Genomic DNA, 126,865 nt, shown 5'->3' with positions numbered 1-126,865 from the left:
GTAGCGCTTGTTGGAAGCATTTTATCAATTTAACCAATGACGCATATTTTTGTCTCACAGTTGCCAAGACACATTTTATTTACACACATGACACATGCTAACATACAACTTGAGTGCACAAGTGTGCTTCCTCACTGTCAAACACACACTGTAATGATTTGAATGTCTGAGTCTCTCTTCACATAGTGTAATTTAATTCATTTAATTTACACATTTAGACGCAGTAAGATGTTACTATTTATACAACCATATATGTCAAGAAAATGGTTGGAAATACAAATCAGCAAACAGATTAAATGAGTCAAAATAGATTTTATAGATTAGAAATGAAGATTTCTGTTGATTAGGTTTAAATTGGCGACTGAAACGGGATACATATGGACCTCCAGAGGTTTGAGTGTTTGCTGGTCATCTTACTGCATCGGCAAGCAATGTCACATGCCGATAAACAGCCTGGTTGCCATGGTGATGATACCTTAAATCCACATGCATCAGTGTCTTTCAATGTTTGCAGGTTCAGATTGCATTTATCATGCCCAATCACACACAATCTGTCCAGTGGAAAAACTGTCTTTAAGGTACAGAATAAGTTCACTGCCTTTGTCTACAGTTAAATCGAATTCAATACAGAAGTGCAATTAAAGGTCTTTAAAGTTTATGAATTGCTGACTCATTCCAGCAGGTAAGTGTTGACACAGCTCTCAATCCACATTAAAGTCGTGTTCTGTCATGAAGGAAAGAAATAGTGTCAGGAACTGACAGCATATCTGGCAGGATTAAGTCATTGCAAATTAAGGCTTTATAACTTCACAGAGATATTTTGCTGATTTAGAGCATTACAAGTGATAAGTATTTATTGAAAAACCTTATCTTTACTTAGCAGCTTTATACAAAAAATGGCCTTGTCATACTGGAATTTATTGAAGCTATATTTGATTTAGAAGCACAATATATATATATATATATATATATATATATATATATATATATATATATATATATATATATATATATATATATATATATATATATATATATATATATATATATATATATATATATATATATATTATTTATTTAATTTTTTTGTAAACCTTAAACATGCAGGTATCATGCATGAAACCATCATATCCTTTTTTTTTTTTTATCTATCCATATGCGTTCATCTGATCCTTTCAGGATCAAACTGGTGGCATAATTAGGCTAGTATTTACAGGATGCATGTAAATCAATGTTTTAATGATAGAAATCATTCGCTCAGTATAAAAACTGGTTTTGACAGCATGGTTATAAAATATAATGAGTATGGAGAAAATATTCAGTGCTCAGAGCGCTCATGGCCACATATACTGCTGACCCACTCAGCTTGTGCACAATTCACTTGGAAAAGCACTTTATTAGCTTTCACATGCATGCTGTCAGTCGACAAGCATGGCTGTCAATCAACAAACATGGCAGATGAAAAGAAACAAGACAAGGTTACTAAAATAGAACTTCAAAAGAGTGCTGAAAAAATTATCGAACCATCCGCAACACAGAGGTTCACATTTGATTGCCATGTTTTATTTGTAATTTTTTCACTATTCACATCTAACATAGAAGTTCATAGTATGCAATTAATGCAATTAATTCATTGGCTTCTTAATACGTTTTAGTTTTGAAGTTGAAGTTATTAAACAGTAAATATTCATGGTTGCAATTTTTTTTTATTGTATGCCTTAATTTGTGAGTGTTACTTCATGTCACGGAAAAAAGACTGAGACAGTATAGCTTTTTTGTCATTTTATTTCATTCTTCTTTTTACTCAATTTTAATCTTATTTTTTGCAACTGTAAAGAGGTTTTATTAAAAAAAATGCCAAGTTTTAACTGTTCATTAACAGCACCGATAAAATGATATTCCTCCAATCATGCAATGCACATCACTCAGAGACATTATCCACATTTAAAGGGTCTTACTTAAGTAATTAAATACTTAAGTAATTAAGTAAGCGCATTAATGATCTTTCAAACTAAGGTTCTTTCCACGGGATATATAATATATGTTTGACTTGACTCAAATGATTAATAAAAAAATACATTAAAATAAATAAACAAATAAATATGCAATCAATTAATAAGAAAATGCAATGAATTTAAATAAATATCTAAAATACTTCGGCCCCTTTATATTAGGTGGCCTTAACTACTATGTACTTACATCCAAATATAAGTACAATATACTTATTGTGTTCAAATTGTATTGCAAAACACTTTAGCAGATATTGAGGTGGGATACGGGTAAAGTTAAGGACAGGTGTGGTGGTATGGGTAAGTTTAAGGGTACACTCTAAAAAAAAAAAGGTTCTATATTGCACCAAAAATGGTTCTTGGCTCGTAATCATAGGGGAACCTTTTTTAGTGCTATATAGCACCAATTTTGGTGCTTCAGCGGTTCTTCAGAGGTTCTTCAGCGGTTCTTCAGAGGTTCTTCACCGGTTCTTTGACTAAGGTGCTATATAGCACCTCTGAAGAACCGCTGAAGAACCACTGAAGCACCAAAATTGGTGCTATATAGCACTAAAAAAGGTTCCCCTATGATTACGAGCCTTTTTTTTTAGAGTGTAGGGTTAAGTGTAAGGGAAGTGTCAATAATATAATTATAAATGTAACTACAGAAATTAATTACAGATGTAATTATACGAAGGTATTTTTAAAAATGTAAGTACAATGTAAAAACATGTACACAATTAAGTGCATTGTATCAAAAGATTAGTTCAAATGTTAGTACGTAGTAGTTAAGGCCACCTAAAATAAAGTGGGTCAAATACTTCTAATTGGAATAAATCATAATGATTTTTAATAAATAACAATAATAAAAAAATAATATGGCATATGTAGTACATCTTACATAAAGAGCCCATGTCAATCAAATGAGCTCTACTTTGGCCACTGAATGAAGCTGACAGTGCAATTATACAACTTGCACTGTCAGACTATGAGTGACTAAATTTAACACGTATTATCTATGGAAATTTAAGATGTTCTACACATACAACTATAACACACATTTTTGAATTATTTTTGGGTATCCACTCAGTGTTTTCCCGAATCCCCGTTCAGATTAATAAACACACAGATCCTTGTAGAAATCACATAAGATACACACAAAAGAGATCCAAAAGCAGGGTGCAAAATTAGCCTTTTGTCACACCTGCCAATAGAAGGTGAAAATTTACTGGACATAAATATTTTTTATAATTGATTAAACTGCATCTTTTTTATACATCAAAAGTATATTTTTGACCCTTAAACAACTGCATTAGCTATTTTTTTCTGCAAACTGGTCACAAGCACATGAGTGCTGAATGAAATTCGGACATACTACATCCGTCATATTGTCACTGTCATGTGACCTACACCATCAGTTCCGTTGCAAACCAAACCATCTCCCGTGGCCTCATGGGATAGTAAAGTGCCAACTGAATGCCATTGAATGTACTTTTTGCCTACTGTCTTATGAATACTATGAATTCAAACAAACTACTCAGCTCGCATACTGTTTTTCGTATACTATATATAGTATATCAGTGCATTTCCCTGTAGAACTGCTTACAGTATTGTGGTTTTGTTTCTCATTTTTAAGTTTTGGTGACTTAATGTGAGTAATATGCACAGCAGTTCTTTATTATTTATTTAATTTATTAATTAATATATATATATATATATATATATATATATATATATATATATATATATATATATATATATATATATATATATATATATATATATATATATATATATATATATATATATATATATATATATATATTAATAAATTAAATACATACAGTGGCAAGAAAAAGTATGCAAACCACTTGCAGAATCTGTGAAAATGTGAATAATTTGAACTAAATAAAAGAGATCATACAAAATGCATGTTATTTTTTATTTAGTACTGTATTTAGGCTGTTTTTTTTTTGTTTTGTGATGGTTGGACAATTGAGGGACTCAAAGACAACTATTAAAAAAAAGGTTGTAACATTCACTGATGCTCCAGAAGGAAACACAATGCATTAAGAGCTGGGGGGCAAAAACTTTTTGAATTTGAAGATCAAGGTAAATTGTACTCAATTTGTCTTCTGTGAAACATGGAATTATCTTCTGTTGCTCCTGAAGGGCAGTACTAAATAAAAAAAATAAAAAAATGTCTTACAAAATAAAAACCATTTGGACATCTTCATCCTGCTCAAAAGTTTTCACCCCCAGCTCTTCATGCATCGTGTTTCCTTCTGGAGCATCAGTGAATGTTTCAACCTTTTTTCAGTATGATGAAAAAAAAGTATGTTGAATGTTTCAACTCAGTCCCTGAATCGTCCTCAGTGTGAAAAGATGGATCTCAAAATCATACAGTCCCTGTTGGAGAGGGTTCAAATGTGCAAAAGATACTGGAAAACTGAAGAATGTGCAGGAGCTGGAGATTTTTTCTGAAGAACATTGGGCAGTTTAACTGCTCAGGACAAACAAGGGACTCATGAACAACCATCACAAAACAAAAAAACACAGTGGATCATCCAGGGAACGACACACAGTATTGAGAATTAATGGTTCATAAACTTTTGAACAGGGTTATTTTAATAAATTCAGCTATATTTTTGTCTTGTGGACTATATGTAAACATTTTTTATGTAAAATATCTTATTCAGGACAGTACTAAATAAAACATAACATGCATTTTAGACTAGTTAAAATTATTCACATTTTCACAGATTCTGCAAGTGGTTCACATACTTTGTCTTGCCACTGTAATCATTCATTAAAACCAAAGCCATAAAATGATCCCATGACGGGAACACCTAAAATACTATATATAACCTTTTCTTCTAAGAGTGTAGATACTTCATGAGTGTGAATGAATACAGACATAGACGTCAATACAGTAAAAAAAAAAGAGATTTGAAAGGTTTCTCCAACAGACGTACACCTTCACATTTACCAAACTTTCAAGAATGCATATGTGTTTGTTCCTTCCGCAGGTATAGCGAAGATGGCACAACACTTTGTTTAAAAATTCAATGAGCTAAAAACGCATATGCTGCGTCAGTTGTCCATTAGAAACCTTGTTACAAATAAAAAATACATTAACTTTTTTTAAAAATCATTGCATTCTTTTGCAGACATGTCAATACACACAATACTTTGTCCGGAATTTATTCTCAGCGTCTTAATTGAGGCATATGTGAAAGTCTATTTTACTCCTCTCTGAGACAAGTGAATACACACACTCACCGCACGAGTATAAACACACACCCATGCATAGGCTCAGGTGTTACGGTTTGGTGGCAGCTTTGCCATTAGCAGGCACCGTTTCCAAGGTGATCTCCAGGCTGTCAATCTCGGAGCATTTCCGCCCCCTCACAATCACCCGCACAGACTTCTTACACTCCATTGATTGGCTCTTTGGTTTGAGTTCTTTTATCACTCTAGGTTCTTGTTCCGGCTCCAATTCAGGTTCGGTGATGTCCTGCAGAAACAACTGCACAGTGTTCACGTTGACTGGACAGCGGCGTGGGTAGTGCTTAAACTGCTCAAACGGATCATTGCACCTCTCGCAATTGCAGTGGCATGGACCTACGGGCCCCCCTAAGGAATCTGAGATGGATTGGCCTCTTCGCCGCAGGGGCCGCAGATTGAGGGCCAGTGATGGGCGGTAGCTTGAGCGGGGAAAACACTGGCACAGGCAGTTGTGCACGCAAACCCCTCGCAGGGAGCGCATGTCCTTGCAGAGGAGGTGGCGGAAATTGGGTTTGAGCAAGAGGTAGATGAGAGGGTTATAAAGGGTGGAGGATTTGGCAAAAACCGCAGGGATGGCAAAGGCCAGGGGCGGGATGTCCTCAAAATGGCCAAATGCCGCCCACATAGACACCAGTGCATATGGACTCCATGCAGTGAAGAATCCTATACACACTGCCACACTCAGCTGCAGAAAGACGTCATAAAGAACTTCATTAGGACCATAATTTTACAGCACTGAAGTTCACATGGCAGTTGTTGGCTGCTTTTCCTGCTTTTTTTAAAGACATTTTTTGAAATTAGGCTAGTCTCTTGAAATTTTACTCACCAAGGCTGCATTTATTTGATCAAAAATACAGTAAAAACATAAATATTGTGACATTTTCTAACAATTTAAAATAACTTTTCTATTTTATTTATGTGATGGACAAGCTAAAAATCTTTATTTAAATTAAAAATCATTTAGTAATTAATGTGATTCTGAGTGGAAAATTAACCATTTGGCTAATTGTGTGATGTAGGTATGTTGCTGTGTCTAGAGTTTTAAAAACGTATCTTAAAGGGATTGTTCAGCCCAAAATGAAAATAACCCCATGATTTAGTCACCCTCAAGCCATCCTACGTGTAGCCTATATGATATTCTTCCTGGCTCTTCTAATCATTATAATGGCAGTAAATGGCAGCACAAAATTTGAAGCCCAAAAAAAGTGTATCCAACCATCCATTATAAAAGTAATCCACACGGCTCTGCGGTGTTAATAAAGGCTTTCTGAAGCGAATCGATGTGTTTTTGTAAGAAAAATATCCATATTTAACATGTTATAAAGTGAAATATCTAGCTTCTGCTGGACTGCCTTCCATATTCAACTTACAAAAAAAGAGTGACTGGCACGATGATGATGTCGGATGTATAGCGTAAGCGTTTTTAACTGTGAGAGGCGTTACACTTTCTTCGTAAGTTGAATACAGAAGGCGGTCCGGCCGGAAGCTATTTTACTTTATAAAGTTTTAAATACTTTTCTTACACAAACCCATCGATTCATTTCAGAAGGCCTTTATTAAGCCGTGTGAAGGACTTTTATAATGGATGGATGCACTTGTTTGGGCTTCAAATTTTGGGCTGCCATTCACTGCCATTATAGAACTTGGATTAGCCAGGACATTTTATAATATAACTCTGATTGTATTAGTCTAAACAAAGAATGTCATGTACCTAGGATGGCTTGAGGGTGAGTAAATTATGGGATCATTTTTGGGTAACTATTGCTTTAAGTATAAGTAAACGCTTGTTAGAAATTTTAACAAAAAAGAGAATATTTTTGTCACAAACAATAAAAAACAATAACCCATGTAAAATAAATGAAGACTGCCCCTTCACCTTCACTATAATGGCCTGAATGTTGCCCATGCGTGTCTGCACTGAGACGTGTTGCTCCACCGCTCTGCGGGACTCTCGGACCGTGAGCAGTATGCGTGTGTAGGATACGATGATGATGCCGCACGGCAGCAGGTAACAGGCGATGAAGAGTACACTGGTGTATGAGCGGGCAACTGAGTCGTGACTGGACCAGGCCCAGTCAATACAGCAGGCCGTGCCGTAGGGTTCGGGACCATACTGCCCCCAGTGGGCGAGAGGGGAGCAGGCGAACACGAGAGCATAGGCCCATGCGCACGCTATTAACACACGACCGTGCTCATAGCTGAACCTATTACCTACAGAGATACACACATATACATTATAGAATAGATAATGGCTACAAATAATATAATAAAATATACTTTTTTTTTTTAATTCTGAAACTATGGCTCAATTTATCAAAACTCTACACAAAACATGCACATAATATGCAAAACGTCACATCTCTTGCAAAAGCAAAACACTTCATTCAAAACTATTTCAAGCTCAGAATGTGGACATTTTGACCATCTCATACTGAGTTATACAGGGATGCTGGTAAACTGTCAGAGGTGAGTCGGCTATTTATAAATAGGCCTCCTTGCACGTGTAGATTATCTGAATGTGCTCCTCCCGAACATTGTTAATAAAATATCTTTTACGTCATGGAAGTGTGGACTCAGAGGAAGAACACAAGAACAGGGGCTACGACAGGGACATTGTTATGAGTAAATCATTGAATCGTTAAAAAACGTGATTCATTGAGGAGCAAAACAAGTGAATAATTTAATCATTCTCTCAACTGAAGTGTTCACAAAAACAGAACACCAGTACTGTATGTTGATTTGAGACATTAAACCAAAAAATCGTTATTTGTAAATTGTAAAATAGATGCATTTTCACTTGTGGACTTTTGGACCCCACTGTATTTAACACAATAAAAACTATAGGCTAATGTATAGGGTATGAATACCGTGAAGTGGATAGCAGACTTTGAGGCAGCAAACAGTGCTGAGTATAGTGAGAGTGGTCAGAGAGCAGATCCCGAACAAAACACCACAGAAGGCATAGATCACACACACTGTCCTTCCATAAAGCCACCTGCAAAAAATAGAAACAGCACTCATAAAAAACAGCGACATAAAGATCACGATCAAGGATTGATGTTTTATGTAAAATTCAGAAGTTATTTTAATCAAATAAAATTCATAACATAACTGAAGATGTGCTTAATTGAGCCCTTGCAGTTGTTATATAAATCCAATCTTTATTCAACCCTTAAAGGAACACGCCAACTTTTTGGGACTATGGCTTATTAACTGTATTCCCCAGAGTTAGAGAAGTCCATACATACCATTCTCATCTCCGTGAAATGTGTTGAAGGATTACGGCCATCCCATCGATAGTACATACGCGGATCACCCGCGGCTGCGGTAAGTGTTCCGTTATGTTTTTAGATGAGTAGCCTACTGTAACAGTACCATTAGCTAGATCTAATGTAACATTTGTGACACTGTTAAATGAATAGGGTGGTCACTACTTTATTGCAGTTTTTCCCGTACTCCATGTATCCCCTGTAATGTTAGTATTGTGTTGTCACGAACGTGCTCTGTCACAGTAACAAACGAGCGGTGCTAGAGGTAATTCTCTGGACTGTAGCATTTACCTTGCTAATGACTTGGAGGGGAGATGGGCAGTTTTAATTTTTGTCTGTGGGTTCATTGTGCAAAAACAGCTACCTAGTCACGCTGGTTTTGTTGACGGAAGTAACAACGCTGCTTCTCAGGTGCTGCGAGCAAATCACTACCCAGAAGTAGAGCAGTGCTGCACCTTCTGAGAATATAGTCCCCAGTATGTATACATTTATAAGATGGCTGTGTCTCATGTAACCTTGTTATTTGTACACGCTGTGACTATACACATCACAACATGTAAATAGGAAAATGTTGGCGTTATTTTGTCACTTATTGAGCAGTAGGCTAGCTGGAGGCATATACTTCCAGTCTTTGTGTGCTAAGCTAGGCTAGCAGGGGGGGGGGGGGGGGTGTCAGAAAGAGTTATGGCATGTACGGAGATGAGAATGGTATGTATGGACTTATCTAACTCTGGGGAATAAAGTTAATAAGCCAAAGTCCCAAAAAGTTGGCGTGTTCCTTTAACATCATCTCAAAACTCCATAACTTCAACAGACATAACAATTAAGAAATCAGAATCAATGTCATATCATATGTGTCAAAGCCCCTTTAACACATGTATGTGGTCTAGACCTCCTCAGTGAAGTATCTTATTTTTTTCCCCGCCAAATCAGCATATTTGCATTGCAAAATATAGTTAATAAAACCACTATATTAATTTTGGCCCCAAAACAAAACAAGGGAAGTTTTTTATGTAGCAAATTTTATAGACAGAAGTAATTCAGATTGCTTTGTGTACCAGAGAGGAATATAAATAGTTAAAATCGTTTAAGAATAAGGAATAAAAATTATAATACATTAAAGAAAAGTTCTATTTAAAAATTTATTGAAATGAATAAAAAAAAAAAAAAAAATAACACATTTAAAATATAAAACATTAACAACATAAAATTTATTAATATTCTCCTGAACTGCATTAATGCATTAAACCAACAATTTGTATTTTACATATTGTTCGGTTATTGCAGTTCATGATAATACGTTCCTGTTTTCGACTGGAAGAGTATGGCACTAGGCCAGGGTCAACGCAAAGGTCATGGGTTTGATTTCCAGGAAACACACACTGACAAAAAAATTTAAAAGCTATGACAATGACAGAACAGCAAAACTGATTATTTTGTAAATGCATACACAACAGTATACAGAACATGTAATTTAACAGCTTAACAAACATAGGCAAAGTATTGTCTCACTATAATCCACATAACCAAGTGACAGATGAATTTGTGCCAAAATATTGTAGAGTCTGATTGAACGCACGTCCTCTGATTTTCAACAAGAAAAGATAAGGGAAGCATTTTCTCCTACCTATTCAGTGTGCTATGCACGATTATATGATTACCGGTAGTTGCATTTTGTTTGCTGTCTTAAACACACCCAACAAATGTGCGATAAATCCATTAAAGGACGTTCTCCCCTTGTAATCGATTGAGTTAGTTTACCTGATGTACAATCCACCGCTGCCACAAAACGAGAAATTAATAATTTATTTTGCACACACACACACACACACACACACACACACACACACACACACACACACACACACACACACACACACACACACACACACACACACACACACACACACACACACACACACACACACACACACACACACACACACACACACACACACACACACACAAAAAGAACAACAATGTCTTTTGCATACATCACGCATTACATTCCGGATGCAGAATGAAGTCACACATACCAGCGATTGAAATTGTCATTCTTAACCACAGTCTGAAGTAAAGGTGTAACCTTGATGGCTGTGGTCTGGATTTATGTGTGAGAAATGTTCTGGCTGTGACACAGAGCCGCTCTGTGCAAAAAGAGCCACTGGATTTGGTCTGTCTACAGCATTTTTTACATGACTGCTCACATCATCATTATCACTGAGTTTACCGGCCGGTTTCCTCTTCATGGAGCATTGAACTGTAAGTGTTTGTGTGTGCCTTTTTGGATTGGTTTATATGAACCATTTTGTCTTGGTAAAATGATAAGCTAAGGCGAAGTGACAGCTAAGTATGTGTGTCCAAATTTATTGTGGTCCAAATCCAAAATGTTCTCTCACCATCTGTGTAAAAAATCTCTGCCAAATGACCTACTGTTTTCAAGGTTGAGTGGTAATTTAATTGCCGTCCTAATTAGAACTGTGCAGTTAATAGAAATCATAATAAAATCTTGATGTGCGCATGTTCGATTTCTAAACCGTAGAAAGCATGATTTCTCCACCTGCCCCCTCAGTGTGCAGCAGAATATAGCGTGAGAATACAGTGAGAAGCGGGAGATGCTGCAAGAAACCAGACGCGAGCGCAAAGTCCGTCTAGTGAGTTAACATAAAAACAATTGCACATGCCGAACCAGTTGAATAAAAACAATAATATAGTGATAATACAGGCATTTGCGAACTGCACAAAATACGAAAAAAGTAAAAAAAAAAAAAGCATGAAATAACGACGCCGTCACATATAATTTGTGCAAAGATATGGTGCCCGCACATATTGTCCATACTCAGCTGGCCCGGCTTCCAAAAAAATTATACAGATAAGTAGGGGTGGGCAATATATCGGTAGACACGAGTAACCAGTAGACATTTGAGTGCTTTTTGCCGCCTAATTGGGCTTGAACAGTTAAATACACCCATGTGTCAAACTGACATGTATTTGAAAGTAAACATTTATGCAGTAGGTGAACGTAAAAAGTTGAGAAAGAAAAACGTACGCGGAACCGTATTGGATGCGTGCAAGCCTGTAGCACTCCTCTCAGAAACTGAAGCCTCCGCGCCTCGATCGCCCCCAGGTGGCTGGTCCCAGTATAGCTCATAACCCCCGCCCCTCCATGTTTTCTAATGGACACGAGACAAACTAAACAATCAAATTACACTTCAAATTTTTTTCCCAAAAGTTGGTTTCTGTCATTGTTGGCAGTTTTTATCACAATGATTTCATTTCAAGTGTTTGTTTTTTAAATAAGTTTAGTTTTAGTGAGTTATTTGAGTCTATAAAAACAGGGGATGTGACATCTTGATTGACAGCTTCTCTTGGTGAAGTTGTCACTGATGCACCAACTTTTTCTGGATTTTTGGCAGGAGATTGGAGCATTAGCTTTAATCTCTACATTTCCATAACTGTTTATTTCACACCAACATAATGTATTGTTCTGCATCTTGATATCGGCTTTTGATATCGCACCTCTACTTCCTGCTCTCTACCGTGCAGACTCCGGTCCCAAGATCACTACTCCACAGACTCGGTCCCAAATCTGCGCAAGATGTCAGCGCCATATTCGGACCTCGGGAGGCTTCAGTTACTTCAGCGGAAGCCAATGAAGTGGCGTCGTCCATATTTTTTTACGGTCTATGGATTTGTGCAGTCGGTCTTAAAGTGACCTGCTGTCATTATTAATGCTAATCAAACAAAAAAAGAGAGAGAAAATCTCTCACTGCTCTTGACTGAATCACTTTTGTAACTTTAATAAGAAATATAGCTGCAAGCAGCAATACCGGGGCCAAGCGCAAAGAAGAAGACAAGACATGCCAAAATGGCTGGCAGTGTCAGATCAACTGGAGCAATGAGCAATTAATCACGTTTTAAGATGATTTTAAGCAAAAGGCTGAAAATGCATTGTCTGAGAGTGTCAGACCAACTGCAACAATTAACAATTATACAGTTTAAGAAGATTAGGCAAAATGGCTGAAATATCATATATTGAGTCACTGATAATGTAAGTTAATGGTTTATCACATTTGACCAATAGGTGGCACAGATACGAAATTGATGTGGTGTGGTCAGAATAAGGGAACAATGACACATGCAAAGTTTGATGCCAATATGTCAAAGCATTGCAGAGATACAGCCTCAAGAGTCATTTTGGCATAATGGCTCAACTTCGTCGCTGCGGTTTACAAAAACGGTTTCATCTATTGATGCAAAATCCCTAACTTTTTGTTGACACAGTCTGAAGATGATACGATTCGATTTTGGTGGAAATTGGACAAACGGTCTAGGATGAGTTTGAAAAAGTAGGTTTTGATCAAATAAGAACATTGAGGACAGGATGTTTGACCAAATATGGAAAAATTAGTATCTCTGTTCTCGGCATGAGCCAATGACTGTATTATGACCAGTTTCATTAAACTAGGCTAATTTAATCAAAAGTTATTAGCATGTTTGTAAATTTTGTTATAACCTCTGACCACAAGGTGGCACTGCCCCAAAACGTTTTGAGTACCTTCAAAGCATGGTGCGGAAGACATGATTTTTGGACAAACAGTTCAAAAGTTATAAGCAAAAATAGGCATTTTTTGTATCTCCGGACCAGTAGGTGGCGCTGCGCCGAAACGCTGCATGTTGCTTCAGGTCATGCTTGTGATGACATATACCAAGATTGGTTTGAATACGATAAAGCGTTGTGGAGATATAGGCTTATGAGTGTTTTTGCAACCGCTACGCAAAATTTGTGTGCGCGTTTATCGAAAACGATTTGACAAATCAACTTAATTTGCAAGATTTTTTGTCAGCATGGTCTGAAGATGATCTGGTTCAATTTTCGTGCAAATCGGACAAACCGTCTAGGACGAGTTCGTAAAAGTAGGTTTTTTGGAAAATTAAAAATGGCGGGGAAATTATCATGACCGAAAATGACATCATAGGTTGCAATTGAATCGGCATGAGCCAATGACTCTATTATGACCAGTTTCAATATACTAGGCTAATTTAATCAAAAGTTATTAGCATTTTTGTCAAGTTTGTTATATCTTTTGACCACAAGGTGGCACTGCCCTAAAACTTTTTGAGTACCTTCAGGGCATAGCAAGGAAGTCACATACCGAGTTTAGTAACAATATACTAATGCATTTGTAAAATATAGCATTTTTTGACAAAATTCAAAATGGCCGACAGCCAAAATGGCCGATATGGTAAAATTGAATATCAGACGACTCGGCATGCCGTCCTGAATGTAACGAGACCACTTTTATGATTTTTGGACAAACAGTTCAGAAGTTATAAGCAAAAATAGCAATTTTTCGTATCTCCGGACCAGTAGGTGGCGCTGCGCCGAAACGCTGTATGTTGCCTCAAGTCATGCTTGTGATGACATGTACCAAGTTTGGTTTGAATACGATAAAGCGTTGTGGAGATATTGCCTTAAGAGTGTTTTTGCAACCGCTACGTAAAATTTGTTTGCGCGTTTATCGCAAATGATTTGACGAATCAACTTGATTTGCAAGATTTTTTGTCAGCATGGTCTGAAGATGATCTGGTTCAATTTTCGTGCAAATCGGATGAACCGTCTAGGACGAGTTCGTAAAAGTAGGTTTTTCGGAAAATTAAAAATGGCGGGAAAATTTTTATGACGGAAAATGACGTCATAGGGTGCAATCGAATCGTCTTGAGCCAAGGAATCAGAGGAAAAAAGAATTTTGTTTCTAGCCCTTATGGTTCAAAAGTTATTAGCATAAACATGAGTCAAATTTTGGACTGATGGTGGCGCTAGAGGGATTGAGTTTGAGACTCCAAATTTGCTACGGTGACATTTCAGACTGTCCTCTATGAGTGTGCCAAATTTCACAACTTTTTACCATACGGTTCTATGGGCTGCCATAGACTTCGTGGCGGAAGAAGAAGAAGAAGAAGAAGAAGAAGAAGAAGATGAAATATAGCTGCAAGCAGCAATACCGGGGCCAAGCGCAAAGAAGAAGACAAGACCTGCCAAAATGGCTGGCAGTGTCAGATCAACTGCAGCAATGAGAAATTAATCACGTTTTAAGATGATTTTAGGCAAAAGGCTGAAAATGCATTGTAGTCTGAGAGTGTCAGACCAACTGCAGCAATGAACAATTATACAGTTTAAGAAGATTAGGCAAAATGGCTGAAATATCATATATAGAGTCACTGATAATATAAGTTAATGGTTTATCACTTTTAACTAATAGGTGGCACAGTTACGAAATGTATGTGGTGTGGTCAGAATAAGAGAACAATGACACATGCAAAGTTTGATGCCAATATGTCAAAGCATTGCAGAGATACAGCCTCAAGAGTCATTTTGGTATCATGGCTCAACTTCGTCACTGCGGTTTACAAAAACGGTTTCATCTATTGATGCAAAATTCCTAACTTTTTGTTGACACAGTCTGAAGATGATACGATTCGATTTTGGTGGAAATTGGACAAACGGTCTAGGATGAGTTTGAAAAAGTAGGTTTTGATCAAATAAGAACATTGAGGACATGATGTTTGACCAAATATGGCAAAATTAGTATCTATGTTCTCGGCATGAGCCAATGACTGTATTATGACCAGTTTCATTAAACTAGGCTAATTTAATCAAAAGTTATTAGCATGTTTGTAAATTTTGTTATAACCTCTGACCACAAGGTGGCACTGCCCCAAAACTTTTTGAGTACCTTCAAAGCATGGTGCGGAAGACATGAATTTTGGACAAACAGTTCATAAATTTTAAGCAAAAATAGCCATTTTTTGTATCTCCGGACCAGTAGGTGGCGCTGCGCCGAAACGCTGCATGTTGCCTCAGGTCATGCTTGTGATGACATGTACCAAGATTGGTTTGAATACGATAAAGCGTTGTGGAGATATAGGCTTATGAGTGTTTTTGCAACCGCTACGCAAAATTTGGGTGCGCGTTTTTCGAAAACGATTTGACAAATCAACTTGATTTGCAAGATTTTTTGTCAGCATGGTCTGAAGATGATATGGTTCAATTTCTGTGCAAATCGGACAAACCGTCTAGGACGAGTTCGCAAAAGTAGGTTTTTTGGAAAATTAAAAATGTCTGGGAAATTATCATGACCGAAAATGACATCATAGGTTGCAATTGAATCGGCATGAGCCAATGACTCTATTATGACCAGTTTCAATATACTAGGCTAATTTAATCAAAAGTTATTAGCATTTTTATCAAGTTTGTTATATCTTTTGACCACAAGGTGGCACTGCCCTAAAACTTTTTGAGTACCTTCAGGGCATAGCATGGAAGTCACATACCGAGTTTAGTAACAATATACTAATGCATTTGTAAAATATAGTATTTTAGCACATAATTCAAAATGGCCGACAGCCAAAATGGCCAATATGGTAAAATTGAATATCAGACGACTCGGCATGCCGTCCTGAATCTAACGAGACCACTTTTATGATTTTTGGACAAACGGTTCAAAAGTTATAAGCAAAAACAGCCATTTTTTGTATCTCCGGACCAGTAGGTGGCGCTGCGCCGAAACACTGCATGTTGCCTCAAGTCATGCTTGTGATGACATGTACCAAGTTTGGTTTGAATACGATAAAGCGTTGCGGAGATATTGCCTTAAGAGTGCTTTTGCAACCGCTACGTAAAATTTGTTTGCGCGTTTATCGCAAATGATTTGACGAATCAACTTGATTTGCAAGATTTTTTGTCAGCATGGTCTGAAGATGATCTGGTTCAATTTTCGTGCAAATCGGATGAACCGTCTAGGACGAGTTCGCAAAAGTAGGTTTTTCGGTTAATTAAAAATGGCGGGAAAATTATTATGACGGAAAATGACGTCATAGGGTGTAATCGAATTGTCTTGAGCCAAGGAATCAGAGGAAACAAGAATTTCGTTTCTAGCCCTTATGGTTCAAAAGTTATTAGCATAAACATGAGTCTAATTTTGGACTGATGGTGGCGCTAGAGGGATTGAGTTAGAGACTCAAAATTTGCTATGGTGACATTTCAGACTGTCCTCTATTAGTGTGCCAAATTTCATAACTTTTTACCATACGGTTCTATGGGCTGCCATAGACTTCGTGGCGGAAGAAGAAGAAGATGAATAATAAATATAGCTGCAAGCAGCAATACCGGGGCCAAGCGCAAAGAAGAAGACAAGACATGCCAAAATGGCTGGCAGTGTCAGATCAACTGGAGCAATGAGCAATTAATCACGTTTTAAGATGATTTTAAGCAAAAGGCTGAAAATGCATTGTAGTCTGAGAGTGTCAGACCAACTGCAACAATTAACAATTATACAGTTTAAGAAGATTAGGCAAAATGGCTGAAATATCATATATTGAGTCACTGATAATGTAAGTTAATGGTTTATCACTTTTGACCAATAGGTGGCACAGATACGAAATTGATGTGGTGTGGTCAGAATAAGGGAACAATGACACATGCAAAGTTTGATGCCAATATGTCAAAGCATTGCAGAGATACAGCCTCAAGAGTAATTTTGGCATAATGGCTCAAGCTGCGGTTTACAAAAACGGTTTCATCTATTGATGCAAAATCCATAACTTTTTGTTGACACAGTCTGAAGATGATACGATTCGATTTTGGTGGAAATTGGACAAACGGTCTAGGATGAGTTTGAAAAAGTAGGTTTTGATCAAATAAGAACATTGAGGACAGGATGTTTGACCAAATATGGAAAAATTTGTATCTCTGTTCTCGGCATGAGCCAATGACTGTATTATGACCAGTTTCATTAAACTAGGCTAATTTAATCAAAAGTTATTAGCATGTTTGTAAATGTTGTTATAACCTCTGACCACAAGGTGGCACTGCCCCAAAACGTTTTGAGTACCTTCAAAGCATGGTGCGGAAGACATGATTTTTGGACAAACAGTTCAAAAGTTATAAGCAAAAATAGCCATTTTTTGTATCTCCGGACCAGTAGGTGGCGCTGCGCCGAAACGCTGCATGTTGCTTCAGGTCATGCTTGTGATGACATATACCAAGATTGGTTTGAATACGATAAAGCGTTGTGGAGATATAGGCTTATGAGTGTTTTTGCAACCGCTACGCAAAATTTGTGTGCGCGTTTATCGAAAACGATTTGACAAATCAACTTGATTTGCAAGATTTTTTGTCAGCATGGTCTGAAGATGATCTGGTTCAATTTTCGTGCAAATCGGACAAACCGTCTAGGACGAGTTCGTAAAAGTAGGTTTTTTGGAAAATTAAAAATGGCGGGGAAATTATCATGACCGAAAATGACTTCATAGGGTGCAATTGAATCGGCATGAGCCAATGAATGTATTATGACCAGTTTCATTTAACTAAGCTAATTTAATCAAAAGTTATTAGCATTTTTGTCAAGTTTGTTATATCTTTTGACCACAAGGTGGCACTGCCCTAAAACTTTTTGTGTACTTTCAGGGCATAGCAAGGAAGACACATACCAAGTTTCGTAACGATAGACTAATGAGTTTGTAAAATATAGTATTTTAACACATAATTCAAAATGGCCGACAGCCAAAATGGCCGATATGGTAAAATTGAATATCAGACGACTCGGCATGCCGTCCTGAATGTAACGAGACCACTTTTATGATTTTTGGACAAACAGTTCAGAAGTTATAAGCAAAAATAGCAATTTTTCGTATCTCCGGACCAATAGGTGGCGCTGCGCCGAAACGCTGTATGTTGCCTCAAGTCATGCTTGTGATGACATGTACCAAGTTTGGTTTGAATACGATAAAGCGTTGCGGAGATATTGCCTTAAGAGTGTTTTTGCAACCGATACGTAAAATTTGTTTGCGCGTTTATCGCAAATGATTTGACGAATCAACTTGATTTGCAAGATTTTTTGTCAGCATGGTCTGAAGATGATCTGGTTCAATTTTCGTGCAAATCGGATGAACCGTCTAGGACGAGTTCGTAAAAGTAGGTTTCTCGGAAAATTCAAAATGGCGGGAAAATTTTTATGACGGAAAATGACGTCATAGGGTGCAATCGAATCGTCTTGAGCCAAGGAATCAGAGGAAAAAAGAATTTTGTTTCTAGCCCTTATGGTTCAAAAGTTATTAGCATAAACATGAGTCAAATTTTGGACTGATGGTGGCGCTAGAGGGATTGAGTTTGAGACTCCAAATTTGCTACGGTGACATTTCAGACTGTCCTCTATTAGTGTGCCAAATTTCACAACTTTTTACCATACGGTTCTATGGGCTGCCATAGACTTCGTGGCGGAAGAAGAAGAAGAAGAAGAAGAAGAAGAAGAAGATGAATAATAATAATAAGAACGGGAACGGTTTCAATAGGTGCCTTCGCACCTTCGGTGCTTGGCCCCTAAATATAGCTGCAAGCAGCCATTAACGGGGCCAAGCGCAACAGAAGCAAACAAGGAAGATAGCAGCAGACCAACTGAAAAAATGAGTAAAGACATTTGAAGCAAAACCGTTAAAACACCACATTAAAACATTGAGTTGTACAGTGCCAATGTCATGTTTTGTTCTATTATAGCGCCACCAAGAGGCACAATCCTACAATTTTTTTTATGTGTCATCGGATTGAGCCCATACATGTGTGTGTCAATTTTGGTGAAAATATCTCATTTCGTTTTGGAGTTATAGACATTTATATGAAAAAACATGTAAAAAATTACTGACACTTGACTTTGATTGGATTTTACTACCCCTTACTATCAATATTTTGACATTTGGGCATTGATGTATAGCTATCGACCTATGTTTCCGATTTTCTGGCGCTCGTTTCGTCTCGATCGGACTAGCGGTTTCGAAGATATCAGCTAATGTTTTTTAAGCGCTAAATTACCGCGCTGCACAAACCATACGCTGAAACCTGGCAAGTCTGGTATCGTTGGACTTGGCAAGGATTCAGGAGACAAAAAAAGTTAGTCCCATGAAAATAAGTCAACCCCACTTAAAGTTATAGGCGTTTGAAAAAAAAAATTATCCACTAGGTGGCGCTGTTTTGAAACTTGTCAGGCTACTTCAGAACATCGTGCTGATGACCCATACCGAGTTTCGTAAAAATCCGTTCATGCGTTCATAAAATACAGCATTTTAGAACATAATTCAAAATGGCCGACAGTCAAAATGGCCGATATGGTAAAATTGGATATCAGACGACTCGGCATGCCGTCCTGAATCTAACGAGATCACTTTTATGATTTTTGGACAAATAGTTCAGAAGTTATAAGCAAAAATAGCCATTTTTCGTATCTCCGGACCAGTAGGTGGCGCTGCGCCGAAACGCTGCATGTTGCCTCAAGTCATGCTTGTGATGACTTGTACCAAGTTTGGTTTGAATACGATAAAGCGTTGCGGAGATATTGGCTTAAGTGTGTTTTTTCAAGCATTACGTAAAATTTGTTTGCGTGTAAATCAAAAACGATTTAACGAATCAACTTGAATTCCATGTTTTTTTGTCAACACTGTCTGGAGATGATCTGGTTCAATTTTCGTGTAAATCGGACCAACGGCCTAGGAGGAGTTCGAAAAAGTTGGGTTTCGGTTAATTCAAAATGGCGGGAACATTGTAATGATGTAAATGACGTCATAGGGTGCGATCGAATCGGCTTAAACCAATAAATCGAAAGAAAAAAAGATTTTGTTTCTAGCCCTTATGGTTCAAAAGTTATTAGCAAAAACATGAGTCAAACTTTGGACAGGTGGTGGCGCTAGAGAGATTGATTTAGAGACTCCAAAATTGGTGTGGGTACTATTGGTAATAACCTCTATCAGTGTACCAAATTTCACAACTTTCCCGCAAGCGGTTCTATGGGCTGCCATAGACTTCCATGGCGGAATAATAATAATAATAATAATAAATATAGCTGCAAGCAGCCATTAACGGGGCCAAGCGCAACAGAAGCAAACAAGGAAGATAGCAGCAGACCAACTGAAAAAATGAGTAAAGACATTTGAAGCAAAACCGTTAAAACACCACATTAAAACATTGAGTTGTACAGTGCCAATGTCATGTTTTGTTCTATTATAGCGCCACCAAGAGGCACAATCCTACAATTTTTTTTATGTGTCATCGGATTGAGCCCATACATGTGTGTGTCAATTTTGGTGAAAATATCTCATTTCGTTTTGGAGTTATAGACATTTATATGAAAAAACATGTAAAAAATGACTGACACTTGACTTTGATTGGATTTTACTACCCCTTACTATCAATATTTTGACATTTGGGCATTGACGTATAGCTATCGACCTATGTTTCCGATTTTCTGGCGCTCGTTTCGTCTCGATCGGACTAGCGGTTTCGAAGATATCAGCTAATGTTTTTTAAGCGCTAAATTACCGCGCTGCACAAACCATACGCTGAAACCTGGCAAGTCTGGTATCGTTGGACTTGGCAAGGATTCAGGAGACAAAAAAAGTTAGTCCCATGAAAATAAGTCAACCCCACTTAAAGTTATAGGCGTTTGAAAAAAAAAATTATCCACTAGGTGGCGCTGTTTTGAAACTTGTCAGGCTACTTCAGAACATCGTGCTGATGACCCATACCGAGTTTCGTAAAAATCCGTTCATGCGTTCATAAAATACAGCATTTTAGAACATAATTCAAAATGGCCGACAGTCAAAATGGCCGATATGGTAAAATTGGATATCAGACGACTCGGCATGCCGTCCTGAATCTAACGAGATCACTTTTATGATTTTTGGACAAATAGTTCAGAAGTTATAAGCAAAAATAGCCATTTTTCGTATCTCCGGACCAGTAGGTGGCGCTGCGCCGAAACGCTGCATGTTGCCTCAAGTCATGCTTGTGATGACTTGTACCAAGTTTGGTTTGAATACGATAAAGCGTTGCGGAGATATTGGCTTAAGTGTGTTTTTTCAAGCATTACGTAAAATTTGTTTGCGTGTAAATCAAAAACGATTTAACGAATCAACTTGAATTCCATGTTTTTTTGTCAACACTGTCTGGAGATGATCTGGTTCAATTTTCGTGTAAATCGGACCAACGGCCTAGGAGGAGTTCGAAAAAGTTGGGTTTCGGTTAATTCAAAATGGCGGGAACATTGTAATGATGTAAATGACGTCATAGGGTGCGATCGAATCGGCTTAAACCAATAAATCGAAAGAAAAAAAGATTTTGTTTCTAGCCCTTATGGTTCAAAAGTTATTAGCAAAAACATGAGTCAAACTTTGGACAGGTGGTGGCGCTAGAGAGATTGATTTAGAGACTCCAAAATTGGTGTGGGTACTATTGGTAATAACCTCTATCAGTGTACCAAATTTCACAACTTTCCCGCAAGCGGTTCTATGGGCTGCCATAGACTTCCATGGCGGAATAATAATAATAATAATAATAATAATAAGAAATCTAACGATTACAATAGGTGCCTCCGCACCTTCGGTGCTTGGCCCCTAATAATAAATATAGCTGCAAGCAGCCATTAACGGGGCCAAGCGCAACAGAAGCAAACATGGAAGATAGCAGCAGACCAACTGAAAAAATTAGTAAAGACATTTGAAGCAAAACCGTTAAAACACCACATTAAAACATTGAGTTGTATAGTGCCAATGTCATGTTTTGTTCTATTATAGCGCCACCAAGAGGCACAATCCTACAATTTTTTTTTTGTGTCATCGGAGTGAGCCCATACATGTGTGTGTCAATTTTGGTGAAAATATCTCATTTCGTTTTGGAGTTATAGACATTTATATGAAAAAACATGTAAAAAGTGACTGACACTTGACTTTGATTGGATTTTACAACCCCTTACTATCAATATTTTGACATTTGGGCATTGACATTTAGCTATCGACCTATGTTTTCGATTTTCTGGCGCTGGTTTCGTCTCGATCGGACTAGCGGTTTCGAAGATATCAGCTAACGTTTTTTAAGTGCTAAATTACCGCGCTGCGCAAACCATACACTGAAACCTGGCAAGTCTGGTATCGTTGGACTTGGCAAGGATTCAGGAGACAAAAAAAGTTAGTCCCATGAAAATAAGTCAACCCCACTTAAAGTTATAGGCGTTTGAAAAAAAAAATTATCCACTAGGTGGCGCTGTTTTGAAACTTGTCAGGCTACTTCAGAACATCGTGCTGATGACCCATACCGAGTTTCGTAAAAATCCGTTCATGCGTTCATAAAATACAGCATTTTAGTACATAATTCAAAATGGCCGACAGTCAAAATGGCCGATATGGTAAAATTGGATATCATACGACTCGGCATGCCGTCCTGAATCTAACGAGACCACTTTTATGATTTTTGGACAAACAATTCAGAAGTTATAAGCAAAAATAGCCATTTTTCGTATCTCTGGACCAGTAGGTGGCGCTGCGCTCAAACGCTGCATGTTGCCTCAGGTCATGCTTGTGATGACTTGTACCAAGTTTGGTTTGAATACAATAAAGCGTTGCGGAGATATTGCCTCAAGTGTGTTTTTTCAAGCTTTACGTAAAATTTGTTTGCGTGTTAATCAAAAACGATTTAACGAATCAACTTGAATTCCATGTTTTTTTGTCAACCCTGTCTGGAGATGTTCTGGTTCAATTTTGGTGTAAATCGGACCAACGGCCTAGGAGGAGTTTGAAAAAGTTGGGTTTTGGTTAATTCAAAATGGCGGGAACATTGTAATGACGGAAATGACGTCATAGGGTGCGTTCGAATCGGCTTAAACCAATAAATCGAAAGAAAAAAAGATTTTGTTTCTAGCCCTTATGGTTCAAAAGTTATTAGCAAAAACATGAGTCAAACTTTGGACAGGTGGTGGCGCTAGAGAGATTGATTTAGAGACTCCAAAATTGGTGTGGGTACTATTGGTAATAACCTCTATCAGAGTACCAAATTTCACAACTTTCCCGCAAGCGGTTCTATGGGCTGCCATAGACTTCCATGGCGGAATAATAATAATAATAATAATAATAATAAGAAATCTAACGATTACAATAGGTGCCTCCGCACCTTCGGTGCTTGGCCCCTAATAAGAAATCTAACGATTACAATAGGTGCCTCCGCACCTTCGGTGCTTGGCCCCTAAATATAGCTGCAAGCAGCAATACCGGGGCCAAGCGCAAAGAAGAAGACAAGACATGCCAAAATGGCTGGCAGTGTCAGATCAACTGCAGCAATGAGCAATTAATCACGTTTTAAAATGATTTTAGGCAATAGGCTGAAAAATGCATTGTAGTTTGAGTGTGTCAGACCAACTGCAGCAATGAACAATTATACAGTTTAAGAAGATTAGGCAAAATGGCTGAAATATCATATATAGAGTCCCTAATAATATAATTTAATGGTTTATCACTTTTGACCAATAGGTGGCACAGTTACGAAATTGATGTGGTGTGGTCAGAATAAGGGAACAATGACACATGCAAAGTTTGATGCCAATATGTCAAAGCATTGCAGAGATACAACGTCAAGAGTCATTTTGGCATCATGCCTCAAATTCGTCGCAGCGATATACAAAAACGGTTTTGCCTATAAACGCAAAATCCATAATATTTTCTTGGCACAGCCTGAAGATGATACGATTAAATTTTGGTGAAAATCGGACAAACGGCCTAGGAGAGTTTGAAGAAGTAGTTTTTTAACAAATAGCAAGATGGAGGACAGGAAGTTTGACCAAGTATGGCAAAATTTATATTTATGTTCTCAGCAGTAGCCAAGGAATGTATTATGACAAGTTTCATTATTATAGACAAATTTATTCAATAGTTATTAGCCTTTTTGTATATCTTGTTATACATTTTTACCACAAGGTGGCGCTGCCCTGAAACCTTTTGAGTACCTTCAGGGCATGGTGCAGAACTCGAACACATAACGAGTTTCGTAATTATACTCCAAAGCGTTATTTAAACAAAGGCCTAGAATTAATTTTTTTTATAATCCTGTATTTCATGTTTTTTCTATTATTGTGCCACCAAGAGATATGATACCACCATTTTTTATGTGTCCTCTGAGTGAGCCCATACATATGTGTGTCGATTTTGGTGAAAATATCTCATTTTGTTTTGAGTTATAGACATTTATATGAAAAAACACATAAAAAATTACTGACACCTGACTTTGATTGGATTTTACTTCCCCTTAATGTCAATATTTTGACATTTGGGTATTAACACTTGGCTATCGACCTATGTTTCAGAACTTCTGACGCTGGTTTCGTCTTGGTCAGACTAGCATTCGAAGATATCCGCTAATGTTTTTTTAGCGCTAAGTTACCATGCTGCGAAATCTGGCAAGTCTGGTATCGTTGGACTTTGCAAGGATTCAGGAGACAAAAAAAACTCCTATGAAAACAAGTCAACCACACCCAAAGTTATAAGCATTTGGGAGGGGCAATCTCCACTAGGTGGTGCTGTTTCTAAACCTCTCAGGCTACCTCAGGTCATCGTGGTGATGACCCATACTGAGTTTTGTCAACCCTATGTCAACCTAAAATGTATTACTGAGACCACAAAATATGGCGGAAAATGAATACTTAAACAATAATACTTAAACAATAGGCTTAAACAATAATATTTTATACAGACTAAACATGCTCACACATGTTTACTGCAAGTTTTTTTCAGGTTTCACATTACTCATCATGTGGCACAATTGTCAATACCAATACTTCAATAGAAAGGAAGTGATGCATTTTACAAAATGTGATTGTAAATGTTATAATAGTGATTTTATAATGTCTAAATATGAATTACAGATCAATATTAGGGAGTAGTATGAGCACAAATTGATGACAATAACTTAGTAGAAGCTGTATCGTTAGATTTTAGCTCAGCATTTTATGTAATGGATCATAAATTATTGCTGGATAAATTGATTGTTTAATATGTGACAATGACTACGTTTACATGGACAACAATACTCCGATATTAATCTGATTAAGACCATACTCTGATTAAGAAACTACCATGTAAACAGCGATTTCTAATTACCTTAATCCGGTTAAAGCCATACTTGAATTAAACAAAAATCGAATTAAGACATGTGGAGTCTGCCTATTCTAGTCACATTATCGAAGTGCATTGTAGACATGTATACACCTTAATCTAACTATCAACGTCGTTGTGTAGGAGTTTTCGCCGCATTTTGTGACAGGACACCCATACACACACACACACACACACCAGGCAAGTGCAGAGCGGAGGAGGGCTTTGGAGCGCGAGCCCCTGCCCTTTTTAAAAATGTATCGAAAGTGCCCCTCTCAACAATCATCAATAATATTGTGACAAATAAAACAGAATTTGAATTATAATTAATATAACAGCGCGTACAAAACAGTAACAAGGCACTCAAATGTCCCGTTTATCTTTTACGTATCTGTCAGTTTGAAATGTCGTTGCCATGACGTGTTGCTATGGTTGGTACGCACCAACCATAGCAACACGTCATGGCAACGACATTTCTTGCTTGACTGCTCATTCTGACACTGCCTCCTCTATATTTTTTTCTTTGTGTTGTAATATGTAAAAGTACATTGTAAAAGTAAAATACAATAAGTTTGTATCTGTAATCTCAGATTCATAATTGTCTGCTTACAACAGTGGTCGAGAACCTCTAGGCTCGCGAGCCATATGGCCATTCAGTGAACGCCTGTGGCTCGACGGCAGAAAAAAACAATCCAAACAATCACGATTTTGAATCCTCAATTTTCATCATTAATCAAAGCTATTAATCGAAATGTAGGCTGTCAAGAAAGAGGCAAGATGGGCAGTGTCTCTTCAAAAAAACCTGAAAGACACAACATATAATATTACAAAAATAAAACAACGTAGCCTATATATATATATATAAATCACTCATTTTTATAAAGGAACACTGTCCGACAGCGACACCCGCAGGTAGCCTAAAGTTACAGCGGTTTGCCTGAGCCTAATGATTTTAACAGACCCACGAAAGTCGCGCTATGATTGGCCGTCGGGTGGCATGGAGATGTAATGACGTGCCATTAATCGAGCTATGTTCTATATGTAAAACGGGAACATGAACGGAATATTCTAAAATCAACTCATGTAAACACCTTAATCAGATTATTGTCTTATTCAGATTAAGGGCAATAATTAGATTACTGCTGTCCATGTAAACATAGTCACTGTTTATGTTATTATGGAAGTTATTCAGATTTTAAAGAGCAATGTGGTGTTCCTCAAGGAAGTTGTTTAGGACTATTATTATCATCATCATTATTTTATCAATGATCTTCCTCCTGTTTTAAACTGTGCACAGACAGTCATGTATTTTGTTTTGAAAACCACTGCACAACAATGGACTATAATATCTGGAGGAATGAAAATATGGAATGATTTACTATCAGATATTATAAAATGAGTTTTACAAGGAAGGAACATTTAATGGAATTTGTTAATAGGATTTGTATGTTTCATTTTATTGTTGTTGATTTAATTAGGGCCCGAGCACTGATGGTGGTCTACATGCCAATATTTAGTCAGTTATAGTACCACCTGTGGGCAACAGTAAACTGTGATTAACTCCTCATTAAGATTGAACCAGAATCATATTTGGTCAGTGTAATCTTAAGCCTTAGTGATGTAAAATTTCAAAGATCTTGAGTTTCGTTGAACTGAGTTTTGAGTTTGAGTTTTATCTGTGGCATCCTGACAAAGTCTGATGTTTCCGCAAAATTTTAGTTAGTCATAGTGCCACCAGCTGGTCAAGTCAAGTCACCTTCATTTAAATAGCGCTTTCAACAAGTCCAATTGTTTCAAAGTAGCTTCACAGTGTTAACTATCTAACTATCTAACTATCCAGCTAATTTCAATTTTCATATAGTGTCAATGCGGGCAGAACGGTAATATAGTCGAAATTTAGGTGTCCCCAACTGAGCAAGCCAAAGGCAACGGTGGCAAGGAACCAAAATTCCTTTCAAGGCCAGAATGGAGAAAAAGAAACCTTGGGAGAAACCAGTTTGGGTGCCAGTTGTCCTCTGGCCGACGAACAAACAGTGTATGATTATAATTCTGGCAACATTACAGTTCAGAAGTCATATTAGATAAATAGATATTCGTAAGATTATTCGATTGATTGGAGTCGTCGTGCTGGAGACGGGTTTAATGAGGGTGTCATTTAGATGCAGCATTTACAGGGCAGAGTTTAGTTGACACGCTCTCTTCAGACATACCAGGGATGCATTTGTCATGTCCAGGTGCAGGTCCACCATCTGATCTGAATACAGCCCGGTAGCAGGAAGTGTGGCAAATACAAATGATTGATGTAGTCCTCCTATTTTTATATACTTAAATGCATATTGGCCACCGTGCTCTGTTTTCCTAAAGCCCCAAGGTCAACTGGCACAGGTGCGAGATCCCTTTCATTGCTCTTGCAGCTTTAAAGTAGTTTTGTATTTTTTACTTTTTGGGACCTCATGAAGAGTAGTCACTGCCTAGGTACTGGCTAATGGGGATCCAAATAAACAAATAAACTTAGATCATAGATGGGAAAGAGCATTCACAGCAATACAGGCAATTTAACTATGGAAAAATATGTTTTTTTTGACACTTATAACACATCTCTGCTTTTTTTTAGGTGTCCTCAAAGTGTGCCCATAAATATATGTGTAAAATTTGTTGTAAATATCTCATTTTATTTTAAATTTATAGCCACTTATATTTAGAGAGAATTGGCTGCATTGATTGGAATTTTTTTTTTTTTGCCACTTCCTTCCAAAATGTTGGCTTTTGGTCATTATTGTTTAGCTATTGACCTATGTTATGTGTCTTGAAGACATTCGCAAAGGTTTTTTAGGTGCTAAAATACACCTTTTTACATACCATAAGGTGAAACCTGGCATGTTTGGTATCACTGGAATTCAGCAAGGATTCAGGAGTCTAAGGAGGTGAATGCTCCTTCAGGGCATTGTGCCAATGACGTATACAGAGTTTTTTGAGATATGCCAGTGTCCTCATAGACTATCATGGCAACCTGGATGAAGACAATGAATGCCCATTGTCATCTGACTAATGTTTGGGTGCCTATATAGCCATTTTCATGTGTTTTTCCCCTGTTATAGCGCCAACAAGTGGTTAATTGTTGCGATTTTTTTCATGTGATCTCAGACTGAGCTCACATACATGTGACCTGAATTTGGTGAAAATATCTCATTCCGTTCACAAGTTATAGCCATTTTAGTAAAAGAGGTCCCGGTTACATCAAACATTTTGGCTCCCCTTAGCGACCATGAATCAAAATGTGTTTTTTTTTTATAATTATTGATAATCACTCTCCAGAGAACATTTCTGCAGTGGTTTGGTTCTGATCAGGCAAAGAACCTGGGAGTAATTTGCAAAAGTAGGTTTTACAAAAAACCTAAAATATCTCGAAATTGGCGCCTGAAGGGGGAGCAAATCCGAGGCATGCATTTTGTCCGTCTTGAGCCAAGGATTCCAGCGATATAAGGCACTCGAGGCTACGCCTTACGGTTGAGGAGTTATGAGCTGTTTCGTACTTTTGATCGCCGTTTCGTACTTTTGATCGCTGTAGCACCCCCGTCAGGCCGATCGGGGCGGGCTTCGGTGACGTCAGTAGTCGTTGTGAGTACTACCAGCCCTGCAAGTTTCAAGTCTCTACGACTTACGGTTTGGTCTGCCCGATCAGTTTTAGCTGGAGAATGATGCATCATGGGAAAATGAACAGTTACAATAGGGTTTCAGCCTGACACCTGACTTTGATTGGATTTTACTACCCCTTACTATCAATATTTTGACATTTGGGCTCGCGCTTGTGCCTAACGACCTATGTTTCCGAACTTCTGACGCTGGTTTCGTCTCGATCGGACTAGCGGTTTCGAAGATATCGGCAAAAAAGTTTTAAGCGCTAAATTACAACGGTGCACAAACCATACGGCGAAACCTGGCAAGTGTGGTATCGTTGGACTCGGCAACGATTCAGGAGTCTAAGGAGATGAGTCTCGTGAAAATAAGTCAACCACACCCAAAGTTCTGAGCATTTTTTAAAAAAAATCTCCACTAGATGGCGCTGTTTCGAAACTTGTCAGGCTACTTTGGGGTATCGTGGTGATGACCCATACCGAGTTTTGCAACAATCCGTTCATGCGTTGATAAAATACAGCATTTTAGCACATAATTCAAGATGGCCGACAGCCAAAATGGCCGATATGGTAAAATTGGATATCCGTTGACTCGGCATGACGTCCCGAATCTAACGAGGCCCCTTTTATGATATTTGGACAAACGGTTCAGCAAAGAAAAGCCAAAATAGCCATTTTTCGTATCTCCAGACCAGTAGGTGGCACAGCGCCGAAACGCTGCATGTAGCCTCGAGTCATGCTTATGATGACATGTACCAAGTTTGGTTTGAACACGATAAAGCGTTGCGGAGATATTGCCTTAAGTGTGTTTTTGCAAACGTTATGTAAAATTTGTTCGCGCGTTTATCAAAAACGATTAGATGAATCAACTTGATTTGCAAGATTTTTTGTCAATATTGTCTGAAGATGATCTGGTTCAATTTTCGTGCAAATCGGATGAACCGTCTAGGACGAGTTCGCAAAAGTAGGTCTTCCGGTTAATTGAAAATGGCGGGGAAATATCCAAGATGGAAAATGACGTCATATGGTGCAATCGAATTGGCACGAGCTCAGAAATTAGAGGAACAAAGAATTTCGTTTCTAGCCCATACGGTTCAAAAGTTATTAGCATAAACATGAGTACACATTTGGACAGGTGGTGGCGCTAGAGGGAATGAGATAGAGACACCAAAATTGCCATGGTGACATATCAGACCGTCCTCTATTAGTGTGCCAAATTTCACAACTTTTTACCATACGGTTCTATGGGCTGCCATAGACTCCCATGGCGGAAGAAAAAAAGACGGGAACGGTTTCAATAGGTGCCTTCGCACCTTCGGTGCTTGGCCCCTAATAAAAAGGGCATAAAAAGGGTCTAAAAAGGCCTATAAAAAAAAGACTATAGGGTCTGAGCACTTGATTTTTGAGCTGCTGGTTGCAAAAACTTTATCAAGCCTGGTGACATGTGCATCGGAGAGGTCAAAGGTCAAATTTTGCCTTTTCAGCTCATTTATCATGGAAAAGTGGTGTTTTTTTTTTTTACCTTTTAAACTGGTATGCCTCTACTGATGGCCCGATCTCCGTCAAAGTTTGCACGCGTCTTTACAATAATGCGGCGCACATGCTCAGCCGATTTGGTGAAGTTCTGCGCAGTGCAGGCAATTTTTTGTCATTTAAATGTCATTTCGCATAGGATAATATAGAGCATTTTTTTCACCTTTATAACAGTTAAAGCGCCACGGCGGCCATAAAAGTCTGCAAGCCTCTTTAGGGTCACGTGACGCATGCGCACGCGTGATTTTGTGAAGCTGTATGCAAATCAGGCAGGAAGAGGGCCGCTTTCAGGCATTTAATGGGATTTTCCATAGAAATACATCATTGTGACCCCTTTTTAACCGTTATAGCGCCACCAAGTGGCCAATCGCCACGTCCTTTTTCATGCGGCCACAGAACGAGCTCTTACATATGCGTGCTGAGTTTGGTGAAAATACCTCGTTCCGTTCACGAGTTATAGCCAATTTAGTAAAAGTGGCTCCTCCCCCTTCCAACGTTTTGGCAGCCCTTAGGGACCGTGAACCCAAATTTCCACTTTTTTTTTATAACCTTTGACAATCCGACTCCAGAGAATCTCGCTGCGCTGGTTTGGTTCCGGTCAGGCCAATATCCTAGGACTAGTTCACAAAAGTAGGTTTTGCAAAAAATCCCAAATAGCCGAAATTTTCCCCACTCTGACGAGCAAATCCGAGGCATGCATTTTGTCCGTCTTGAGCCAAGGATTCCAGCGATATAAGGCACTCGAGGCTACGCCTTACGGTTGAGGAGTTATGAGCTGTTTCGTACTTTTGATCGCCGTTTCGTACTTTTGATCGCTGTAGCACCCCCGTCAGGCCGATCGGGGCGGGCTTCGGTGACGTCAGTAGTCGTTGTGAGTACTACCAGCCCTGCAAGTTTCAAGTCTCTACGACTTACGGTTTGGTCTGCCCGATCAGTTTTAGCTGGAGAATGATGCATCATGGGAAAATGAACAGTTACAATAGGGTTTCAGCCTGACACCTGACTTTGATTGGATTTTACTACCCCTTACTATCAATATTTTGACATTTGGGCTCGCGCTTGTGCCTAACGACCTATGTTTCCGAACTTCTGACGCTGGTTTCGTCTCGATCGGACTAGCGGTTTCGAAGATATCGGCAAAAAAGTTTTAAGCGCTAAATTACAACGGTGCACAAACCATACGGCGAAACCTGGCAAGTGTGGTATCGTTGGACTCGGCAACGATTCAGGAGTCTAAGGAGATGAGTCTCGTGAAAATAAGTCAACCACACCCAAAGTTCTGAGCATTTTTTAAAAAAAATCTCCACTAGATGGCGCTGTTTCGAAACTTGTCAGGCTACTTTGGGGTATCGTGGTGATGACCCATACCGAGTTTTGCAACAATCCGTTCATGCGTTGATAAAATACAGCATTTTAGCACATAATTCAAGATGGCCGACAGCCAAAATGGCCGATATGGTAAAATTGGATATCCGTTGACTCGGCATGACGTCCCGAATCTAACGAGGCCCCTTTTATGATATTTGGACAAACGGTTCAGCAAAGAAAAGCCAAAATAGCCATTTTTCGTATCTCCAGACCAGTAGGTGGCACAGCGCCGAAACGCTGCATGTAGCCTCGAGTCATGCTTATGATGACATGTACCAAGTTTGGTTTGAACACGATAAAGCGTTGCGGAGATATTGCCTTAAGTGTGTTTTTGCAAACGTTATGTAAAATTTGTTCGCGCGTTTATCAAAAACGATTAGATGAATCAACTTGATTTGCAAGATTTTTTGTCAATATTGTCTGAAGATGATCTGGTTCAATTTTCGTGCAAATCGGATGAACCGTCTAGGACGAGTTCGCAAAAGTAGGTCTTCCGGTTAATTGAAAATGGCGGGGAAATATCCAAGATGGAAAATGACGTCATATGGTGCAATCGAATTGGCACGAGCTCAGAAATTAGAGGAACAAAGAATTTCGTTTCTAGCCCATACGGTTCAAAAGTTATTAGCATAAACATGAGTACACATTTGGACAGGTGGTGGCGCTAGAGGGAATGAGATAGAGACACCAAAATTGCCATGGTGACATATCAGACCGTCCTCTATTAGTGTGCCAAATTTCACAACTTTTTACCATACGGTTCTATGGGCTGCCATAGACTCCCATGGCGGAAGAAAAAAAGACGGGAACGGTTTCAATAGGTGCCTTCGCACCTTCGGTGCTTGGCCCCTAATAAAAAGGGCATAAAAAGGGTCTAAAAAGGCCTATAAAAAAAAGACTATAGGGTCTGAGCACTTGATTTTTGAGCTGCTGGTTGCAAAAACTTTATCAAGCCTGGTGACATGTGCATCGGAGAGGTCAAAGGTCAAATTTTGCCTTTTCAGCTCATTTATCATGGAAAAGTGGTGTTTTTTTTTTTTACCTTTTAAACTGGTATGCCTCTACTGATGGCCCGATCTCCGTCAAAGTTTGCACGCGTCTTTACAATAATGCGGCGCACATGCTCAGCCGATTTGGTGAAGTTCTGCGCAGTGCAGGCAATTTTTTGTCATTTAAATGTCATTTCGCATAGGATAATATAGAGCATTTTTTTCACCTTTATAACAGTTAAAGCGCCACGGCGGCCATAAAAGTCTGCAAGCCTCTTTAGGGTCACGTGACGCATGCGCACGCGTGATTTTGTGAAGCTGTATGCAAATCAGGCAGGAAGAGGGCCGCTTTCAGGCATTTAATGGGATTTTCCATAGAAATACATCATTGTGACCCCTTTTTAACCGTTATAGCGCCACCAAGTGGCCAATCGCCACGTCCTTTTTCATGCGGCCACAGAACGAGCTCTTACATATGCGTGCTGAGTTTGGTGAAAATACCTCGTTCCGTTCACGAGTTATAGCCAATTTAGTAAAAGTGGCTCCTCCCCCTTCCAACGTTTTGGCAGCCCTTAGGGACCGTGAACCCAAATTTCCACTTTTTTTTTATAACCTTTGACAATCCGACTCCAGAGAATCTCGCTGCGCTGGTTTGGTTCCGGTCAGGCCAATATCCTAGGACTAGTTCACAAAAGTAGGTTTTGCAAAAAATCCCAAATAGCCGAAATTTTCCCCACTCTGACGAGCAAATCCGAGGCATGCATTTTGTCCGTCTTGAGCCAAGGATTCCAGCGATATAAGGCACTCGAGGCTACGCCTTACGGTTGAGGAGTTATGAGCTGTTTCGTACTTTTGATCGCCGTTTCGTACTTTTGATCGCTGTAGCACCCCCGTCAGGCCGATCGGGGCGGGCTTCGGTGACGTCAGTAGTCGTTGTGAGTACTACCAGCCCTGCAAGTTTCAAGTCTCTACGACTTACGGTTTGGTCTGCCCGATCAGTTTTAGCTGGAGAATGATGCATCATGGGAAAATGAACAGTTACAATAGGGTTTCAGCCTGACACCTGACTTTGATTGGATTTTACTACCCCTTACTATCAATATTTTGACATTTGGGCTCGCGCTTGTGCCTAACGACCTATGTTTCCGAACTTCTGACGCTGGTTTCGTCTCGATCGGACTAGCGGTTTCGAAGATATCGGCAAAAAAGTTTTAAGCGCTAAATTACAACGGTGCACAAACCATACGGCGAAACCTGGCAAGTGTGGTATCGTTGGACTCGGCAACGATTCAGGAGTCTAAGGAGATGAGTCTCGTGAAAATAAGTCAACCACACCCAAAGTTCTGAGCATTTTTTAAAAAAAATCTCCACTAGATGGCGCTGTTTCGAAACTTGTCAGGCTACTTTGGGGTATCGTGGTGATGACCCATACCGAGTTTTGCAACAATCCGTTCATGCGTTGATAAAATACAGCATTTTAGCACATAATTCAAGATGGCCGACAGCCAAAATGGCCGATATGGTAAAATTGGATATCCGTTGACTCGGCATGACGTCCCGAATCTAACGAGGCCCCTTTTATGATATTTGGACAAACGGTTCAGCAAAGAAAAGCCAAAATAGCCATTTTTCGTATCTCCAGACCAGTAGGTGGCACAGCGCCGAAACGCTGCATGTAGCCTCGAGTCATGCTTATGATGACATGTACCAAGTTTGGTTTGAACACGATAAAGCGTTGCGGAGATATTGCCTTAAGTGTGTTTTTGCAAACGTTATGTAAAATTTGTTCGCGCGTTTATCAAAAACGATTAGATGAATCAACTTGATTTGCAAGATTTTTTGTCAATATTGTCTGAAGATGATCTGGTTCAATTTTCGTGCAAATCGGATGAACCGTCTAGGACGAGTTCGCAAAAGTAGGTCTTCCGGTTAATTGAAAATGGCGGGGAAATATCCAAGATGGAAAATGACGTCATATGGTGCAATCGAATTGGCACGAGCTCAGAAATTAGAGGAACAAAGAATTTCGTTTCTAGCCCATACGGTTCAAAAGTTATTAGCATAAACATGAGTACACATTTGGACAGGTGGTGGCGCTAGAGGGAATGAGATAGAGACACCAAAATTGCCATGGTGACATATCAGACCGTCCTCTATTAGTGTGCCAAATTTCACAACTTTTTACCATACGGTTCTATGGGCTGCCATAGACTCCCATGGCGGAAGAAAAAAAGACGGGAACGGTTTCAATAGGTGCCTTCGCACCTTCGGTGCTTGGCCCCTAATAAAAAGGGCATAAAAAGGGTCTAAAAAGGCCTATAAAAAAAAGACTATAGGGTCTGAGCACTTGATTTTTGAGCTGCTGGTTGCAAAAACTTTATCAAGCCTGGTGACATGTGCATCGGAGAGGTCAAAGGTCAAATTTTGCCTTTTCAGCTCATTTATCATGGAAAAGTGGTGTTTTTTTTTTTACCTTTTAAACTGGTATGCCTCTACTGATGGCCCGATCTCCGTCAAAGTTTGCACGCGTCTTTACAATAATGCGGCGCACATGCTCAGCCGATTTGGTGAAGTTCTGCGCAGTGCAGGCAATTTTTTGTCATTTAAATGTCATTTCGCATAGGATAATATAGAGCATTTTTTTCACCTTTATAACAGTTAAAGCGCCACGGCGGCCATAAAAGTCTGCAAGCCTCTTTAGGGTCACGTGACGCATGCGCACGCGTGATTTTGTGAAGCTGTATGCAAATCAGGCAGGAAGAGGGCCGCTTTCAGGCATTTAATGGGATTTTCCATAGAAATACATCATTGTGACCCCTTTTTAACCGTTATAGCGCCACCAAGTGGCCAATCGCCACGTCCTTTTTCATGCGGCCACAGAACGAGCTCTTACATATGCGTGCTGAGTTTGGTGAAAATACCTCGTTCCGTTCACGAGTTATAGCCAATTTAGTAAAAGTGGCTCCTCCCCCTTCCAACGTTTTGGCAGCCCTTAGGGACCGTGAACCCAAATTTCCACTTTTTTTTTATAACCTTTGACAATCCGACTCCAGAGAATCTCGCTGCGCTGGTTTGGTTCCGGTCAGGCCAATATCCTAGGACTAGTTCACAAAAGTAGGTTTTGCAAAAAATCCCAAATAGCCGAAATTTTCCCCACTCTGACGAGCAAATCCGAGGCATGCATTTTGTCCGTCTTGAGCCAAGGATTCCAGCGATATAAGGCACTCGAGGCTACGCCTTACGGTTGAGGAGTTATGAGCTGTTTCGTACTTTTGATCGCCGTTTCGTACTTTTGATCGCTGTAGCACCCCCGTCAGGCCGATCGGGGCGGGCTTCGGTGACGTCAGTAGTCGTTGTGAGTACTACCAGCCCTGCAAGTTTCAAGTCTCTACGACTTACGGTTTGGTCTGCCCGATCAGTTTTAGCTGGAGAATGATGCATCATGGGAAAATGAACAGTTACAATAGGGTTTCAGCCTGACACCTGACTTTGATTGGATTTTACTACCCCTTACTATCAATATTTTGACATTTGGGCTCGCGCTTGTGCCTAACGACCTATGTTTCCGAACTTCTGACGCTGGTTTCGTCTCGATCGGACTAGCGGTTTCGAAGATATCGGCAAAAAAGTTTTAAGCGCTAAATTACAACGGTGCACAAACCATACGGCGAAACCTGGCAAGTGTGGTATCGTTGGACTCGGCAACGATTCAGGAGTCTAAGGAGATGAGTCTCGTGAAAATAAGTCAACCACACCCAAAGTTCTGAGCATTTTTTAAAAAAAATCTCCACTAGATGGCGCTGTTTCGAAACTTGTCAGGCTACTTTGGGGTATCGTGGTGATGACCCATACCGAGTTTTGCAACAATCCGTTCATGCGTTGATAAAATACAGCATTTTAGCACATAATTCAAGATGGCCGACAGCCAAAATGGCCGATATGGTAAAATTGGATATCCGTTGACTCGGCATGACGTCCCGAATCTAACGAGGCCCCTTTTATGATATTTGGACAAACGGTTCAGCAAAGAAAAGCCAAAATAGCCATTTTTCGTATCTCCAGACCAGTAGGTGGCACAGCGCCGAAACGCTGCATGTAGCCTCGAGTCATGCTTATGATGACATGTACCAAGTTTGGTTTGAACACGATAAAGCGTTGCGGAGATATTGCCTTAAGTGTGTTTTTGCAAACGTTATGTAAAATTTGTTCGCGCGTTTATCAAAAACGATTAGATGAATCAACTTGATTTGCAAGATTTTTTGTCAATATTGTCTGAAGATGATCTGGTTCAATTTTCGTGCAAATCGGATGAACCGTCTAGGACGAGTTCGCAAAAGTAGGTCTTCCGGTTAATTGAAAATGGCGGGGAAATATCCAAGATGGAAAATGACGTCATATGGTGCAATCGAATTGGCACGAGCTCAGAAATTAGAGGAACAAAGAATTTCGTTTCTAGCCCATACGGTTCAAAAGTTATTAGCATAAACATGAGTACACATTTGGACAGGTGGTGGCGCTAGAGGGAATGAGATAGAGACACCAAAATTGCCATGGTGACATATCAGACCGTCCTCTATTAGTGTGCCAAATTTCACAACTTTTTACCATACGGTTCTATGGGCTGCCATAGACTCCCATGGCGGAAGAAAAAAAGACGGGAACGGTTTCAATAGGTGCCTTCGCACCTTCGGTGCTTGGCCCCTAATAAAAAGGGCATAAAAAGGGTCTAAAAAGGCCTATAAAAAAAAGACTATAGGGTCTGAGCACTTGATTTTTGAGCTGCTGGTTGCAAAAACTTTATCAAGCCTGGTGACATGTGCATCGGAGAGGTCAAAGGTCAAATTTTGCCTTTTCAGCTCATTTATCATGGAAAAGTGGTGTTTTTTTTTTTACCTTTTAAACTGGTATGCCTCTACTGATGGCCCGATCTCCGTCAAAGTTTGCACGCGTCTTTACAATAATGCGGCGCACATGCTCAGCCGATTTGGTGAAGTTCTGCGCAGTGCAGGCAATTTTTTGTCATTTAAATGTCATTTCGCATAGGATAATATAGAGCATTTTTTTCACCTTTATAACAGTTAAAGCGCCACGGCGGCCATAAAAGTCTGCAAGCCTCTTTAGGGTCACGTGACGCATGCGCACGCGTGATTTTGTGAAGCTGTATGCAAATCAGGCAGGAAGAGGGCCGCTTTCAGGCATTTAATGGGATTTTCCATAGAAATACATCATTGTGACCCCTTTTTAACCGTTATAGCGCCACCAAGTGGCCAATCGCCACGTCCTTTTTCATGCGGCCACAGAACGAGCTCTTACATATGCGTGCTGAGTTTGGTGAAAATACCTCGTTCCGTTCACGAGTTATAGCCAATTTAGTAAAAGTGGCTCCTCCCCCTTCCAACGTTTTGGCAGCCCTTAGGGACCGTGAACCCAAATTTCCACTTTTTTTTTATAACCTTTGACAATCCGACTCCAGAGAATCTCGCTGCGCTGGTTTGGTTCCGGTCAGGCCAATATCCTAGGACTAGTTCACAAAAGTAGGTTTTGCAAAAAATCCCAAATAGCCGAAATTTTCCCCACTCTGACGAGCAAATCCGAGGCATGCATTTTGTCCGTCTTGAGCCAAGGATTCCAGCGATATAAGGCACTCGAGGCTACGCCTTACGGTTGAGGAGTTATGAGCTGTTTCGTACTTTTGATCGCCGTTTCGTACTTTTGATCGCTGTAGCACCCCCGTCAGGCCGATCGGGGCGGGCTTCGGTGACGTCAGTAGTCGTTGTGAGTACTACCAGCCCTGCAAGTTTCAAGTCTCTACGACTTACGGTTTGGTCTGCCCGATCAGTTTTAGCTGGAGAATGATGCATCATGGGAAAATGAACAGTTACAATAGGGTTTCAGCCTGACACCTGACTTTGATTGGATTTTACTACCCCTTACTATCAATATTTTGACATTTGGGCTCGCGCTTGTGCCTAACGACCTATGTTTCCGAACTTCTGACGCTGGTTTCGTCTCGATCGGACTAGCGGTTTCGAAGATATCGGCAAAAAAGTTTTAAGCGCTAAATTACAACGGTGCACAAACCATACGGCGAAACCTGGCAAGTGTGGTATCGTTGGACTCGGCAACGATTCAGGAGTCTAAGGAGATGAGTCTCGTGAAAATAAGTCAACCACACCCAAAGTTCTGAGCATTTTTTAAAAAAAATCTCCACTAGATGGCGCTGTTTCGAAACTTGTCAGGCTACTTTGGGGTATCGTGGTGATGACCCATACCGAGTTTTGCAACAATCCGTTCATGCGTTGATAAAATACAGCATTTTAGCACATAATTCAAGATGGCCGACAGCCAAAATGGCCGATATGGTAAAATTGGATATCCGTTGACTCGGCATGACGTCCCGAATCTAACGAGGCCCCTTTTATGATATTTGGACAAACGGTTCAGCAAAGAAAAGCCAAAATAGCCATTTTTCGTATCTCCAGACCAGTAGGTGGCACAGCGCCGAAACGCTGCATGTAGCCTCGAGTCATGCTTATGATGACATGTACCAAGTTTGGTTTGAACACGATAAAGCGTTGCGGAGATATTGCCTTAAGTGTGTTTTTGCAAACGTTATGTAAAATTTGTTCGCGCGTTTATCAAAAACGATTAGATGAATCAACTTGATTTGCAAGATTTTTTGTCAATATTGTCTGAAGATGATCTGGTTCAATTTTCGTGCAAATCGGATGAACCGTCTAGGACGAGTTCGCAAAAGTAGGTCTTCCGGTTAATTGAAAATGGCGGGGAAATATCCAAGATGGAAAATGACGTCATATGGTGCAATCGAATTGGCACGAGCTCAGAAATTAGAGGAACAAAGAATTTCGTTTCTAGCCCATACGGTTCAAAAGTTATTAGCATAAACATGAGTACACATTTGGACAGGTGGTGGCGCTAGAGGGAATGAGATAGAGACACCAAAATTGCCATGGTGACATATCAGACCGTCCTCTATTAGTGTGCCAAATTTCACAACTTTTTACCATACGGTTCTATGGGCTGCCATAGACTCCCATGGCGGAAGAAAAAAAGACGGGAACGGTTTCAATAGGTGCCTTCGCACCTTCGGTGCTTGGCCCCTAATAAAAAGGGCATAAAAAGGGTCTAAAAAGGCCTATAAAAAAAAGACTATAGGGTCTGAGCACTTGATTTTTGAGCTGCTGGTTGCAAAAACTTTATCAAGCCTGGTGACATGTGCATCGGAGAGGTCAAAGGTCAAATTTTGCCTTTTCAGCTCATTTATCATGGAAAAGTGGTGTTTTTTTTTTTTACCTTTTAAACTGGTATGCCTCTACTGATGGCCCGATCTCCGTCAAAGTTTGCACGCGTCTTTACAATAATGCGGCGCACATGCTCAGCCGATTTGGTGAAGTTCTGCGCAGTGCAGGCAATTTTTTGTCATTTAAATGTCATTTCGCATAGGATAATATAGAGCATTTTTTTCACCTTTATAACAGTTAAAGCGCCACGGCGGCCATAAAAGTCTGCAAGCCTCTTTAGGGTCACGTGACGCATGCGCACGCGTGATTTTGTGAAGCTGTATGCAAATCAGGCAGGAAGAGGGCCGCTTTCAGGCATTTAATGGGATTTTCCATAGAAATACATCATTGTGACCCCTTTTTAACCGTTATAGCGCCACCAAGTGGCCAATCGCCACGTCCTTTTTCATGCGGCCACAGAACGAGCTCTTACATATGCGTGCTGAGTTTGGTGAAAATACCTCGTTCCGTTCACGAGTTATAGCCAATTTAGTAAAAGTGGCTCCTCCCCCTTCCAACGTTTTGGCAGCCCTTAGGGACCGTGAACCCAAATTTCCACTTTTTTTTTATAACCTTTGACAATCCGACTCCAGAGAATCTCGCTGCGCTGGTTTGGTTCCGGTCAGGCCAATATCCTAGGACTAGTTCACAAAAGTAGGTTTTGCAAAAAATCCCAAATAGCCGAAATTTTCCCCACTCTGACGAGCAAATCCGAGGCATGCATTTTGTCCGTCTTGAGCCAAGGATTCCAGCGATATAAGGCACTCGAGGCTACGCCTTACGGTTGAGGAGTTATGAGCTGTTTCGTACTTTTGATCGCCGTTTCGTACTTTTGATCGCTGTAGCACCCCCGTCAGGCCGATCGGGGCGGGCTTCGGTGACGTCAGTAGTCGTTGTGAGTACTACCAGCCCTGCAAGTTTCAAGTCTCTACGACTTACGGTTTGGTCTGCCCGATCAGTTTTAGCTGGAGAATGATGCATCATGGGAAAATGAACAGTTACAATAGGGTTTCAGCCTGACACCTGACTTTGATTGGATTTTACTACCCCTTACTATCAATATTTTGACATTTGGGCTCGCGTTTGTGCCTAACGACCTATGTTTCCGAACTTCTGACGCTGGTTTCGTCTCGATCGGACTAGCGGTTTCGAAGATATCGGCAAAAAAGTTTTAAGCGCTAAATTACAACGGTGCACAAACCATACGGCGAAACCTGGCAAGTGTGGTATCGTTGGACTCGGCAACGATTCAGGAGTCTAAGGAGATGAGTCTCGTGAAAATAAGTCAACCACACCCAAAGTTCTGAGCATTTTTTAAAAAAAATCTCCACTAGATGGCGCTGTTTCGAAACTTGTCAGGCTACTTTGGGGTATCGTGGTGATGACCCATACCGAGTTTTGCAACAATCCGTTCATGCGTTGATAAAATACAGCATTTTAGCACATAATTCAAGATGGCCGACAGCCAAAATGGCCGATATGGTAAAATTGGATATCCGTTGACTCGGCATGACGTCCCGAATCTAACGAGGCCCCTTTTATGATATTTGGACAAACGGTTCAGCAAAGAAAAGCCAAAATAGCCATTTTTCGTATCTCCAGACCAGTAGGTGGCACAGCGCCGAAACGCTGCATGTAGCCTCGAGTCATGCTTATGATGACATGTACCAAGTTTGGTTTGAACACGATAAAGCGTTGCGGAGATATTGCCTTAAGTGTGTTTTTGCAAACGTTATGTAAAATTTGTTCGCGCGTTTATCAAAAACGATTAGATGAATCAACTTGATTTGCAAGATTTTTTGTCAATATTGTCTGAAGATGATCTGGTTCAATTTTCGTGCAAATCGGATGAACCGTCTAGGACGAGTTCGCAAAAGTAGGTCTTCCGGTTAATTGAAAATGGCGGGGAAATATCCAAGATGGAAAATGACGTCATATGGTGCAATCGAATTGGCACGAGCTCAGAAATTAGAGGAACAAAGAATTTCGTTTCTAGCCCATACGGTTCAAAAGTTATTAGCATAAACATGAGTACACATTTGGACAGGTGGTGGCGCTAGAGGGAATGAGATAGAGACACCAAAATTGCCATGGTGACATATCAGACCGTCCTCTATTAGTGTGCCAAATTTCACAACTTTTTACCATACGGTTCTATGGGCTGCCATAGACTCCCATGGCGGAAGAAAAAAAGACGGGAACGGTTTCAATAGGTGCCTTCGCACCTTCGGTGCTTGGCCCCTAATAAAAAGGGCATAAAAAGGGTCTAAAAAGGCCTATAAAAAAAAGACTATAGGGTCTGAGCACTTGATTTTTGAGCTGCTGGTTGCAAAAACTTTATCAAGCCTGGTGACATGTGCATCGGAGAGGTCAAAGGTCAAATTTTGCCTTTTCAGCTCATTTATCATGGAAAAGTGGTGTTTTTTTTTTTACCTTTTAAACTGGTATGCCTCTACTGATGGCCCGATCTCCGTCAAAGTTTGCACGCGTCTTTACAATAATGCGGCGCACATGCTCAGCCGATTTGGTGAAGTTCTGCGCAGTGCAGGCAATTTTTTGTCATTTAAATGTCATTTCGCATAGGATAATATAGAGCATTTTTTTCACCTTTATAACAGTTAAAGCGCCACGGCGGCCATAAAAGTCTGCAAGCCTCTTTAGGGTCACGTGACGCATGCGCACGCGTGATTTTGTGAAGCTGTATGCAAATCAGGCAGGAAGAGGGCCGCTTTCAGGCATTTAATGGGATTTTCCATAGAAATACATCATTGTGACCCCTTTTTAACCGTTATAGCGCCACCAAGTGGCCAATCGCCACGTCCTTTTTCATGCAGCCACAGAACGAGCTCTTACATATGCGTGCTGAGTTTGGTGAAAATACCTCGTTCCGTTCACGAGTTATAGCCAATTTAGTAAAAGTGGCTCCTCCCCCTTCCAACGTTTTGGCAGCCCTTAGGGACCGTGAACCCAAATTTCCACTTTTTTTTTATAACCTTTGACAATCCGACTCCAGAGAATCTCGCTGCGCTGGTTTGGTTCCGGTCAGGCCAATATCCTAGGACTAGTTCACAAAAGTAGGTTTTGCAAAAAATCCCAAATAGCCGAAATTTTCCCCACTCTGACGAGCAAATCCGAGGCATGCATTTTGTCCGTCTTGAGCCAAGGATTCCAGCGATATAAGGCACTCGAGGCTACGCCTTACGGTTGAGGAGTTATGAGCTGTTTCGTACTTTTGATCGCCGTTTCGTACTTTTGATCGCTGTAGCACCCCCGTCAGGCCGATCGGGGCGGGCTTCGGTGACGTCAGTAGTCGTTGTGAGTACTACCAGCCCTGCAAGTTTCAAGTCTCTACGACTTACGGTTTGGTCTGCCCGATCAGTTTTAGCTGGAGAATGATGCATCATGGGAAAATGAACAGTTACAATAGGGTTTCAGCCTGACACCTGACTTTGATTGGATTTTACTACCCCTTACTATCAATATTTTGACATTTGGGCTCGCGCTTGTGCCTAACGACCTATGTTTCCGAACTTCTGACGCTGGTTTCGTCTCGATCGGACTAGCGGTTTCGAAGATATCGGCAAAAAAGTTTTAAGCGCTAAATTACAACGGTGCACAAACCATACGGCGAAACCTGGCAAGTGTGGTATCGTTGGACTCGGCAACGATTCAGGAGTCTAAGGAGATGAGTCTCGTGAAAATAAGTCAACCACACCCAAAGTTCTGAGCATTTTTTTAAAAAAATCTCCACTAGATGGCGCTGTTTCGAAACTTGTCAGGCTACTTTGGGGTATCGTGGTGATGACCCATACCGAGTTTTGCAACAATCCGTTCATGCGTTGATAAAATACAGCATTTTAGCACATAATTCAAGATGGCCGACAGCCAAAATGGCCGATATGGTAAAATTGGATATCCGTTGACTCGGCATGACGTCCCGAATCTAACGAGGCCCCTTTTATGATATTTGGACAAACGGTTCAGCAAAGAAAAGCCAAAATAGCCATTTTTCGTATCTCCAGACCAGTAGGTGGCACAGCGCCGAAACGCTGCATGTAGCCTCGAGTCATGCTTATGATGACATGTACCAAGTTTGGTTTGAACACGATAAAGCGTTGCGGAGATATTGCCTTAAGTGTGTTTTTGCAAACGTTATGTAAAATTTGTTCGCGCGTTTATCAAAAACGATTAGATGAATCAACTTGATTTGCAAGATTTTTTGTCAATATTGTCTGAAGATGATCTGGTTCAATTTTCGTGCAAATCGGATGAACCGTCTAGGACGAGTTCGCAAAAGTAGGTCTTCCGGTTAATTGAAAATGGCGGGGAAATATCCAAGATGGAAAATGACGTCATATGGTGCAATCGAATTGGCACGAGCTCAGAAATTAGAGGAACAAAGAATTTCGTTTCTAGCCCATACGGTTCAAAAGTTATTAGCATAAACATGAGTACACATTTGGACAGGTGGTGGCGCTAGAGGGAATGAGATAGAGACACCAAAATTGCCATGGTGACATATCAGACCGTCCTCTATTAGTGTGCCAAATTTCACAACTTTTTACCATACGGTTCTATGGGCTGCCATAGACTCCCATGGCGGAAGAAAAAAAGACGGGAACGGTTTCAATAGGTGCCTTCGCACCTTCGGTGCTTGGCCCCTAATAAAAAGGGCATAAAAAGGGTCTAAAAAGGCCTATAAAAAAAAGACTATAGGGTCTGAGCACTTGATTTTTGAGCTGCTGGTTGCAAAAACTTTATCAAGCCTGGTGACATGTGCATCGGAGAGGTCAAAGGTCAAATTTTGCCTTTTCAGCTCATTTATCATGGAAAAGTGGTGTTTTTTTTTTTACCTTTTAAACTGGTATGCCTCTACTGATGGCCCGATCTCCGTCAAAGTTTGCACGCGTCTTTACAATAATGCGGCGCACATGCTCAGCCGATTTGGTGAAGTTCTGCGCAGTGCAGGCAATTTTTTGTCATTTAAATGTCATTTCGCATAGGATAATATAGAGCATTTTTTTCACCTTTATAACAGTTAAAGCGCCACGGCGGCCATAAAAGTCTGCAAGCCTCTTTAGGGTCACGTGACGCATGCGCACGCGTGATTTTGTGAAGCTGTATGCAAATCAGGCAGGAAGAGGGCCGCTTTCAGGCATTTAATGGGATTTTCCATAGAAATACATCATTGTGACCCCTTTTTAACCGTTATAGCGCCACCAAGTGGCCAATCGCCACGTCCTTTTTCATGCGGCCACAGAACGAGCTCTTACATATGCGTGCTGAGTTTGGTGAAAATACCTCGTTCCGTTCACGAGTTATAGCCAATTTAGTAAAAGTGGCTCCTCCCCCTTCCAACGTTTTGGCAGCCCTTAGGGACCGTGAACCCAAATTTCCACTTTTTTTTTATAACCTTTGACAATCCGACTCCAGAGAATCTCGCTGCGCTGGTTTGGTTCCGGTCAGGCCAATATCCTAGGACTAGTTCACAAAAGTAGGTTTTGCAAAAAATCCCAAATAGCCGAAATTTTCCCCACTCTGACGAGCAAATCCGAGGCATGCATTTTGTCCGTCTTGAGCCAAGGATTCCAGCGATATAAGGCACTCGAGGCTACGCCTTACGGTTGAGGAGTTATGAGCTGTTTCGTACTTTTGATCGCCGTTTCGTACTTTTGATCGCTGTAGCACCCCCGTCAGGCCGATCGGGGCGGGCTTCGGTGACGTCAGTAGTCGTTGTGAGTACTACCAGCCCTGCAAGTTTCAAGTCTCTACGACTTACGGTTTGGTCTGCCCGATCAGTTTTAGCTGGAGAATGATGCATCATGGGAAAATGAACAGTTACAATAGGGTTTCAGCCTGACACCTGACTTTGATTGGATTTTACTACCCCTTACTATCAATATTTTGACATTTGGGCTCGCGCTTGTGCCTAACGACCTATGTTTCCGAACTTCTGACGCTGGTTTCGTCTCGATCGGACTAGCGGTTTCGAAGATATCGGCAAAAAAGTTTTAAGCGCTAAATTACAACGGTGCACAAACCATACGGCGAAACCTGGCAAGTGTGGTATCGTTGGACTCGGCAACGATTCAGGAGTCTAAGGAGATGAGTCTCGTGAAAATAAGTCAACCACACCCAAAGTTCTGAGCATTTTTAAAAAAAAATCTCCACTAGATGGCGCTGTTTCGAAACTTGTCAGGCTACTTTGGGGTATCGTGGTGATGACCCATACCGAGTTTTGCAACAATCCGTTCATGCGTTGATAAAATACAGCATTTTAGCACATAATTCAAGATGGCCGACAGCCAAAATGGCCGATATGGTAAAATTGGATATCCGTTGACTCGGCATGACGTCCCGAATCTAACGAGGCCCCTTTTATGATATTTGGACAAACGGTTCAGCAAAGAAAAGCCAAAATAGCCATTTTTCGTATCTCCAGACCAGTAGGTGGCACAGCGCCGAAACGCTGCATGTAGCCTCGAGTCATGCTTATGATGACATATACCAAGTTTGGTTTGAACACGATAAAGCGTTGCGGAGATATTGCCTTAAGTGTGTTTTTGCAAACGTTATGTAAAATTTGTTCGCGCGTTTATCAAAAACGATTAGATGAATCAACTTGATTTGCAAGATTTTTTGTCAATATTGTCTGAAGATGATCTGGTTCAATTTTCGTGCAAATCGGATGAACCGTCTAGGACGAGTTCGCAAAAGTAGGTCTTCCGGTTAATTGAAAATGGCGGGGAAATATCCAAGATGGAAAATGACGTCATATGGTGCAATCGAATTGGCACGAGCTCAGAAATTAGAGGAACAAAGAATTTCGTTTCTAGCCCATACGGTTCAAAAGTTATTAGCATAAACATGAGTACACATTTGGACAGGTGGTGGCGCTAGAGGGAATGAGATAGAGACACCAAAATTGCCATGGTGACATATCAGACCGTCCTCTATTAGTGTGCCAAATTTCACAACTTTTTACCATACGGTTCTATGGGCTGCCATAGACTCCCATGGCGGAAGAAAAAAAGACGGGAACGGTTTCAATAGGTGCCTTCGCACCTTCGGTGCTTGGCCCCTAAATATAGCTGCAAGCAGCAATACCGGGGCCAAGCGCAAAGAAGAAGACAAGACATGCCAAAATGGCTGGCAGTGTCAGATCAACTGCATCAATGAGCAATTAATCACATTTTAAGATGATTTTAGGCAAAAGGCTGAAAAATGCATTGTAGTCTGAGAGTGTTAGACCAACTGCAGCAATGAACAATTATACAGTTTAAGAAGATTAGGCAAAATGGCTGAAATATCATTTATAGAGTCACTAATAATATAATTTAATGGTTTATCACTTTTGACCAATAGGGGGCACAGTTACGAAATTGATGTGGTGTGGTCAGAATAAGGGAACAATGACACATGCAAAGTTTGATACCAATATGTCAAAGCATTGCAGAGATACAGCCTCAAGAGTCATTTTGGCATCATGCCTCAACTTCGTCACTGCAGTTTACAAAAACTGTTTCATCTGTCGACGCAAAATCCCTAACATTTTGTCGGCACAGTCTGAAGATGATATTTCATTTTGGTGGAAATCAGACAAACGGTCTAGGACGAGTTAAAAAAAGTAGGTTTTTAGCAAATAACAAGATGGAAGACAAGAAGGTTTGCCAAATATGGTAAAATGGGTATCCATGTTCTCGGCCTGAGCCAAGGAATGTATTATGGCCAGTTTCATTAAACTAGGCTAATTTAATCAAAAGTTATTAGCATTTTTGTAAATTTTGTTATAACCTTTGACCACAAGGTGGTACTGCCCCAAAACTTTTTGAGTACCTTCAAAGCATGGTGCGGAAGACACACACTGAGTTTCGTAAAGATACACTAATGCATTCGTAAAATGTAGCATTTTTTGACAATTTTCAAAATGGCTGACAGCCAAAATGGCCAATATGGTAAATATTGGCATGCCGTCCTGAATCTAACGAAACACCTTTTATGATTTTTGGACAAACGGTTCAAAAGTCATAAGCAAAAATAGCCATTTTTTGTATCTCCGGACCAGTAGGTGGCGCTGTGCCGAAATGCTGCATGTTGCCTCAGGTCATGCTTGTGATGACATATACCAAGATTGGTTTGAATACGATAAAGCGTTGCGGAGATATAGCCTTATGAGTGTTTTTGCAACCGCCACGCAAAATTTGTGTGCGCGTTTATCAAAAACGATTTGACGAATCAACTTGATTTGCAAGATTTTTTGTCAGCATGGTCTGAAGATGATCTGGTTCAATTTTCGTGCAAATCGGACAAACCGTCTAGGACGAGTTCGTAAAAGTAGGTTTTTTGGAAAATTAAAAATGGCGGGGAAATTATCATGACCGAAAATGACTTCATAGGGTGCAATTAAATCGGCATGAGCCAATGAATGTATTATGACCAGTTTCATTTAACGAAGCTAATTTAATCAAAAGTTATTAGCATTTTTGTAAATTTTGTTATAACCTTTGACCACAAGGTGGCACTGCCCCAAAACTTTTTGAGTACCTTCAAAGCATGGTGCGGAAGACACATACCAAGTTTCGTAACGATAGACTAATGAGTTTGTAAAATATAGTATTTTAGCACATAATTCAAAATGGCCGACAGCCAAAATGGCCGATTTGGTAGAATTTAATATCAGACGACTCTGCATGCCTTCCTGAATCTAACGAGACTACTTTTATGATTTTTGGACAAACGGTTCAAAAGTTATAAGCAAAAATAGCCATTTTTCATATCTCCGGACCAGTAGGTGGCGCTGCGCCGAAACACTGCATGTTGCCTCAAGTCATGCTTGTGATGACATGTACCAAGTTTGGTTTGAATACGATAAAGCGTTGCGGAGATATTGCCTTAAGTGTGTTTTTGCAACCGCTACGTAAAATTTGTTTGCGCGTTTATCGCAAATGATTTGACGAATCAACTTGATTTGCAAGATTTTTTGTCAGCATGGTCTGAAGATGATCTGGTTCAATTTTCGTGCAAATCGGATGAACCGTCTAGGACGAGTTCGTAAAAGTAGGTTTTTCGGAAAATTAAAAATGGCGGGAAAATTTTTATGACGGAAAATGACGACATATGGTGCAGTCGAATCGTCTTGAGCCAAGGAATCAGAGGAAAAAAGAATTTTGTTTCTAGCCCTTATGGTTCAAAAGTTATTAGCATAAACATGAGTCAAATTTTGGACTGATGGTGGCGCTAGAGGGATTGAGTTAGAGACTCCAAACTTGCTATGGAGACACTTGAGACCGTCCTCTATAAGTGTGCTGAATTTCATAACTTTTTACCATACGGTTCTATGGGCTGCCATAGACTTCGTGGCGGAAGAAGAAGAAGAAGAAGAAGAAGAAGAAGATGAAATATAGCTGCAAGCAGCAATACCGGGGCCAAGCGCAAAGAAGAAGACAAGACATGCCAAAATGGCTGGCAGTGTCAGATCAACTGGAGCAATGAGCAATTAATCACGTTTTAAGATGATTTTAGGCAAAAGGCTGAAAAATGCATTGTAGTCTGAGAGTGTCAGACCAACTGCAACAATTAACAATTATACAGTTTAAGAAGATTAGGCAAAATGGCTGAAATATCATATATAGAGTCACTGATAATATAAGTTAATGGTTTATCACTTTTGACCAATAGGTGGCACAGTTACGAAATTGATGTGGTGTAGTCAGAATAAGGGAACAATGACACATGCAAAGTTTGATGCCAATATGTCAAAGCATTGCAGAGATACAGCCTCAAGAGTCATTTTGGCATCATGGCTCAACTTCGTCACTGCGGTTTACAAAAACGGTTTCATCTATTGATGCAAAATCCCTAACTTTTTGTTGACATAGTCTGAAGATGATACGATTCGATTTTGGTGGAAATTGGATAAACGGTCTAGGATGAGTTTGAAAAAGTAGGTTTTGATCAAATAAGAACATTGAGGACAGGATGTTTGACCAAATATGGCAAAATTAGTATCTATGTTCTCGGCATGAGCCAATAAATGTATTATGACCAGTTTCAATATACTAGGCTAATTTAATCAAAAGTTATTAGCATTTTTGTCAAGTTTGTTATATCTTTTGACCACAAGGTGGCACTGCCCTAAAACTTTTTGAGTACCTTCAGGGCATAGCATGGAAGTCACATACCGAGTTTAGTAACAATATACTAATGCATTTGTAAAATATAGCATTTTTTGACAAAATTCAAAATGGCCGACAGCCAAAATGGCCGATATGGTAAAATTGAATATCAGACGACTCGGCATGCCGTCCTGAATCTAACGAGACTACTTTTATGATTTTTGGACAAACGGTTCAAATGGTATAAGCAAAAACAGCCATTTTTCGTATCTCCGGACCAGTAGGTGGCGCTGCGCCGAAACACTGCATGTAGCCTCAAGTCATGCTTGTGATGACATGTACCAAGTTTGGTTTGAATACGATAAAGCGTTGCGGAGATATTGCCTTAAGAGTGCTTTTGCAACCGCTACGTAAAATTTGTTTGCGCGTTTTTCGCAAATGATTTGACGAATCAACTTGATTTGCAAGATTTTTTGTCAGCATGGTCTGAAGATGATCTGGTTCAATTTTCGTGCAAATCGGATGAACCGTCTAGGACGAGTTCGCAAAAGTAGGTTTTTCGGTTAATTAAAAATGGCGGGAAAATTATTATGACGGAAAATGACGTCATAGGGTGCAATCGAATTGTCTTGAGCCAAGGAATCAGAGGAAAAAAGAATTTCGTTTCTAGCCCTTATGGTTCAAAAGTTATTAGCATAAACATGAGTCTAATTTTGGACTGATGGTGGCGCTAGAGGGATTGAGTTAGAGACTCAAAATTTGCTATGGTGACATTTCAGACTGTCCTCTATTAGTGTGCCAAATTTCATAACTTTTTACCATACGGTTCTATGGGCTGCCATAGACTTCGTGGCGGAAGAAGAAGAAGAAGAAGATGAAATATAGCTGCAAGCAGCAATACCGGGGCCAAGCGCAAAGAAGAAGACAAGACATGCCAAAATGGCTGGCAGTGTCAGATCAACTGGAGCAATGAGCAATTAATCACGTTTTAAGATGATTTTAGGCAAAAGGCTGAAAAATGCATTGTAGTCTGAGAGTGTCAGACCAACTGCAACAATTAACAATTATACAGTTTAAGAAGATTAGGCAAAATGGCTGAAATATCATATATAGAGTCACTGATAATATAAGTTAATGGTTTATCACTTTTGACCAATAGGTGGCACAGTTACGAAATTGATGTGGTATAGTCAGAATAAGGGAACAATGACACATGCAAAGTTTGATGCCAATATGTCAAAGCATTGCAGAGATACAGCCTCAAGAGTCATTTTGGCATCATGGCTCAACTTCGTCACTGCGGTTTACAAAAACGGTTTCATCTATTGATGCAAAATCCCTAACTTTTTGTTGACATAGTCTGAAGATGATACGATTCGATTTTGGTGGAAATTGGATAAACGGTCTAGGATGAGTTTGAAAAAGTAGGTTTTGATCAAATAAGAACATTGAGGACAGGATGTTTGACCAAATATGGCAAAATTAGTATCTATGTTCTCGGCATGAGCCAATAAATGTATTATGACCAGTTTCAATATACTAGGCTAATTTAATCAAAAGTTATTAGCATTTTTGTCAAGTTTGTTATATCTTTTGACCACAAGGTGGCACTGCCCTAAAACTTTTTGAGTACCTTCAGGGCATAGCATGGAAGTCACATACCGAGTTTAGTAACAATATACTAATGCATTTGTAAAATATAGCATTTTTTGACAAAATTCAAAATGGCCGACAGCCAAAATGGCCGATATGGTAAAATTGAATATCAGACGACTCGGCATGCCGTCCTGAATGTAACGAGACCACTTTTATGATTTTTGGACAAACAGTTCAGAAGTTATAAGCAAAAATAGCCATTTTTCGTATCTCCGGACCAGTAGGTGGCGCTGCGCCGAAACGCTTTATGTTGCCTCAAGTCATGCTTGTGATGACATGTACCAAGTTTGGTTTGAATACGATAAAGCGTTGCGGAGATATTGCCTTAAGTGTGTTTTTGCAACCGCTACGTAAAATTTGTTTGCGCGTTTATCGCAAATGATTTGACGAATCAACTTGATTTGCAAGATTTTTTGTCAGCATGGTCTGAAGATGATCTGGTTCAATTTTCGTGCAAATCGGACAAACCGTCTAGGACGAGTTCGCAAAAGTAGGTTTTTTGGAAAATTAAATATGGCGGGGAAATTATCATGACCGAAAATGACGTCATAGGATGCAATTGAATCGGCATGAGCCAATGAATGTATTATGACCAGTTTCATTATACTAAACTAATTAAATCAAAAGTTATTAGCATTTTTGTCAAGTTTGTTATAACTTTTGACCACAAGGTGGCACTGCCCCAAAACTTTTTGAGTACCTTCAGGGCATGGAGTGGAAGTCACATACCGAGTTTAGTAACAATACACTAATGCATTTGTAAAATATAGCATTTTAGCACATAATTCAAAATGGCCGACAGCCAAAATGGCCGATATGGTAAAATTGAATATCAGACGACTCGGCATGCCGTCCTGAATCTAACGAGACTACTTTTATGATTTTTGGACAAACGGTTCAAATGGTATAAGCAAAAACAGCCATTTTTTGTATCTCCGGACCAGTAGGTGGCGCTGCGCCGAAACACTGCATGTAGCCTCAAGTCATGCTTGTGATGACATGTACCAAGTTTGGTTTGAATACGATAAAGCGTTGCGGAGATATTGCCTTAAGAGTGCTTTTGCAACCGCTACGTAAAATTTGTTTGCGCGTTTTTCGCAAATGATTTGACGAATCAACTTGATTTGCAAGATTTTTTGTCAGCATGGTCTGAAGATGATCTGGTTCAATTTTCGTGCAAATCGGATGAACCGTCTAGGACGAGTTCGCAAAAGTAGGTTTTTCGGTTAATTAAAAATGGCGGGAAAATTATTATGACGGAAAATGACGTCATAGGGTGCAATCGAATTGTCTTGAGCCAAGGAATCAGAGGAAAAAAGAATTTCGTTTCTAGCCCTTATGGTTCAAAAGTTATTAGCATAAACATGAGTCTAATTTTGGACTGATGGTGGCGCTAGAGGGATTGAGTTAGAGACTCAAAATTTGCTATGGTGACATTTCAGACTGTCCTCTATTAGTGTGCCAAATTTCATAACTTTTTACCATACGGTTCTATGGGCTGCCATAGACTTCGTGGCGGAAGAAGAAGAAGAAGAAGATGAATAAATATAGCTGCAAGCAGCAATACCGGGGCCAAGCGCAAAGAAGAAGACAAGACATGCCAAAATGGCTGGCAGTGTCAGATCAACTGGAGCAATGAGGAATTAATCACATTTTAAGATGATTTTAGGCAAAAGGCTGAAAAACGCATTGTAGTCTGAGAGTGTCAGACCAACTGCAACAATTAACAATTATACAGTTTAAGAAGATTAGGCAAAATGGCTGAAATATCATATATTGAGTCACTGATAATGTAAGTTAATGGTTTATCACTTTTGACCAATAGGTGGCACAGATACGAAATTGATGTGGTGTGGTCAGAATAAGGGAACAATGACACATGCAAAGTTTGATGCCAATATGTCAAAGCATTGCAGAGATACAGCCTCAAGAGTAATTTTGGCATAATGGCTCAACTTCGTCGCTGCGGTTTACAAAAACGGTTTCATCTATTGATGCAAAATCCCTAACTTTTTGTTGACACAGTCTGAAGATGATACGATTCGATTTTGGTGGAAATTGGACAAACGGTCTAGGATGAGTTTGAAAAAGTAGGTTTTGATCAAATAAGAACATTGAGGACAGGATGTTTGACCAAATATGGAAAAATTTGTATCTCTGTTCTCGGCATGAGCCAATGACTGTATTATGACCAGTTTCATTAAACTAGGCTAATTTAATCAAAAGTTATTAGCATGTTTGTAAATTTTGTTATAACCTCTGACCACAAGGTGGCACTGCCCCAAAACGTTTTGAGTACCTTCAAAGCATGGTGCGGAAGACATGATTTTTGGACAAACAGTTCAAAAGTTATAAGCAAAAATAGCCATTTTTTGTATCTCCGGACCAGTAGGTGGCGCTGCGCCGAAACGCTGCATGTTGCTTCAGGTCATGCTTGTGATGACATATACCAAGATTGGTTTGAATACGATAAAGCGTTGTGGAGATATAGGCTTATGAGTGTTTTTGCAATCGCTACGCAAAATTTGTGTGCGCGTTTATCGAAAACGATTTGACAAATCAACTTGATTTGCAAGATTTTTTGTCAGCATGGTCTGAAGATGATCTGGTTCAATTTTCGTGCAAATCGGACAAACCGTCTAGGACGAGTTTGTAAAAGTAGGTTTTTTGGAAAATTAAAAATGGCGGGGAAATTATCATGACCGAAAATGACATCATAGGTTGCAATTGAATCGGCATGAGCCAATGACTCTATTATGACCAGTTTCAATATACTAGGCTAATTTAATCAAAAGTTATTAGCATTTTTGTCAAGTTTGTTATATCTTTTGACCACAAGGTGGCACTGCCCTAAAACTTTTTGAGTACCTTCAGGGCATAGCAAGGAAGTCACATACCGAGTTTAGTAACAATATACTAATGCATTTGTAAAATATAGCATTTTTTGACAAAATTCAAAATGGCCGACAGCCAAAATGGCCGATATGGTAAAATTGAATATCAGACGACTCGGCATGCCGTCCTGAATGTAACGAGACCACTTTTATGATTTTTGGACAAACAGTTCAGAAGTTATAAGCAAAAATAGCAATTTTTCGTATCTCCGGACCAGTAGGTGGCGCTGCGCCGAAACGCTGTATGTTGCCTCAAGTCATGCTTGTGATGACATGTACCAAGTTTGGTTTGAATACGATAAAGCGTTGCGGAGATATTGCCTTAAGAGTGTTTTTGCAACCGCTACGTAAAATTTGTTTGCGCGTTTATCGCAAAAGATTTGACGAATCAACTTGATTTGCAAGATTTTTTGTCAGCATGGTCTGAAGATGATCTGGTTCAATTTTCGTGCAAATCGGATGAACCGTCTAGGACGAGTTCGTAAAAGTAGGTTTTTCGGAAAATTAAAAATGGCGGGAAAATTTTTATGACGGAAAATGACGTCATAGGGTGCATTCGAATCGTCTTGAGCCAAGGAATCAGAGGCAAAAAGAATTTTGTTTCTAGCCCTTATGGTTCAAAAGTTATTAGCATAAACATGAGTCAAATTTTGAACTGATGGTGGCGCTAGAGGGATTGAGTTTGAGACTCCAAATTTGCTACGGTGACATTTCAGACTGTCCTCTATTAGTGTGCCAAATTTCACAACTTTTTACCATACGGTTCTATGGGCTGCCATAGACTTCGTGGCGGAAGAAGAAGAAGAAGATGAATAAATATAGCTGCAAGCAGCAATACCGGGGCCAAGCGCAAAGAAGAAGACAAGACATAGCAAAATGGCTGGCAGTGTCAGATCAACTGGAGCAATGAGCAATTAATCACGTTTTAAGATGATTTTAAGCAAAAGGCTGAAAATGCATTGTAGTCTGAGAGTGTCAGACCAACTGCAACAATTAACAATTATACAGTTAGGCAGATTAGGCAAAATGGCTGAAATATCATATATTGAGTCACTGATAATGTAAGTTAATGGTTTATCACTTTTGACCAATAGGTGGCACAGATACGAAATTGATGTGGTGTGGTCAGAATAAGGGAACAATGACACATGCAAAGTTTGATGCCAATATGTCAAAGCATTGCAGAGATACAGCCTCAAGAGTAATTTTGGCATAATGGCTCAACTTCGTCGCTGCGGTTTACAAAAACGGTTTCATCTATTGATGCAAAATCCCTAACTTTTTGTTGACACAGTCTGAAGATGATACGATTAGATTTTGGTGGAAATTGGACAAACGGTCTAGGATGAGTTTGAAAAAGTAGGTTTTGATCAAATAAGAACATTGAGGACAGGATGTTTGACCAAATATGGAAAAATTAGTATCTCTGTTCTCGGCATGAGCCAATGACTGGATTATGACCAGTTTCATTAAACTAGGCTAATTTAATCAAAAGTTATTAGCATGTTTGTATATTTTGTTATAACCTCTGACCACAAGGTGGCACTGCCCCAAAACGTTTTGAGTACCTTCAAAGCATGGTGCGGAAGACATGATTTTTGGACAAACAGTTCAAAAGTTATAAGCAAAAATAGCAATTTTTTGTATCTCCGGACCAGTAGGTGGCGCTTGCCCGAAACGCTGCATGTTGCTTCAGGTCATGCTTGTGATGACATATACCAAGATTGGTTTGAATACGATAAAGCGTTGTGGAGATATAGCCTTATGAGTGTTTTTGCAACCGCTACGCAAAATTTGTGTGCGCGTTTATCGAAAACGATTTGACAAATCAACTTGATTTGCAAGATTTTTTGTCAGCATGGTCTGAAGATGATATGGTTCAATTTCTGTGCAAATCGGACAAACCGTCTAGGACGAGTTCGCAAAAGTAGGTTTTTTGGAAAATTAAAAATGGCGGGGAAATTATCATGACCGAAAATGACATCATAGGTTGCAATTGAATCGGCATGAGCCAATGACTCTATTATGACCAGTTTCAATATACTAGGCTAATTTAATCAAAAGTTATTAGCATTTTTGTCAAGTTTGTTATATCTTTTGACCACAAGGTGGCACTGCCCTAAAACTTTTTGAGTACCTTCAGGGCATAGCATGGAAGTCACATACCGAGTTTAGTAACAATATACTAATGCATTTGTAAAATATAGCATTTTTTGACAAAATTCAAAATGGCCGACAGCCAAAATGGCCGATATGGTAAAATTGAATATCAGACGACTCGGCATGCCGTCCTGAATGTAACGAGACCACTTTTATGATTTTTGGACAAACAGTTCAGAAGTTATAAGCAAAAATAGCAATTTTTCGTATCTCCGGACCAGTAGGTGGCGCTGCGCCGAAACGCTGTATGTTGCCTCAAGTCATGCTTGTGATGACATGTACCAAGTTTGGTTTGAATACGATAAAGCGTTGCGGAGATATTGCCTTAAGTGTGTTTTTGCAACCGCTACGTAAAATTTGTTTGCGCGTTTATCGCAAATAATTTGACGAATCAACTTGATTTGCAAGATTTTTTGTCAGCATGGTCTGAAGATGATCTGGTTCAATTTTCGTGCAAATCGGATGAACCGTCTAGGACGAGTTCGCAAAAGTAGGTTTTTTGGAAAATTCAAAATGGCGGGAAAATTTGTATGACGGAAAATGACGTCATAGGGTGCAATCGAATTGTCTTGAGCCAACAAATCAGAGGAAAAAAGAATTTTGTTTCTAGCCCTTATGGTTCAAAAGTTATTAGCATAAACATGAGTCAAATTTTGGACTGATGGTGGCGCTAGAGGGATTGAGTTTGAGACTCCAAATTTGCTACGGTGACATTTCAGACTGTCCTCTATTAGTGTGCCAAATTTCACAACTTTTTACCATACGGTTCTATGGGCTGCCATAGACTTCGTGGCGGAAGAAGAAGAAGATGAATAATAAATATAGCTGCAAGCAGCAATACCGGGGCCAAGCGCAAAGAAGAAGACAAGACATGCCAAAATGGCTGGCAGTGTCAGATCAACTGGAGCAATGAGCAATTAATCACGTTTTAAGATGATTTTAGGCAAAAGGCTGAAAAATGCATTGTAGTCTGAGAGTGTCAGACCAACTGCAACAATTAACAATTATACAGTTTAAGAAGATTAGGCAAAATGGCTGAAATATCATATATAGAGTCACTGATAATATAAGTTAATGGTTTATCACTTTTGACCAATAGGTGGCACAGTTACGAAATTGATGTGGTGTAGTCAGAATAAGGGAACAATGACACATGCAAAGTTTGATGCCAATATGTCAAAGCATTGCAGAGATACAGCCTCAAGAGTCATTTTGGCATCATGGCTCAACTTCGTCACTGCGGTTTACAAAAACGGTTTCAACTATTGATACAAAATCCCTAACTTTTTGTTGACATAGTCTGAAGATGATACGATTCGATTTTGGTGGAAATTGGATAAACGGTCTAGGATGAGTTTGAAAAAGTAGGTTTTGATCAAATAAGAACATTGAGGACAGGATGTTTGACCAAATATGGCAAAATTAGTATCTATGTTCTCGGCATGAGCCAATAAATGTATTATGACCAGTTTCATTAAACTAGGCTAATTTAATCAAAAGTTATTAGCATGTTTGTGAATTTTGTTATAACCTCTGACCACAAGGTGGCACTGCCCCAAAACTTTTTGAGTACCTTCAAAGCATGGTGCGGAAGACCCATACCAAGTTTCGTAACGATAGACTAATGCGTTTGTAAAATATAGTATTTTAGCACATAATTCAAAATGGCCGAGAGCCAAAATGGCCGATATGGTAAAATTGAATATCAGACAACTCTGAATACCGTCCTGAATCTAACGAGACAACTTTTATGATTTTTGGACAAACAGTTCAAAAGTTATAAGCAAAAATAGCCATTTTTTGTATCTCCGGACCAGTAGGTGGCGCTGCGCCGAAACGCTGCAAGTTGCCTCAAGTCATGCTTGTGATGACATGTACCAAGTTTGGATTGAACACGATAAAGCATTGTGGAGATTTTGCCTTATGAGTGTTTTTGCAACCGCTACGTAAAATTTGTGTGCACGTTTATCAAAAACGATTTGACGAATCAACTTGATTTGCAAGATTTTTTGTCAGCATGGTCTGAAGATGATCTGGTTCAATTTTCGTGCAAATCGGACAAACCGTCTAGGACGAGTTCGCAAAAGTAGGTTTTTTGGAAAATTAAATATGGCGGGGAAATTATCATGACCGAAAATGACGTCATAGGATGCAATTGAATCGGCATGAGCCAATGAATGTATTATGACCAGTTTCATTATACTAAGCTAATTAAATCAAAAGTTATTAGCATTTTTGTCAAGTTTGTTATAACTTTTGACCACAAGGTGGCACTGCCCCAAAACTTTTTGAGTACCTTCAGGGCATGGAGTGGAAGTCACATACCGAGTTTAGTAACAATACACTAATGCATTTGTAAAATATAGCATTTTAGCACATAATTCAAAATGGCCGACAGCCAAAATGGGTGATATGGTAAAATTGAATATCAGACGACTCGGCATGCCGTCCTGAATCTAACGAGACCACTTTTATGATTTTTGGACAAACGGTTCAAAAGTTATAAGCAAAAACAGCCATTTTTTGTATCTCCGGACCAGTAGGTGGCGCTGCGCCGAAACACTGCATGTTGCCTCAAGTCATGCTTGTGATGACATGTACCAAGTTTGGTTTGAATACGATAAAGCGTTGCGGAGATATTGCCTTAAGAGTGCTTTTGCAACCGCTACGTAAAATTTGTTTGCGCGTTTATCGCAAATGATTTGACGAATCAACTTGATTTGCAAGATTTTTTGTCAGCATGGTCTGAAGATGATCTGGTTCAATTTTCGTGCAAATCGGATGAACCGTCTAGGACGAGTTCGCAAAAGTAGGTTTTTCGGTTAATTAAAAATGGCGGGAAAATTATTATGACGGAAAATGACGTCATAGGGTGCAATCGAATTGTCTTGAGCCAAGGAATCAGAGGAAAAAAGAATTTCGTTTCTAGCCCTTATGGTTCAAAAGTTATTAGCATAAACATTAGTCTAATTTTGGACTGATGGTGGCGCTAGAGGGATTGAGTTAGAGACTCAAAATTTGCTATGGTGACATTTCAGACTGTCCTCTATTAGTGTGCCAAATTTCATAACTTTTTACCATACGGTTCTATGGGCTGCCATAGACTTCGTGGCGGAAGAAGAAGAAGATGAATAATAAATATAGCTGCAAGCAGCAATACCGGGGCCAAGCGCAAAGAAGAAGACAAGACCTGCCAAAATGGCTGGCAGTGTCAGATCAACTGCAGCAATGAGAAATTAATCACGTTTTAAGATGATTTTAGGCAAAAGGCTGAAAAATGCATTGTATTCTGAGAGTGTCAGACCAACTGCAACAATTAACAATTATACAGTTTAAGAAGATTAGGCAAAATGGCTGAAATATCATATATAGAGTCACTGATAATATAAGTTAATGGTTTATCACTTTTGACCAATAGGTGGCACAGTTACGAAATTGATGTGGTGTAGTCAGAATAAGGGAACAATGACACATGCAAAGTTTGATGCCAATATGTCAAAGCATTGCAGAGATACAGCCTCAAGAGTCATTTTGGCATCATGGCTCAACTTCGTCACTGCGGTTTACAAAAACGGTTTCATCTATTGATGCAAAATCCCTAACTTTTTGTTGACACAGTCTGAAGATGATACGATTCGATTTTGGTGGAAATTGGATAAACGGTCTAGGATGAGTTTGAAAAAGTAGGTTTTGATCAAATAAGAACATTGAGGACAGGATGTTTGACCAAATATGGCAAAATTAGTATCTATGTTCTCGGCATGAGCCAATGACTGTATTATGACCAGTTTCATTAAACTAGGCTAATTTAATCAAAAGTTATTAGCATGTTTGTAAATTTTGTTATAACCTCTGACCACAAGGTGGCACTGCCCCAAAACTTTTTGAGTACCTTCAAAGCATGGTGCGGAAGACATGAATTTTGGATAAACAGTTCATAAGTTATAAGCAAAAATAGCCATTTTTTGTATCTCCGGACCAGTAGGTGGCGCTGCGCCGAAACGCTGCATGTTGCCACAGGTCATGCTTGTGATGACATGTACCAAGATTGGTTTGAATACGATAAAGCGTTGTGGAGATATAGGCTTATGAGTGTTTTTGCAACCGCTACGCAAAATTTGTGTGCGCGTTTTTCAAAAACGATTTGACAAATCAACTTGATTTGCAAGATTTTTTGTCAGCATGGTCTGAAGATGATATAGTTCAATTTCTGTGCAAATCGGACAAACCGTCTAGGACGAGTTCGCAAAAGTAGGTTTTTTGGAAAATTAAAAATGTCGGGGAAATGATCATGACCGAAAATGACATCATAGGTTGCAATTGAATCGGCATGAGCCAATGACTCTATTATGACCAGTTTCAATATACTAGGCTAATTTAATCAAAAGTTATTAGCATTTTTGTCAAGTTTGTTATATCTTTTGACCACAAGGTGGCACTGCCCTAAAACTTTTTGAGTACCTTCAGGGCATAGCATGGAAGTCACATACCGAGTTTAGTAACAATATACTAATGCATTTGTAAAATATAGCATTTTTTGACAAAATTCAAAATGGCCGACAGCCAAAATGGCCGATATGGTAAAATTGAATATCAGACGACTCGGCATGCCGTCCTGAATGTAACGAGACCCCTTTTATGATTTTTGGACAAACAGTTCAGAAGTTATAAGCAAAAATAGCAATTTTTCGTATCTCCGGACCAGTAGGTGGCGCTGCGCCGAAACGCTGTATGTTGCCTCAAGTCATGCTTGTGATGACATGTACCAAGTTTGGTTTGAATACGATAAAGCGTTGCGGAGATATTGCCTTAAGTGTGTTTTTGCAACCGCTACGTAAAATTTGTTTGCGCGTTTATCGCAAATGATTTGACGAATCAACTTGATTTGCAAGATTTTTTGTCAGCATGGTCTGAAGATGATCTGGTTCAATTTTCGTGCAAATCGGATGAACCGTCTAGGACGAGTTCGTAAAAGTAGGTTTTTCGGAAAATTCAAAATGGCGGGAAAATTTTTATGACGGAAAATGACGTCATAGGGTGCAATCGAATCGTCTTGAGCAAAGGAATAAGAGGAAAAAAGAATTTTGTTTCTAGCCCTTATGGTTCAAAAGTTATTAGCATAAACATGAGTCACATTTTGGACTGATGGTGGCGCTAGAGGGATTGAGTTTGAGACTCCAAATTTGCTACGGTGACATTTCAGACTGTCCTCTATTAGTGTGCCAAATTTCACAACTTTTTACCATACGGTTCTATGGGCTGCCATAGACTTCGTGGCGGAAGAAGAAGAAGAAGATGAATAATAATAATAAGAACGGGAACGGTTTCAATAGGTGCCTTCGCACCTTCGGTGCTTGGCCCCTAATAATAATAATAGGAACGGGAACGGTTTCAATAGGTGCCTTCGCACCTTCGGTGCTTGGCCCCTAATAATAATAATAATAGGAACGGGAACGGTTTCAATAGGTGCCTTCGCACCTTCGGTGCTTGGCCCCTAATAATAATAATAATAGGAACGGGAACGGTTTCAATAGGTGCCTTCGCACCTTCGGTGCTTGGCCCCTAAATATAGCTGCAAGCAGCAATACCGGGGCCAAGCGCAAAGAAGAAGACAAGACATGCCAAAATGGCTGGCAGTGTCAGATCAACTGCAGCAATGAGCAATTAATCACGTTTTAAGATGATTTTAGGCAATAGGCTGAAAAATGCATTGTAGTTTGAGTGTGTCAAACCAACTGCAACAATGAACAATTATACAGTTTAAGAAGATTAGGCAAAATGGCTGAAATATCATATATAGAGTCACTAATAATATAATTTAATGGTTTATCACTTTTGACCAATAGGTGGCACAGTTACGAAATTGATGTGGTGTGGTCAGAATAAGGGAACAATGACACATGCAAAGTTTGATGCCAATATGTCAAAGCATTGCAGAGATACAACGTCAAGAGTCATTTTGGCATCATGCCTCAAATTCGTCGCATATACAAAAACGGTTTTGCCTATAAACGCAAAATCCATAATATTTTCTTGGCACAGCCTGAAGATGATACGATTACATTTTGGTGAAAATCGGACAAACGGCCTAGGAGAGTTTGAAGAAGTAGTTTTTTAACAAATAGCAAGATGGAGGACAGGAAGTTTGACCAAGTATGGCAAAATTTATATTTATGTTCTCAGCAGTAGCCAAGGAATGTATTATGACCAGTTTCATTATTATAGACAAATTTATTCAAAAGTTATTAGCCTTTTTGTATATCTTGTTATACATTTTGACCACAAGGTGGCGCTGCCCTGAAACCTTTTGAGTACCTTCAGGGCATGGTGCAGAACTCGAACACATAACGAGTTTCGTAATTATACTCCAAAGCGTTATTTAAACAAAGGCCTAGAATTAATTTTTTTCATAATCCTGTATTTCATGTTTTTTCTATTATTGTGCCACCAAGAGATATGATACCACCATTTTTTATGTGTCCTCGGAGTGAGCCCATACATATGTGTGTCGATTTTGGTGAAAATATCTCATTTTGTTTTTGAGTTATAGACATTTATATGAAAAAACACATAAAAAATTACTGACACCTGACTTTGATTGGATTTTACTTCCCCTTAATGTCAATATTTTGACATTTGGGTATTAACACTTGGCTATCGACCTATGTTTCAGAACTTCTGATGCTGGTTTCGTCTTGGTCAGACTAGCATTCGAAGATATCCGCTAATGTTTTTTTAGCGCTAAGTTACCATGCTGCGAAATCTGGCAAGTCTGGTATCGTTGGACTTGGCAAGGATTCAGGAGACAAAAAAAAGTTACTCCTATGAAAACAAGTCAACCACACCCAAAGTTATAAGCATTTGGGAGGGGCAATCTCCACTAGGTGGGGCTGTTTCTAAACCTCTCAGGCTACCTCAGGGCATCGTGGTCATGACCCATACTGAGTTTTGTCAACCCTATGTCAACCTAAAATGTATTACTGAGACCACAAAATATGGCGGAAAATGAATACTTAAACAATAATACTTAAACAATAGGCTTAAACAATAATATTTTATACAGACTAAACATGCTCACACACACAAACACACATTTTGTTGTAGATACAGATATGTGAAATATATGGTGGGAACAAAATGTTTACTGCAAGTTTTTTTCAGGTTTCACATTACTCATCATGTGGCACAATTGTCAATACCAATACTTCAATAGAAAGGAAGTGATGCATTTTACAAAATGTGATTGTAAATGTTATAGTGATTTTATAATGTCTAAATATTAATTACAGATCAATATTAGGGAGTAGTATGAGCACAAATTGATGACAATAACTTAGTAGAAGCTGTATCGTTAGATTTTAGCTCAGCATTTTATGTAATGGATCATAAATTATTGCTGGATAAATTGATTGTTTAATATGTGACAATGACTACGTTTACATGGACAACAATACTTAATGATATTGATCTGATTAAGACCATACTCTGATTAAGAATCTACCATGTAAACAGTGATTTCTAATTACCTTAATCTGGTTAAAGCCATACTTGAATTAAAGGTCCCATGGCATGGCATTTTTCTATTATTTTATAGTGTTTCCTGAGGTGTACTTATATTGTTAGTATGATTTTTACATCATAAAATGTCATAATTTAGAAATAAAAGGCATTTTTTCTATACTGCTGTTTGCCCTGTGGCTGAATGCCCTGCTTCAAGAGGCGTGTCTGCTGTGAGACTTCAGTAAAAACGGCCACTGTTGTGATTGGCTGACATCTTTGCGGAGGGAGGGGGCGTGGTTTAACGAGGCACGAGCAGGCACTAGTCTGCCAGAGACGGATGGACCTGTGTTCACTTCTCATCAGTTCTCTCAGCATGTCTCAGTTCAGGGTGAACTGTTGTAGGTACTAGCATATACTTCAGGTTATTCGTTTATTTCTAGTCGGAGGGATTGTCACTCATGTGGATCAGCGCTGACTCGAGACGCGAACCGTTTAGAACGATTCAGTCCGATTTGGTGAACTGGTTCGGTTCACTAAAAAGAACCGATTCAAAAGAATGATTCGTTTGCGAACCGGACATCACGGAGACGGAGCGATTGCTAACAAAGTTATTTATAGTAACTACTGAGTTATGAGAGCGCTGTCTGTCAGCGCGAGTTTATTGTGTTTGTATCTGAGAGTTCTGAATAAACAGTCCCAGTCACGCCGAGTCCGTCTTCATCATTATTCTACCAACTTTGTAACACATGCAATGTACCATTACAGCGAGATGAACGAGTTAGTAAGTGTTGAGTATAGCATTATTTCTAGATATGTTCCAATCATATGAAAAGCGTCAGTGACGCGCATTGAGTAACGTTACAGAGCGCAAACAAAGACACAGCAGCAGTAATCGAATGTAATCCAGTTTATTGTGGGGAAAGCTGGCTAGCCCGGATATGCTCACGCTTACCCCCCTTCTGCTTAATCTCACGCCGCATTTGGTGCCTCCGCTGTGGGCCAGATGCAGTACTGGGGGTCGGGGATGTTGAAGGCCGAGCTTCGGCGTGTGTGAGGTTTATCTCTACAGATGTGACTCTGCTGGTGTTGAGCAGAAAAGACTGTATGCACATTTAAGAACAGATAGACGCGACGAGGACGAACAAAAACACTGACTCACAAGATAGAAAACACCTTTCTGTCGGGAGAGAAGCCGGAGTGTGTGCACGAATAATAAATAATTAGCTACACATAAAAAATTAATGATCACAGATCAGAAGGAACTGAAGAAAGACTTCTGTTTTCATTTGTACATCCAAACACTGAGAAACTGCCAGCGTTCACTCGTTCACAAGTAATGATCTCTCGAGCACTTGCAAGGGCGTGCCAGATTCTCTGGGCGGAGGAAAGGGAGGTTACCGTTCCTGCTTGGACGTCAAACCAGGAGACTTCAGGATTGGCTCGTCTGGCCTGTCATTTTCTCAAAGGCAGAGAAAGACAGCCAGAACTCGGTTTTACACCGATCAACATTTCTATACACTTGGGGACAATATTCAGGCTAGGGGAACTCATATTAATGTTGAAATACCTCATAAAATGAAAATTTCATGCCATGGGACCTTTAAACAAAAATCGAATTAAGACATGTGGAGTATGCCTATTTTAGTCGCATTATCGAAGTGCATTGTAGACATGTATACACCTTAATCTAACTATTAACGTCGTCGTGTAGGAGTTTTCGCCGCATTTTGTGACAGGACACACACACACCAGGCAAGTGCAGAGCGGAGGAGGGCTTTGGAACGCGAGCCCCTGTCCTTTTTAAAAATGTATCAAAAGTGCCCCTCTCAACAATCATCAATAATATTGTGACAAATAAAACAGAATTTGAATTATAATTAATATAACAGCGCGTACAAAACAGTAACAAGGCACTCAAATGTCCCGTTTATCTTTTACGTATCTGTCAGTTTGAAATGTCGATGCCATGACGTGTTGCTATGGTTGGTGCGTGTCTTGCTTGACTGCTCATTCTGACACTGCCTCCTCTATATTTTTTTCTTTGTGTTGTAATATGTAAAAGTACATTGTAAAAGTAAAATACAATAAGTTTGTATCTGTAATCTCAGATTCATAATTGTCTGCTTACAACAGCGGTCGAGAACCTCTAGGCTCGCGAGCCATATGGCCATTCAGTGAACGCCTGTGGCTCGACGGCAGAAAAAAACAATCCAAACAATCACGATTTTGAAACCTCAATTTTCATCATTAATCAAAGCTATTAATCGAAATGTAGGCTGTCAAGAAAGAGGCAAGATGGGCAGTGTCTCTTAAAAAAAAACTGAAAGACACAACATATAATATTACAAAAATAAAACAACGTAGCCTATATATATATATATATTACATTAAAAAGTATAAAAATCACTCATTTTTATAAAGGAACACTGTCCGACAGCGACACCCGCAGGTAGCCTAAAGTTACAGTGGTTTGCCTGAGCCTAATGATTTTAACAGACCCATGAAAGTCGCACTATGATTGGCCGTCGGGTGGCATGGAGACGTAATGACGTGCCATTAATCGAGCTATGTTCTATATGTAAAACGGGAACATGAACGGAATATTCTAAAATCAACTCATGTAAACACCTTAATCAGATTATTGTCTTATTCAGATTAAGGGCAATAATTAGATTACTGCTGTCCATGTAAACATAGTCACTGTTTATGTTATTATGGAAGTTATTCAGATTTTAAAGAGCAATGTGGTGTTCCTCAAGGAAGTTGTTTAGGACTATTATTATCATCATCATTATTTTATCAATGATCTTCCTCCTGTTTTAAACTGTGCACAGACAGTCATGTATTTTGTTTTGAAAACCACTGCACAACAATGGACTATAATATCTGGAGGAATGAAAATATGGAATGATTTACTATCAGATATTATAAAATGAGTTTTACAAGGAAGGAACATTTAATGGAATTTGTTAATGGGATTTGTATGTTTAATTTTATTGTTGTTGATTTAATTAGGGCCCGAGCACCGATGGTTGTCTACATGCCAATATTTAGTCAGTTATAGTGCCACCTGTGGGCAACAGTAAACTGTGATTAACTCCTCATTAAGATTGAACCAGAATCATATTTGGTCAGTGTAATCTTAAGCCTTAGTGATGTAAAATTTCAAAGATCTTGAGTTTCGTTGAACTGAGTTTTGAGTTTGAGTTTCGTCTGTGGCATCCTGACAAAGTCTGATGTTTCTGCAAAATTTTAGTTAGTCATAGTGCCACCAGCTGGTCAAGTCAAGTCACCTTTATTTAAATAGCGCTTTCAACAAGTCCAATTGTTTCAAAGTAGCTTCACAGTGTTAACTATCTAACTATCTAACTATCCAGCTAATTTCAATTTTCATATAGTGTCAATGCGGGCAGAACGGTAATATATTTGAAATTTAGGTGTCCCCAACTGAGCAAGCCAAAGGCAACGGTGGCAAGGAACCAAAATTCCTTTCAAGGCCAGAATGGAGAAAAAGAAACCTTGGGAGAAACCAGTTTGGGTGCCAGTTGTCCTCTGGCCGACGAACAAACAGTGTATGATTATAATTCTGGCAACATTACAGTTCAGAAGTCATATTAGATAAATAGATATTCGTAAGATTATTCGATAGATTGGAGTCGTCGTGCTGGAGACGGGTTTAATGAGGGTGTCGTTTAGATGCAGCATTTACAGGGCAGAGTTTAGTTGACACGCTCTCTTCAGACATATCAGGGATGCATTGGTCATGTCCAGGTGCAGGTCCAGCATCTGATCTGAATAAAGCCCGGTAGCAGGAAGTGTGGCAAATACAAATGATTGATGTAGTCCTCCTATTTTTATATACTTAAATGCATATTGGCCACCGTGCTCTGTGTTCCTAAAGCCCCAAGGTGGTGGTGGCACAGGTGCGAGATCCCTTTCATTGCTCTTGCAGCTTTAATGTAGTTTTGTATTTTTTACTTTTTGGGACCTCATGAAGAGTCGTCACTGCCTAGGTACTGGCTAATGGGGATCCAAGTAAACAAATAAACTTAGATCATAGATGGGAAAGAGCATTCACAGCAAAACAGGCAATTTAACTAAGGAAAAATATGTTTTTTTGACAGTTATAACACATCTCTGCTTTTTTTTAGGTGTCCTCAAAGTGCCCAAAAATATATGTGTAAAATTTGTTGTAAATATCTCATTTTATTTTAAAGTTATAGCCACTTATATTTAGAGAGAATTGGCTGCATTGATTGGATTTTTTTTTTTGCCACTTCCTTCCAAAATGTTGGCTTTTGGTCATTATTGTTTAGCTATTGACCTATGTTATGTGTCTTGAAGACATTCGCAAAGGTTTTTTAGGTGCTAAAATACACCTTTTCACATACCATAAGGTGAAACCTGGCATGTTTGGTATCACTGGAATTAAGCAATGATTCAGGAGTCTAAGGAGGTGAATGCTCATTCAGGGCATTGTGCCAATGATGTATACAGAGTTTTTTGAGATATGCAAGTGTCCTCATAGACTATCATGGCAACCTGGATGAAGACAATGAATGCCCATTGTCATCTGACTAATGTTTGGGTGCCTATATTGCCATTTTCACGTGTTTTTCCCCTGTTATAGCGCCAACAAGTGGTTAATAGTTGCGATTTTTTTCATGTGATCCCAGACTGAGCTCAAATACATGTGACCTGAATTTGGTGAAAATATCTCATTCCGTTCACAAGTTATAGCCATTTTAGTAAAAGAGGTCCCGGTTACATCAAACATTTTGGCTCCCCTTAGCGATCATGAATCAAAATGTGTTTTTTTTTTTATAATTATTGATAATCATTCTCCAGAGAACATTTCTGCAGTGATTTGGTTCTGATCAGGCAAAGAACCTGGGAGTAATTTGCAAAAGTATGTTTTACAAAAAACCTAAAATATCTCGAAATTGGCGCCTGAAGGGCGAGCAAATCCGAGGCATGCATTTTGTCCGCCTTGAGCCAAGGATTCCAGCGATATAAGGCACTCGAGGCTACGCCTTACGTTTGATGAGTTATGAGCCGTTTCGTACTTTTGATCGCCGTTTCGTACTTTTGATCGCTGTAGCACCCCCGTCAGGCCGATCGGGGCGTGCTTCGGTGACGTCAGTAGTCGTTGTGAGTACTACCATCCCTGCAAGTTTCAAGTCTCTACGACTTACGGTTTGGTCTGCCCGATCAGTTTTAGCTGGAGAATGATGCATCATGGGAAAATGAACAGTTACAATAGGGTTTCAGCCTGACACCTGACTTTGATTGGATTTTACTACCCCTTACTATCAATATTTTGACATTTGGGCTCGCGATTGTGCCTAACGACCTATGTTTCTGAACTTCTGACGCTGGTTTTGTCTCGATCGGACTAGCGGTTTCGAAGATATCGGCAAAAAAGTTTTAAGCGCTAAATTACAACGGTGCACAAACCATACGACGAAACCTGGCAAGTGTGGTATTGTTGGACTCGGCAACGATTCAGGAGTCTAATGAGATGAGTCTCGTGAAAATAAGTCAACCACACCCAAAGTTCTGAGCCTTTTTTTAAAAAAATCTCCACTAGGCGGCGCTGTTTCGAAACTTGTCAGGCTACTTTGGGGTATCGTGGTGATGACCCATACCAAGTTTTGCAACAATCCGTTCATGCGTTGATAAAATACAGCATTTTAGCACATAATTCAAGATGGCCGACAGCCAAAATGGCCGATATGGTAAAATTGGATATCCTTCGACTCAGCATGACGTCCCGAATCTAACGATGCCCCTTTTATGATATTTGGACAAACGGTTCAGCAAAGAAAAGCTAAAATAGCCATTTTTCGTATCTCCAGACCAGTAGGTGGCACAGCGCCGAAACGCTGCATGTAGCCTCAAGTCATGCTTATGATGACATGTACCAAGTTTGGTTTGAACACGATAAAGCGTTGCGGAGATATTGCCTTAAGTGTGTTTTTGCAAACGTTATGTAAAATTTGTTCGCGCGTTTATCGAAAACGAATAGACGAATCAACTTGATTTGCAAGATTTTTTGTCAATATTGTCTGAAGATGATCTGGTTAAATTTTCGTGCAAATCGGATGAACCGTCTAGGACGAGTTCGCAAAAGTAGGTTTTTCGGTTAATTGAAAATGGCGGGGAAATATCCAAGACGGAAAATGACATCATAGGGTGCAATCGAATTGGCACGAGCTCAGAAATTAGAGGAAAAAAGAATTTCGTTTCTAGCCCTTACGGTTCAAAAGTTATTAGCATAAACATGAGTACACATTTGGACAGGTGGTGGCGCTAGAGGGATTGAGATAGAGACACCAAAATTTCCATGGTGACATACCAGACCATCCTCTATTAGTGTGCCAAATTTCACAACTTTTTACCATACGGTTCTATGGGCTGCCATAGACTCCCATGGCGGAAGAAAAAAAGACGGGAACGGTTTCAATAGGTGCCTTCGCACCTTCGGTGCTTGGCCCCTAATAATAATAATAATAGGAACGGGAACGGTTTCAATAGGTGCCTTCGCACCTTCGGTGCTTGGCCCCTAATAATAATAGGAACGGGAACGGTTTCAATAGGTGCCTTCGCACCTTCGGTGCTTGGCCCCTAAATATAGCTGCAAGCAGCAATACCGGGGCCAAGCGCAAAGAAGAAGACAAGACATGCCAAAATGGCTGGCAGTGTCAGATCAACTGGAGCAATAAGCAATTAATCACGTTTTAAGATGATTTTAGGCAAAAAGGCTGAAAAATGCATTGTAGTCTGAGAGTGTCAGACCAACTGCAACAATTAACAATTATACAGTTTAAGAAGATTAGGCAAAATGGCTGAAATATCATATATAGAGTCACTGATAATATAAGTTAATGGTTTATCACTTTTGACCAATAGGTGACACAGTTACGAAATTGATGTGGTGTAGTCAGAATAAGGGAACAATGACACATGCAAAGTTTGATGCCAATATGTCAAAGCATTGCAGAGATACAGCCTCAAGAGTCATTTTGGCATCATGGCTCAACTTCGTCACTGCGGTTTACAAAAACAATTTCATCTATTGATGCAAAATCCCTAACTTTTTGTTGACATAGTCTGAAGATGATCCGATTCGATTTTGGTGGAAATTGGATAAACGGTCTAGGATGAGTTTGAAAAAGTAGGTTTTGATCAAATAAGAACATTGAGGACAGGATGTTTGACCAAATATGGCAAAATTAGTATCTATGTTCTCGGCATGAGCCAATAAATGTATTATGACCAGTTTCATTAAACTAGGCTAATTTAATCAAAAGTTATTAGCATGTTTGTAAATTTTGTTATAACCTCTGACCTCAAGGTGGCACTGCCCCAAAACTTTTTGAGTACCTTCAAAGCATGGTGCGGAAGACCCATACCAAGTTTCGTAACGATAGACTAATGCGTTTGTAAAATATAGTATTTTAGCACATAATTCAAAATGGCCGAGAGCCAAAATGGCCGATATGGTAAAATTGAATATCAGACAACTCTGAATACCGTCCTGAATCTAACGAGACAACTTTTATGATTTTTGGACAAACAGTTCAAAAGTTATAAGCAAAAATAGCAATTTTTTGTATCTCCGGACCAGTAGGTGGCGCTGCGCCGAAACGCTGCAAGTTGCCTCAAGTCATGCTTGTGATGACATGTACCAAGTTTGGATTGAACACGATAAAGCATTGTGGAGATATAGCCTTATGATTGTTTTTGCAACCGCTACGTAAAATTTGTGTGCACGTTTATCAAAAACGATTTGACGAATCAACTTGATTTGCAAGATTTTTTGTCAGCATGGTCTGAAGATGATCTGGTTCAATTTTCGTGCAAATCGGACAAACCGTCTAGGACGAGTTCGCAAAAGTAGGTTTTTTGGAAAATTAAATATGGCGGGGAAATTATCATGACCGAAAATGAAGTTATAGGATGCAATTGAATCGGCATGAGCCAATGAATGTATTATGACCAGTTTCATTATACTAAGCTAATTAAATCAAAAGTTATTAGCATTTTTGTCAAGTTTGTTATAACTTTTGACCACAAGGTGGCACTGCCCCAAAACTTTTTGAGTACCTTCAGGGCATGGAGTGGAAGTCACATACCGAGTTTAGTAACAATACACTAATGCATTTGTAAAATATAGCATTTTAGCACATAATTCAAAATGGCCGACAGCCAAAATGGCCGATATGGTAAAATTGAATATCAGACGACTCGGCATGCCGTCCTGAATCTAACGAGACCACTTTTATGATTTTTGGACAAACGGTTCAAAAGTTATAAGCAAAAACAGCCATTTTTTGTATCTCCGGACCAGTAGGTGGCGCTGCGCCGAAACACTGCATGTTGCCTCAAGTCATGCTTGTGATGACATGTACCAAGTTTGGTTTGAATACGATAAAGCGTTGCGGAGATATTGCCTTAAGAGTGCTTTTGCAACCGCTACGTAAAATTTGTTTGCGCGTTTATCGCAAATGATTTGACGAATCAACTTGATTTGCAAGATTTTTTGTCAGCATGGTCTGAAGATGATCTGGTTCAATTTTCGTGCAAATCGGATGAACCGTCTAGGACGAGTTCGCAAAAGTAGGTTTTTCGGTTAATTAAAAATGGCGGGAAAATTATTATGACGGAAAATGACGTCATAGGGTGCAATCGAAATGGCTTGAGCCAAGGAATCAGAGGAAAAAAGAATTTCGTTTCTAGCCCTTATGGTTCAAAAGTTATTAGCATAAACATGAGTCTAATTTTGGACTGATGGTGGCGCTAGAGGGATTGAGTTAGAGACTCAAAATTTGCTATGGTGACATTTCAGACTGTCCTCTATGAGTGTGCCAAATTTCATAACTTTTTACCATACGGTTCTATGGGCTGCCATAGACTTTGTGGCGGAAGAAGAAGAAGAAGAAGATGAAATATAGCTGCAAGCAGCAATACCGGGGCCAAGCGCAAAGAAGAAGACAAGACATGCCAAAATGGCTGGCAGCGGCAGATCAACTGGAGCAATGAGCAATTAATCACGTTTTAAGATGATTTTAGGCAAAAGGCTGAAAAATGCATTGTAGTCTGAGAGTGTCAGACCAACTGCAACAATGAACAATTATACAGTTTAAGAAAATTAGGCAAAATGGCTGAAATATCATATATAGAGTCACTGATAATATAAGTTAATGGTTTATCACTTTTGACCAATAGTTGGCGCAGTTACGAAATTGATATGGTGTGGTCAGAATAAGAGAACAATGACACATGCAAAGTTTGATACCAATATGTCAAAGCATTGCAGAGATACAGCCTCAAGAGTCATTTTGGCATCATGCCTCAAATTCGTCGCTGCAGTTTACAAAAACGGTTTCATCTATTGATGCAAAATCCCTAACTTTTTGTTGACACAGTCTGAAGATGATACGATTCGATTTTGGTAGAAATCGGACAAACGGTCTAGGATGAGTTTGAAAATGTAGATTTTGATCAAATAAGAACATTGAGGACAGGATGTTTGACCAAATATGGCAAAATTAGTATCTATGTTCACGGCATGAGCCAATAAATGTATTATGACCAGTGTCATTAAACTAGGCTAATTTAATCCAAAGTTATTAGCATTTTTGTAAATTTTGTTATAACCTTTGACCACAAGGTGGCACTGCCCCAAAACTTTTTGAGTACCTTCAAAGCATGGTGCGGAAGACATACCACATTTCATAACGATAGACTAATGCGTTTGTATTTTAGCACATAATTCAAAATGGCCGACAGCCAAAATGGCCGATATGGTAAAATTAAATATCAGACGACTCGGCATGCAGTCCTGAATCTAACGAGACAACTTTTATGATTTTTGGACAAACGGTTAAAAAAATGATAAAAGCAAAAATATCCATTCTTTGTATCTCCGGACCAGTAGGTGGCGCTGCGCCGAAACGCTGCATGTTGCTTCAGGTCATGCTTGTGATGACATATACCAAGATTGGTTTCAATACGATAAAGCGTTGTGGAGATATAGGCTTATGAGTTTTTTGCAACCGCTACGCAAAATTTGTGTGCGCGTTTATCGAAAACGATTTGACAAATCAACTTGATTTGCAAGATTTTTTGTCAGCATGGTCTGAAGATGATCTGGTTCAATTTTCGTGCAAATTGGACAAACCGTCTAGGACGAGTTCGTAAAAGTAGGTTTTTTTGAAAATTAAAAATGGCGGGGAAATTATCATGACCGAAAATGACATCATAGGTTGCAATTGAATCGGCATGAGCCAATGACTCTATTATGACCAGTTTCAATATACTAGGCTAATTTAATCAAAAGTTATTAGCATTTTTGTCAAGTTTGTTATATCTTTTGACCACAAGGTGGCACTGCCCTAAAACTTTTTGAGTACCTTCAGGGCATAGCAAGGAAGTCACATACAGAGTTTAGTAACAATATACTAATGCATTTGTAAAATATAGCATTTTTTGACAAAATTCAAAATGGCCGACAGCCAAAATGGCCGATATGGTAAAATTGAATATCAGACGACTCGGCATGCCGTCCTGAATGTAACGAGACCACTTTTATGATTTTTGGACAAACAGTTCAGAAGTTATAAGCAAAAATAGCAATTTTTCGTATCTCCGGACCAGTAGGTGGCGCTGCGCCGAAACGCTGTATGTTGCCTCAAGTCATGCTTGTGATGACATGTACCAAGTTTGGTTTGAATACGATAAAGCGTTGCGGAGATATTGCCTTAAGAGTGTTTTTGCAACCTTTACGTAAAATTTGTTTGCGTTTTTATCGCAAATGATTTGACGAATCAACTTGATTTGCAAGATTTTTTGTCAGCATGGTCTGAAGATGATCTGGTTCAATTTTCGTGCAAATCAGATGAACCGTCTAGGACGAGTTCGTAAAAGTAGGTTTTTCGGAAAAATCAAAATGGCGGGAAAATTTTTATGACGGAAAATGACGTCATAGGGTGCAATCGAATCGTCTTGAGCCAAGGAATCAGAGGAAAAAAGAATTTTGTTTCTAGCCCTTATGGTTCAAAAGTTATTAGCATAAACATGAGTCAAATTTTGGACTGATGGTGGCGCTAGAGGGATTGAGTTTGAGACTCCAAATTTGCTACGGTGACATTTCAGACTGTCCTCTATTAGTGTGCCAAATTTCACAACTTTTTACCATACGGTTCTATGGGCTGCCATAGACTTCGTGGCGGAAGAAGAAGAAGAAGAAGAAGAAGAAGAAGAAGATGAATAATAATAATAAGAACGGGAACGGTTTCAATAGGTGCCTTCGCACCTTCGGTGCTTGGCCCCTAAATATAGCTGCAAGCAGCAATACCGGGGCCAAGCGCAAAGAAGAAGACAAGACATGCCAAAAATGCTGGCAATGTCAGATCAACGGCAGCAATGAGCAATTAAAGACCTATTAAGGTGATTTTAGGCAAAATAGCTGTAAAATGATAAATACAGTCAATAATAATGATTTAATGATTTATCACTTTCAACCAATAGGTGGCACAGTTACGAAATTGATGTGGTGTGGTCAGAATAAGGGAACAATGACACATGCAAAGATTGGTGTCAATATATCAAAGCAGAGTGTCAATATAGTGTCAATATGTCATTGCAGAGATATATTCAAGAGGCCTTTTCATTATAAGTATGGACCACATGGCGGTGCTGTTTTGAAACCGTTTAAGCAGCTTAAAGGCATGGTGCTGATGGCCAATTTCAAGTTTCGTAATGATACACCAATTCATTTGTGAAGCATAGCATTTTATATCATAAAACTGCATTGTAGTCAATGGGAATTTCATGTTTTGTTCTATTATAGCGCCACCAAGTGGCACAATCCTATCATTTTTTTATGTGTCCTCGGAGTAAGCCCATACATGTCTGTGTCAATTTTGGTGAAAATATCTCTTTTAGTTTTGGAGTTATATACATTTATATGATAAAACACATGAAAAATGACTGACACCTGACTTTGATTGGATTTTACACCCCCTTACTATCAATATTTTGACATTTGGGTATTAGCGTATAGCTATCGACCTATGTTTTCGAACTTCTGATGCTGGTTTCGTCTCGATCGGACTAACGGTTTCGAAGATATCAGCTAATGTTTTTAAAGTGCTAAATTACAACGCTGCACAAATAATACGCCGAAACCTGGCAAGTCTGGTATCGTTGGACTCGGCGAGAATTCAGGAGACAAAAAAAGTTACTCTCATGAAAATAAGTCAATCTCACCTAAAGTTATAAGCATTTGAAAAAAAAAATCTCCACTAGGTGGCGCTGTTTCGAAACTTCTTGGGCTCATTCAAGGCACCGTGTTGATGACCCAAACCGAGTTTCGTAACAATCCGTTCATGTGTTCATAAAATACAGCATTTTAGCACATAATTCAAAATGGCCGACAGCCAAAATGGCCGATATGGTAAAATTTAATATCAGACGACTCGGCATGCCGTCCTGAATCTAACGAGACAACTTTTATGATTTTTGGACAAACAGTTCAGAAGTTATAAGCAAAAATAGCAACTTTTTGTATCTCCGGACCAGTAGGCGGCGCTGCGCCGAAACGCTGTATGTTGCCTCAAGTCATGCTTGTGATGACATGTACCAAGTTTGGTTTGAATACGATAAAGCGTTGCGGAGATATTGCCTTAAGTGTGTTTTTGCAACCGCTACGTAAAATTTGTGTGCGCGTTTATCGAAAACGACTTGACGAATCAACTTGATTTGCAAGATTTTTTGTCAGCATGGTCTGAAGATAATCTGGTTCAATTTTCGTACAAATCGGATGAACCGTCTAGGACGAGTTTGCAAAAGTAGGTTTTTTGGAAAATTCAAAATGGCGGGAAAATTTTTATGACGGAAAATGACGTCATAGGGTGCAATCGAATCGTCTTGAGCCAAGGAATCAGAGGAAAAAAGAATTTTGTTTCTAGCCCTTATGGTTCAAAAGTTATTAGCATAAACATGAGTCAAATTTTGGACTGATGGTGGCGCTAGAGGGATTGAGTTTGAGACTCCAAATTTGCTACGGTGACATTTCAGACTGTCCTCTATTAGTGTGCCAAATTTCACAACTTTTTACCATACGGTTCTATGGGCTGCCATAGACTTTGTGGCGGAAGAAGAAGAAGAAGAAGAAGAAGAAGAAGAAGATGAATAATAATAATAAGAACGGGAACGGTTTCAATAGGTGCCTTCGCACCTTCGGTGCTTGGCCCCTAATAATAATAATAATAGGAACGGGAACGGTTTCAATAGGTGCCTTCGCACCTTCGGTGCTTGGCCCCTAATAATAATAATAAGAACGGGAACGGTTTCAATAGGTGCCTTCGCACCTTCGGTGCTTGGCCCCTAATAAATGTATATTTAATTTACACAGTATAAGACTATGCTGTCACATGCTGGTCTGTTTGTGTTCTCATCCTGTTTCCGTGTCACATGTTCCTTTGTTCATTTTCCCGCCACTCCTGTGTTTCCTTGGTTACCCTTGTTAGTTTAGTTCTGTTCAACTGTGTGTAGTTAATAGTCTCATTAGTCCTCTGCTTGCCATGTATAAATGCCCTGAGTTTCAGTGTGTGAGTTCACTGTTCTTTGTCTTGCGTTGATGTTATTGTAATGTGGTAAAGGTATTGTGGTTTGTTCAGTTTTTCTCCAAGTTATCTCCTATGTGTCTCCTAGTTTGATTCTTCAATTAAAAGACTGTTTGTGTATCTCCTGGGTCGTGCGGTTTATAACAGCCACACCAACCGTGACATATGCATTGTTTTTTTATACATTTGGTTACATTATATATTTATGTAGTATTTCTAGTGCTTAAAGTTTTTCAGTCTATTTCATTTATGTCTGTCCTATCGTATTTTGTTCTTTCTATATCACTGTTTATTTGTAGTCAGTAAGCGTGAGTTTTTTTTTTTATTCTAGTATTTATTTATTTTTTAAGATATTGAAAATGTGATAAAATTATAAAATTTCAGTGGTATAAAAATTTTGATAAACCTTATATAAAGCAAAAATAACTATATTGTGTTATAGCTATATCATTATTGTGAAATAAAATTATTCATATCCATTTTGGTCATATCACCCACCCCTAGTCCTAATCCACATCTCTGAATTCATGAGTGGATCAAAGTGAGAGATAAAATGCAACACAGAATTTTTTTTAAACCAATACCGTATACTTTTTCATGTGGAACATAAGACTGAACATGTGACTGTCTACGTGAGAAGCGCATTTCTGGTTTCATAGGATCATAAACACATCTTCATCCAAATGCATGCGTTTTATCACTGAGGAGCCATGCAGATTTATTTTTACAGATGTCCTAATGAGAAAAATTATCCGAATAGGGCTAAGGACCAAAAAGCAAGGACACACAATTAAAAAAACATGTAGAGGTCCCCTGCTGTTACAGTTACGCTGCAGCACAGCTTGCATGCTGATTATGTATGCAGTCCAAAAAGGTCCTCAAACTTCCCTCTTTCCTGTGTTTTTCCTATTTTTTAGTTTTTCCTTCTTTGCGGTACCTGTGGGAGAGGCTTGAAGTGACCGCGAGGGGGTATAGGCTGAGGGTCATTCCCAGGTCACTGATGGCCAGGTTAATAACGAAGAACTCGGCTGGTTTTAACAGGTGCTTCTTCTTGTAGGACACATACAGCAGCATACTGTTTCCACATAGCGAACAAACACCTGCAGGACGGAAAAAAAAAGAAAAGATGCATTTGTGGTATTATGTGGCACAAAATGTTTCTGAAACTTCATTTTTCATCGACCAACATATTGGACCTAAACCATGCTCTCCTTTATAAATTCTTGAAAAAAGTAGGACAGTAGCAGAAAAGATATTTGTCAGTTCAGTAGTCCCAAAACCCGGCATCTTGTAGTGATGGGTTTCCGCAGGAGTTTTTTACTAAAATACATAAGTTACACATTTTTCAAACATGATCAAACTGCAATTCATCGACTGGCCGCTAGAGACAGGCTCCAAAAGGGAGTCAATCCCACACGTTTACATTTTTGAAAGTTTTATGAGACATGCATCAAGTATATGCCAACTAAACTAATCTTTAATCTTTTCAGAAAACTGAAACATACTTTTTAAGTATGGCCATGGGTGCACACACTGCGCAGAGGAACCGCCTTCTTCCGTTTTGCTATAAACTGATCAGTGTTCAAAAAATGTTGGGAAACTTCACATGACCCTATACAAGAGTGATTACTGATAGACTGTCTGAAAGAAGAAAAAAATCATCCACTGTCTTTCAAAGTTGCTACAGAAATGACTTTCGACTTTGAGGACCTTGATAGAAATGTAGTGGCGTAAAAGTCAAAGTTTCCCGAAAAAATAATACTAAAGTAAAGTACAGAGTAAAGTGTACTTAAGTACAGTACTCAAGTAAATGTACTTAGTTACTGTCCACCTCTGGTTTTGGTCTATATAGCTAATTTTGCCCTTTATGACAACTGTGATTTAAACTCATCCGTTTAAATTATATTAACCCCTAAGCATTCTGCATAATTAAGGGCGTGGCCATTTGAGTGACAGGTGGATTGCCGTGTGTCAACCAGGCACCTCAGCTCCACCCAAGTCCCGCCTCTTTACCCATTTTCGATTATACGGGAGTGACGTGCGGTGACGTGCTGCCAAGATGGCGACGGTCGGCTCCGCCCACTTTGGGTTTCAAAAAATACTCTTCAGAAACCTATGGGTGACATCACAGACACTACGTCCATTGTTTTATACAGTCTATGCACGTTTCATAACCAGGGAGCATCAAAAGAGAAGGCAGTTTTTCCAAGCTCTGAATGTACACTGGGTTGTTTCCACCCATGGTTGGGTCAAATATGGACAAACCCAGCCGTTGGGTTCAAAAATATAATTTGTAAAATGTCCATATTTGACCCAACCAAGGGTTGAAACAACCCAGCATTGTTTAGAGTGTACCCTATGAAAATTTAAAATAAGTCTAGCAGTGGATCTAGTGCTATAATTACAGGTGAAATAAGATAAAAGACTACAGATATACAGCAAGTGGGTAATTTGCCTAACAATGCCTAAGCAATAAACAACATGTGTATTTTTCTCTTTTGAAACAAGGAGGACCAGCCAACTTCATACAAGGTACAATGAAGAATGAGTGAAGAGGCACTCGTCACAAAGCGTAAGGCATCAATCCAACTTTTTTAATGAAGATAAACTTGCATGCATAAAAATCGCATCACCATAATCCAACACTGAGAGGAAACAACGTTGTATAATTATCTTTCTTGTTTCAAAAGGAAAACATTTCTTTAAATGAAAAAGAAACCCCAATTTTGGTTTAAGCTTTTTTAAAAGATTTTCAATATGTACATTAAAACCCAGCTTTTCATCAAGCCATGTGCCTAAGTATTTATAACAGTTTACTCTTATACAATCCCCTTCTAAAGTTAAAATAGGTGAAACAACTTTAAAACAGATCCCTGTGGGACAACTTTTTTAAATGGTTAGTTCTGTTTAAATTAAATGTTCAATTGAGACACACTGGGCTCTCTCTGGTAAGTAATTAATGGACCAATTTCGAGCCATTCGATTAGAACCTATAAGGCCCGCCCAATCATCCCAATGACGGTTTACGATTAGCGGGTGAAGGTTTCTGCACGTTCTGTCTTTTCAGTGGGGCAAAGTAATTTAATTCCAATTTACTGACTCCATTTTATCACGACCTCGAATTTAGGTTAGAATGGCAATTGGTTATTTGGTCATTTGTATAATAGTTTAACTACACATTTGATTATTCTGTTTACCCCTTTGTTGAAATTATACCCGTTCATCCAGATACCGATAACACTTCGAGTCTCGCACTGGCCGGATTACGATCTCTTTATCACAAACCCGTCAGTGGTCACTAGACAGAGGCGATTAACTGATATCCTAGATGCCCGTGCTCCACGTTGATCATTCTAGAATATTTTTTCTTCAGTCCCCTTGGATCTGAACCCACTTAATTAATGCAAAACTTTATCTAATCAGAGGCCATGACCAATACCATAGAACCAAGCGTCCAACTTAACTTCCTCTAATGGTAACTTTACATAATCATGCCGTGGTTTCCCACGTACACATAATTAGAATAATATTACACTAATCATGAGTTGAGACTCCCCCTATTTAGATTGGTCTAACAACTTTTTGTTCCTCTAAACGGAAGGCCCATTAGGTCCACTAGCCTCTACGTACAGTCTCAGTATACTTATCTAATGGCAATGTGTTAGTCGGAGCTCTAAAACATCAGTCTGGTGTGCCCTTGTGCTTCACCAAAACTGTGCTCTAGTCCAGGGGTTTTCAAACTGGGGTCCTCCAGAAGGTTCTAAGGGGTCCCCAGAAAATTTCAAAAAATAAAAAGACAAAGCAAAAATGGATAAAGTCTACCGAATATTCTAACGGTTTCATTTCTAAATGCTTCTCCCCTTTCTTGCCGTATAATTCCAGAATTGTATATATTTGCTTTGTATCTTTCTTAGGGATGCACCCAATCTAGGATTCGGGTTCGGATTCGGCCGAATATTGGGCTTTTTGACGGGGTTCGGTTTCTGCCGAACCTCTGAATTTTTTTCCACCGAACCGAACCCTAGGCTTGCACTACGCGCGCAACGCTGGTCGAACGTAATGATGCCGCCGTTGAAAGTGAAAATGGAACTCATGAACATAAAACGTGGCAGTACTTTAAGTCAAAAGAAGGCGATTCAAGTCGAGCTACATGTTCAATTTGCAATGCCGATTTGTCTCGTGGTGGCAAGGACCCTAATCAACTGTTAAAACATTTGCGTATGAAACATCCGAAAGAATACGAGTTGTGCATGAAGGAATCTACAGACATGTATTTTATTTTACCGTGCAAACAGCCGCATGTAGATCAGATAGAGCCTCGGCTGACAGCGTGCACGCCTTCTGCGCTCTCCGTTGTGCTGTTCTTTGAAACGACAGAGGACGACTCGGGGTAATTGTTCTATAAACCATCAGGAAACAGCGGCGAGAAGAACATACGCGACAATGTTTACTTTAGTAAACTTGACCAAAACCACACTAATGCGAAAGGCTTCAGATGGCACTGATGTCCCAGGAATACAGAGATAACGCCTCGCTAGAGCGGCCAGCCTCGGGAAGCGACTTTCATTTGCTTTACACCAGTCAGGAGCTTGTACTGCTGCTGTATTTTTCTGTCGAAATGGTCCCACACAGTAAGCTTTTCCATTGCTTCATTTTGCGAGATATATCTGGTTTATGGTTGCACATGTCGACGCGCTCCGTGAGTGAACAAATAACGCTATACAGCAAATTTTTCTTAACCATGCATACATTTTATTTTTTATTTTAAACTTGAAAAACATTTAAACCGTTTAACTGATAATATTAATCGGTCAAAGTTCTTACTTTCAGTTAACGGTTAAATGGTCAATAGCATCCCTACACTGCTGTGGACGTTGTTTACTTCATTAATGTGTTTACTGTGATAATGGACTGAGGATGGGAGTAGGATTCGGTATTCGGTTTCGGATTCGGCGGAATCTTAACCAGTGGATTCGGTATTCGGCCGAACCCCAAAAATCTGGATTCGATGCATCCCTAATCTTTCTAGTGAGTTTTTCTCACTATAGTCCCCTTTATCTCGCTCACTGGGGTTGTAAGGCAGTTTTCTTAACACAGTACGTACGCTGCTTGCATACATTTATTGTCGAAGTTGCTTATACAATAATTTTTAATTGAAAATATTATTTTTCGGGTTTATACATCCAACATTAATAGCCAATTTAAGGTGGAAAACAATATGTTGTATTTATAATGTCACACTTACTATTTATCTAACAGTTTAACTGTTTTCGTACATAAAAATAGATGGATTTTAGGAAGGGGGTCCCTCATAAAGGTTCATCATATTTGGGGGTCTTTGGCATCATAAAGTTTGAAAACCCCTGCTCTAGTCCACTACTAACCTGAATGTAGATTTGCGGTGTTATGGACTTAACGCAATCTTCTAGTTAATAATTCCTGTGTAAATCAGAATAAATCAGTGTAACAATTTATTATTTATATATATCATATAGATTTTGGAGCCCGAACTACGAAAATGCGTATAAATAATACGTGTGTGCAATGTTGTGGAATGTATATGCCAAAAAGAGTTTTGGCGTACATATGGTACGCAGTTTTTCGCGTGCATATGATACGCACTTTATGCATGCCAAAACTCATTTTGCCGTATACATTCCACGGCATTGCACACTACTATTGATATGCATTGTCATGAGATCGTGTTGAGATTTTGGGTGCATTTCAACATATGGAGAGGAGAGATGAGGGGATGGGAATTAAATGTAAATGAAGGCAATCCTTGGGTGATTAACTTAGTGTGATGTCGTCTCGGATGGGGACGCTAAATGCACAAGAGTGAGTTCAGATGTTAATTAGGGGCCAAGCACCGAAGGTGCGGGCACCTATTGAAACCGTTAGATTTCTTCTTATAATTATTATTCCGCCGCAAGTCTATGGCAGCCCATAGAACCGCTTGCGGGAAATTGTGTTGGCACACAGAGAGAGGACAGTCCCAGCATTAACCACACCAATTTTGGAATCTCTAAAACAATCCCTCTAGCGCCACCACCAGTCCAAAGTTTGACTAATGTTTTTGCTAATAACTTTTGAACCATAAGGGCTAGAAACAAAATTATTTTTTCCTCTGATTCCTTGGCTCAAGCCAATTCGATTGCACCCTATGAGGTCACTTTCCGTCATAATAATTTTCCCGCCATTTTTAATTAACCAAAAAAACTACTTTTGCAAATTCCTCCTAGGCCGTTCCTCCAATTTGCATGAAAATTGAACCAGATCATCTTCAGACTCTGCTGACAAAAGTGTATTAGACTCAAGATGATTAGTCAAACTGTTATTGAACAACACTCGAATTAAATCGACATAGTGCACACAAAAATAAAAGTCAGGCTTTATCTCCGAAACACTTTAGCATATTCTAACCAAACTTGGTGGGTGTTATGCCAGCCATGACCTGAGGCTGCCTGCAGCGTTTCGGCGCAGTGCCACCTAGTGGTCCAGAGATACAAAAATTTGATATTTTTGATTATAACTTAAGAACGCTTTAGCCAAATATCACAAAACTGGTCTCTTTAGAGTCGAGGCATCACGCCGAGCCAAACCATACCCAATTTTCCCATATCAACCATTTTGGGCGTCGGCCATTTTGAATTTTGTCAGAAAGTGCTATGTTTTACAAACGCATTGGCGTATCGTTACTAAACTCAGTGTGCGTATTCGTCACCAAGCCCTGAAAGTATTCAAAAAGTTTCAAGGCAGCGCCACCTTGTGGACAAAAGTTATAATGAATTTTCCAATAATGCTAATAACTTTTGATTAAATTTGACTATTGTCATAAAACTGGTTTAAATAGATTCCTTGGGTCATGCCAAAAACATAAATCCCAATTTTACCATATTTGGCCAAACATTCTGTTCGCCATTTTGATTTCCTTCAGAAACCTACTTTTTCGAACTCCTCCTAGACTATTTGCCTGATTTTCACCAAAATCGAATCGTAACATCTTCAGACCATGACAGCAAAAAGTTATTAATTTCGTGTCAACAGACAAAACCCTTTTCATATACTGCAGCGACAAAGTTGAGCCATGATGCCAAAATGACTCTTGAGGCTGTATTTCTGCAATGCTTTGACATACTGACACCAAACTTTGCCTTTGTCATTGTCATCTCACTCTGACCACACCACATCAATTTCGTTACTGCGCCACCTATTGGTCAAAAGTGACAAACCATTAAATCATATTATTAGTGACTGTATATATGATTTTTCAGCCATTTTTGCCTAAAATCATCTTAAAATGCCTTTAATTGCTCATTGTTGCAGTTGGTCTAACCCTCCCAGCCATGTTGGCATGTCTTGTCTTGTTCTTTGCACTTGGCCCCGTTAATGGCTGCTCGCAGCTATATTTTCCTTTGTTTTCTCAGAGAGTCGTCATCTCTTATAGTTCTTCCAGTTTCTCCAGTCTTACAAACCTAAACAACTGAGTCTCTGCAACTAGAGTTTATGATCTATAAAATGCAACAAACAGAGCTGCACAATGCTGTTTACTATCTTAACGTTTAATAATATAATTTGTGACCATATGGCTGCTGTTATAGTAATGTAACCTGATCTGAAGCTGGATTTCATTTAAAACTTTATGTTCAGTTAAAAACTGTTTTACTTGATCATTACACCTTTTAACAAAGGGAGAACCACAGCTGATTTCCATGCACGAGGAATAACATTTAAAGTTAAACTCAAATTAAAAACAGAAAGGATAGGCTATGTTAAAAGATCTGCAGCAATAACGCTTTATAGACTTGTGTAACTAAAATAGGAGTAAAAGTGAAATGCTGAGTAGGACATGAAGCGGCTTCCGTGTTCTCTTCTATCTTGTGTTCCCTTAAATATAATCTGAAATTAAACCAGCAGCGATAGGCTGTTAAAGGAATTCATAATATTTATTTTTTCTTTGATTACACTCTGATTTACTTTTAAATAATCAGGTAGACTGGTGGAGGTTTTTAAACCACAAACTGTGCATACCAGGAACCGGTAACTGTTCATATCACTAATAAATACTCAGTTGTATTTTCCTTTTAAAGCAGAAAATAATGAGGCAAAAAATTCTCTGCCTGATTGCCTTGAGGATGCTGGATGAATTCCAATTTGTTAGTGTTAAATGACAAAAAGACAGAAATTGAAATCTTTCAGCAAAAAATGCACTGTGTGTACTCCGGTACAGTGCCTCGGACAGTTCTAATTGTGCATAAAAAAAATCTTGTCACTAATCTAGGTGTCATTTTTGACTCAGACCTCAAATTTGACCGTCAAATATATGCAGTGATAAAAGTAGTTTAAACTAAAAACTAAAAAGGATTGCAACAGATATCAGTTTTATCATGGAATGGTCTTGAAAAAGTTCCCAGATTGTGGAATGATATGGGTAATAAAGGCCTTCTGAAGTGAATCGATGGGTTTGTGTAAGACAAATATCCATATTTAAAACTTTATAAAGTATATAGCTTCCGACAGAACGCCTTCCATATTCAACTTATGAAGAAAGTATAACGCTTCAGGCAATTCAAAACGCTTGTGCTATGTCTGACGTCATTGTTGCGCCAGTTATGCTTTTTTCCTTTTTTTAGTTGAATACGGAAGGCGGTCTGCCGGAAGCTATTTTACTTTGTAACACGTTAAATATGGATATCTTTCTTACAAAAACCCATCGATTCGCTTCAGAAGGCCTTTATTAACCCCCCGGAGCCGTGAGCCAAACCTTGGGCTGCCATTCACTGTCATTATAATGCTTGGAAGAGCCAGGACATTTTTTAATATAACTCCGATTGTATTCGTCTGAAAGAAGAATGTCATATACACCTAGGATGGCTTGAGGGTGAGTATGATTGAATGATTGACTTACATATCTATGTTAACATTAGTTAAAGGTGGGGTAGGTAAGAATGATCTAAAACACTTTTGTCCAAATTTGTTTAAACTTTCTTTATATGTCAATACATAATTAAAATTTAAGTACTCTGAAAAAGAGAGTATAAAAATCGAGTGACTCTAGACTTTTTAATCTGCAATAAACACCGCTCATTATTTTAGTTCGGGCCGAAACAAGTGATTGGCTTGGGCGACTGTCACTCTCTCTCGCTACCATGGCTACCACCACTTTTGCTACAGGATCTGCCCACATGCGTGCACCCCAGTGTTGCCAAGTCGGGCTATTTCAAACACTGTTGCCGCGGGCTGTTTTTCATGTCCGCGGGTTGAAGCGACCCCAATTATGTGATATTTTGCCCCGGGATTTGAGAATTTTAGCAGGCAGCCCTACCAAAAAGACACATATTTTACCCCCCAAATGCGATTTTTACCGGAGAAACACGACTGGGCTTGTTTTGGGCTAGTTTTGAGTAGCAATTGGGCGGATTTTGTTGTGAAAACCTGGCAACCCTGGCGCACCCGTTTGAGTTCAAGAGGCTGTATTTCTGCTGGACAGGTAATCTTTCATTTTTATTATAAATGTTTTTGGTTTATGTTTTCATGAAGCATGTCTCACTAGCACACGTAGCTGCCTAATATAGCTAACATAACATTACTTAGCATAAAGTTACAATGTTATACATTTAGCGAGCCATTAGTAGAGATGATAAATACTCAATATGCTTAGCTCAAGTTGATCGCTGTCGTGTTGAATTTCGCAAAATGTAACTAGATAACAAAATGCATGTGTAAAAGCTAGTACACCGCATCCAGGAACTTTTTTTAGAACTAAGTTAGCTTTAGCTACTACCCGCTGTCTAAACTCTTCTACCATGTTCACCGGGAACTTTACCTGCACGTGTATTTCGGCCCTTGGTTTGTTTTTATATACTCTACCAATGTTTTTATCTTGTATCGTAGACACTGTGTTGTGTGTGTATTTTAAACTTTACATTTTAAACCAGTATCGTTATTCTAGCTTGAGAGTGAGTACTAAAAGACATCTTATTTGTTTATATTCATAATGATAAAGTTAGATTTTTTATTACATGTGATTCTGACATGATGTCACTACATGCACTCCGCTTCTTCTTCTCCGCTCGTCTCAGGTAAATAATGCGCCTTTCAGCTGACGGTCGGCGTGGCCCGTTCATGTGTTTTAGGGGCGTGGCTTTGGAAAGAGCCCAGAAGGGAGAAGGTGGAGTAAATGGAAATAATGAGCTGTCTTTAAAACAGTCGTGAGAGGTCTACAGACATTCAATTTTCATACTTTCTTTTTCAGAGTACTTACATTTTAATTATGTATTGATATATAAAGAAAGTTTAAACAAATTTGGAATTTTTTTTTTTTAACCAAATCCTACCTACCCTACCTTTAATAAAACAGCTGTTCATTGTTGAACGATGGCTATTTTCTGTAGAGCAGCTGTATGATTTGATTGTTTCATAATTGACGAAATGTGCAACATTGACATGGTTATTAAACTAAAATCAACATTGAACTGACTGGGGCTGAATAACGACACTTGTAAACACTGAATTAACATGAGCTGAATAATGGTGTTATTCTCCTGTTTATTACTGTGAAGCTGTTTGAATTAATCTGTATTGTATAAAGTGCTAGAAATAAGGTGACTTGACATGTTAGCTCATGTCCATTAAGTGATATTAATAGATACAACTTACTAAATGTTAAATTAAGACTTGAAACAAGTAATTTTCTGGCAGAATACCTTCTTTATGCCTTGCATTGCACATGTAATGGAGATATGACAGAAAGAGCTGTGCGTGTAAACCTCACCCTCCCCTGGCCTCAAGAGGCTCATTAGCGACTGACACTAACAGCTGCGGTCTTTAGTGTCCTTTAGCGTGCTCACCTCACACCCCAGTTCGAATCCCGCTCAGAGCGGGTCGAGTAGGACCGGTTACACACACAAGCCAGTGTGTGGAGACTCAAAGCAATTGTATCAGTCATTATTATAATTGAAAACCAACTCATCCTCTGTCTACAAAGTGTACTACATGCTATATCCCAACAAGTATGTTAATTACGTCTGAAACAGTTTGGTAGTTTAATCACAGAACGTGCATTTGCTGTCAGAAACATTGTGCAGCGTGAATCACAAATATCAACCGCGGAATTTACCCAAAAACTCATGCAGGCCACCTAATAGCTAAGCCATAGTCCTATAATCAGCTAGCAACTGGTTAGCAATGTTAGCAGTACTACACTTAACTGGTATAGCACCATATTTAATTTTTGGGTAACACTTTATTTAGATGGTCCATTTTGAACATTCTGTTGACTATAAGTAACTTTGCAACAACATCCTAACTCTCATTAGTGTATAAGTAGACTGTCTGCTTAATATCTGCTAACTCTTTATTGTGATGGTCCCCCAACAGTCATTCTACTGACTATAAGTAACTTTGCAACAACATGTCAACTTAACCCTAACCCTACCAGTCTACTAATACTCTAGTGACAGTTAGTAGACAACATGTAGGTGCAATGTTACTTATAGTCAACAGGATGGGTTAAAGGGACGATCAAAATAAAGTGAAACCAGTTTTTGACAGGAATGAAAACGTGGCTGTGAGGGATAGAAGTACATTTTGTTCAATGGATTGCACCTCAGGTGAAATGTCTTTCTAAAAGTTATAACTTAAAGTTGTGAAAATTATGTGATCTAGGAACTTTATAGAGTGCGTGCCATTGTAAAGACTGTCCGTCTATACCTCACAGCCTCGTTTTCATCTGTGTTAAATTCAACATGGCGTCTAACTTGACTGTAGTTATTAGCTCTCTGACTATATTTTATTGAATATTTACATTGTTTCGAAATCACAGAAGATTCTGCAGACTGCATGAATGATTGTGTACACAATGTCTGTGTCCGAAAGCAGAAAAACTGCTGCCCCCACAAGTGGCAGGAAGAGGTAGAGGTAGGTATACAACAAGGCACGTCGAGTCATGGTTGTGACACATCCTTTCTCATAAGATCCCTTCATTTGATTGATTTTTGGAGGCAGCATGTGTCCTTCACTGCCTATAATAATCCACTATCCTGTGCGTTTATTTCTATGAGAGTGGCCTAAAAATATTCTGAAAGTTGTGGCTGAAGGGCGGTTTCTGTCTAAATGTGTTTTTGAACCACTTTTTCAACTTTTGAATACAATTTCTAGCAAGAAAATAGCATTGTAGTAATTAAATATTTGCTTAGTAAATCACAAAAGCTCTATTTTGGTGTAGATCATTAAAGCCTTATGCTGCCTCAGAAGTCTTTTGTGAGGTAGCTTCCCTCATGCGCAATCGCTGTGTCTGCAAAGTCATTGACTGACAGGGCAAAACAACAAATCAGCCACCTAACACATATGGAGCCCTCTCATACACCCAGCACAATGCGATGCCAGGCGTTGCGCAAGTGTTTTTTTTGCTAGTTTCAGCCTGACACAGTTATCATTTTCACTTCCAGCGCCACGTTGTTTAAAAAGCAAATGCATTTGCGCCCATCTGATAGCCCACTGCCCTGCTGGTCTGAAAACGAGGTATGTTTTTCAGGTGCATGGTTGGCGTGTTGCTATTTTGAGGCAACTGAAAATGACTGCACCATTGATCAACAAAAACCTGGTCTAAAGTCATTAGCGCAGTATTTTTGTGTTATTTAAAGGGCGTGTTAGTAATATGCGCCTATGGGCGAGTGCACAACGCGCATACACTGCTTATTACACACACGGACGCTCTGGAGAAGCGTTCAGTCTTTTTGCTTGCAAATTCTGCTATGTAAATAGCAAATCCGCGATGGTGCAAGCGCAACTGGCTTTTAAAGGGAATGGGAGATGAGACTCTGATTGGTTTATTGCACGTTACACCCAAAACACACCCGTTACGCATCAAGAGACTAGGCACAACCCCTTTGGACCATGTGTCTGGTACGCAGACGTTTTTTTAAACTAGCAAAAGTGGATTTGGACACGCCCTAAGTGCACCTGCGCCATGCACTTCAGACCATGTGCTCAGATCGTTAAAATAGGGCCCATGGTCGCTGACAATTGACAAACCCCGCCTTAAAAACCCCATTGACCAATCACTGCTCTTTTCTGTGTTTGGAAGTCCTGTGTTTTTTTAATAGAAATTTGCAATATTTATTCAAAAAATACTAATGTCACATGGTACCCAGAGAGGATAAACATAATATTTATTCCTTAATATATATATATTCCATATATTATATATTTTATGTATTTTTCATACATTAATTATAATTCATGGAATATATTTGCAAATGTTAAATAAATATTGAGAAACACATACCATGCATTAAACTATGCATCAACCTTCATTCTCAAATGAATGTCTACATTCCATGGTAAATTAATGTTAATAATTTAAGAGCAATGTATTTAAGCACTGATTCAAGTAGAGGTGATATAGCAACAAAAGAGTTAACTACAGTTTATGCATTTTTAAATTATGTTTAACATAAACGTGATTTCTTTAAAGAAAATGGCAAATACAAATGCATGCAAAACCACACTTCATTGCAGCACATATATGAATTCATTAATTCTGTATTTGTACCACTATATGAGCAAATTTCCTAAAAATCATACTGTTCACAGAAATCTCTTATTCATTCTGTTTTGTAAAGCTGAGCGAGCAACAGTAAACAAGAGGACAGAGCTTAGTGAAAAGCCAATTATTGAATTCTTGGAAGTGTGTATGACAACTTTGTGGCCAGAAACAGGCCATTAGAAATAGCTTAATGTTGGTTAGTGTAAGATTACACTGGTTTTTTTTTATTATAAATTATAAACATTTGGATTGTAATTCGAATTTTGAACAGCTGTTCCAGCCATTTACATTATTATAGACTTGATTTAAGGCTTTAAGGCTTATCAACAACGATTTGAAGGAATTTCCTTGCCTGTCAGATCACAGAATTATTAAATCAGCTTTAATCAGACTGAAGAACACACTGCCTCAGCTGGTTAGATTACTGCATAAAATGGAACTTGGAAATGTGTAAATTATATCATAAAATGCATTTTTGGTCTATTAAGCAATCTGACAGAAATTTTCGGCAAACTCGCTATAGATCAAAAACCATACTGTCAGGAAAACTCATAAAATTGACACTGTAGTGGCTAAGCTTCAAATACGCTCTATCCCTTCTTTAAAGGAACAGCACACACACAACTGAAGGCTGAGACCTTGGTTTAAGGACTTACAGCTATAAAGCGATAGTTCTTTCATCAAAAAAAATATGCCAGGGTAAAATTCCCATGAAAGTTATCGTGTAAATAAACCTGACAGGGTGGTCTTATATCATCCTGTTAAGGTGTGTTTCACAATAATGACAGACTGACTGTACATTATCTCTCTTGGTATAGCTTCTTATCAAATAAATAACTAAATGGAATTGAAATATAGATTTTAGAATGATTTTATGTTACTTGTAATGTATATAAAGCTTCCACTAACGGAGCTCCGCTATTGCATTCCCACAACTTTTCAAAAGAGCAAGAAAATGCTGAGAGATGGATTGTGGCCTTTAGAGAAGATATTTATAATCAGATTTATTATGAAATTATCAGTCACAACCTCAGAAATTTTACTAACACCCCAACACAGAAGTGCTTATCGTTTATTCAATATTAGGCAACGTGATTTAAATGGTCATACAAATATACATTCATTATTAAAAAATGTAACTATGAAAAAGTGATTAATTATTTTGTAAATGCGCCATCAGTTTGTGAAGAGGGTCCATATACCATGCAGAATCTCTCCAGATCCTTCAGATTCACAGCTCCATGTTGGTGCTTTTTCTCTTCAGTTCACCCCACTCATTTTGATATGGTTCAGGTCAGGGAACTGGGACAGTCATGGCAGAAGCTTCATTTTGTGCTCAGTGACACATTTTTGTATTGATTTTGATGTTTGTTTTGGATAATTGTCCTGATGGAAGATCCAACCACGGCCCATTATATAATTTCTAGCAGAAGCGGTCAGGTTTGGATTTTTTATCTTTTGGTATTTGCTAGAATCCATGACACCATGTATCTGAACAAGATGTCCAGGACCTCCAGCAAAAAAATAGGCCCACAACATTAAAGAGACAGCATGTATTTAAACGTGGGCATGGGGTACTTTTTACTTCTGTTTGCACCAAACACATCTGGTGGTGAAGCTCCAGGCAGATTTGTAACATTGGAACTTTGTAATTATTGCCCTGATGGTGGAAATGGGGATTTGTAATGCTTTAGCTATTTTCTTACAGCCATTTTCTATTTTTTGAAGCTCAACAATCTTTTGCTGCACATCAGAACTCTATTATTTGGTTTTACTCGTTGTGATGATTGATTAAGGGAATTTGGCCTTTGTGCTTCCTCATATTTATACTCCTGTGGAACAGAAAGTCATGGCTGGACAATTTTATGCTCCTAGTCACCCTGTGTGCTAAATAAAAACGTAGATATAAATGAGAATATATTTCAAAGATATTTTACTCATAAATAATATCTAGGGGTGCCAATAATTGTGGCCAACATGAATTGGAGAAAAACCTTGCAGATTTATTTTCACAGCCATCTTTACTCATATTTACCAAGGGTGCCAATATAGTGGAGGGCACTGTATCGTTTTAAAACTATATGGTCGTAGGTCTTTTGAATACTTAGGGGTTCAAGAGAGGAATAAGTTGCCTCTGGATCTTATTAGTATTTCAAATATAGGTTGTATATAGATTATTAGATTGGTTGTTTTAGTAATGCATTTGTATTAGTGTATTGTGTGGATGTTTAATTGTGATTTTAGTTTTTGCAAATGTGGAGTCTTATTGTAGCTTTGTATTTACAGGGAGTGCAGAATTATTAGGCACGTTGATTTTCTGATCATATTTTTTTTCCAGGCACATTTGACCAATTCCAAACCACAGTAATCCTAATAACTACTATTGATTTAGTATTTAATAATCTATAAGTGATATATAATTGTTCATGAAGGCTGGAAATGAAAATCACCTTATATTCAGGTGTGCAGAATTATTAGGCATGTTTTCTTTTACAGATAAATTGAGCCAAAAAAGAGATTTAACTCAGACTGAAAAGTCAAAAAGTATTAAATGCCCATGAGAAGGATGCAATACTAATGCAATACTAGACATTGCAGTTAAGGCATGACCATTGGACAGTGAAATGCTCGTTGGGTCAGCAGGATCTGACAAAAACATGTGGTGAAGAAAAGACACCTGTTAACCGCAAAAGAATTAAGAATTAAGGTGAAGAATTAAGGGTGAAACCATCAGGAACCCTTTAGTCTCCAGCGCCACCATTTTCCAGAGCTGCAACCTACCTGGAGTCTCCAGAAGTGCAAGGTGTCAGGATCTCAGAGACTTCAGTTAGGTAAAGAATCCTAAAAAATGACCCCCACTAAATAACAATCATAAGCTGAAGTGTTGTAAAATACATGAAGCCTGCTTTTTTATAGGCTTTATAGGTTTTATAGGTTGAGAATGACTCTTGAAGGACCAGCACCACATCCTCTAGTACCACTGTTTGAAGAATTCATCTTCCAGAATCTGGCAGTACGTTTTGGGAGTTCATTTTAGTCAATCCTGAAGTCCGTTTTGCAGAGATGGACTAAAAATGAACTCCCAAAACGTACTGCCAGATTCTGGAAGATGAATTCTTCAAACAGTGGTACTAGAGGATGTGGTGCTGGTCCTTCAAGAGTCATTCTCAACCTATAAAACCTATAAAGCCTATAAAAAAGCAGGCTTCATGTATTTTACAACACTTCAGCTTATGATTGTTATTTAGTGGGGGTCATTTTTTAGGATTCTTTACCTAACTGAAGTCTCTGAGATCCTGACACCTTGCACTTCTGGAGACTCCAGGTAGGTTGCAGCTCTGGAAAATGGTGGCGCTGGAGACTAAAGGGTTCCTGATGGTTTCACCCTTAATTCTTCACCTTAATTCTTAATTCTTTTGCGGTTATCATCTGCATCATCGGAGGTGAGCTTCCCTCCCTCCAGGACATTTACGCCAGGCGGTGTGTGAAGAGAGCTCAGAGGATCATCAGAGACTCTAGCCACCCGAGCCATGGGCTGCTCTCACTGCTGCCATCAGGCAGACGGTACCGCAGCATCAGAACACGCACCAGCCGACTCCAGAACAGCTTCTTCCCACAAGCAATTAGACTCCTGAACTCTTGATCCATCAGGATCATAACACACACTGGACAGAATATCACTCAGCACAACCCACTGTCGATACACACACATTATATACACATTTATTATAATTTATTATTTATCATATAGCACCTATTGCACATTGGATCTCTACTGTGAATAATAATGTATACTGTACATTGTATACTATTATTATTATAGCGTAATGTATATTGTTTAATGTATGTTTTAGTGTGTATATTGTTTAAAGTATATTGTTTAAAGTATATGTATATTGTAAGTATGTGTATATTGGTTAAAGCTGTGAGAACCACACTCACATTGTGTAAATTATTTATTGTTTATTGTAGAGTTTACTGTGCTGTGAGTAATTGTGGGCGCATCAGTGTAATCTGATGCTGCTCTAAATGTTGTACATGTCATGTCGTGACTACTATGTTGCTCGGAACTGCACCAAGAATTTCACCTGCTGTTGCACTTGTGTACATGGCTGTGTGACAATAAAGTGATTTGATTTGATTTGATTTGTTAACAGGTGTCTTTTCTTCACCACATGTTTTTGTCTGACCCTGCTGACCCAACGAGCATTTCACTGTCCAATGGTCACGCCTTAACTGCAATGTCTAGTATTGAATTAGTATTGCATCCTTCTCATGGGCATTTAATACTTTTTGACTTTTCAGTCTGAGTTAAATCTCTTTTTTGGCTCAATTTATCTGTAAAAGAAAACATGCCTAATAATTCTGCACACCTGAATATAAGGTGTTTTTCATTTCCAGCCTTCATGAACAATTATATATCACTTATACATTATTAAATACTAAATTAATAGTAGTTATTAGGATTACTGTGGTTTGGAATTGGTCAAATGTGCCTGGAAAAAAAAATATGATCAGAAAATCAACGTGCCTAATAATTCTGCACTCCCTGTATAGTATGCAATGCCAATGTAACCGATCGCTAGGAGTGAAGTTTGTGCTTTTTAAGTTTTAAGATTTTAACTTTATTGTGCTATCCTTGACAAATGAGTGGCAAATTTCACTACTTAACCTCTTTGTACTTTATTCCTTCCATCTGTTCTTTTGTATGTAGCAAATGCAGTTCTTTTTCTTCTTTGAGATCAACAGAAAATGACAAAAATACTCCATTAAAAACATATAGGAGAAGTAATACGATTAAACAGCAAAGGTATTGCCATGGACAACAGTAAAAATATACAGTTCAACTGTCGCTGTATACAAAGATTTGATGGTTCAATGGTCAGAATCAAGATGCAACGAGAGGGAATAAAAGAGAGTGAGAAGCAAGAGACAGAATAAAGAAGGTCAGTGCTCTGTATGTTGAATTGAAAAAGCCAATTAGCATTTGGCACGCAAGTGTTCTGGCACTCAATCCATCTCCATTGTTTCTGTACCGAACGCATCAGTAATTATGATGCTAAAAGTGAACACTTTCATCAAACACGCGTCTAATTATTTTAATCACGCTGCAACGAACTATGCAAGGAACGACAAACATGTAAATAAATAAATAAATCAATTAGACCAAGGAGGATTGCAAGATGTTCTGTAGTGCTCCACAGACAGTTTGTTTCACATAAATAATCAATGAACACTGCAGAGATCCACAGTGCATTTCATGGAATGAATGAAACATTATAGCACTACAGCGCTTTCTATAAAAGCAAACTGAGGGCAGCACATCAGAACCATTCTGAAAACAGAAAATTCCTACTTGTGTTCAAGCTTTTGTGTGCAGGGTGCATAGGTGTTACTTTCAATCCAACCATTCATCAAACAGAAAGGACATTTGCTGAGATCTTTGTTAGAAAGAGAATAGATGCTAGAGTTGAGGTTAAATCACGTGTATACACACACATACCACCTATACAAAGTATGTAGCATATATGCACACACAAGGGCAAAGTTGTGGCACTTTAGCATGCAGAATACAAAAGCTATGTTATAATTGTTGATTTGGTGCTCAAGATGCATCATGCACATATGATTATTAGACTTTGTAAATTACAATAATAACAATATGTCAGTTTGGAGTGTTTTATACAGAGTGTGAATGTCTAGGAAGTCTGAACCCTAGCTTGAAGAACATTAGTATTGTCTCCAAATGCAAGAAAGCAACTTTAAATTGGCCATACAGCTTACTCTGCCTATGAAACAGGTTATTTACAAGATCCTTTGTGTGCATGTCTTACTGTTCCCTTTCAGTCGGTCACGTTCGACGTACGTGTGACACTGCGTCTTTTTCAAGATGTCATTCCACCCGTGCGTTTCTGGATGCGGTCGTTCCCTTTCACTCGTTGACGGTCACAATCGCTGTCTCACGTGTTTGGGTGTTTAGCACGCTGAGGCAGCGTTTGTGGATAGTTCGTGTTCCCACTGTGGGAACATGACTATCTCGGAGCTTAGATCGAGACTCTCCTACCTTCGGGAAGGTGGAGTCCCCCTCCGCATACCTTGATCTAGTGCTATCCCTGCCCAGCAGGATAGACCTACTTCGACAAGCCTCCGCGGGCCCCTGATCCCTCACAAGCTCCTTAGCCGGTGGTGCTTCCGGAGGAAACTGCTGGCCCCTCCCACGGGTGTCCAGCAGTGACTTTCGGGGCACCCGCGGATGAGCAGATGTCGATCGCTGCATCGGAGGGAGTTGCAGTCCTTGGAGGATGAAGATTCGGCTGTACTGCCTCCCTCTGGGAGAGTGGCAACGGTCGAGTCAGACCCCGAGTTGATGGCTATGCTTTCCTGGGCCGCCGGGAAGGTCGGGCTTGAGTGGAACCCTCCACCACGTACCTTCCAGGTTGGATGATTGGTTTCTCTGGGCGGGTCGCGCTGGTTCTCAGCGTCCCGCTCCGGTACCATTCTTCCCGGAGGTGCATGAGGAGCTGAGTAGGTCGTGGACGGCGCCTTTCAGTGCCAGAAACAGACCTAGCGGCTCCTCCCTCCTCACTACCCTCGACGGCGGACAGGCCAAGGGTTATGCGGGGATCCCACCAGTTGAGCGGGCCGTCGTGATGCAGCTGTGTCCGGCGACCGCCTCCAACTGGTGCGGTGATCCACGTCTCTAGTTGCGAAGGCTTACAGGTCCTGTGGACAGGCCGCGTCCACTTTGCATGCCATGAGTTTGCTCCAGGTACACCAGGCCCAAGCGCATATGGACATGCACGAGGGTAGGCCTGACCCAGAGCTTCTCCGGGAGCTCCGGACGGTGACGGACCTCGCCCTCCGGGCGACGAAAGTCACCGCCAGCTCCCTCGGTCAGGCGATGTCCATCGTAGTGGTCCAGGAGCGACATCTCTGGCTCAACCTGGCCGACATGAGGGAGACCGTCAAGTACCAGTTCCTGGACTCCCCCATCTCGTCGGCCGAGTTGTTTGGCGACGCGGTCGAGAGCTTCTCCCAACAGTTCTCGGCCGCCCAGAAGCAGATGGAGGCCATCAAGCACATCCTGCCCCGGCGGCCCGCTGCTGCTCCCACTCTGCCGCCGGCCTCCGCGCCTCCGCCGAGGACGGCCACCTGCCACCGCCCCTGCTCTCGCCGTGGGCGTGGAGCCGGCCGCGGGAAGGCCGTCCAGCCCACTCAGGCCACTGCCAAGCGAGGTGGCAAGTGCCGTCGTAAGAGACCCTGAGACTGGCCACCCAGAGATGGAGGAAACTGCTCTTCAGGAGATGGCTGCAGCACCACTCCTTCCTCCGGAGGAGGGCCGGGGGAGAATCTTTGTTTCTGTTTTTTCTGTTCTGCCACTGGCCAAATTCTCAATAAAAGAGCAGTTTCCAATATCTCTGGGTGCCTAGAGAGCGCGCCAGTCAGTGTTCGACGCTCCCATGCCTTGTCACTCTCAGACGCCTCTCTGTTCGCCAGCAGGGGTGCCGGCTGTGGGGACGCAGCCCAGAGGCCTTCCCATACTCGCACACCCCCTCAGCGAAAGCAGGTAAGTGTTGCACAGCACACTCAGACCCCACTTCAGGGCCACCAGGCCGTCCGGGTCGGGTCCCTGCATGCCGCCTCGCTGCCCCGCTGCGAGTACGTCTGTGGTGCCATTGGTCCCCTTCAACTGCTTGAATTCGTTCAAATGCAGGACAGCGGTACCACTGAAACATTTCAGAGGCTCCTGGGGCATATGGCATCTACAGCCACGGTAACGACGCTCGGATTGCTTCATATGAGACCGCTTCAACGCTGGCTACACGATCGAGTCCCAAGATTGGCGTGGCACAGCGGATCCCTCCGTGTCCAAGTGATGCCAAAATGCCGCCAAACCTTCAGCCCGTGGTCGGACCCTTCTTTTCTATGGGCAGGAGTGCCTCTAGAACAAGTGTCCAAGCATGCTGTTGTCTCCACGGATGCCTCATCCAACGGCTGGGGTGCCATGTACAACAGGCTTGCAGTTTCGGGTCTGTGGACGGGGCCCCAACTGCAATGGCATATCAATTGCCTGGAGTTGATAGCAGTTCGTCTTGCACTCAGCCGCCTCAAGGGGCCTCTCAGAGGCAAGCACGTTCTGGTCCATATGGACAGCACTGCGGCCGCTGCATACATCAACAAACAGGGTGGTCTACGCTCCCGTCGCATGTCACAACTTGCCCGCCATCTCCTCTTGTGGAGTCAGAAGCATCTGAGGTCGCTTCGTGCCACTCACATTCCGGGCCTGCCCCATCTTGCAGCCGACGAGCTCTCACGTCAGCAGGTGCTTTCCGGAGAGTGGACACTCCACCCCCAGGTGGTCCAGCTGATCTGGAGTCGCTTCGGGGCCACTCAGGTAGACCTGGGCGTTGGCTCGTGGCGCCTCACTGACAGATATGTGTAGAGCTGCGGGCTGGGCGACACCTAACACGTTCTCTAGATTCTATAGCTTACGTGTAGAGCCGGTAGCTTCCCATATGCTCGCTTCCCATAGTCAGTAACACCGGAGTGCCCGTTCTAGTGTCGGCTTGCTGCGCCATTCCCTTCCCCATAGAATGGATACGTGCGCTTATTTTATCTCCAGTCGAGTTCCCCTAAGATAGGCGAACCCTGTCGAGTCCTCCGCAACCCGCGGCAGTCGGATGTGGCGGAGCATCCGACGGCAAGTCTAACACTCGTATGCATTGGTGGAACCTGTGTTAGGCTGGGTTCCATATGTTGTGACCCCCACGGTGGTCCCATGTGTGTATTTTTCCACGGTACAGCTCCCTATGGCGAGCTTGTGTCTTTCCCTCGGCAGAGTTTCCTCTGCCATCCCAGTACGGTGTTGTCCCCCCCTCGTAAATTGGTAAATTTCCGTATGTTGCACTGCCCAAGGCCAGTCCATACGTGTATTCTCCACATGATAACTCCCTCCGGGCATGATGTGACCGACTGAAAGGGAACGTCTCGGTTACGTATGGTAACCCTCGTTCCCTGGAGGAAGGAACGGAGACGTACGTCCCGTCGCCACAGTTGCTGTACAATCACTGCAGGCCGAGTCGCTAAGTTCGGCTCCTCAGTGAAAAGCAATGGTGCGCTGCTCTCGCTTCCTGTTTATAGCCGCGGTGCAGGGCGGAGCGAAAGATGCAAATCTCGCACGCCAATGGCTCATTGGCCCGTTCTCTATATCTCGAAGCTGATAGGGGCTCCCTGAAGTGATCCCAATTCGTCGGTGATGTCCGACGTACATCTCCGTTCCCTCCTTCAGGGAACGAGGGTTACCATACGTAACGGAGATGTTCATGACAGCAGAAATGTATCAATTATGTGTGTGTGTGATGTAGGAAACAGAAAAGTACTTTATTGTGGACTATAGCCTACATTTGCATTTATTTGAACTGGTGAATTTGTTTTTAAAAGTTAATTGAAATACTCAAAAAAAAAAATCATGTTAATTTATTTGAGGATATTAAAGCTGCAGGTTTCTAAATGAAAAAAAAAAAGAAAAAGGTACGTTTATTTTAAGGTGACACAGTTATACGTTACCAAATGTACTTACTATAATAATAACAGTAAATTTTGCATAATTACAAGTAACTAACCCTAAACCAAACCCTAACCGTGACTATATATATTTAGTAAGTAGTTTGTAGTTCATTATTATTACTCTGTACTCACACAAATAAGTACTATGTAACTACATCACCTTAAATTAACATAACCAAAGTAAATAATATAAAATGAAAAATTGTTCCTCAATGGGAACAAAAACAATTTATTTAGATATTATCTGTGTTATGGAACAGAGACTCCAAACAGGAAATTATACAAAAAGGGAGTTTATTAACAGTAAAGGAAATAATAAGGTGAGTACTTAAGATGTGATGGATGGTAGATGAATGGTGAATGGAAATACAGTCTCTGTTGTAGACGGAGGATGAGGAGGTCGTGGATGATGGAGCGGAGGATGATGGAAGTGGTAGCAGGATGATAAGGTGGACAACGAAGAACAGGAAACACTGCAGACGTGGAGACTCTCTGGGAGAAGACGATTCTTTGCAAACACAACTTGGGAGGTAGGAGAGGACAACAAGGTGAGTCCTTCCTTAAACAAGACCTGACAAAGTGACCGTGTGAGGTGTGTGCTTATATGCTGCCTGTGGTGACGAGGAGATGAGATGCAGGTGATAATGAGGTGCAAACCGGTGTGAATCAAGGACGTGCTGGGTAGTGTAGTGCTGACATGATGGAACTGTCACAATCTGATCAGTTTATAACCTCCTATTATCCATTGGAGATAATTTTTATCATCACATAATCATTTTTAGTTTTTTCTATATAAATGCATGTGCAGGTGCATCATGGCTGTAACCAAAAGTTATGTAAAGTTATGTAAAAAAATAAAAAAATAAAAAATTTGAGTGTCTGATAGTATAATTCCCTTTTAGACAGTTGGCTAGATCATTAAATGCCCACTGTATACGTGAGAGTTTTTAGTGAGGGCATGGAGGCAACCAGAATACCCAAGAGGGGAGTATTCTTTGCATTGTCGGCATTTAAACTAATCAAAAAGATGCATGTAAACAGCAGGCGAGTTATTGCTGATACAGGATTTGGTAAGACAAAAGCAGTGGTCCTCGTGACAGTATCTGTAACAATCGAAAAAGCAGTATAGCACTGCACTAGTACCCCATTTTTAGTACAGGGTACACTCTAAAAAATGCTGGGTTAAAAACAACCCAAGTTTGGTTGAAAATGGACAAACCCAGCAATTGGGTTGTTTTAACCTAGTAAATGGGTTGTTTAACCCAGCAGTTGGGTTAAATGTTTAGTTTAAAACAACCCAATTGCTGGGTTAAAACAACCCAATTGCTGGGTTTGTCCATTTTCAACCAAACTTGGGTTGTTTTTAACCCAGCATTTTTTAGAGTGTACAGTATGGAATATGTAAACATTGGCCACGATGACAGCTAGGCTATTTCGTTCATTTTATGAATGAAGTACTGTAAATTACAATGTAAATTAATGTACATTTATTTATACATGTCTTTATTCATATATGTATTGCTTGTCTGTGTAATGAGAGAAGGAACCCTTGGTAAATATGAGCAAATGCGGCTGTACAAATAAATCTGCCTTGTTTATCTTTCTGATTTTTAATTTAAAAAATGCACATTTTCTTTGAAATAAAACATTGAACGTGGGGGGAAACTCACATTATGAAATAAATGTTTTTCTCCAATGCATGTTGGCCACAATTATTGACACCCCTAGAAATTCTTAGGAGTAAAATATCACATATAATTTTTAGCACACCAGGGTGACTAGGAGCATAAAACTATCCAGCCATGACCTCATCAATATGAGGAAGCACAAAGGCCAAATTCCCTTAAAGGGTAACTTCAGTGATTTAGCATTAGGCTTTGTATCAGTAGAAACTCGGTAGTATATTTCAAATTATGGTACTTTCCCCCCTCATATCCCCCTGAGACGAGAGAATTATGCATTTTATTTCTGGAAAAAATCCTCAGATGACGCAAATCTCGTCATTTTGCGTCATCGGATGATTTTTTGGCCAGAGGCAAAGACTACAGCCACTAGATGGAGCTGTTCCGCGTGTTATCAACCCACCCATAGGGGAGAGATCTCACGCACAGAATGCAAGACACAGACGGCCGCACGGACAATCATAATGGAGCGCGGTGCAGAGTAAAGTGAGTGTTTCAACTTTTCAATGAATTCCTTTGATAGTTTAGCTTCCATATGCGATCTGAAAACGTGCCAGACTGGCGCTTAACGTTACCTCAGCTCTGCTCAGCTCGAATGAAATCTGACTCCTGCTGCGTCTGTGCCGTGACTTTCGTTCGGCTCACTCACACTTTATTGAAAAGACATGTTCAGTTTTTAATTGTAGTGTTTATTCTCTAACTGAACAAAATGATTGTATTACTATGAAGATCAAAACGACGGTGTACGGAGTGGCCTCGTAGGGCAGCGAAGCAAGTGCATTCTGGGAGTTGTTGTCTTTCATCCACATGAGACAAAAATACATTTTCTGTCTTTTCTCAGTCTAGAAGTTACCAAATTCAAAAATAATTTCACATTTCTACTGCATAAAGGACCCAGTTTAAATACAAAGCTTAAAGGAACACTCCACTCATTTTACAAGTCCCCTAGAGTTAAATAGTTGAGTTTTACCGTATTTGAATCCATTCAGCCGATCTTTGTATCCAGAGGTGTCAAGTAACGAAGTACAAATACTTCGTTACCTTACTTAAGTAGAAATTTTGAGTATCTATACTTTACTGGAGTAATTATTTTTCAGCCTACTTTTTACTTCTACTCCTTACATTTTCAAGCAATTATCTGTACTTTCTACTCCTTACATTTTAAAAATAGCCTCGTTACTCCTATTCCATTTCGGCATGTTTTCATTCCAGCTTGTCATAAAAAACAACTATCCAGATAAATCGCGCCATCCGGACAGAGTGAATTTGATTGTGGTTGGATGAGAAGGATAAACTCAAACCATTCCGACACCCTATTGGGTTGTAGGCGATCAATCACGCCTGCACCTGCACAAATCACACACCATGTTGCCAGATAGGGCGGGTTCTCGCCGACGAGCGAGCACGCACTTTCGGCCAATCAGCGATCAGCAGGCAGACGTGCTCATTCATGACTTTAGCCGGGTTTTTAGCGCGATAACTTTAGCTGTATATTCCAGTGATCGATATGCCAGTGGCATAAATATACAGTAAGTTGTATCTACAGTAAAGAGTGGGAGAGTGACTCAACTCTCAAACGTGAACTACACCTGTGACTCGAAGACTCTTTATAAAAATAACCGTGACTCCTGTCCATCGTCATATACACACTTAGGACATCTGCAACTAGCAACCCCGACAGCTGCTGAAAGATGTTAAAATCAACGATTAATCCGTTCTGACTGTACTAAGTGCATGTGCAATGTACTTCACGAAAGACATACTGTAGTTTTGTCAAAGCAAAGTGTAACACAAAGGTAAGCGCATTGTTGTTATTTATTTGTTGACGGATTATTGTACAGTATCAATGAATTATGCATTTTGGCAGTGGTGTGTGCATTAACCTGTGAAATGCCTGTTTATTACATTGCTTTTTCCAATCTCTATATTGGGCACTTTTTGCACGTAAATTGGCTTTTTATTGTTGACATTGAAAATTATGTATGTGTTTTTCTGAGGTATAGCCGTTTTGACAGTTTCTACCTGGACATATAGTCATATTTGATCCGTTTTACTCGGATTTTTTTTAAAAAAAATTTATCATCAATGTTATGTTTTAAGGACATAAAATTGTTAACTTACTTATCAACATTGATTGGTATGGCAATAAAATAATATCATATTATTTTGGCAGTTAAAGTTTTGGGCTTTTTTCTTGGAGTGACTATTTGCCTATAAGTAAAGGTGCAAAAAGTCAAAATTGTTATCAATAACCAGGCATGTTATCAATAACCATTTTTAAAAAATATAATGTACATTTGGTGAGGTTTTTGGGCTGGAAATCGTCAACCAAATCTGACCACACTAATCACACATTCAAAAAATGGTTATTGATAACATGCCTCTGATTTTTGACTTTTTGCACCTTTACAATATTTATAGGCAACTAGTCATCAAATCTTCCGCTCCATGAAACACGTTAATGCTCAGTATTACACATATGGTTCTTTAATGTATTTGCATTGTCCTAAAATGCGTTCATTTTCAATGGGAATATATGCGGCTGAAAAGCATAGCCACGTGCATCTAAAAATTTTCAACATTAACTTTTTAATATAACATTATAGTCATTATGGCCTTTAGAAAAAATTTTTTTTTGAGGAGGTGGGGTATGCACTGTGGCGCAGCCTAATCTTTTGTCCTTAAAGGGATAGTTCACCCAACAATGAAAATTCTGTCATCATTTACTCACCCTCAAGTTGTTCCAAACCGGTATGAGTTTCTTTGTTCTGAAGATATTCTGAAGAATGTTTGTAACCAAGCAGATAGAGCAACCATTGACTGCCATAGTAGGGGAAAATACTATGGCAGTCAATGGTTGCATATAATCCGCTTGGTTACAAACATTCTTCAATCTGAACAAAGAAACTCATACAGGTTTGGAACAACTTGAGGGTGAGTAAAAGATGACAGAATTTTCATTTTTGGGTGAACTACCCCTTTAATAGCATTTTTTCCCCTTACATTACTTTTACTTTTATACTTTAAGTAGTTTTGAAACCAGTACTTTTACACTTTTACTTGAGTAATAAGCTTGAGTTGATACTTCAACTTCTACAGAAGTCTTTTTAAACCCCAGTATCTATACTTCTACTTGAGTAATGAATGTGAATACTTTTGACACCTCTGTTTGTATCTGGCGGTAGCACTTTTAGCATAGCTTAGCATACATCATTGATTCTGATCAGTCTGATCAGATCAAAACTTGACTCTTCTACAGTTAAATCGTGTGCTAAGACCAACTGAAAATGAAAAGTTTCTACACCTATAGGGCTAGGAACTACTTTCTCATTCCTGCGTAATAGTCATGGATCTTTTCCCACCCACATACAATGGTTCCGACCCCCATGCAAAATCTCAAAATTCTGGCCGGGTCATAGATATATACATAGATACCTCATTAGTGCCTGCGTGGATCATGGCGTGGATCACTCGAATGAGGTATCTATGTATATATCTATGACCCGGCCAGAATTTTGACCTCACACACGGGAAGTGATGGCAGTCTGCTATATTTGCATAAATACCGCTCGGTATCTCTCAGAAACTGATCGTTTCGTGTCTTAAGACATCAATGTGTCGTCAGGGTTTAATTTGAAGTTGTCTGTCCTTTTTTTTTACTCTAATAGAATTAGACCCCATTGACAAGCATTATATGAGTGACACACAGCAAAGGTTGGAGTTAAAAATCTTCATTTGTGTTCTACTGAAGAAACGAAGACACCTACATCTTGGATGCCTTAGGGGTAAGCATAAAAACATCAAATTTTCAAAAGCATCAAAAGGACGTTGCAATAAACGTGACCTAGAGAAAAACATTTATTTCATAATGAGATTTTCCCCCACTTTCAATAGTTTTGAAAATCAATTGAAAGGTTTGAATTTTATGATTTTTTTTAATGAAAGATCAAAAGGATAATCAATGCAGATTTACTTTCAAAGTCGCCTTTGCTAATATTTACCAAGGGTGCCAATATTATCGGAGGGTACTGTATCTGTCATTTATTCTATACTATTTATGATATGATTTGCCTAATCGCAAATTGCACTGCATTCAAGTTGCAATCAGATTGCGCAAACCAATCCCAATTCCACAGGCTTGTTCCTGCCATTACCTGATTAGCATAAAGTGGCTTAGGCACTAAAACAAGACAGCCAGTATGTGCAAACTAAAAACGCTATCCGTGAGAACATTTCCTTCTTAGTGCTCTGACAATCACAAACCAACATCTGTATCACTTACTATCACCTGCATGGGTTCAACAACAGACATACACTATTAAAAAAACGTCCAGCATCAGAGGTATAAATACTGAGATAGCACAACTGGGCAGTGTTGTATAACACTCGCTTATGTTAAGATCAGAAAATTCCAGAACTTGTATCTGTATCACCATGGGCATACACTGAAAATAATACTTGATTAATACTTATTTTTCACTGAAAATTTTATTTTAAATGAACTTAGGTGTCAAAGTTCAAATTTGTCATATCAGTTCAAATATATTGAGTAGATTCCAACACATTCCATAAATAAAGGTCTGTGATTCTGACCTATTTGTATTTGACATTTATGTTTTACAATGAAAAGACTGTCTGCAACTAGTACAGCAAGAAAGATACTTGTTATTGCACTTGCATTAGCAAAGCCATTACTCATTGGACGTAGCATCACACATCATAGACTTTGTGTATGCAGCCATCCATAATCTAACCATAAAAAAACTTCAACATATCAGAAACTCTTTTAAATGTACAACATAACTGAACATTAATCATTTACAGGTCTTTCTGTTCACTCAAAAACACATAAAATCACACTTAATTTCAACATTTACTCTAAAAATCCACCGCCCAGTTTCAGCAAAGGCAAGTCTGCAACCTTTAGTCAAAAATGCCTAACGGCTAAAGCTAACGCTCCAGGCAGTACACAGGGAAGGAAGCTGTTTTTTTAATGGCTATCAATGACAAAGAGGCTTCACTATGCTGAATAAACAGCTTTTGTGAGAAATAGCCTGTTCGCTAATCTTCAACATGTTTTACACTAAATAATACTTTCATTGGGAACTATATGTAGCTTTTACCTTGATAAAAATGTTCTATTTTTAAAGGGGTGATGAATTGAGAAATCAACTTTCCTTTGAGCCTTAGATATATAAAAGTTCATCGTGATATAAGAATATCTTGTAAATTTTGGAGCTGAAAACTTCCTTGTTAGTAAAAGAAAAGCTTTTATTGACACCAGGCCCAGAAAACGCTCGATCTTAGAATATGTTGACCCTTGATGTCATCGTATGCTGAAACACCGCCTCAAGCCCGCCCACCGACTCGTGGAGCTAACCGGATCGTGCTACCGAACAATAAACATGCCAGTTCAAGCTCATTTCACCGTGGAAACGTTTGTAAACAAGATACAGGTTGAGACTGGATTTGCAGATAGATTGCGATTAAAACACAATGCTGCACCTTCTATATTGGATCCGACAGGAATGGTGCAACACACTTATGTGAGTAAAACATGTTTTATATATGTGATAGTATTGCATTGTTACAGACCGTATTGATTATGTGTACGTGTCTAACTGAACATACCTTAGCACGCTGTCAATGGCTGAAGAATCCTTTATTTGAGGTGTTATTGGTTCATTCGTGATCAGACTCGGACTTGTAACGTTATGGGCCAGGGCTCGTAAGGCCCAACGTCCCGGGGCTATGTGCTTTTCAGACGGGCTACCAAAACGTAAGCCGGCCTGCCGATGGGCTATCTTAAATAGTGAAATAACATTCCTTTCTAGCGCGTGTGTGTGTGTGTGTGTGTGTGTACGGTTCGTGGTTATATTCACCGATCGGGCCGGCCAAGTAATACAAAAATAACATTCAAATCAATCGCGGGTGGATGAGAGATGAATCATTGTGTTTGTTTGATAAAGACATTTTGTGAGCCCTGTGAGCGTTTCTCCAGACGCTTTCAAAACAATTCCCACATGTACTGAGGGGAGCTGAAGCTCATTAAATATGCAAATCTTATCCAATCCTAGCCGTGGGCTTTTACTTCCAAGTCTTCAGTGTGGCACGCCCATAAAAACCGAGCGTTTCTTCAGAGAGCCTCAAAACCAGGGCAGAAAATAGCCTATTACTTATTCATTATGATGTTTTTGAATGTAAAAATCACGCGAACGTCATAAGTTGACCTCGGGCAACAGTATAAAAAAATACTATTGTCTGAAGGCAAAGTAGGCAAAGTCGCAACAGGTAGGACTTATTTACGGCATTAACACCAAATGTGTAGTAGTATTTACTAATAGGTGTGGCGTAATATTGAGTGATATTATTGTCTAAAGGAAATAAACAATATCTATGTTTTCTATCTTTGGCTTTCAGGCTTTACTAATTATAATAAGACTTGAATGACTAGATGCTGTGATGCTGATAAAATGCATTTTAATGAATAAAGATAAAAATGAATAATTTTATTATAAATGTTTATATTGTTGTTTAATTAAAATATAATAATAATGTGTCCAGGCTTCCAGGTTTCAACAAATAAATTAGACTTGAATTGTATTGATTTATGACTGCTGTGTTTGCCTAATAATGATAACACTTTTTAATTAATGAAGGTAAACAAAATATAAAGATTTTAATAAATACATGTATTCTTTCTATGGCTTCCAGATTTTAAAAATTAAATTACAGTCACATTTTTAGTGACTAGTATCACTGCTATGTATGCCCTATAAAGCTGTTTTTTAATGAACAGATTTGATCTAATCTTAAATGTGGTTTTATGCGCACTGTAGTGACCAGTAATCGCAATAGGGATATTCATGCTCTTTTTTCCCAAAGCACATTCCACAAACATTGCAGTCATATTGTACATTTACTTTCGATATAACAAACATAGAATATTATTCACACATGTACATGTAACGTAAACTGTAACTGACTGTCATACAACTCTGAACGCTGGCCACTGACGTCACCGCCATTATATGATGGGCTGAGGTGCCTCACCTGTTCCAAGTTCGCTGTTATGCTTTTTCCAATGGTAAGAGCCACAGACCCTATAATCTCCAAATAATAAGACAATCTCTGGTTTCAGGTAATGCAACAAAAATCATTAATATAATCCCAACACAATTTAAATATATTTAAGTGGATTGAACACAATGAAATTAAGTTAGGATAAAATGTATGGCAAGTGTGTTGCTTTAGGTCATTTTAATTAAGAAATTGAACAAGCAGCACAAAATATATTTTACTACTTACCACTGATATAATTTGCAGGATCTTGAACTTTGTTTCATTATTTAATGGATTTTTTTATTTTTTTACTTTTATTTGACTGTTTATTGTATAAAAGCAAAAAATGTAAATTTGCATGTCTTTGTCCATTATAATAGTAAAATAATTTGGTAACACTTTATAAAACCTGCACACTATGAAGCATTAGTTAAGCATTAGTAAATAGTTAGTTCATCATTTATAAAGCATTAATATATATTAATAAGCAAATACAGCCATAAATGCGTTTTTCTTGATTTATAAACATATTTATTATGTGTTTAATAATTGTATTTTCATACTTTATTAATGATAAATGTATAATTTCTAAATTAAGTATTACATTATTTACAAACCAGTTAATTAGAAGTTTTACGATGCGTATAGTCCTCACTTTATTTAGGCTCACAAAAATAGTTAACTGACAACTACTAAATATTTTACAACTATCTGAATTAATTATGAATTACAGTAGGAATACATGTTTATAAAGCATTTATTAACATTCTGAGCAACTATTTCTATTAGTCTAAATAATAAGATGTATAAACTTACATTAGGAAGGTTTATTAATCCTTTACTTACACTTTCTAAATGATCTTATGAACCACTGACAACTTCTAATTAACTGGTATGTAAATAATGCAACAATTGATTTAGAAATTATTAATTGATCATTAATAAAGCATGAAAATACAATTATTAAATACATTATAGATATGCTTATAAATCAAGAATAAAGCATTTATATCTATATTTATAAACTGCTTATTAATGTCTATTAATGCTTCATAAATGATGAATTAACTATTTAATAATGCTTAACTAATGCTTCATAGTGTGCAGTTATTATAAAGTGTTACCCATTATAAAAATGACAGTAAAAGGCTGCCTGGAGTTTGCCAAAGGGCACCTGAAGGACTTTCAGACCACGAGAAACAAAATTCCTCTGGTCTGATGAAACAAAGATTGAACTCTTTGGCCTGAATGGCAAGCATCATGCCTGGAGGACACCAGGCACCACTCATCACCTGGCCAATACCATCTCTACAGTGAAGCATGATGGTGGCAGCATCATGCTGTGGGGATGTTTTTCAGCAGCAGGAACTGGGAGACAAGTCAGGATCGAGGGAAAGATGAATGCAGCAATGTACAGAGACATCCTTGATGAAAACCTGCTCCAGAGCGCTCTGGACCTCAGACTGGGGCGAAGGTTCCCCTTCCAACAGGACAACGACCCTAAGCACAACCAAGATAACAAAGGAGTTGCTACGGGACAACTTTGTGAATGTCCTTGAGTGGCCCAGCCAGAGCCCAGACTTGAACCCGATTTGAACATCTCTGGATCAGATCTCAGATATAAAAATGGATGTGCACTGATGGCCATGCAAAGAAGAATGGGAGAAACTGCCCAAAATAGGTGTGCCAAGCTTGTAGCATCATACTCAAAAAGACTTGAGGCTGTAATTGGTGCCAAAGGTGCTTCAACAAAGTATTGAGCAAAGGCTGTGAATACTTATGTACATGTGATTTTTTTAATTTTTTAATGCATTTGCAAAGATTTCCAACAAACTTATTTCATGTTGTCATTATGGGGTATTGTTTGTAGAATTATACAGTACATAATTAATTGAATCCATTTTGGAATAAGGCTGTAACATAAAAAAATGTGGAAAAAAGTGAAGCTTTATTTTTTTATTCTTGAGTGTGTAATTGCCTGTGTGGTCCATACTTTCTCTCAGTGGTAGATGGAAAACCTGTAATTCTATTATGGTTCATAGAACAAACTTGATGAGAATGCAGATGAAAAAAAAAAAAAAAGATTTCTCGCTCTTACCAAAGAGGGAGTAAACCACGCCCACTGTGATGTCAGCAGCCACTGGGATGTTAGACTGGAAGGTGTTGTTGTCCAGTCCTCGCATCTGTAACACACACACACACATATTTCTGGAGTGATTATGATGATTTTCTTCATCATTGGTGGCCTCTGAAAAACACCACATACGTATAAAACAGATGTCTATTACAGAAGACTGCTAGGGGTTTATAATGAATCGCCTCATTATTCTTTGAGGACATTTTGATGTATCTGGTAATGAGTCAGGAATCGGTACCATATGTGTCCCCATAACTTATTACTGATATAATTGACAGGATATTGAACTTTAAAAAAATTATAGTACTTTAGTTATAGTAGCCTATAATTATAGTAGTAAGGATTTAAATGTCAAACAATTTGCATGTCTTTGTCCATTATTATAGTACAAAAACATTTCTAACTTTTTTAATATTGCTTTAATTGAAATAATATAAAGCTTTCACTGTCTGGTTTTTTTTTTCAATGCTTAATTCTTTTCTAAGAAAATACTTAAGTCTTTTCCCCTGCATTTTTGTTCAACAAAACAGCTCAACATTCCTGTAGCTCAGTCAGTACAGCATTTAATGCAATCAATAGCAAGGCAAGGTCATGGGAATTCATGAACTGAAAAAATATGTAGCTAAAGCATCTGCCAAATGCAATAATGTAAGTGCAGTTAAAGTTGTTAGACTGTTCACAATTATTCCTGACATCTACCTTGTCATGTTCAGGAGAGAAGTATTGTATAAAGAGTTGAAAATGAACAAGTCAGTTGATCTGGCTCTCCAAACCAGTCTGAATAGAACAAAAGGATGACAGATTTGTTCATTTTAGTCTGAGCTTTTCTTTTAACCTTCCTAATCTCCTTTTCAGTAAATCTGAAGCATAATAAATTGTTTCTCTGAATTTGTATTAGAAACGTGCATGTGTGCTCTCGACCCTTTGATCAGCATGCTTTGCTGAGAGTAACAGTTGTGCATAATTCTTAAAGGGGGGGGTCTAATACGGTTTCATGCATTCTGACTTATTTACACTGTTAAAGAGTTGGATTCTTATGCTAAACATGGAGGGGAAAAAATCAACCAGAGCAAGAGCAAGAGCACGCCCATCAATGAGCTTCGTACGGGTTATGGAAGCCGTCGGCAGCGATGTAATTTTGTTTTTAGACCACGAAATCAACAATGTCACAAAAGAAGTGTGTTTTTGGTTGTGAGGGAAAGATAACCTTGTTCATAACCCAGCATTAAGGAAACAGTGGATGCAGTTTGTTTTTCCAGAGCAGCAACAGAGTTCAGCAAGTGTGTTTGTTTGTTCCCGGTCACGAGTCGAAACCGCAGGCGGTGAGTGAAACTGCATCAAATGTCTGTGTTTTGTTGGTAATCTGATATAATTGACAGGATTATATCCTGTATATCCGTAAGTGCATTTAATGTAAACAACACAAACTTATAGTGAATCGAAAGTTATCGAGGGATAATGCCATGACGTATTGTGTGTGTGAGTCTTTAGCTCTGGCCACTGAATGCCTCCACAAGTTCGGCTGTTTTTGGAAAGAATCGGTACAGCGTATCTGTCTTTCATAAATATGATAAAACTAAAGACTCTTCAGAGATATGAAGAAGGCAATAGTACTCTACTGTATAGGTACTCAAGATTAACATGAGCCTTGCAGAAACCGTGTGTGTTATGTACCCTGTAAAAACTGTTTGTATAGCCTTTAACTTTCATTAGGCTAATTGCCAGGCTCTGTAAATCACATCTGTATAAATATTCCATCTCTCTCCCTCTTTTTTTCTCCCTTCTTCCTTACCTACCTCCCTCAAATGCACACATCCAGCATACTGATCAGTCGTAGCTGAAGGCTGAGTCTGCACACTGAAATCTCACTGGAGAGTGATAAACCCAGACGTACACTTCGTTCTGCTACACAAATTCATTCTGTTAGTAAAAGAGCTTTAATGTTTGACAGTGTATATATTAGGGGTGGCACGGTACATGGAAAAAAACCGAACCGTTCGGTTCGCTTGTGTCGGTTCGGTGTGTGTGTGTCGCACGGTTCGCGCCTGCGCAATGTATCCTCGTGCCCGCATGTTACCTCAGACAGCTGGTGTCCTTTTCGCGCGAAATAAGAGGTTTGTGTGGACATACAGTAAAGTAAAAGTGGAGTGCTGCAGGTCACGTCACATGTAGAAATGAAAGTGGGAGAGATAAGGAAGGCTGCCGGAGTTGGAGGATGCGCTAGCATCGTATAGCAGGGAAGATGCAGTGCGAGAGCGGGTGCTGCGCGACTCGCGAGACAAACACTGCCAGTGTGTGTATGCGCAGCGGGCACGCGCGGCGCGGCACCCGCTCTCGCACTGAACCGCGGCTGGTGTGAGAGAGAGTGTGTCTGGTGTGTGTGTGTGTGTGTGTGTGTGTGTGTGTGTGTGTGTGAGTCTGTGGGAGATTGAGTGTGTGTGTGAGTCTGTGGGAGATTGTGTGTGTGTGTGTGTGTGTGTGTGTGTGTGTGTGTGTGTGTGTCTGTCTGTGAGAGTGTGAATCTGTGGGACAGGCAAATATAGTCTGTCACATTTTCCAGTGTTCTCCTCCGAGCCCTGTCTGTCTCGTGCTTTGATTTATGAAGGGCAACATATCTGCTGCAAATGCGACCGTGTTCCCCTCTGTCTCATACACACATTCATATAACATGCTGTATATAAGTAGTTCACATGATAAATGTAACATTTAAAAGTTAAGATATGCTTCTAGTTCTAATAATTTAAACATGCCTTTGAAGTTTGGGCAAAAACTTCTGGCAGTGTTGTGTTTTCGTGTATTTTATGTTATTTTTTCCCAGCGCTGGATGTCATATGGTGATTGTGAAACACACGGGACACTTGGTGAAATGTGTTAATCAGGTCAGCTGAATTAAAGCCACAGTGCATTGTTCTGATCAAAATTGATATGATTAACATGAAAAATGTACGGCAATGTGTCGGACTCGGTTGACAGCCAGTTAGAAAACAACTTGATATAACAATTTTTAATACTGTATCCTAATTGTGGATGATTAAGCCATATATATCATATGCTGAAGTAAATTTCTGGAGTGTTAACGATAAAAAACAACAACAAAAAGAACCGTACAGAACCGAAAACCGTGACCCTAAAACCGTGATACGAACCGAACCGTGGGTTTTGTGAACCGTGCCACCCCTAGTATATATATATGCAAACTGGCAGATTTCCCTTAAGACAAGTCATCAAAGAACTCTGTACATCCTGGAGGAAGAAAAAAAAGGTAGCCTCCTCTTTTACTGATGACCTAATATTTCCCAGTCACTGTCTTTCTCATTTGAACTGAGATATTGCTAATACACTGAATCTCATACCACAATGCTGCTTTGCAAATAATACTCATATGTACGCCAAACGATTCCTTATCACTACCCAGCTAACAAAAACGTGTAACGTTTTGCTAACATTCCCCTTAAATTTTCTCTGAACATTCAAAATGTTTGTTATGCGAACGTTAAGGGAACATTCCATTTGATCATTTTGCAAACAATATGGCAACATTACTTTTGAATGTTTTTTGAACATTCTGAAACAAGTAGTAACATTAAAAAAACATTAGAAGAATGTGCAACTAAAATGTTTCACACAAAAAAAGATCAATGAATGATGTGTAAATAAGGGTTTTGTGCTCTCATTTTGAGAACATTGTTAAAGGCCAGTTGCATGAACATAGCCATGTTAAAATGTGAAATAAATCTTTTGATCGAGATATACTTAAAACTAAAAATATAATTAAGTATTCTAAGTATATTTGACTTGTAGTTATGTTTACTCTTTTTATTGAGTAGTAGCCTGGATGCCAGCCGAGCGTAGCCCCACCCACAGCATTTGAGGTCTGGAAGTTCGGTCTGGACTTGATCCGTCGTGGAGCAACTATGCTCGAACCAGAGCTGTTCGGACCAATCAAATAGTCAGGGCGGGCTTTATACGATGATGGACAGATAATTGTAACATAGTAACAGTAACAATCATCTACGTCACCAAAGAGCGCTTAGGTTGAATTTGTTCTAATCCTAAATGGAGAACTTGTTCGTATATGCATTCACCTTTACTATTTCTCTCAAAAATGATGATCGTGTTGGTAAGTACTCCATGTATCCTTAAATTCTTTTAACAACACCAGCAAATATTGTTTACACTCATCTTCTCTTTCTACTTCTATCAGCGTGTGTGCATTTGAGTTCTGTTGACAAATATTTGCCGTGCAACACGTCACTTACTCCGTTGCTCTGATTGGTTGTAGGTCTATCCCATTGAATGCAGAGGCATTTTCTTTCCTGGTTCGGTTGAAACAAGCCCCCATAATCACAGCCCAATGGAGCAGTATCAGACTCATATTCTGACTAGAATCTGCATATGACGACGTCAGGCTAGTTGAGTAGCCAATTAAATACATTTTTAACATAGTTTACATATTGTCTTATAAACTTACATTGTTTAAATATAAATATACAGTATATATATTTTTTAAAGAAAACAAAGTTGTCACTAATTATTTTGTGTTGGCGAGTCCACTGGTAGTGTAATTTACTTCAGAATCAGATCTGCTTTACTCTTTCCCCGCCACTGACTGAATTTTCTAGCTATCCATGTCTTCACTGTTATACGGTAGGAGGCGCTTATGCATCTTCTCAAAACACAGGTGAAGAAGAAGCAGAAATAAGTGATAGAAGCATTGCTTACACAAATGTAAAATAATACGATCATCAAACATTAAACAGCATGCAAATCAGAACTGCCAGATGTTACCGAATTAAATGTCGAACCCATGAAGAGGAAATTACTGAAAAGCTTTGGGGGTGTTGATGGACTCGATCTACTCCATCTTTGTTTTGATCATTGTTCTGAATCCCATCCGGACGTAGTTTTTGACAAAAATTGATTTGCTTTTTTATGAAACTTACCCACATTCAAGTGTTGATAAAAAGGATCCATGAAGCTAAGCTACAATAAAAAAATTTAAAGTACAGTTAAAGGTATATTTCAAGCATAAATGTATATCTGAATAGGAACATAGTAGTATACTTACTAGTATACTAATTCTATGTTCACTTAAAGAAAACTTACAAACATACGTGCAGTATACAACTACTAAACTAGTAGTTTACTGAGAGTATATACTTCAAGTCTACTTTCATAAACTAAAACTTTCATATACTACAAGTATTAAAATAGTAAACTACTATACTTTTAAGTTCACTTGTAGTACAGAAGCAGTACAAATGAGAAACGTAGTTGTGAACTAGTTGTGCACTTAAAGTTCACTACACTTAAACGTATACTTTTATATACAAAAAAGTGGGCCAATTTAGTCCAATTTTAGGAGTTTACTACACTGTAAAAAAAATCAGGTCTCCAATTGAAAATTTTCAAGTGACCGATCACATCTAAATTTTTCAATTGGCCAAATTGAATTTCTGTGAATTGATGCAATTTAATTCACAGAATTTCAATTTGGCCATCTAAAAAAATTTGATGGGATCGTTCACTTGAAAATTTTCAATTGGAGACCTGATTTTTTTTTACAGTGTACTAGTACATTGATAGTATACTTACTACATAAAGTACACTTAAAAATATACTTGAACTTACTTGAATATACTTCATAAAATGAACTTGAAGTATACTTCTTTTATGTAAGGGTACTGTATGGCACAAGCTGATTGGCCTCTGCTGATCCTGCAGCCAATGAGATTGATTGCTCAACATTTAAATAGTCTGGTCCAGTGTTTGCTGTAAGCTAGTCTCACAGCACATGTTCCTCTGAAACTCTCCAACTCCCCAGCTCCACCTGCCTAGACCTGCTACAGGATTTATCTATGTCTATGTATGTCTCACATGCTCACAGCAGTGTGTCTGTGTAATAGCAAGTCCAAACTTGCTCTGCAGCAGCAGTGTAGCAGATAGTTTGCCATGACAAAATACATTAACATTGCCATTGCCATACACAATAACATGCTAAAACTATTCTGAGAGTTTTCATGATTGAACTTACTTTAAACAGTTATAACAGCCTTGAAGGAAAAAAAATAGATGACTAACTTGTAAGACTAGTCAAAGCAGTTTATACTATCGGCCACAGATAACTCTGAATGGACGTTCTATTAACATTACTGGATTTGCTCATAACTTTGAGGGAACCTTTCCAGAACATTAGAACAACAGCTGGGTAGAAATATATAAATGAGTGCATGCCCACCACCTTTGCCAGTAAAAATTACAGATATTATAAACATCTTTTAAATACTCAATTCTATATTGGCATTTCAGCATGACATCTTTCTTCTCACGTACACATACACATTCATCTTTGTCGAGTGTCTTCATTGCGCTCGTAGTGTTATTATTAACGGCAAATATTCGCAAAGCCAAAGGCTGGTTGGGGTTTACATTCCTCAAACCTCTGTGCCAAACGTAAAAACCAAGTGAAAGAATTTACAAAACTAGATACTGCTCCGAGATGACTACACTGTACACCTGTACTACAAGATTATTTAAAAACACTGCAGCCTGCGTTTGGTGCCAGTGATGTTGCACATATCTCATATTTCTTAATAAAAAAAACTTCAGAAGAGCCAAAACACACACAGTGGGGCATGAGTTTGTGAAAGCCATTTTATATTGTATTAACCTGCTAGGCAGAGAGCGATATTAATGACAACAGGACACAAAGACAGGCAGAACTGTATAAGCAAGCCTTAGTTTGCCAAGCTCTCAACATATTAGGCCATTAAAAACTCATAATTGATGCTGAGCCGATGAATGCTCACTGCTCAAATTGGCACGTGATTCTTTGTAAAACTCTATATGAGGCCACACACTCACTCCAACACGCACGGACAGTGATAAATCAGAGAATGCCTCTAATTCACCTGCTGCTTCATCAGCACTGTAAAAACCTCAGATGAGGATCATGAGGATAAGTCAGACAAACAGTCATCCGTTGATTACACACACAACGACACATGAATTTACATATGAATGCAGTGTCATTCACAAGGGAAAGATCTGGTCTCAGCCTGTGATTTAAAAAATGGAGGGACAGTGCTGTCTCCATCAGATTGTTCTGGGCACGGTTCATGTCTCCAGATATGCATTCATAACTCAATCTGTATGTATTCTAACCCAGGGCGTATCAATCAGCCGCACTGATTCAAAATCCATCTGAGGTTGATTCCAAGAAGAAAGAGTGGTTTTGTCGTCTGTGTTTGCACTGTCGTCATGTATAATCAGTCTGCTAATAAGCGAGAAAACTCCACCTCACATCCTGAATTTACTATGAAATGATGAACAACAGTTCTGAGGATATTTTCAGGGCTCATTAATGAGGAAAAAACAAATGGTAAATATAAGTAGCAAGTCTTGTGGAAGTCATTTGGTATCAGTATGACTTAACCACAGTAGACATTGAGGGATTTCCCACATGATAAGACTATGGGTGGACTTCAGACCCTCTAGGGGTCCAGTAATAAAATGTTGTAAATTTTAAATGCATCAGTTCTGGTGAACTTTGAGGACAAATTTAAGAACATATTGAACAGCAAAAGGAAAAAAAATGTCTGAGCTTTTTAGTTGTGGCAGTTTCTCAGTCCACAACGCATTCACACTGGTGTTTTTAGGAAGCCAAACAATCTTTTGACTGAAATGTCATCATTGAAGTTTTAATGTAGAAATTTAGATCACCCATTGTAAAGATATTAAATGATCAGTAAAAAAACACAGAATATAACTGTTTAAACTGAATTAACTAATTTAAATATTTAACAATTAACTCATTGGGCCCTATTTAAATGATCTAAGTGCATGGTCTAAGTTCATTTAGGGTGTGTCCAAATCCACTTTTGGTGGATTAACAGAAAAAAAGGGTTTAAAAGGGTTGTCCATATTCTCTTAATGAGTAATGAGGGTGTTTTTGGCGTAACATACAATAAACCAATTAGAGTCTTATCTCCCATGCACCATGGCGGATTCGTTATTTACATGGCGGAATATAGACCTGACAAGTCAGTTAAAATACATGTGTGTATTGCATGGGCGTCGGAAGCACACAAAAAAAAGTTTTACTGGAGTAGATGCCATATACATTACGTACAAAATTACAGAAATTACCATATCATTGAAAGTGGCAGAAGTGTAGGGGTAAGACGCATGACATCAAGTTTCGACGCAAATCGACCCGCTGTGCGAATCCGCCTTTTGCCGAACTCACTCTACTCCCTTTTCCCATCACATATCAGATCGGAAAGGCATTTATTTTCAATAAAAATTACGAAAATATTAGAAAAGTGGAAATTAAGTGTCAAACATGTGTTTAATAATAAGTGTTTATCGGTAAGGGGTAGGTAAACAGACATGTGCTGAATTAGAGACGATAGAAGTGAGTGGGTCCAATATCATTGGTCGTAAAAAGTGGGTGGGTCTTGTCCCACCCGCATACAATGGTTGCGACGCCCATGGTGTATTGCCAGGATTGGTTAAATAAGTAGACAAATTTCATTCATCATTACTGCAGATAATTCTGACACATGCAATGACTATCCATTACGACATGTATTTTTATCTTTATGTACACAATAACTATTTTACATTGTAATCCTTTTATTTTTAATATTTGGCATGTTTGTGTGCTGCTGCGCGTCCCTGTGTGTGTAATAAGCAGAGTACGCACGTTGTGCACCCGCCTATAGGCGCATATTACTAACGCACCCTTTAAATAACACAAAATACTGTGCTATTGACTTTAGACCAGGTTTTTGTTGGTCAATGGCGCAGTCATTTTTCAGTTGCCTCAAGATACCAATGTGCCTGAACACACCTCGTTTTCAGACCAGCACACCCATGGGTACACAAATGGGCGCAAATGCATTTGCTATTTAAACAACGTGGAGCTGGACGTGAAAATGATAACTGCATCGGGCTGAAACTAGCAAAAAACACGCTGCATTGCGCAGGGTATATGATAGGGCCCATAGACTATAAATTAGACCCCATAAGGCATTAAGCCTTAAATGCATGAATGTTTCGCCAATCATTATTACATAATCGGGTCTTTAGCGACCTGGATCTACAGGGAGTGCAGAATTATTAGGCACGTTGATTTTCTGATCATATTTTTTTTCCAGGCACATTTGACCAATTCCAAACCACAGTAATCCTAATAACTACTATTGATTTAGTATTTAATGATGTATAAGTGATATATAATTGTTCATGAAGGCTGGAAATGAAAGTCACCTTATATTCAGGTGTGCAGAATTATTAGGCATGTTTTCTTTTACAGATGAATTGAGCCAAAAAAGAGATTTAACTCAGACTGAAAAGTCAAAAAGTATTAAATGCCCATGAGAAGGATGCAATACTAATGCAATACTAGACATTGCAGTTAAGGCATGACCATTGGACAGTGAAATGCTCGTTGGGTCAGCAGGATCTGACAAAAACAGGGGGTGAAGAAAAGACACCTGTTAACTGCAAAAGAATTAAGAATTAAGGTGAAGAATTAAGGGTGAAACCATCAGGAACCCTTTAGTCTCCAGTGCCACCATTTTCCAAAGCTGCAACCTACCTGGAGTCTCCAGAAGTGCAAGGTGTCAGGATCTCAGAGACTTCAGTTAGGTAAAGAATCCTAAAAAATGACCCCCACTAGATAAGAATCACAAGCTGAAGTGTTGTAAAATACATGAAGAAGGTTTTTTTATAGGCTTTATGGACAGATAGGTTGAGAGTGACTCTTGAAGGACCAGCACCACATCCTCTAGTACCACTGTTTGAAGTATTTATCTTCCGGAATCTGGCAGTACGTTTTGGGAGTTCATTTTAGTCCATCCTGAAGTCCGTTTTGCAGAGATGGACTAAAAATGAACTCCCAAAACATACTGCCAGATTCTGGAAGATTAATTCTTCAAACAGTGGTACTAGAGGATGTGGTGCTGGTCCTTCAAGAGTACCTGTCTCAACCTATCTGTCCATAAAGCCTATAAAAAAAACCTTCTTCATGTATTTTACAACACTTCAGCTTGTGATTCTTATCTAGTGGGGTCATTTTTTAGGATTCTTACCTAACTTAAGTCTCTGAGATCCTGACACCTTGCACTTCTGGAGACTCCAGGTAGGTTGCAGCTTTGGAAAATGGTGGCGCTGGAGACTAAAGGGTTCCTGATGGTTTCACCCTTAATTCTTCACCTTAATTCTTAATTCTTTTGCAGTTAACAGGTGTCTTTTCTTCACCACCTGTTTTTGTCAGATCCTGCTGACCCAACGAGCATTTCACTGTCCAATGGTCATGCCTTAACTGCAATGTCTAGTATTGCATTAGTATTGCATCCTTCTCATGGGCATTTAATACTTTTTGACTTTTCAGTCTGAGTTAAATCTCTTTTTTGGCTCAATTTATCTGTAAAAGAAAACATGCCTAATAATTCTGCACACCTGAATATAAGGTGATTTTCATTTCCAGCCTTCATGAACAATTATATATCACTTATACATTATTAAATACTAAATCAATAGTAGTTATTAGGATTACTGTGGTTTGGAATTGGTAAAATGTGCCTGGAAAAAAAATATGATCAGAAAATCAACGTGCCTAATAATTCTGCACTCCCTGTATATCTAACATGTACAGTGTGTACGGAAAGTTTTCAGACCCCCTCAAATTTTTCTCTCTTTGTTATATTGCAGCCATTTGCTAAAATCATTTAAGTTCATTTTTTTTCTCATTAATGTACACACAGCACCCCATATTGACAGAAAAACACAGAATTGTTGACATTTTTGCAGATTTATTAAAAAAGAAAAACTGAAAAATCACATGGTCCTAAGTATTCAGACCTAGCCTGGATGCCAGCCGAACTTAGCCACGCCCACAACATTTTTACCCGGGCAGTTCGGTCTGGACTTTATCGGTAGAGAAGTAATTATGCCCGAACAGAAACTGTTCGGACCAATGAAATTGTCAGGGCGGGCTTTAGACGATGATGGACAGATGATCAACATTAACGTAATCATGCACGTCATCAAAGGCGCTTGGGTTGAGTTTGTTCTAATCCTAAACGGAGAACTTGTTCGTATATGCATTCACCTTTACTCTTTCTCTCAGAAATGATGATCGTGTTGGTAAGTACTCTGTGTATCCTTAAATTCTTTTTTTACAACACCGGCAAAGATCGTTCATCTTTTTCTTCTAACGTTGGGCTACTTATTCCAGCGTGCGTGCAGGTACAGGGTTGCCAAGTTTTTACAACAAAACCCGCCCAATTGCTAACGTTCCTCAAAACTAGCCAAAAACAAGCCCAATAGCTTTCCAGGGGGGGTTCTCCTGGAAAAAAGGCATTTGGGGGGTAAAATATGTGTTATTTTGGCAGGGCTGGCAGCTAAAAATCGCATTCCTGGGTCTGTATATCACATAATTGGAGTCGCTTCAACCCGCGGACATGGCAACGCAGTGCAGTTGAGTTCTGTTGACATTTGACAACTAACGTTATGCGTCGCTCCGTTGCTCTGATTGGTTGTAGGTCTATCCAATTGAGGTCTTTCCTGGTTCGGTTGAAACACGCCCCATAATCACAGCCCAACGGAGCAGTATCAGACTCATATTCTGACTAGAATTGAGTATGACAACGTCAGGCTAATTCAGACCCTTTGCTGTCATATATTTAACTCAGGTGCTGTCCATTTCTTCTGATCATCCTTGAGATGGTTCTACACCTTCATTTGAGTCCAGCTGTGCTTGATTATACTGATTGGGCTTGATTAGGAAAGCCACACACCTGTCTATATAAGACCTTACAGCTCACAGTGCATGTCAGAGCAAATGAGAATCATGAGGTAAAAGGAACTGCCTGAAAAGCTCAGAGACAGAATTGTGGCAAGGCACAGATCTGGCCAAGGTTACAAAAAAAATTCTGCTGCACTTAAGGTTCCTAAGAGCACAGTGGCCTCCATAATCCTTAAATGGAAGACGTTTGGGACGACCAGAACCCTTCCTAGAGCTGGCCGTCCAGCCAAACTGAGCTATCATGGGAGAAGAGCCTTGGTGAGAGAGGTAAAGAATAGGGGTGGCACGGTTCACAAAACCCACGGTTCGGTTTGTATCATGGTTTTAGGGTCACGGTTTTCGGTTCTGTACGGTTTTTGTTGTTTTTTATTTTAATCGTTAACACTCCAGAAATTTACTTCAGCATATATATGGCTTAATCATCCACAATTTAGGATACAGTATTAAAAAATTGTTATATCAAGTTGTTTCCTAACTGGCTGTCTACCGAGTCCGACACATTGGTGTAACATTTTTCATGTTAATCATATCAATTTTGATCAGAACAATGTATTGTGGCTTTAATTCAGCTGACCTGATTAACAAATTTCACCATGAAGTGTTCCGTGTGTTTCACAATCACCATATGACATCCAGCGCTGTGAAAAAATAAAATAAAATACACGAAAACACAACACTGCCAACAGTTTTTGCCCAAACTTCAAAGGCATGTTTAAATTATTAAAACTAGAAGCATATCTTAACTTTTAAATGTTACATTTATCATGTGAACTACTTATATACAACATGTTATATATGCATGTGTGTATGAGACAGAGGGGAACACGGTCGCATTTGCAGCTACCCATCATAAATCAAAGCATGAGACAGACAGGGGTCGGAGGAGAACACCGGAAAATGTGACAGAATGGACTATATTTGTCTGTATTTGCAATACACGAGCCGCGGTTCAGCTGCTCGAGACAAACACTGCCAGTGTGTGTATGCGCAACAGGCGCGCGCGGCGCGGCTCCCGCTCTCCGCACTGCATCTATACGACGCTAGCACATCCTCCAACAACTCCGGGCAGTCTTCCTTATCTCTCCCACTTTCATTTCTACACGTGACATGACCTGCAGTACTCCACTTTTACTTTACTGTATATCCACACACCTCTTATTTTGCGCGAAAAGGACACCCACTGTCTGAGGTAACATACGGGCACGAGGATACATTGCGCATGCGTCGAACCGTGCGACGCACACACTCCGAACCGAGTTAAGCGAACCGAATGGTTCGTTTTTTTTCATGTACCGTGCCACCCCTAGTAAAGAAGAACCCAAAGATCACTTTGGCTGAGCTCCAGAGATGCAGTCGGGAGATGGGAGAAAGTTGTAGAAAGTCAACCATCACTGCAGCCCTCCACCAGTCGGGGCTTTATGGCAGAGTGGCCCGACGGAAGCCTCTCCTCAGTGCAAGACACATGAAAGCCTGCATGGAGTTTGCTAAAAAACACCTTAAGGACTCCAAGATGGTGAGAAATAAGACTCTCTGGTCTAATGAGACCAAGATAGAACTTTTTGGCCTTAATTCTAAGCGGTATGTGTGGAGAAAAACCAGGCACTGCTCATCACCTGTCCCAACAGTGAAGCATGGTGGTGGCAGCATCATGCTGTGGGGGTGTTTTTCAGCTGCAGGGACAGGACGACTGGTTGCAATCGAGGGAAAGATGAATGCGCCAAAGTAAAGGGATATCCTGGACGAAAACCTTCTCCAGAGTGCTCAAGACCTCAGACTGGGCCGAAGGTTCACTTTCCAACAAGACAATAACCCTAAGCACACAGCTAAATAACGAAGGAGTGGCTTCACAACAACTCCGTGACTGTTCTTGAATGGCCACAGTAAGTATGTTAAATGTCTGGGATTTCCTCACGCACGCGACGCGGTTCAGGGGTTCTCTAACTGTAAATACTGCGATAACCTCCTTCTCAAAACCCTCCGCTCGAGGCTCGCGGTTTTTGAGAGGGAGTCATCCGTTTTTCCCCATCGCGCGCCCGAGGCCGCGCAGGCCTCTCTTGGATCCGCGACCTGGGGTTCGGATGTAGAGCTCGAGGATGTGGAGTGCGAGCAGACGGGCCTCGCCCTTTCTCTCCCTCTCTCTCCCGAGCATGTGCGCGGGACTCTGCCTGTGGAATACTCGCATGATTATCTCTGTCCCAGCCCGGAGGCACGCGATGCGGTTTCCTTCGGACTGGAGGATGTCATTTTCACTGCAGCATCCGACTCAGAGGATTTCGGTGCTGCAAATACTGACGACGCTCTCCCGCCAAGCGGCCAGGAAGCGCGGCCATCAGCGGCATATGACGAGCTCGTGGATGTACTCGCGCGCGCTACACAGAAGCTCGCGATCGAGTGGCCGGATGAATCCCGCGAAGCTCAATCTTCTCGGTTGGATGAGAGATTCCTCAGCGGCCCTAATTCTAGGCCTCCGCGGAGGAAGCTACCATTCTTCAGTGATCTACACAGTGAGATTTCCAGAACCTGGAAGCAGCCGTTCTCAGCTTGCCTAACTAACGCGGCAGCCGCTGATTTCTCCAACCTCGTGGGTTTTGAGGAACAGGGCTATTCCGCTATTCCCGCGGTTGAGGACACGCTGGCCACTCACCTCGCGCCATCTTCAGCTCCCTCGTGGAAGTCCCGCCCCCTTCTTCCCACTAAGCCGTGTATGACCACTTCTGCCCTGATTGGCAAATCCTACATGGCGGCTGGTCAGGCTGGCATG

General features: G+C 39.6%; 1 protein-coding gene across 1 annotated transcript; it reads right to left on the bottom strand.

The window, feature by feature from the left end:
- Positions 1–5,310: 5,310 nt before the first annotated feature.
- opn7a (opsin 7, group member a) lies at positions 5,311–112,335 on the bottom strand (the record flags this gene model as incomplete). The annotated part of the gene is made up of 5 exons (XM_079831211.1): positions 5,311–5,961; positions 7,153–7,487; positions 8,144–8,271; positions 79,230–79,392; positions 112,251–112,335. 5 exons carry the CDS (start codon positions 112,333–112,335, stop codon positions 5,311–5,313), a joined length of 1,362 nt encoding a protein of 453 aa, XP_079687337.1.
- Positions 112,336–126,865: the final 14,530 nt, after the last annotated feature.

This window comes from Gobio gobio (genome assembly GCF_949357685.1).
Source record: "Gobio gobio genome assembly, chromosome: 12".
In the NCBI taxonomy this organism is placed as follows: Eukaryota; Metazoa; Chordata; class Actinopteri; order Cypriniformes; family Gobionidae; genus Gobio; species Gobio gobio.
The sequence above is the reverse complement of the archived record's forward strand: the minus strand, read 5'-3'. Positions and strand labels throughout refer to the sequence as shown.